General features: G+C 39.3%; 1 protein-coding gene across 3 annotated transcripts; it reads right to left on the bottom strand.

Moving 5' to 3' along the window:
• Positions 1-16,985: 16,985 nt before the first annotated feature.
• Positions 16,986-87,262, bottom strand: pbx1a (pre-B-cell leukemia homeobox 1a). 3 transcript variants are annotated; one of them, XM_056260777.1, is made up of 9 exons: positions 86,626-87,262; positions 85,457-85,530; positions 25,782-26,026; positions 25,361-25,551; positions 24,990-25,116; positions 24,704-24,863; positions 22,763-22,872; positions 20,731-20,820; positions 16,986-17,129 (listed from the first exon to the last, which is right to left on the bottom strand). In XM_056260777.1, the coding sequence occupies exons 1-9, from the start codon at positions 86,811-86,813 to the stop codon at positions 17,037-17,039; spliced, it is 1,278 nt and encodes a 425-aa protein (XP_056116752.1). In that variant the 5' UTR covers positions 86,814-87,262; the 3' UTR covers positions 16,986-17,036. The 3 variants fall into 3 exon arrangements, with proteins under 3 accessions (XP_056116752.1, XP_056116751.1, XP_056116754.1); XM_056260776.1 differs by having other exon boundaries at positions 24,990-25,125; positions 86,626-87,258; XM_056260779.1 differs by lacking the exon at positions 22,763-22,872 and having other exon boundaries at positions 24,990-25,125; positions 86,626-87,258.
• Positions 87,263-138,590: the final 51,328 nt, after the last annotated feature.

Here is a 138,590-nt window from a genome sequence, read left to right as displayed (position 1 = left end):
GTTTCACATGTAAAGAAATGAATGCACGTTGTTGAACTATCATTATAGTAATGGACACTTGAAGATGAATTCAAGGTGAAACATCAGTCTTAGTCGCCCCCTCATGGCTGCCGCAATGCTGACATCACATGATATGCATGCATGTATGTATTTATTTATTTAGGTACAGTAATGGACAAAATTGATGCTCTGCCTATAGGAAACTGGATAAATGTACCCTTTATTTAAATATTAATACAAATACAGATTGTGTAAGTATATTGCATACCGGTAGTTGTGCTTGGACTGGAGTCAGTTTCTGTGATAACTCAATAAACCATGCCAAATTGTGCTGACATAATTTGCCAGGATGTCATACAAAGAAATCATGAACACATACAAAAACAGGAGAGAGAACAAGAAAATATTTATAACTGATTATGGTGTAGTCATTGTATGCTTTTTCCTGTGAGCTTTTCAATTTTCTAGTAAGAAAAAAAAACCTGTAGCTGTTACTGTGCCTTTTTTTTTTTTTTTTTTTGCCAAAAATACTTTTGTCAGATAAATACATTAACCACGTTTAGTGTTTTGTTCTTCCCTCATATTGATATTTTTTTAATATAAAATATTGTCCTCATATTTTGATGTAGGGTCATTAAAAACAAATATCCCCTCCAGACATCACTTTTGGCCACTACTGTAAAGCTTTGATACAGTGAACAAGGTGCTTTACACACCATTAACATACTTTAAAAGAAAATTTGAACAAAACAAGCAAACCAAACAATATGAGTGCACCTTTCAACATTCTGTTTTTTGTTTTTTGAGACCAAAGGGAAGCCAAAAAAGTGACAGCTTGCAGACATACATTTATAAATCTACAACAGAATGGGACAAAAAGTTTGTAGAATATTTTCAAATGAAAGCACATCTAATGTCAGTGACCTACTCCTCTGTCACTATCACTTAATGTTCATAAACATGTAAAATCTGTGTCTTTTCAGTTCCCTCATTTAACCCTGAGGGACTCTAAGAAAAGAGCTCCTCAAGTTGAATCCTTTTGATTTCCCTGCATGTTGAGAGTTGGCCCGTTACCCATCAGCCCGCGGCCAGTCAGAGGGTCCGGTGCCATTTCGCCATTGTTCAGTGGCCAACCGCAGTGTCCATCCCTAGCCTTTTTGCCCGCTAGTGTTCGCTTTGGCTGACTATATTTAGTCGATTATGAATATGCAATAGTGCTGAGAGTAATGTGGCCAGACACGCCACTGTCCGGCCCAATAATGTCAAAGTCATTAGCAGCAGGAAACAGGATCCACATGCGGGGGGATAGGGCCTTCAAAAAAATGTGGCCTGTCCACTCCGCTGCCTGTCTCATATGGATGTAGAACAATGACCAGAGCTAGCGATATGCACCGCTAACTGACCTACATATAAAACATCCACCACATTCGCACACACGCATTGCCGTCCAAGAGAATCATGGGAGAAATGCTGTAGATCTGTCGGGATGGATGCAGAATCATGCTCAAGGTCTTGTGCTCCTTCCCTGAGATTATTAATCTATATAACTGTCAACATATAATGCCATAATACAATTAAGATCTCATTTACCCTTTATCATCATGATAATCTTTCAGTATGTCCAGCATGATTTTAAGCATGTTAGCATGGCAACCGCAAAATATTACAAGTTAGATAAATTAACAGACAAGACAGAAATATCTCATCAATGTTCAGTTATATTCTAAACCGAACAATTAAAACAGTTGGCCTCATTCTAGTTAAAGGGAGAGTTAACTAAAAATAAATATTGTGTGAGCATTAACTCATCCTCATGTTATTTCAAAATTGTGACACTTTCTTTGATGTAACACAAAAGTAGATATTTCTAGTAGGATGTCCTCGTTGAAACTGAAATGGTTACCATTGCGGTCAATTGATTTTATTTCTCACTTATATTTTAGTCGGTTCCTCATACAAAGTTATTGTATGCGGTGTTTTTAGTATCATTGTAGTTTAATACTTTATTTTCGTAGTTTTAGCAGCAGTTGCGAGTCGTTTTTATTAATATTATTTTTTTAATGTCAATATAGTTAAGATTTAGTTTCAGTTAAGTACTTAAACTTTGTGAGGTTCTTATGGAGGACCCAAAAGCAGAAGAATGCTTAATTTCAATTTATTGAAGCAATAATACAGTTGAAGCTGCACGGCTCTTGAACAGATAAACAGCAGTGAAGAAAATAGTCAGGCAGGGATCAGAGTCCAGGATAATCAATCCCAATCGTGAGGCGAGAATCAGTATCAGACAAGCAGGGTAGTCAGGCGAGGAGCAAACAGAACCAACAGGGACATCCCAACTCACAATCAGAAACAGGCAGTAGTTTTACAGCAGAAATCAGCCCAGAAAAGCAAACGGTAACCCAGGGGAATCCAAACTCCAGTACCAGTAACAGTCCTAATGATCAGCAGCGATAGAACAGTCCAAGACCAGTGAATGCTGGAGAGGAACAGGGAACCGCAACAACTGGGCAGAGAAAAATATGTTAGATACAAAGACAACTACACCAAATACAACTACTGAACAAGGAAAAAAAAAAAAACGCAAGTGACCAGCTATAGACACAGAACATACTGGCAGAGGACAAAGCGAAAGAGAGCATAAATGTAGCTGAGAAATCATGCAATAAGGGGAGACAGGTGAGCGCAAACGAGCAGATGCACTGATTGCGACACACACACTGTGCGCAAGTGAGCAAACGTGCTGATTGCGACACACACACACAACTGTGAGCAAATGCACGTGGCAAAGATGGAAAAGACAGACACAAACACAAAAGAGGAAGAAAACAGAGGAAGATCAAACCCGAGTCCTGACAAACTTAAACCAAATAAAAAATAAGAAATGTTGCCTTGGCAATTTTCAGTTAATGTTTATTTTATCTCAAAAAATGATTTTTTTATGGTTTTAGTTTTAGTTAACGATAATAACCCTGTTTGTATGACTTCTCAAACTTCCCCAAACCAATATGTGGAGTTCAAATGAACTACTTTTATCATGATTATGATTATTATTATATTTTTAGCTTGACAAGTGTCATTGTAAAGAGCTTGAATAATCTGCTAAATAAAGAAGAGAAGTCAAACCGGTTTGGAACAACATGAGGATGAGTAATGATTTCTATTTTTGCATGATGTTAATTTAATTTCAACTAAAAGCTGAGACTCTATCTTTATATCAATAGTGTCATCATCAAAGTGAGAGCACACATGTTTAGGTCAGATTCTGCTGCTGTGAAGGAGATGCTCCTCATAATCAGTCTTTGTGTCTGTAAGAAAAGGGCAGCAGATGATATGAGGGTCAGGTGTCAACCCTTGTCCACCGCGGATGATTCCTACAGGAAATGACTGTATGAGACTGTGTTCCTCCTGCCTGCCACACCCCATCCCATCACCCCAACTGGGCTCCATCTGCAAGAGTGGTAATCCAGCAATATGCAGAGGTCCTAACAAATGATCTTCCAAAATTTCTATGGATGTCTTTGCGGTCTGTGATTAACTCATATTCAATGCAGCCTTTGGCTAAACCTTCTGCACAACGTTCATCCAAATGAATGTTCCATCAGCTGCAGGTTCCTGGTGCAAAAGGGTGTGTGTGTGGCGTGTGTGTGTGTGTGTGTGTGGGGGGTGGGGGGTGTGTGTGGGGTGTGGGGGGGATTCTCAAAACATTCCACACACACAAAAAAGATTTTGGTATAATATATTATATAATATTGCTATACACTACCATTCAAAGTTTTTTAAAAGTTTTTGAAAGTGTCTTATGTTCATCAAGGCTGCATTATTAAAAATAAAAAAGTATAATATGGTGACCGAAATTGAAAGCTTTGTCCCGTGTCCCACAAGACACAGTCAGTGTCCCGCATTTCAATTATGTCTGTATTATTTTATTTCTTCCCTGAAATTACAATACCACAATAAGAAATATAATACGAAAAAATGTGATTGGTGTTTAAAAATCCATCATGTTGTAGAGCGGGAAAATAACTAAACTCATTCATAGAGAGGAACTTTTCTGCTGATGACGACTGCGTGGATGAAGCAAAGGAACCACGTGGACTTTATCAAAACTCATTAAATATCGCTACACCCAAAAACATACAAGTTCAAGATGCACTGAATTCGGTAAAAACACATTTAGCTATTGTTTGCATAGTCTAATAAAGGAAAATAAAATAGTTCCTACTTAAGAAATTGTATTTTAGTTTAAAATGTGATTTTTACCTATACTAGCTTATTATTCAGTTCATTATATTTAGTAGACTGAATAGGTCCAGTAGAGTAAATGACATGGTATCACTCGACCTGGGCAAATTGAGTGTCACAGAGCCGGTCACAATTAATAAAGCGTGATGACGATTTGAAACGTTATCATCCAACGTGATGGCAAATAAGCTTTCCAACTAATGTAAATCAATATTTACATAGTATAATAGTAACTTTTAACTCTCACACACGTGTCCCGCAAAATCACATCTACTGTCCCGTAACAGAGTAATAACCAGGTGGTCACCCTACAGTAAAAACAGCAATATTGTGGAATATTATTATTTAGTATTTTTTTTTCTGTGGCTGGTGAGAGTGGAATGTATGTGAGCATGTTGTTGTGTATGTGTGTATTGATGTGTGCTCCTGACCCCACTGATGGGAGAGCGAGGGTGAGATGTTGATCAGGCCTGACAGGGTGTGATCATTACCGGGCCAGGCCAGTGAGGTCTCAGCCCTGCCACTGTAATGAGATCAGCGGGAGTCATGGCCGCTGCCACGCTGCATGACCCCGCTCATGCGACAGCAGTGCGCTGAGATGGCTAATTTAACGCCGGTCATCCAGGCACCCACCACCCCATACCGAGCTACTGCTTGTGTAGTGTGACCTCAAGCATGTGGAAAGCACATTCATGGGACACTGACATTTGAGTGACTGCAGTCAAACAAAAATAAGAGACACTAACTGAATTCTTTCTCAGGCCCTTTTTTTTCTGTCTTTTTTTTTTTTTTTTTTGTCAGTCAATATCTATTGTGTACATTTATATTATTTTTATTAATATATTAATACTATTTATTAATTACATATATCATTTTATTTACAGTTTATTTTATATTACATATATGAGTTTTTGTGTATTATTATATATAATACACAAATATATATATATACAGTATATATATTACTGTTTATTTTCGCAGTTTAATTTTTTTTTTTTTACTTTGCAGTAAAGTGCTGCAGGGGTGATTAATGTTAGGCCAAAACCCAGAAACAAGTTGGCATTTTAGCACTTCTGGCTATACATACATATATGTAATGTCAAGTCAATATTTTTTTTATTGGATTTTTGGTTAAATGCCTGAAATAAGGTGTGTACATCAGTAATTGTGATGTTATCTTTTTTTGAAAAGTTTTTATGTGTCTCAAAAAAGGCGGTTGCTAACAAATGACTAAATGGGACTAAAGAGGCTGTCTGGGACATTAAACATCATCACGCAGAACAGGTAAACTCATTGTAAGGGTTATGTTTAGTTTCATTGTGTTTTAGGTTGGGTTCCCTTTCGAACGGTCACTTCGTATTGCGTAGCTATACGCAGTGGGGAAACTCCTTTTCCTCGATTTACTGAAGCCTTTATGTAAAGCGCATTTGCAGCTGCACAGCAGAACATGAGCGTCTGGCTCGCTCATAGGCTGCGCTGCGGCAACTGCATATCCAATGGCGCGGGCGACCAATGAGATCACTCTGCGTCATACACGTCAGAGCCCGCCAAGGGGGCGTGACCTCAGACTATAATAGTCCCCGAATTCGCCATTATAGCAGATTTTACTCCTTCAGCGTCAAACTTCACGTCTCTGACCATTTATTGAAACCTTCGCCGTCGAACAAGCCTTCAGCCTGAGCGAGCTACAGTTCAGCAGACGACACAATTCAACCGTGTTTCTCCTGACGCCGTCTCTCCTTTGGCTATCCGGCGATATCCTTTTCATTATTTATTGTATTTCTGTGTGTTTTATCTGTACGAGCGTTGTTTCAAATGCCTCGTGTCAAGACCTGCGCCACGTGCGGATGCAAGCTGCACGAGGCGGACGAACACGCTAACTGCATTCAATGCCTGGGACTTCACCACGCGGAGAATGCACTGTCTGCCGGCGGATGTGCGGCCTCTGCGAGAGCATGCCTATCTCCGTGCTGCGAACTCGGCTAGCCCTCTCCCTTGATGGCGACGCCGCCTCTCCCACGCTTCCCTCTCCAGCCCTACTTCAGCCGAAGAAGAAGAAGCGCCGCAGCCAACGGCAACCGGAGAGCATGGATGTTAGTGAACGCACGCCGCCACGTCCCCGCGTGCCTCACTCTCTCCAGCTCCTTCATCTCCGGTCCTGTTCGAGGGAGATCAGTGCCCCCCAGAGATCAGTGCCCCCTTTCGGGACCTTCGAAGCACCACGGACTTGGCCTTGAGAGCTACCAAGGCCACAGCACAGGCTATCAGGAGGAATATGGCGAGTTTGGTCGTGCTCGAGCGCCACCTCTGGCTTACCCTCACTGACATTAAGGACGCGGAGAGAACGAGGTTCCTCGACGCCCCAGTATCCAGCACCGGCCTCTTCGGCCCGGCGGTGAAGGGGTTCTCGGAGAGATACACCGAGGCACAGAAAGCGTCCCAGGCCATGCGTCACTTCCTGCCTAAGCGCTCTACCTCGGCGTCGAGTGCTCACAAGCTAGCCCCGTCGACGCTTCGGCCAACAAAGCCCGCGAAACAGGCCTCTCAGCCCCGCCCTGCGGCTGATGCCCAGCGCCAGCCAAGAGCAACCATGCGCTCCCCGCTTACCCGACGCCAAGGCCCGAGACCAAGCGCCGCGCCCCACACAGCGCCGCCAAAGTCGTCCTAGCACGCAGAGGAAAGAGAGAGGGCACGGGTCCCGCACTCGCCGGACCACCCTCGAAGAAGCCAACAAAACTTCCCACAGCCCCCTGTTCAGTTCAGGCGGCTGGGGATTTTATTACTGCAAACAGGCCCACAACAGTAACCGCGTTCTTGCAAACAAACGCCGTTTTCACGGCGACCCAAATAAAGCACAAAAAGAGCATGTTTCACAAATACAACACATGGGTTCACGGTCCCCCTTCATCAGGCGGCCCCTCCCCCGTTGTAATACTGACTTCCCCACACGCAAATGCGTGTACAGTCAGTCCAATACTCAATGTGTGCAAAAATCACAATATAAGGGTATCAGGTCCCCCTGCATTAGGCGACCAGCCCCAATCTGTGTGCAAGCGCTTGCCAGGCTAGAACCCGTGTGTCTCAAGCCCTAGCCACACGGGTTCTAGCCTGGCAAGCTATCCCCGGTGTGTCGAGTTGGGTCATAAACACTATAAAGCGAGGTTACTCGCTCCAATTCGCTCGCAGACCCCCAAAATTTCAGGCGGTTCTCGAGACTTCGGTGAGAAGCAACGTGGGTCACGTGCTTCGCACCGAAGTACATAATCTTTTAGCAAAAGGGGCGATAGAATTAGTCCCCCCCGCGCTAAAACATATGGATTTTTACAGCCGCTATTTTCTGATTCCGAAAAGAGACGGCGGTCTCAGGCCCATTCTAGATTTGAGACATTTGAACAAAGCTCTCATGAGGCGGCCGTTCAAAATGTTAACTATCAAACATATCCTCGCGCAAGTGCGCCCGGGGGATTGGTTTGTCACAATGGATCTGAAAGATGCTTACTTTCATATTCAAATAAATCCTCCTCACAGGCCATTCTTGAGATTCGCCTTCGAGGGCCAGGCTTATCAATACACCCTTCTGCCATTCGGTCTATCTTTAGCACCCCACACATTCACGAAGTGTGTGGATGCAGCGCTTTCTCCTCTGAGACATCAGGGAGTGCGCGTGTTAAATTATCTCGACGACTGGCTGGTGCTGGCACAGTCGAGAATCGAGCTATTAGCTCACAGGGATTTGATTCTCGGCCATCTAAAATGCCTGGGTTTCACAATCAATGTTTCAAAAAGCAAACTAACCCCCAGCCAGAGCGTGATCTTTCTGGGCACAGTTTTAGACTCGAGAGCTATGACAGCGCGACTCACACCAGAGCACGCGCTCTCAGTGCAAGCGCTTGCAGGCACTTTCAGAGCGCGTGCGCCACTGAAGAAATTTAAGAAACTGCTTGGTCTCATGGCAGCAGCATCGGCAGTACTCCGCTTGGGATTACTGCGCATGCGCCCGCTTCAGCATTAGCTGAAACGCCGTGTGCCAACTCACGCATGGCAGTCAGGCAACTTGCGCGTTATGGTGAATCACGGTTGTTTAAGAACCCTGATTCCCTGGCGGGCTCAGAACTGGTACCACAAGGGGGAGACAATGGGAACAATTTCCAGGAGGAAAGTGGTTCTTACAGATGCGTCCAACCTGGGTTGGGGAGCGCTGCACGAGGGCATGCCTGAATCCGGCCTCTGGTCGAGCACGGAGCAGAGCTTACATATCAACTGTCTGGAGATGAAAGCAGTTGGGTTGGCCCTGAAGGCATTTCTGTCGAACCTCAGAGGTCACCACGTTTTAGTCCGCACAGACAATATGTCAGTGGTGGCCTACATAAATCGCCAGGGGGGCATCAGGTCAGGAAACCTGCATGCGATGGCGAGAGACCTCCTCTTATGGGCACAAACCAACCTGGGCTCTCTGAGAGTAGCGCATATCCCAGGCGTCCAGAATGTGGGCGCGGATATGCTCTCACGGGGCAACACTCCCCTCGGCGAGTGGTCCCTGAACCCACAGACGGTCAGTCTGATATGGAAGGTGTTTGGCGAGGCCGAAATCGACCTTTTCGCCTCGAGAATCAACACCCACTGCAAATTGTTCTTCTCGAAGAACAGGGACGCGCTGGTCCATGTCTGGCCCAACCGTCCTCTTTATGCCTTTCCCCCCGTTTCGATGATTCCACAAGTCATCAAACGGGTCAGAGAGAGCAGGTGCCCAGTCCTTCTGGTGGCCCCTCTCTGGAAAACCAGACCGTGGTTCCCGGAACTAGTTCAGTTATCGGACACAATCCCATGGCCTGTCCCACTGAGGAAATACCTCCTCACACAGGCGAACGGGACATTGTGGCATCCGAGACCCGATTTATGGGCCCTCCATGTTTGGCCCCTCAACGGGTACCAAAGGACCTTCCTGAGAAGGTCTTAAGCACCATATCTGAAGCCAGGGCCCCGTCGACTCGGCGCCTTTATGCTTCAAAATGCTCGGGGTTTTCCAGCTGGTGCTCGAAAAATCAGGCTGACCCAGAGTCATGTGAGATATCTGTGGTTCTCTCATTCTTACAGGAGCTGCTGGATGCGGGTCGCTCCCCGTCCATGCTCAAAGTGTATGTGGCAGCCATAGCAGCACATCATGTTCTGGTGGCTGGCCAGGCACTGGGAAGAAACGACCTGTTCGTGAGATTCCTTAAAGGTGCTAGGAGAATAAACCCCTCCAGACCTCCGTCTGTGCCGTCTTGGGACCTCTCCACGGTCCTGGGGGCTCTGAAAGGTCCGCCTTTTGAACCGCTCCAATCGGTTGATCTAAAACCTCTCTCGCTGAAGACCGCTCTCCTTATTGCGTTGGCATCTATCAAGCGAGTGGGACATCTGCAGGCGCTCTCTGTGAGCCCTACATGTTTGGAGTTGGGTCCAGATGACTCCAGAATCATCCTCAAGCCCAGACATGGTTACGTTCCTAAAGTGCTCTCAACACCGTTCAGAGCACAGGTGGTGACGTTATCAGCCCTCCCTCCTTCTGCAGAGGATGGAGAGGTTAATGGGCGGAGGTTAATAGGTTTTGGGGCGGCAGTGGCTCAGTGGTTCATGTTGGTTGTCTACAAACCGGAAGGTTGGTGGTTCAATCCTCGGTTCCACCTGACCAAGTGTCGAGGTGTCCATGAGCAAGACACCTAACCCCGGCTGCTCCCGACGAACTGGATGGCGCCTTTCATGGCTGCCGTCGCCCGTCGGTGTATGAATGAGTGAGTGAATGGGTGAATGTGAGGCAAATTGTAAAGCGCTTTGGTGGCCATTGTTCTACTCATTGTCCATTATTATCTTTGCTTTGGTAAAGCTGTTTGTTTTCTCCTGTGGACTGTTCTTATGTTGGATTGCCTTGTTTGTTTTTGTTAATAAAGTTACACAGCTGTTATTTATCCACCTCAACACTTCCTTGCCTTCGTCACACACATACATGCATGTTTTTTGGAAGGGTTTAAATTCCAACATTAAACAAATTGTTCCCCTGCTCGCGAATGGTCCTTGAGGAAAAATTATAGATTTGTAGAACTGGTCAGAAGAGTGGATCCTTGTTCACTGTGGGTGAGGTGGAGGAGGAATTTTCCAGTCACTCGTGGAGTACGAGGGCATGAATTGCCCTCCCATGAGCCCCACCTATACTCCCACCACTGAAGGACTGAAGGTGAGCTGAGCCTGGTCTCTACAAAAATGATTTGAGGAATTGGAAGAGGTTATTCCCCAAAACCTCCTGCTGATCCTGCCTAGCTCCAAGTCTCCTAAATCCCTGCTGGTCCCGTCCAGCTCCAAGTCTCCTGCGTCTCTGCTGGTCCCACTCAGTTCGAAGTCTCCTGCATCTCTGCTGGTCCTGTCCAGCTCCAAGTCTCCTTCGTCTCTGATGGTCCCACTCCCAGCCTCCCTCTCCCACCCCCTCTACCGTAGACAGTCAATTCCTCAGCCCCGCCTCACCTGGTTCCATTCAGTTCCTCGGCTCCTCTGTTTACTCCACTATGCTGTGCAGATCTGCCTCGGGTCTCCCGGTCTCCAACTCCGCATTGGCAAATGGTTCCCTTGGCTCCACCACGGGCCACCGAGCCACCCCTTCAGCTTCGCCAGGCTCCGCCTTCCCTCCGGCTCCGGCTCCGCCTTGGTCCTCAGTCCTCCGGGACACCCTGGCTCCACCTTGACCACTTGTCACCGTGGCTACGCCTTGGCCTCCAGGACCTACGGTGTCGCCCAGTCTCTGTGTCTCCTCAGCTCGATCCTGGCTCCCCCCACCATCGGTTCTGCCTCGGGCCTTCATCCTGGATATGCTCAAGGTCTTCAGCTGTCTCCTCAATCCACCATCTCCTGCCTGGCTCCTCCTTCCGTCGGCTCCTCCGAGGTGTTTCTCTCTGTCAGCTCCTCCCAGTGTCCGTCTTCCAGTGTCCATCTGTCTTCAATTCTATGACCACTTCCAGAGCCCCCACACTTTCTCGTCTGTTCGAATTTGTTTGCTGTTATGGTGAAGACGCCTTCCGGGAGGGGGTGTTATGTAAGGGTTATGTTTATTACTTATTTTGTTTTAATTTGTTTTTTCCTGTTTCTGTTTTGCCTGAGTTCTTATTCATTATTAGTTGGCATGGTTACTTATTGCTTTGTGCACCTGTTTCTTGTTCAGCTGGTTTTCTCTGGTGTATTTTGATGAACAAAACGTGTAAGATTCATAAACTGTTAATCACTATGGGAACCAACTTCCGGGTTGGGCTACAAAAATACATCATCACTGAAGCATTCTAAACTCAGGGAATTGGTTGAGCCAATGTTGTGGTTGGGCTGCCATTTTTATATTGAAATGTGAGAACAAAAACGCTCCAACCTTCACATTTTTTCAACTTATTTAAAAAATAAAACATTAACTTGTAATTTTTACATACAATTAAACTTAGATTTAAAACTTTCTACAGACAAGACCCAAGATTTTTGATAAAACTTTGAGTGATCTCAAATACAGTAGAAAACTTAAATAGAAAATAATCAGACATTCACTGCTCATACGACTCAGTTTTTTTTTGGGGGGGGGGGGGGGGGTACGTGGACTCAGTATAATTTAAAGTTGGCTGGAAGCTGCTCGATATTTTACTGGCACCTAAGCTTTTGTGTGCAGAGCTCAGATAATTCAGCAGGTTTCACAAAGAAAGCCTTTGCGAGTGTCAGGAAGGGGATTTCTCATCCCTCCTGCGAGTGGCTGATATGCAGAGCCTGTGCGTCTGGACCAGACTGGCTATCTCTGGGATTTGTCCTGTCCTTTCAAACCTGAGAAGATCAGTCGTGAGATGGAATGCTAAATGACACAGAGGCGACCGGGGAGGCTCCTACAGCGCTAAACAGATAAAAAGAATTAAACGGAACTGGTCACAGATGTTCCTATTGCCCTTTTTAATTTCCCAATGCACAGTGCTGGATTCACTGTCAGTGGCATTGAATGTGTTCTCCTGGTATATGGATGAAGAAAAATAAAATAGCTTGCAATATCAATGGTCACAGTCAAAGGGATTATATATATACAGCAGCACAAAGTTAGATATACAGCACAACGTTATATATTTAGTTTTGTTTTGAGATGTTTTGGCACACACACACATGCAGCACAACGTGGTGTATATATACACAACAAATACTATAATAAGAAATTATATATATATTTATATATATAATTTGTCATTAGTATTTGTTGTGTCAATGGGAATTAATTCAGGGTTTTTTGTATTGTTGTCTATTTTAAAAATCACACTGTTCTATTAATTATAATGTCAAAATAATCTGTATTTTAATCGACATCAGTGTGACCGTCCTCTGTCTGGAGATCTAGATATATATCTATGACTTTCAGCAACTATATTTCCCCTGGGGAAGCGAAACAAGACTTGACATTACAGAGGACAATTTCACATTTCATTTCTGTTAGAGTTCACATCTCTCTCTCACGTGTTGACAAGTGGAAGATGTGGATGAGCGGGATTGAGGATGTGTAGGGTGAAAGACGTGTGGGGTTGTTTGCGGTTTGGAGGTGGGAGACTGGGTCAGTATGGGCCTGTGGAGGTGGGAGACATGTTAAAACCCTCGTGCCCCTCACACTCCTCAGCCCCCCTCATTGAAGGCAGTGAGAAATGGCTGCCAGAATATGTATTTAAAACAAACTGCCAGTACTCCTGAGGCCAAGCAGCCCAAAGCTGTTCTGAGTCCAGAGGCATGAGACCCTGACAGACCTGTGAAGTCGAGGTCTGACCTTGGCCCAGTTTCACTCTCTGCACGAGGAAATGACAGAACTCATGGAGCAGGAACATGATGACATTCAGGTAGTGAGTTGAGATAGTGAATATCTTACTGATATTCATGCCTGGACCATCTAGAAATAAATGTATATTTATCTATATTTGTGTTTAGGAATGGAACCACAGAGTCACAAATCAGTCAAATAAAGATGTTGATTATTTACTATTACAACCATCTATTTGTTTATGTGTCTCCACAGCACAAAGTGGTTTGGCAAAAATGTTAATTGTTATGAATCAGAATAAATGATAATTTTAGTAATCATAAAATAATCTAATTTAATTTGTAAAAAAAAAAAAATGTTTGGGGGGGGGGTGGGGGGGTGGGTGGGGGGGTGGTATAAGCTAATTTATAATAAAAAAATAATCATTTAAAATAATTTTTAAAAATGGATATCAATCACCAGTTTTTGTTTTATTTAAAACTGTTTTAGTTATTTTTGTGCCAAAAATCTGATGCATTACACACATTTTAAAAGCCACAAAGTATCCTTCAAATGTATTATGGTAGCCTACTTTTTTTTTAATATCAAACGACACATTTATCTTCGTTCTTGAAACATTTGTAAATCATCTGTTTTTACCTTATATGGTTACACTGCTATTCAAAATTTTGTTTTTGTTTTGCAAAGATTTTAATACTTTTATTTACCACAAATGCATTAAATTGATCAAAAGTGACAGTAAAGACATTTATGTTACAAAAGTTTTCTTTTTCAAATAAATGCTGTTCTTTTGAACTTTCTATTCATCAAAGAATCCTGATTGTAAAAAATCTATCACAGCTTCTACAAAAAATAGTAACGAGCACAACTGTTTCTAACATTGATATTATTAAGAAATGTTTCTTGAGCAGCAAATCATCATATTAGAATGATTTCTGAAGGATCATGTGACACTGAAGACTGGAGTAATGATGCTGAAAATTCAGCTTTGCATCAATAAATTACATTTTTAAATCTTTTCAATTATAAAAGTTATTTTGAATTGTAATAATTTTTTCAAAGTATTACTGTTTTTACAGTATTTTGATCAAATAAAGTCAGCCTTAAAACATTTTTAAAAAATCTTATCCGAACATTGAACAGTATAGGCCTAGTGTATATTTGCAGACAATAAATAAATAAATAATAAAAAACCTTATGGGGAAAAAAATACATCAGGATTTACTTAAACCACTGCAGTATTTTATTGTAAGCAAAACACATGCAACAAAGTAAAATGGGATAATTTGTTAAGGGCTGAATTTAAAATATCAGGCTATGCAAAGATGTGATATTGGGCAAGAAATGTGCAAAATCTAAGTCGTGGATTGAGCTGACTAATGCCAGGCGACACTGGTAATACACACTGTGTATGCATGTTTCCTTTACTGTACTAAAATGGTCACTAAACATAAATTGGAGAACAAGAAAAGCCTTAAAACCCTGTAAAACCTTTATAAAAAATAACACCAAAACAGAGAATCTCACAAAATACATACTGATGTGTATCAATACTGTTCAGTGAGCAATACAACATTTATTGATGATAATCATGTCAATTTTGAGACAAAGTTTGTGGGAATTGTGGCGGAAACCCAAACACAATAGTCTGGCCTCCAATGCTTCATATGGTACATAATCGTGAAGTCTAATAATGCATTTATAGCAGGTGTGGTCAAGTCTATTTCACAAAATATATATACATTTTCACAATGGCAACCATCAGCAAACTAGAATTTGTGTTCTTATGTGTCAAAAGTATGTCATTCAAATAACAGATGTTTGTATTTCCATATGGATTAGCATGATTATCTTCAAACTATATAAAAAAAAGGTGTTTAAGAATGCCTTGAAAATGAGAGCTAAACAAAAGCTAAAAACAAGAAACAAAAGAAAGAAAAAGAATCATCAAAGCCATTATTGAAGGCAAAGGCAATGAAATATCGGTCACATATTTCTGTTTCTTATACATACATAAGCTACTTTCAGTTTTTTTACATTTTTGGTTTTGATAGTGAATAGATATGAACATTCCCAAACATTTCCCCCCCAAAAAATCCATTAAAGATGTGGAGCTTCTTCCTTTTTGGCAATGTTTTTGGTAGAACACGTGTCAGAGACCACAAATCAACGGGCGGTGATATGCTATTGGAAACTGGAGTCATATATACGTGATACATACACATCAGAGCAGAGATGATCGACTGGCTTCACCTCAGGTCAGGATTTTGGAACTTGATCAGAAGCCGCTGAACTGATTTCTGGGTTCGGGGGCAAAAGGGTCCATATAGACTGAATGGTTGTACGGCACTTTACCTGCATCAACACAGCTAAGAGTGACCGTCGAAATGTCCAAATCTTATTAACTTAATGACTTCCCCATTTAAATGGATTCTGATTCAATGTACTGCAAAACAAACTTCATTACCCGGAGCCCTGACAGACAGGGATATATTTTCAACAAAAATTAGTTAACTATTGAATTTTTCAAGATATTTCTTTTTTTAATTAGGCAGAAGCGCTACATCAGTCATGATTTCACAATGCAAACAGTGGCTTCAGCAATACAAATTGGCCAACAGAAATGAGAAAGCATGAGTAATCAGGTAGCGCTGCTACAGAAAACTGAGAAAAGCTCAATATGTTTAAACAGCTATGGGCATGATATTTCATAATCTTTTACATTGTTTACACAACGGATTTTGGTTACCAGCAACACTCAGCTGTAATGTTAAATGTACATAGCTTGTTTCTAAAACTGTACACTCACAGTTGGCTCTCATATTTGAAATTACAGGGAAAACATCAAGACGTCAGGATAGCATTTGTTATGGCATGGCCTTTTGATGAAATCCTCAAGGTTTTAATAAGGAATAATCATTTTAAAAAGGGAGCATACTAAAACTAATAAAATGATAAAGAGCATTAGTGCTTGTTTTTGTCCATGATTCGGGATAGAAAGGGACACCTGTTTGTATAAACCAAACAAATATATTGCTCTTTATGTCAAATTCCTTCACTTAAGGGAGAAAGGGAATAAGGGAGCGTTTGAAAGCAATCTGAAGTGAAAGCGGGGAGGAAATGTCATTATAGACCATAATGACTTGATGCTTCCGCCATTTCCGGAATCAGTTATATTTTCATCGACTCGCGGACGGTGTCCTCAAAAACAAACAGAGTGAGGAAATGACTCCAAATGAAATCTACGACGACAGAGTTGTTTGGACTGCTCTCTACGATAAAAGTAAGCATTTACCTTTATCTAATGGACAGCATTTGATGGTTTTATGGGGAAAACATGATAATCAGCTTTCAACTGGTCAATGGAGTGACCTCCACATTCCTATTTCACGCTTTATACACAGATTTGTAAGAAAAATCTGTTTTCATAGGGCAAAAACTGTCAAAGGAAATACATTAATACAGATGAATTGATATGGAAAAATAAACAACAAAACTAACAAAAACAAATAGTCAATATATCACTATTGAACGAACAAAAGAGGCAATAATAATTGATCGTACCGATAAGGAGAGCTTCCTCCCAAGCACAATATCAAGTGGTATCTGTTATTTTTTTGTTTTAGAAAACAGAGACTGTTGTTTTCTCATTTTTCTTTTTTTTCTTTCTTTTTGCTGAGAGGTAGAATGAAGCATTTAAATTGAAACACAACTGACTGGTTGTTCCATCATAAACAATAGCCTCATAAGACTGAAACAGTCACAGGTTAGTTAGTCGCCCTGTGCCACCTAAAAGACACTGTGAAAACTGTACAAACACATCTTTTTTTTCTTTTCTTTTTTCAAATTTTCAAATTCATAATTGTTTTCTAAAATCTTGTAAAGTATCCCAAATGTTCCATGGTGGTATGGCATGATTGTGTATGACCATGTGGGACGTTAATCCGAAAATCTGCGGAGTGAGAGCAGTCTGAAGATCCCACACGCTTTTGGGGATGGATGGTGCTGATCAGTTGGAAGTGTCGGAATGGACACTCCCGGGTCCTTCCGTGGGCGAGGTCACTGAGGAGGGTGTCGGGGCGTCTTGCCAGCCGCCGTTCGCCTTTCATGAGGAAAAAGCAAAAAGCCAAAATGATGAAGTGTACATTTCAAAACACAACGCTCATCCGAATGCAAAGACGAATCGAAACGAGAGCGACTATAATGAATTCCCTCACTATAAACACAAAGTCACAAAGTGAGGCAGTTAAAAAGGAATGACATTATGCTGCATATTATGAGTCATAGCGAGTCATTTCCAGAACACGATTTTCAAAAGACAGATGATGGAGGAATCAATTATTGCAAATTATCACATTGGCTAAAGGAATGAAAGTATAATGGGCACCTAAAATGGAGGCCATTTCATGTCTGGGAGACAGGTTGCCTAAAGAGCATTTGGGGCATTAATAGCAATTTCCATGCCATCAGAAAAAGGACTAGAAATGGGCTTTGGCAGCCTCTTATTTTCCCAGCCTGTTATTTTAGATAGAGGCAGTCTGTAATCAAAAAAAAAAGAAAGAGCAGAGCGAGGAGAGAAAAAAACTTTTCAAATCTTCAGCTTTGGTGACACCCCATGTCTATTTCAAAGGCGTAATTACAGCGCATGGGCGAGAGGAAAGCTCCCCCACATAAACGCTTTATGTCTTAGGCCGTCATTATTCACAACCGGAAAAAAGGAGAATAACTTATCTGGGTGGAGAAGGAAAAATATCATGTTATTTAAGACAGTGAATTCTGTCTTAAATAAGATTGAGACACTTTCTCTGGCTACATGATCACAGCGTTGCGATGCAAATGTTCTGCTTTTTTTAATACATGGTGTTCATGTATAAAATAAAGTTGATTTAATTACTGATACGAACATGAAATCAATGAAGTTGACATTTATAAATCTGTATTAGAAATGACTGCATCAATTTAATATTTTGACCTTAATACGGGACTTGTGAATTGAGAAATGAAATTTTCCTTGATCTTTTGGAATAAACGAGGTCATTGCACTATACAAATATCCTGTGAGTTTGCCATAGATGGCACAGAAGCGCTGGGTCACTTCCACAGGACACACTCGGCTTTGCTTCAAGCCAGCTATTTAGAGAGACCGTGTTAGTGTGTTTGTCTTTTTTCCCTTTTTTTTCCCCTCCTCACACTTTGCTGGCTCCCTGTCAGTGCTGTTAAGGTGGCAGATGTGTGATATGACCAATGCACTTGGATTGCTGTCCCAAATCTCTACTCAGCCCTCCCTTGAGACTGTCTGATCAATTTCCTCTGCTGGCGACATGGCTTGTCGCTGTGGATTTTACATGCTGGCCTCTGCCGCTTGTGTTCTCGTTCTCTCTCTCTCCCTCTCTCTTAAACACTCCTCCCCCAGTACAAAACTGATGGTTGGAGCTGCTCGTCTCCTCTGGTTAACACAATTCTTTTAATGTGCGCTCAGAGCTGTGGTGGAGGACACAATCGAAAGCTTTCAATGAGTTTGATGGTCAGAAAAGCACCTGCATCTGGGCTTCTTTGATGTTGTTGGTGTTTATGTGGCTGAAGGAGCCATGGTAACGCTGACACTGATCATTTATGATTTACGGTCGCCTTGGTGTGCATATTTGCCACTGGCACCACTTATCAATATGGCAACAGACAAGCTAGAGCAGCTAGAGGTAAGCAGTGTTACCAAAATATTATAATCAAATATAACAATAATGAATGTGAGAGTAGCTATATACTAATACGAATATATTTTAGTCTTGTCAATTGATAAAAAAATAAAAAAAAACTAATAATTTTTCTGTAATTAATTGCGATTAATCGCACCTAACATTCAAATTTTCTATATATTTTTATATTGTAATAATTTCACATTTAATCTCCAAATTGGAACTTTTTATAAAAGAAGGCCAGTATCACTGATGTGTGTATGAAATTGAAAACAAAATTCTCAATTTTAGCCATCAATTGTAGGCATTCAGCATTACAGCATTATTAAAAGCTATCACTTTTTAGATTGATTAGGCTTTAAAAAAAACTTAATTTTAGTGAACTTAAAACAATCTTCACATAAATCCATTATAATAAATGTCACATTTACCTGTGCCCTGACCTGTTTTCATTGTTTTTGACCCATGTAAGCTTGTAAACAGTGCTTTAAGATTTTTAGGTAGGTCTAACAGGTAGGATATATACAGAAAATGTATAAGTTATCAAACACCCCCAGAGTCTTCTCTGCATAAATTATAAATTAATCCTTATTAAAGCTACAAAAGTTCATTCAAGACCAGTGAGTGATTTGCTTTTTCTTTTGTTCTTTGTTTATCCTTAAAGGGATACTCCACCCAAAAATGAAGATTCTGTCATCATTTACTCACCCTCAAGTTGTTGCAAACCATTTCATTCAAGTTCATTTCTTCTGCTGAATACAAAGGAAGATATTTCGAAGAACGATTGGAACCAAACAGTTGTTTGGCACCATTGACTTCCATAGTAGAAAAAAAAAGTCAATGGTGCCAAAGTTCCAATCGTTCTACAAAATATCTTTGTGTTCAGCAGAAGAAAGAAACTCATACAGGTTTGCAACAACTTGAGGGTGAGTAAATGATGACAGAATTTTCCTTTTTGGGTGGAGTATCCCTTTAATGACAAACCGCAGTGGGTTTATTAGGCTGCGGTCACTTTAAGACCTGCCGCACATGACGTGGATCTGACATGCAGCCCATTTTCTCACAACTCTTTACGTTCATTTAACTCATTTAAGACTGTTCTTATGGTAAACATGAATGACTTTCGAGTGATTCATTAAAAAAGTGCGCATTCAATATTCTAAACACAGCTCACATAATGCGCTATAACAGACCTCATTGGTTCTCGCATATGGGTTTTCCAGCCCGTTCTCATCCCAAAGCGTAATATATTGACTCTATTGACAAAGCGTCTATATCCAACGCACATGGCACCCTTTAGCGTCATATGAGACGCAGATATATGGCGCCTCCTAGTGGTCTAACCCTAACACTACCCCAGAACTAAACCTACCCAAAACCGAAGCGTGTTATATTGACGCTAAAGGGTGCCATGTGCGTTGGATATAGACGCTTTGTCAAAAGAGTCAATATATTACGCTTTGGGATGAGAATGCGTTGGGGTTTTCACACGTCACCCTCGCACGCACATAGCCGATACCGATCTGTTCAAAAAATTCTTAATCGGACCCGATAACGATACTTGAGATCGGCTCGGGGCATCCCTAATAATGTTATTAATTAATCGTATTATTAGACAAAATATCATATATACATGTTAATAATAAGAAATGTTTCTTGAGCAGCATATCAGAATGATTTCTGAAGGATCATGTGACACTGAAGACTGGAGTAATGATGTTGAAAATTCAACTTTGCCATCACAGGAATAAATTACTTACAATAAAATATATTTAAAACAGGAAAGTTATTTTAAAATGTAATAATATTTCATAATATTACTGTATTTTTGATCAAATAAAAGTAGCCTCGAGTGAGCATAAGAGACTCATTAAAAAACTTTTTTAAAGAAATAATACATTTTACCATTGCCAATTTTTTTTATATCAAGCTAATGGCACTGGTCTTGAGAATCAGGTACAAGAGCAAAAGAAGAGAAGATCAAATTGAAGAGGCTCAGTATGGACTTACATTGATGCCCTGTGGACTGTATATCTGACTGGCAGCGAGGCTTTCACTGTATCCGCCTGTCTGACTGATAACATGGCGAAGAGTATCCACCTGCAGACAGAAGAACACAACACAAACAAAAGACAGGGTCAGACAATACCTATACAAAACAAAGACGTTTGTGCTGAGAAAAGGTCACCCTGATACAAAAAGGATATTGGCAACCGAAAAGGTCATCAAATGTTGAATGAAATGTTTGTGCTGCAGATATCAAACAAAGGACACAATTTGTTCCAGAACTGATGAGAAAATAAACCCATGTTTACAAAGTAATTGACAAATAATGTGCTTTTAGAGAATTAAATTTGATGCCAAATTCAAACCACAAATATATAAATTATAATTAATATATTTTAAAATAGGGGTGCTGATTTAGGCATTCATTTAATTAGTTATGGAAATAATGTCTTTAACGCACCCACCCAGCCCCAGACCTAGGTTAACATTTCATTCAGGATTGGTGACAAACGTGAACTCATTGTGTGATGCAGTCTATAGAATGCAGATATCAGGGAAAAAAATAGTTTTTGTCTTTTGAAATAGGTTAGTTTTTATCAATAATTAGTTTTTATCATTTGAAATAGGTAAGCAATATCACACGAGTAAGAGTGCAATATCACATGAGTACTGTTTTTGTCTCAAATAGCATGTGAAATTGATTTTATACAACAGTTCAATAAATAAGAAGATAATATTGTGTTATATGTTTATGTTAGACACAATATTGTCTGTTTTGTTTTTGTTTATCTCATATTCGCAAAAGAAAAAAATCCTGTAAAGCCACAGCTAGCCTAAACATTTATGCGCAATATAAACGTCACACATAAACGTTTGTTATAAACATTTATTACCTGTAAATTCTATGTTGAATCAAATCAAATATTTCTTTCTTAAGCTACTTTTTATAATGTTTGATTTGATGTTTTCTCATTTAACACAATAATGACTTTAAATGATCTATTAGGGGTAATTTCTCAGCCAAATTTGACATGCGATTTGAGACATTAATTACTTAGATACAAAATTTGAATAGCTTGACAGCCCTAATTAAATATATATATAATTATACATTTTATATTTTGATCAATTCAATCAAAACACACTAAATAACCTCATGTAAAATCTCTCTCATGTAATTCTTGCAGCACATGAACTCATTTCAGAAGATTTCCTCTGGGATTCCAGCACTGAATATTCATGAAGCACCCCGAGCCTTCGGAGAAGTTGCTTCGTTATGGGTTGAAAATATCACGAACGTCAAAAGGGGACAAACCGAAGCACCCCATGTTTGGATGCTAGCGTGCCGGGCAAGGTCAAGAAGCCACGGTGGCGGACGTGACAGCATGACAGATATGCAATCCCGCTGACAAGAGCTGTATTGTTTCCAAGACTGTCTTTGATGGTCTATTCATTTGGAAGTTGACAATGGCCACGAAGCAGTGTACGACTGCTGGAGGCAAACTGTAACCCCAGTCCGTTCCCAAGGTCAGGAGGACCGTCATGTCAACCACGACTGAGCAGAAATCTACACGCGTCGGACACTAAGATGAGCGGGCTGGAGCTGAGAGATGAACTTTGTTGTGACAAGGATATATAACAAGATGTTGACTATTTTATCAGTTATGACATTCGGTACTAACGAAGAAGGTTCCCCTGAAAATATTGGGTAACACAAAAACAAATGATTCGATTTCAGGAACGGCATGTGCTTGCTTGCAAAAGGGGTTTGGTGAAAAGCAAAGCTTAATTAACCAAAGTACCCCACAAAAAGGCAGAAGCACTTTCCTAAGGTTCCTTTGTTAGAAATTCAATACATATAACAAAAGAATTGGAGTCCTGATGGTTCCAGGCCCACTGGGCAAACCGCAGCCGTGACGTGATTTTGCGAGCTGGGTAATAAGGACCACCATTACGACAGCACAATGTGTGATTGGGTGTAATTGAATGAAATTAGTTACGGTCATCTGCCCTTTCTCTCAGCACTACTCCCTACCTGTGACTGAACGTTGGCCCCCACTTGGGCCCCCTGGTATGAGTCCCCATTCAGAGACTGCACACTCATGAACAAGTCCCCGGAGTTCATATTAAAAGAGCCAGCGGAACCTAAGAAGGAGAGAGGCAGAGAGAGAGAAAGATAGGGATAGATAAAGACAAGAAACAGTCATGCAACAGTAAGACTGAAGTAAGGAGGGTTAGTAGTGCAGAGCTGTTAATTTAAGTGAGGGTTATATGATAAAAAAACCCACACAGGCTTTGTTCCAAATGCCAGATCCAAGCTCAGAATGAGTCGAGAGAAAGTATGATTAATATAAATTTACAATTCATTCAGTATCTAAAAGTACCTAATATTTCTGTTAGCTTAGCAACATGCCAATTAACTCTGTTGGAATCAATTTAGGGCCGGGCAAAAATATTATCACAATATTCTTCCATATTGAATATCAGTATTTATCACAGTATTTATTTCAAACCATTGGGGAAGGAAATGCATTCCAAGTGTTTGTCAGACCTTGAGAATGAATGTAAACATAATTTGTTTTGTTCATAAACTACACAGAGTAAGCTATAGCTATTCATTTAAAATATCAGTGTGCATCTCATGTGCCTGAGTATGTGTAGTAGATGAAATTGTGCCACTCATTCACACAAACACACAGAATACCAAGTCTTTTTGGCGATACTCACCTGATCTTCTAGATGTTGGCTAAATATAGAAAATTACTCAATGTTTTTATCATCACCAGTGATATTGTGGATTTATTGTATTTATTTATTTATATTGATAAATGACTATATTGATTTATCGCACAGCCCTAAATCAATTGTCTAGTCCAGTCTCCAGTCCGCTTCAAATAAGCACTATTGTTTTTTTATGCTAAATAAAATACTAAATCAGGTTCCTTTTTAATTGGGATGCTGTCTATATACAGTAGAAAGTAGTCAGCAAGGAAGCTCATTAGGTTTTGGAACAGTCCTGCTGAACCTGCCTAAGGTTGTTTACTGTTCTCAGCCTGGTCATGCTGGTCTTTAGCTGGTTGGCCAATACCCAAATCCCTCTAAAACCATCAAAACATTATGACAATAGACATTTCACAGAAATTTTGCTAATGTGACAGCACCTTTACCTTAGCACAAAAAAAGCTATTAAAGTGTTTCAAGAACAACAATGGGTGAAGAAGGGATTATTAATACTACTACAGTGATATATCTAAATGGACAGTACAGTTACTGTACACGGCCACAGCCCAGTCATTCAGGATGTGCTAATTGAGTCACACAAGGAATCAAAGAATGCTATTCGTCTTTTAATGGAGGAGACAACGCAAGATGCCCTAGATGTTTAAGAGAGAGAGAGCAGGGCTTAACTTAATTTCCGCTTTAAAAGCCACAAGGCACTAATCAAATGTACATGGACCTCTAATTACTTCAAGGCTATATGACAAAAGGCTTGACCATCTCTTCATAATGACATCCTGGAGGTCAACCAGACAACAGTGGCCGAGCCGACTGATACCTTAAGTGCACTCGTTCCAGAATCCAGATAAAGCAAAATATCATTTTAGGCAAATAACTGTGAAGTCCAACTGGCGATTTTTTTTTTTTTTAAAGTAGAGAAATAGTAAGCAGAGATTAGTAGAAGATGAATTTTTGGTTTTGAAAAGCGAGAGTTTTGTATGAGCTGTGCTGCAGGTCAAGTTGCTGATGTAGATAAAGAAAAGGAGGATTTGGATCTCCTTCAGAGAGGCATTATTATAGGAAGTGTATTGAAGGTAGGCAATTGTGGAATATCCAAACCATTATCAAGGTGAACTTCTTTTTTGCCAGTAGGTGACATTAAAGTTGGTATTTCTGCACCACATTCGAAAAACCTGTTGAAGACCAATGAAAAACAAGCACATCTGTTGTTTGTGTGTGGATTTACTGCAGTACTCACCAGCTGAATTTGGTGTGGAAGGCGAGTTGGCTTGGCTGCCGTGGGTGGAGACGTTGGTTGCGGTAGCGGCGGTTCTGGCAGCGTACATGTTGGCTTCTTCTTGGAATTTTCCAATATTTTTCTTGTATCTGATTCTCTTATTTCCAAACCAGTTAGATACCTGACAAAACAATACCTAATGGTTAAATCAGAATTCAACTTCAATGTTAGTTGAGAGCAACTACAAATGTCTAAGAATTCAATGTATTCTGTGTCACTGTATGAGGTGAAGTTTGGGGAGTCTCACCTGTGAGACTGTAATGGAGCATTTCTTTGCCAGCTCCTCCTTGGCCTCTTCGCTGGGGTACGGGTTGCTTAGGTGGGAGTAGAAGTATTCGTTCAGGATCTCTGTGGCCTGCTTATTGAAGTTTCTCCTTTTTCGTCTTATGGGAAATGACAGAACAGAAAGAAAGAGAGAGAGAGAAAGCGAGAAGGAGAAAGAGAGAATGAGAAAGGGAAAGAGCAAAGCCAGCATGATTCAAAGCTAGTGTTTAGAAAGTCCTTCACATTTGAACCTGCTGTGTGAGATACTCATAAAAATTGATTTGTGATATTTTATATCTCATAAAATGTGTGAGATACTTCCACCCACACACACACGTATACACTCATACAGACCTGGCGTCGAGGAAGCGGGAGCGCAGGATCATGACCGCCTCGCAGGTGCTCTGCTTGAGCTGCATCTGGATGGAGCTGAACTTGCGATGGATGATGTTCACCATGCGCTCGATCTCTTTGGGGGAGATGGGCCGAGTGCGAGACTGCTCCCTCAGCAGGTTCATCACATGGGTGGTGAACTCATTACACGCCTGAACATGCACAGAAGGGCGGCACAAGGATCAGTCTCTGTGCATGTAGCATAACTACAGGAGCTGCTCTCCTGGACAAATATCATATCCTGAGAAGAGTATGTGTCCTTTTTGTTCTTTTCTTTTTTTTGGGGTGTGCTAAGGCCTACAGCATTTTGTTTTTGAAACATTTGAATTTACATAGGTCTGATTTAGGAGACTTTGTTTTACTCCAGACTCTGTTCTCTCACCTGCTCATACTTCTCCAATTCTGTGTGGTAGATCTGACGGATCTGGGTCAGCTTGGCCCGGTAGTCTGAGTGTTCGGCCGAGTTATCGGACCCGGCACCACCTGTTGCAGCAGCGGCGGCGGCAGCGGCAGCCGACCCGCCTCCTTTCTCGGGACCGGACACGCCCTCGGCTAGCAGCATGTTGTCCAATCGCATGAGTTGAGCATCTGGTGGCTCCTCCTCCTGAGCTCCACGGATACTGAGTACTGTCAAGAACGAGAGAGATGATTAAAAACTTGAGTCATTTTTGTAGGCTCAACTGCTAAAAACAGCCTTAAGTCGTCATCAAAGAAATCCTGAAAGCCTCTTACTGGACAATCTTCTGATATATTATCCTGTTTATGACCATGTAGAGGTCATTTCTGATTAACTTAGTTAAGCTAAGATTTGCAATTTCTCAATACAACACAAGCAGATCTTAATATTATTGATCTGCCTGCATTTGACACCATTGTATGAGAATTGAACTGAGCTGGACGATGACATCACTGTTTTCTCCAGAGCTGCTGTTTAGGTAAATGTACTAAATTAATAACTAATGATTTTTACAATGGAAATGAATCAACGCTGAACTTACTGAAGCTGGACAATGACACGACTTTCTTTTAGAGCTGCTGTACAGCCAAAACAATCTTTGTTGCAGTTGCAGCTAGTTTGAAACAATCTGTATTGTAAAAAGTGCTATATAAATAAAGGTGGCTTGACTTGACTCAAAAACGAGAAGCACATACATATGTAATGTATAGATTTTTTCACAATTGCTAAGACACATTTCTTGAAACCTTCACCTTCACCCATTTTAAACACAAAACCAAATCTTCAAACTACATTCACAAAACTCTTCGGGCAAAACCAAACATTCATCTCAAAACCATTTCACCTGCACTCAAAATCAAACAATACTTTCAGATCATATACACACCAGTTAATATATTAACACTACAGGTCATTCATTAGAGACTACATGAAACACGGAGAATACAGCATCCAGAGCACGAGGTTCCATATACAGTAAACTAAATCTGCAATTACGTAAAAAAGTACAGAAATTCCAACTAAGGTGAATAAATAGTTTCCTGTATGTACTGCAAGTGTAGCATTGTATTGAATATTGTAAACGACTGAATGTCTGTATATTCAGCACTTGCATACGGTGAAAATACAGTAGTTGAAATGCAAATGGCCAAAAGGTCAAAGAAAACTCTAAATGAAAAGCATACACTCTATGTACAGTGTGGTGCAACTGCAAAATCAATGTTAATGAGAGATTCATTGTGCCTCAGCATTATGTCTTCATGTTCTGTCCAGCCTGAGGACTTTGTCCACATTAAACCTCGTTTAAGTTTTACGGAAATAATGATTTATTCGACAAATGAGTCGAGGCCTTGGTTCAGAGAATGGCGTTTAGTGTCTTAGCAATTGTGAAAAACTTTAATATGAGTGATCTCCATAAAGGTCAAGTTAAAGTAAATGTCTGCAATAAAATCAACATAATAACATCTCATTGTCTCCTTATGAGCTTTCATGGAGCTTGAGAAATGATATATGGCCTTCATTTTAATTGCTCTCTTCTTTGTGATAAAAAAATGTGGAACTATACACTGATCTTGGCAGGGCATGAGATAATAAAACCATCATTTCATTGATTTGCACTATAATTTAGAATAAATTATTATATCAGAGCTCATTTTTGGTTCTTGATCTTGTGATATTAACCCAGTGAGGAGTAAAAGCATTAAATTATTATTATTAAAAGCATTACACTAAATTATTACTAAGATTATTACCCACCACACTGCTGCGTTTTTTCTTTATTTTCATATAACTGTCAAGTTCTCTGGAAATCTTTTCTTTTTCCGACTTAAGTCAATATACAATTAATCTCCACTCTTTGAATCTCTCTGATTTTAGTGATGCACATGTACGGTATCACTGTTTATTTTGGCTGTGTTACAAAGGTACATGAATGAACATCTACATTACTACAACGTTTAACTCCAGTGTGGGTCCAATTATTCCAAAGACTTTAATCACCTGATTTAAATGTAAAATATGGTACAAATTATTTGGTAAAATATGTTAAACAGAGCAAGGAGTAAGACCTTATTGGTCGCAGAAAGTATTATCAAATTAGCAAGAAACAAACATGCAAACAGTGGAGGAATTTTAAGATCCTGTATGGGTCTGGTTATTACTAAACAAAGATTTTATAAGGACTCTCAGAGGAGTTTTTGCTGTGTTTGTGCGCTGATATTAGACCATGATAAACTGTTGTATCTTTGTGTGCCACTAGATGTCTCTCCTTCTGTTCTGTTCAGGGGCGGCAGACCGACAGCAGACAGAACCTGCCCCAGCCATTGATTCAACAAAGAAAACCTGAGACGGCACACAAATCCTGATTTACAAACAATCTCACAAACAACCATTCACACATTTCACAAGAAGAACAGCTTGACGATAAAGATCCACAGCGGTAAACAATGTTAAATGTAAATAAAACCAATACTCCTTATATAAAGCAACAGTTCTGTCTTGGTTACAGTAACAGTGGACGTCAAGTGGTGACCAAACACAGTATCAACATTGGTTATTTTAAGCAATTGCTTATTTGATCTTTCTTAAAATTACATTTATATATACATATGTACACTACTGTTCAAAAGTTAGAGCTCAAATAGAGGTTTCTTTTAGGAAACAAAAAAAAATTTATAATTCTATTCTAAAAGGGTGCATTAACTTGATAAAAAATGTCACAAAGGATTTCAATTTGCTGTTCTTTTGAACTTTCAATTCATCAAAGAATCCTGAAAAAGTATACCAGTTTCCACAAACAATGTAGAAACAATATTTTTAAAGTTATTTTAAATTGTATTAATATTTCTATTTCACAATATTACACTTTTTACTGAAGATTTTGGCCAATACCTTTAACCGATAATGCTTTATTTTTGAAAGCTGATAATCAATATATTGGCCGATAAATCAAAATCCAAATTTGTATATACTTTTTGAGAGCCTGATTACAAAAAGAAAAGTCTCACTATTAAAAGCCATGTCCCAAGCACACAATTATAATGTTCTCATTACAATTTTATGTAGCCTATGATAGCACATGTTGCACTAAACTATATTTCATATTTCAAGCAATTCAAAACCATCATGGCGAACAGTGCGCATCTGAAGTGTTTCAGCTGAAGGAAATAATCCATTATTTTTTTAATATATCGGCCAAATTTTCTTAACCCGGCCGATAACGATAACATTAAAAATGAACATACAGTATATCGTCCGATACTGATATAGTGGCCGATATATCGTGCATCCCTAGTTTTTACTGTATTTTTGATCAAATACATACAGTCTTTGAACAAAAAATAAATAACCTAGTGACCAAAAAAGAGATTGTGTGTAAATACATATAACATTCAAAACAAAAGATATAGGAAGCATTTCCCCTCCAACTATATTGAATTGTATGATTTGTTTTTTTATTTGCATTAAGCATTGTTTTTCTATGTATTTATGAGTTCACACTTACATACAGTGCTGGTCAGAATTATTTGCCCCCTTGGTAAATATGATCAAAGATGGCTGTAAAAAATAAATCTGCATTGTTAATCCTTTTGATATTTTATTAAAAAAATTAAAACATTGATTTCATGATGAGATCCCCCCCCCCCCCCACTTTCAATTCTTTTCCTTCAAAAAAAGGTTCGATTTTTGTATTTAAAAAAAATATATATATCAAAAGGATAAACAATGCAGATTTATTTTTTTACAGCCATCTTTGATCCTATTTACCAAGGGGGCAAATAATTCTGACCAGCACTGCATATTCAGATATAGTATAAAATATGCGTATTTGGCGTGCTGTCCGAGGAAAGTGCTCCATGTTTGGAATTTGGCCCGAACCCAGAGCAAACCTGCAAAAACAACTAATGTCTGTACTCTGTTGCTGTTGCAATGTGCTGCAGTAGAGCCAATGCAAACGGTCCTGTGACATCATTCTGAAGATGGCAGCGGAGGGCTATCTGTTTCCACAACCCGAACCCAATAAGTCCAGCCTCTTCCAATCAGCTCACTCCCACTGCAAATGTCAGGGGCCGTCAGAGGTCAAGAGGTCAGGGCACGGGTTGAGCGAGGTCAGGTTTCTCCAGAGAACGCTGGCAGTACAGCAAACATCCTGCTTCTTTAGCGCGTCCTTCAGCGACACTTGTACAGTGTGTGTTTCTTTAAGTGATTATTTTTCTTGAACTCTTCGCTTCAACTCTTCAGCCTGTTTTCAAGCGATCTTGCTCTGCTTTTCAAATAACCATGTCTGTCCAATTTCAGGCTCGTCTCAACTGTCTGCCCACCCAACTATTTCACAGCGAATAAAAAAAAAACACAAGTGTATATCAATAGCTCAAAACCAGAGAGAAAGAGCAAGTCTTTTATGCCTTTATAATAGAAAGAGACAGCAACAGTGGAACGTGACTGGTGTACGGCATCGACTAAAGAAACCCAGGCCCAGAAGTGTGCAACGTTCATCTGGAGAGGAAATCTAATGAGGCAAATAATGATTTATTCATTCCAACCATATCCTCCAGTGCACAATTAAATGCATGAAATATATTAAATAAATACAATGAATGCGGATAATCATACAATTCACTTTGCTGTTGCTTAATTACCCCAAACCGATGCAATACACTTTATTTATTTTGATTCAGTAATGGCATGGCAATCGATTAGGCCGTAATGCTGCCGGCCCTGCGTGCGTGTGTGTGTGTGTGTGTTTGTGTGTGGTCCGTGCCCAATGCGCTGCTGATGTGAACTGAGCTGAACTCAACCACCCGCAGACAAACATTAGCAGTTTTCTGAGGAGCAGATCATTCTCTCTTTCTTTCTCTCTCTGTAGGGGAAGATGGAGTAAGACGACCCCCTTAAGAACTACAGCTACGTACACACTGACGTTCTGCCGTCTCGAGTGTTTGGTATCCGCTATTCTGACCAAATAAATATTACAGCGACAAAAGACTCGTTATGTTCAGCAATTATAACTATGGCACAGTCGACGGAGGCGTCGTGTTTTGCTTATACTTTGAAAGGCTGCTTCACAGAGCGCTCTCTTGCAGTGTTGCCATGTCCACTCATTATAAGCGTTTTCGGGCTTTTATTTTTTTTTAAGTTGCCAGCCACCGCCAGCATTTTTGATCATTTTCACAAAATGTTCATGGCCCCCAGGAAAAAATTTGTTGTATGAATATCTGAATATGCAATATATCAAAAGAAAGACGACACTCTGCTTTAATGTGGGTAAGTTTCATAAAAAAAGCAACATTTTGAAAAAAATCACGTTGTTGTCAAAGACTACATCGGGATCGGGTTCAGAACGATGATCAAAACATAGATGGAGTAGATCAAGTCCATCAACACCCCCACAGCTTCACAGTCCTATAACTCGTCCTGGGTCGACATTACATTCGGTAACTTTAGGCAGTTTTAATTTATTATGCTGTTTAATGTTGATGATCGCATTATTTTAGATGTGCATATTACATGTGATATCGCTTGTTTCTGCTTCTTCTTCACCTGTGTTTTGATCAAGAGATTCAGTCTTTCAAAAGTTGCGTAATAGCGCCCCCTACCTTATAACAGTGGACACACAGAAAGCCGGAAATTTCCGTCAATGTTGAGTTAAGCTTGGCTCATAAAGCTATCGAGTTTACGGAGGTATTAAAGTAAGCGGGTATGGGTTCACAATATTTTTGTTCTTATTTTCAGAATAAAACATTTTGATTTATTTTGGGCTTGTTCTTGTTGTTTTTCCTAGCTAGATCTGGCAAATGAGTCAAGGCTCATACCGCTTTCCCTGTGATTTCTTGCACTGCACATAAATAGAAAAAAACATTCTGATGCACATTAAACTATGTCATTAACAACTAGTTGTTCAGTTTGGGTTCGTACACACTGTGTATAATTTTTGTAAATGCGGTTGTCACTACCTGGATTTTTCGGTTAATTCAGTTGTAGAATGAGGTTGACAGTCATTCCCGTACATTACTGAACTGTGTACGTCCAGAATAGGATGAGTTGTAAAATAAGTACAAAAAGGTGAATTGACATTTGAATTTAGCTGCAGTGTGTACGTGGCCAATGTGTTTTCACTAATACATAAGAACATATAAGATAGGAGTTTAGCATGTATAACATAATGATGTATCATCCAATATATTAGGGGAAAATATATATTATTAGGTTACAGCCACACTATTGAGGTGTGTTGCAGCTGTAATGTGATTTTTAAAATGATTGCATGCATCTTATTTTGTAGTTTATTTAATTTGACTGAAAAACCCCCCCAAAAAATAAAAAATAAAAATAAAAAACGTACAAAAGATTAAAGATTAAAAAATAACTAATCATAAATGACTAATCATATAGTAACAACCACACTAGCCATGGTGACCTTTTGCCATATTTCATATTTCTGAGGCTCCAAATGTCAATCAATCAATCAATAAAGCAATCAATCAATCAAAGTATTACAACTATATCAATCTAAATGCCTGTCCCCAACAAAAAAAATAGTGACAAAAAGATATTAATCCTCAAAAAACAACAAAAATGTTAATTTTCTGATGACATGCCAAAATAAATAAGAGCATAACCATTTAATGAATGTGTTCAAATTAAAAGGTGGGAGGGACATGTTACCCCATCTTACCCTATCTTTCTCTTTCTTGTTTTCTCTCTTTCTTTTTTGCATGTGTTAGCATCATGAACTTCAGCAGTTTTTAGAAGTCTCTAATGGACGATTTCACTTTTGGAGACTTTTCACCCTCCAATCAGTCGTATAACACACACACATAGCGAGATAGCAAGACCTAAATTCACTCTCCTCACTTCTACAACAAGGCCAAGCGGGTCTGGTATTCCCTGTGATAATCCTGACAAAACTCACATCTTCCTCATGTTTGTGAAATTCTAATCTTTTTAAAATGTATGCTCGATCACAAGGTTGAACAGTCTTGTAATCCTCCTTTGGAGCAATAAAAAAATGTGTTTCGTTTAGGCGAAACGAGGCGTTTACGCAGTCAGGGGCTTCGAGCTAGGTTTAGTCAGGGGGTTTATCTTTTCAATGTCTAAACCAAGGCTGGTATCAACTTCAGGGAATTAAGTTGGGAGTCAAAGAGTGGAATGGATTACTGTTGAGACAGGAGGATTTGGCCTGATTTTGTATCAGAAAGAGAGACATATGGCACACAGCAGACTCGTGGCTCTTTAGTTCTCTGTAAAACCTCCTTGGAGAAGAACGTCTGAACAGTTTTGCTGAAATGTTCAGCGTTGCTAAAAGTTGTACTGCCATCTAAAAAAGCAATAAGGTATATTTATTACATAAGCTGATTTAATGATAAGGAAACATTTCTTATTATTATCAATGTTGAAAACAGTTGTGCTGCTTAATATTTTGGTGGAAAACCATATTTTTTAACTTTTTTAACAATTTAACTCATCTTACCGGTAAATTATTTTTATATTATTGAACTGTAGAGTGTAAATGTATTATTTTACCTAGCAAATTCATTGACTTTGTTCTACTAGAAGACATAACCCCACGCATAGTCAGTGGGGCAAAGTTTATTTGTTTCTGAGCGAGGTTACAGCGGTGTGTCTAGCCTGACTAAAGCCAGAGATTAAGCAACCGTCCCTCTCTGGCATGTTTTAATTGAACGGTGACAGGAGACAATTCCCACCTCTCTCTGTACTCATCTATAATTAATCTGTGGATGGAGGAGGCCCTATCAATGACATTACATTGTGTTAATTGCACCGGAACGAATGTACACACACACACAAGATACATAATATACTGATGACAGGGGAACATTCTGATGCATTGCATCTACTGTCTTGTTGTGAAAGCCTCTTACAAACCACTTCATTTTGTCATTTGGTGTTTACATGAACACAACCACGATCCCATAAAAAAACTAGACAGAGACACACAAAGCCAGCCAGTCAAAACAAAAAAAGAAAGGAAAAACTAAAAAATGCAAACAAGCCGCCCCGGCGCTGCTGTGTTTTCGTACTGCCCAGCCCCCTCCCTGGCCTCAACTCCCTGTGAGCGTCTTAAATGAAAGCATGTTTAATTAATGATGTTGAAGTATTCTGTCACAATTAGGAAGATGTATGGTCAAACAAGGCGCTTGTGATGGCCCTGACAAGGATGATGAAAGTTTGCCTTCCTGGACTGGCACTGGCAGCCAGCGCTGGGCCCTGGAGCCTCTCCAGATGCAGTCAATACGGTAACGTGAGAGCTGAGATCTCCAAGCAGACTCATGCAGTCAGCCAACAAGCATCTAATGCACCTCACTACACCACTACATCACAATACGATATTATGGCGATACTCCAAGACATATGATAAAAGGTTAACAAAAAATGTATTGTTGATTAAAATGCTAAATTTTATATTACATTGTGGGTTTAAATGAATAGGCTTGGACTTGGTGCTTGTAACCCAAGGACAATGGTGACACCAGAATAAAAATATTCATGATTCTGAAGCTGAAAATACAGAGTTATTTTAGATGAATATGCTTGCACTCTTTCACTGACTAGATATATTTAAAATAATGCTGGCCACTTTTTACTGGTAACATCAGACATTTGGCATTATCAGGACCCACAAATATTCCCACATTGCATTATTATACATTATAATCAACATTATATATAGAAGTTGAATGTAGTACTTACACTAAAACTCTGAAAACTTGAATTTTTTCTCACACAGTACTTTTTTTTTGGGGGGGGGGGGGGGGGGGGTATACGTATCGTACCATCCACGATACGTATTGTTCCATTTTTGTATTGCGATATATTGTGGCACGATATATTGTTACACCCCTACTAAATACTTTATTTACTAACAGGGATGTATATATACGTATGTATTATATTATGTATTAATGTATTATGGGTTTTTTTTATATAATGGTGTACTAAAACAAAAACAAAATGTAGTTTACCTGGCAAATCGGCCTAACTAGACTGATAATTTAACAAAAACTAATATTGTTTGATATCAAAATGCACACTGATAAAGTATGCATCCACATCTATTGTTGTTAAAAAAATTTTTGTGGTGGGGCCAGTGAAATTTTTGGCAAGGTAAGTAAAAACCCTTACCATTAAGCAATGTACAATAGCTGTTGTAAACTGGTCACAACGGTTAAAATATATAGGCCTATGGCTGCTCGGTTATGGCAAAAATCATGATTTACGATTATTTTTGGTCAATATTAAAATCCAGATTATTTAACATGATTATTGGTGGGTGATATGATCAAAGTCTTATTTCATGATATGAGTAATTTTAAATATCAATACAAATTTCCCAATTATTGCTACTTCAGCAAAAACGAATACTAAGGTCACTAGTACATGTCATCAAAGTAATTACACAAGACAAGTAAACAGTCAGCAATACAATAAGAACAAAAACAAAAAATGGACAAATAATTACAACAGAATGAAAATACAAATTAAACAGTCTTTCAATGGTCTTACTGTACACATTAAATATAGATGAATCCTTATTAAAGCAACTTAAGCTATTCAGTCAAGATCAGTGAGTGATTTTTCTGCCATTTGTTGTTTGATTATCAGTAATTAAAGATTATCAGTAATTACAGGCTTCAGCAGGATCCAATATACTGTTACACACGCGTTTTCTTTCTCAGCTGTGTACATTAACTTAAGACATAATACACTTTATTTACGTGAATACTCTACAAACAGCCATTTTGACATTTTTGTGTGTACTATGCGTTTAGATGCGTATCCGAAGCCCATTTGCTTATCCACGTTAGTCTCCGACTTGGAGCGTACACAGAAAGCGGCCTGAGGAACAGTGTCTCTTTTGCGGCTTAATGCGCTTTTAATAACACCGTTTAATATCAAACACGTCCCGCAGTTAAGCAAGTTTTGACTTGAGGAACAAAAGCACACCGTGAAGGAAAGGAAGGTGCGCTGGACGGAATGAGGCAGCGGCACAACAATCGTTTTACCTCGATTATCTTGTTTTCATAATCGTTGGAAGCCGAAATCAAAAATCAATTACGATTAATCGCCTTATAATTAAGCCTTATAGGTCTATATCAAGATACCAACATGTATTGTACATTCAATAACTGGTATTTTGGTGGAAACTAAACCATGGTAAAATAAACAAACAACCACTTTGTGTAGTGAACGCATTACCACCTCTGGTGTGTATTATTTCTCTAATAATTCAACGGCCCGTTGTCAATTATTCCTAACTTAATAGTGTGCAAAGCATCAAAACGTTATACATCTCACGGCGGGCCATCTGTTCAGATTTTCTCTATTTCTGACTTTCTCTTTCTTGTCTGTGTCATGGTGGGCCTGTCACCAACTCGTCTGTGAGACCAAAAGACGGACAGCGACATGCTAATGTAACATTGCCGTCATTCATTACACAGCCTGAATAGAGTGAGAGAGACAGAGAGCGATAGAGAGAGAGACACTATCAATGGTACAGGCAGCATAATAATAACATCCACAGTCATTCAGCACAGCTCTGTTCTTCACTCTTTGTTTGTGATGTAGGGATTCGGACTATGTTTTGCCAATCTATTTCATTCTGTGTTACTGTCACATGCTGAAAATCTCATCCCACAACACAAATAAAATTGTTTCGCTGGTCCTGTATGCAACATTTACTTGCGTTTTGGTTTCGAGTTACAACAAAGAGTTATTCATTTAAGTCAACATTGACGTCTTATAGGTGGACTCTCCAAAATAATGACAGAAAGGCTCAAGGAATCAGAGGGTGACAGAATGAACACTGAAGATGCAGAGGAGGCGGGGAAAGAACCGAAATGGAATGGTAAAGTACGGTGTCAATTAAAAAAATGAACTGGAGTACATTGCCGTGATGACAGCTGGTGGGAGCTGAGATGACAGGCGTTACATTACGCAGCTTTGGTGGCTCCCGTTGTTCCCTCTCTTGCTCCCCCTTCCCTTCCCTGCGGAAGATGGTCAGCGAGACGGGTTGGGAGGAGAACGGAGAGCTGGGACACCACTGGCCCCCAAGCTACAGCTAATAACCGTGATTAGCATTAGCAAGCCTCCACCAGGCAGTCTGGTGCACACCACAAGACAATTTAGAGCTACGCACTTCTACTTAAAGACCTTCATTAAAAGAATTTGTTATTCAAAACAGGCGACGCAAAGTGTCCTCGGGCTATCAAAGTCCAGTCTTTTAAGGTGCTTCATAAACGAACCTCGCTAGATCGAATCAGATCTAATCTAGATCTTGGTGCATTAAGCTAGCTGAGTTTTTATAGCCTTTGGGCTAAATTAGATATCTTTCGCTTGAGTATGTTGCCAGGACAGATCACAAAGACAAGAATACATGAGAACGGCTCATTTAGTTCACGTTGTGTGACATACAAACCATATATAACATCTGAACTTACTAAAAACACAAAGTTCACACAGCTTTTGGCTGTTTGTCAATAACCCTCCACTTTGACACGTTGTATTGGCTTCTAACAGACACATATTGAGTTTCCAGAGTTACTCTATAATGTCTGTCTCTTAAATAGCTGGAGATGGGAAATGATCCCTTTGAAAGACAGCGACAGTGATCAAAGTCAGAATTAATTATGCACGCTTGTCTCTCTCCCCCTCCTCCTCTCCCAGTGAATTTTGCTAATCTAATCGAGCTGGAGCGGAATGGTTTCCTCTCTGTCATCCCTTGCATGCGTGTGGTGCCTGTTTACTAAAGGGAGAGGTGCGTATGACTTAATCTCTGCTCCTTGGGGAATCCACCAGCTCTCTGTATATTGCTTTCTTTATGAGGATTGCATGTTAGAGAGGAATTTCTCTGTAACAATCAACCACCAAGGAAATCAAGTCATCTTTCTCCTCGAATAAATACCTGCAGAGTTAGACTTGAAGGCTGACACACACAAAGCAGTGAATATAGCTTTGAAGGGATTGTAATGTTCTCACAATCCACCTTATTTGGTTCTAAAGTAGTATGACTTTCTTTCTTCTGTAGAACACAAAAGGAGATGTTTTGAAGAATGTTCATGCTGCTCTTTTCCTTACAATGAAAGTGGATAGGGACCAGAGATGACAAAATAGCACCAAAAAAGCGACATGAAAGTAGCCCATGTGAAGTGTCCGTTCTTTTTCAAGTTTTCTAACAGCTTTATGAGAGGAACTGGGACTGCACGAGATTAGATAAAACGTATGTGTTCAGCGATATACCCTATATTGCGATAGGGGAAAATCTGTAATTTTCTTGAAAATCTATGTATGTAAATAGTCAATCATGCTATAAATATTGGGATGTTTTTGTAGGGGAGTACACTTGCATAGACAATAGAAATTATTTAAAAAGCTGAAAAATTACGTTTTACTTTTTTTGAGTGCAAACCACCCTTCTATGCCTGAAAGATTTGGGGAAAAAATTACAACCTTTTTTAAGTAACCATAAAGTGAACAAGGTTTTAAAAATCTTCCACAAAATTTCCACTTGAGTCTTCATAGGCCATATTCCCACTGTTTTTAACCCATTCAATATGAACAATAAAACACTAACAAAGATTTTAATCATGATCATTATTAAATAAAAACTTAAACCAATTAAGAAATAATTTAATACTACTGCCGGTTTTCCGGAAAATAAATGCAGGTAAATGAACACAGTGCCACACTTTACTTGGAAACCCGCAGGGCATATATTTATTTAATTAAATTGTCAAATATCCTTTGATATGTGATAATTGTACTAAGCTATATTGTGATTTAATTGTTTTTATTGTGCAGCTCTTGTTTATCCTGAAAATGTAACTTGAAAATCTTGCATGACAGTCGAGGTGACCATTAATTTTCATTGTATGGAAAAGAGCATTGTACATAATTGTTCATAACATCTCCATTAGTTTTTCATGAATGAAAGAAAGTCTTAAAGGTTTCTAAAAACATAAGTGAATAATGACAGGTTGAACTATTCTTTCATTTAAATCTAAATATTACCGAAAAAGCAACTTCAAGCGAGTGATTTGTCTTTAAAAATAACAACGTAGCTGGACAGTGCATGACTGTACTTTGATGTTCATCTGTGCAGGTTGGGTTAAGAGCAGAGGTGAACGTGTGAGAGCAGTAACCTCGCTCTGTTATGGCCCTAAAAAGGGTCTCAATATGAGCGACAGCATGTAAAGGGAGCCCCCGCACACTCGCCGAGGTCCCCTTGGTGTGTATTTGCACGCGTGGCACATTTCATAAGGCTTCGCTCTTTGACTGGTGATGAGTTTATGCGAAAGTAATTAACAGTAATTAATCCTTAATTACCATAATTAGCCAAGTCGCAGTAAATTAAACCACATCTGGAGGCAGATGAAAGGGGCTCGGCAACCGAAGCGGTCTGTTTTCTATTTTTATTTATTTTTGTACTTTTTTTTAGAGGACCGGGGGCGAAACCGAAGCCATCTGACAGCATTTGGTGGCGGCTACCTGTTTGATCAAGACTCCTGTGTTTTTTGCTCTCGATCCCATGAGAATGACTGAGTGAGTGAAGCTTAGGGGGATGGAGCATGATGGGAAGGGGGAGGAATGAGGGATTCATTTCAAACTACAATAACCTCTCATCTCTAGGGGAGCATCTCCCTTAAGCTACGACACAAGGACGTGCAACATATGGCCACTCGCAGACACACAGACAATTGCCTGTGGTGTCTGGCTTCTCTGGAACATGGATGTCTGCATCTCACATATGACACCGGGTTCTCAGAGATAACAGCCGTCCTCATCAGATAAATCCATCTCTGTGCAATCCCGAGTCATTTCGATCCCTCTATGGATATATGCAAACATGAGAGTGTTTATCAAATACAGCCCTATTCACATAAGACTAGTTTTCCCTGAGGAGCTCAAATAAATTTGTGTTTTTTACAGATGTACTTTGTGGTTTTAATCCAGCCCATATCAACATAGTTGTTGTTGTTTTTCTTTACACAGCTAAAAGTACAGAGTAATTTACACAATGGTTTTCAAATCAGGCATCCTCTGAGAAATCTGATCTTGTCCAGTCTGTGATTGTGGCGCATTATTTATTTTTTTAATAACAATTAATTTATTTTGACCTTTGTCGAATACTGTAACTAAAGCTAATTTTCTTATTGCAGAAATATGCAGAACAAAAAACCCCCAGGAAATTATATTATAGAAAGGACCCCTGCAGACCCTCATGACTATGTGTCAGGGTGAATAAGTATCTTAAAATATCAGATAATTTGACCTTTGTTTGACAAGACAAGGTCAGTAAAATGCAAGGTTGCAAATGTCATCTGGTGCGACTCCCCCCAAAAATGTAATATTTGCAATATGAAATGAAGTACAAAAATACTTTTAAAGTATTTTTTTTAAATATCTGAAAAATAATGATTAAGATGTGTACACTCACATGTATTAAAGTGTAACAAACTATATATACATATATATATATATATATATATATATATATATATATATATATATATATAAACATTCAATCATTAATTGAAAAAAGACTAAAATGAAATAAAAATAAATAACAAAAATAAATTTTAAAAGTTGCAGTTGAATCAATATAATTGCTAAAACTGAAAAAAATAATTAAATTAAAAGGAATTTAGATGACAAAAGTAACAAAATTACTGAAACAAACTAAATTAAAAGGAAATACATACTATAATGGTATGTAAATAACAGTAAAGTAACAATGCTGTTTACTTGATGGTTGCAGTCATTAAATTTGAACTTTTCTTGAAAAAAGTATGAAGTTTTTCAAAAACATTAAAAACCCACAGGAATACAAAAGAGAACATGTCTAATATTTTAGCCCAATCAGATTTGTCAATATACAAGTCTTGTTTATTTCAGTGGGTTTTGTGATGGATGTATCCAGAGCACATGACCTTCCTTAACGCTCACATACTCCCATCTTAATAAAAGCTGGAGATCCCAATCCAGTCAAATCAGCACACAGAATCATAGACATCCTACCTTAATAATTGTAACTCAAACATTGTTTAGAAAGCTAATCTCATCCCAATAGTGCTTAAGTGATGCACCAATAAACTAAACACTCAAACAGAGAAATGAAAGTGCTGTGGGCTGTGGATGCTTGGCATGTGTGTGTCACTCTCTAATCAGTTATTTACACAGAGTGTGAGCAGATTAAATTGGGATTAGGCTATTTGCCACACCCGCAGGCAGCCTATGCCTCCATGTGCCTTCCCAGCCGCCCACTAAACCACAAAGCTTTACACTGCGTCCATATCCAACAGCTCCAACTCTGGCACAACATCCGGCAGATAAGCACTCGTCTGCAAAACATATTCACAAACATGCCATGTGTCAACACTGCACCAACATTCATACCAATGTTCCACATCCAATCACAACTCCCCAAAATTCAGTGTTTCTGCTGTGTCTGGTGGGCACAATAAAGAAGCATAAAAGAGTCCTTATGATGTGCGAGCTAAATTCAGAGTCTTCTGGGGGTCAGTAATATTTTTTAATGTTTTTACAAGAAGTCTCTTGTACTCACCGAGGCTGCATTTATTTGATCAAAAAACAGTAATATTGCTGCATTACTCCAGTCTTCAGTGTGGCATGATCCTTCAGAAATCATACTAATGCTGATTTTGTGCTCAAGAAACATTTATTATTATTATTAATGATGAAAACAGTTGTGCTGCTTAATATTTTTGTGGAAACCATGATACGTTCATTTTTTCAGGATTCTTTGGCAAATAGAAAGCTCAAAAGAACAGCATTTGTTTGAATTAGAAATCTTCTGTAACATTATCGTTACTGTCACTTTTAATCAACCGTTTGCACTAATTGTTTTAAAATTATTTAGTATTGAAATGATCTAGTAAATAATTATGACTAATTATTTAGTCATTAAATTCATCTTCTTTATTATTATTTTAATTTGTTACATTTACATTTATATATACGCTTTTCTGGGTACTCAAACCGCTTTGGGGGAATCTCCTCAACCACCACCAATTTTTTAATTTATAGGAATCAATATGTTGTTTGTCGACTGTCAAAATCTCTTCATTTGTGTTGCACATAAAAACTAACAGCTTTAAAATGACATAAGGGTGACCAAGTGAAAAAACCTATACCAAAATGCATTTAAAATACCTTTATTTCATACTAAGTATACTACAAATACATTGACATATTTACTGACATATCGCTTGAGACTTACTGATATAAAAATTATAATTCAACTTTATTTGGAGGACTTCTTTATTGCACATTTCTTAATATTAAGCCTAAAATATGTTTTAATATCACTAATAAGGATAGTATGCTCACTGTATAAATGCAAGATATTTAAAGTAGGCTATACTTGCAATAGTTCCACTTTAGCACAATCAAATATACAGTACTTAAGTATATCTTTAGATGGACCTCAGCACTATTTCCGGGTTAACTAAAGTGCGTTAAATACAAAATTAGTTGTTCCAATTTAGCAGACTTAAAGTATACCAATTTAGTATACTAAAAGTACAATTGCAGGGTATCTAAGTATGTAATATGTAAATGTATTTGTAGTGTACTTAGCATAAAATAAATGCATTTCAAATATATTTTAGCATGTTTATTTTTCACTAGGGTGTTTAAACAATGTAAATACTTTTTTGGATGAACTCATCTATTAATTATCAAGAGAATCTTGTAAACTGCATTCTGTGAGCCCATCCTAGTGAAGTGTTTGAAACAAATGGTCTGCATGTCTCTGCAGGATTGGCCCACAGATCGTTTGCCGTTGAGGTGTAAATTAGAGCACTGGTATAAGGCGAGAAAAGTCTATTAGCACACACGCTTGGACCCGATTCCGGCGAAGAAATTGGATCTTAAATGACCCCAAGGTACATATAGCGGTAACGGAGGGCAGGTTCAAGTCCGGTTGAACGGTTGTACATGTCAACCTGTTACTTCAATAACACGTTGCTAACGTGATCTCACTCCAAGCGCAAGCCGGAGAGGAGATCTCACACTGTGTACCGGACTTGACACGTCTTATGTAAACAAGAAAAATGAGAGGGCTTGCCAACACTGACACAAGCACCATCTCTAATTGGACTAAAGCCTATAAGCTATTTTTCTTGTTTAAAACAGTTTCCTCGTACACTATAAATGTCTTGTGGAAGCAAGCATGTTAGTGTTTTTGAATCCGACTGCTTAAAAAGTAGTAACAAGTCTCATCTGGAATCTGCAGAGGAAAATGTCAGGTTACCTTGCAAACAAAAGAATATTTGGCCATACACTTTCTATTCCCACACACATTTTGTTATCTCAATGTGTCTGTCTCCCGCTGAAATTTTCCATTTGCAAGCTGTGGTGTGTTGGCTATGCTGAGGCTGCCTTGTGCAGTAAGTAAGAGTAAAACAACATGAGACATCAAACTTCATAACAACTTCCATCCACAAGACACCAGGCCGCTAGAGACCAGCGTTTTATGAGCGGTAAGCAGCAGGCCCTGGAGAATACAGGTCTGTGCTCAGTGACGGGACTGTTTCTTTCAGTTACTGCCAGTCATCATTTTCACTTACCTTTGTGTGGCATAAGGGTAAATGAGTAAATGAGAGAATTAAAATTTTTGGTTGAACTATCCCATAAGGAAATCCCCAAGAAATTGGTGTCTGATCGAGGTCAGGTGACCCCAAAAACACACGGCTTCCTTAAAGGGTTACTTCTCCCAAAAATGATGTCATTAATCACTCACCCTCATGTCGTTCCAAACCCGTAAGACATTCGTTCATTCGCTAAAACTCGATTTTATGAAGCGACGCACAAAGAAAGCACCGCATCGCTTCAGTAAATTGTGGATAAACCACTGGAGTCACATGGATTACTTCTATGATGATTTTACTACCTTTCTGTGGAATTAAAGTGATAGTTGTGAAGAAGATCAATGGGGGGACAGCTTTTAGATTTCATTACAGTTTTTTTTTCAATTGCTAACAAGCATCGGTCAATACTGAGGCCACATTTTCAAAACTCTTCACACATTCAGCAAAACAGAAGTCTGTGCGGACCAAACTGTGAATCATTTTTCATTGCCTTCACACAAAATGTAGGCCCTATCCAATAACCACATTTCCTAAAATGCTAGCACACTGCTTTCAAAACTGATAAAAGCACATTCAAATCAGAATGATGGCAAACTGTGCATTTCTGCTGGAATTATATTGAAATATAAAATCTTAGCAGAATATTTACAATGAAATGAAATAATAACTATTACAAACACAACTAATTGCAATTTCAGCTGAAAGCCAACCCAGGTGTCCTACTTTTAGTCTATTACAGTAATCTTTTGGTAAATCGGAATGGCTTAAGAATGATTTTGTTTGGAAACATGGATCAAGGAAGACACATTGGTGTGGAAAGAAGAGTGGCAGAGAGAGGGAGGACTAGAACCCTCACAGTACACATCCATCAATATATTCCATCCATTTTCTAAAGCGCTTGTCATGTGTAGGGTCGTGGGGAGGCTGGAGTCTTTCCCAGCGTCTCGGGTCGTAGGCAGGAAAACACCCTGGACAGATGGTCGGTCCATCACAGGATGAGACACGCATTCATATTCACACTCAAATCTATGGAACAAACTTACAGTCTCCAATTCGCCTGTCCTGTATGTCTTTGGATTGTGTGGGAAACCCAGAGGAAACCAACGTCAACACGGAGAGAACATACAAACTCCACACAGAAAGACCTCCTGCACAGCTGTGTCTCCAATACTGCACATATGCCATTATACTATACAGGTCCTTCTAAAAAAATTAGCATATTGTGATAAAGTTCATTATTTTCCATAATGTAATGATAAAAATTAAACTTTCATATATTTTAGATTCATTGCACACCAACTGAAATATTTCAGGTCTTTTATTGTTTTAATACTGATGATTTTGGCATACAGCTCATGAAAACCCAAAATTCCTGTCTCAAAAAATTAGCATATCATGAAAAGGGTCTCTAAACGAGCTATTAACCTAATCATCTGAATCAACTAATTAACTCTAAACACCTGCAAAAGATTCCTGAGGCTTTTAAAAACTCCCAGCCTGTTACTCAAAACCGCAATCATGGGTAAGACTGCCGACCTGACTGCTGTCCAGAAGGCCATCATTGACACCCTCAAGCAAGAGGGCAAGACAGAAAGAAATTTCTAAACAAATAGGCTGTTCCCAGAGTGCTGTATCAAGGCACCTCAGTGGGAAGTCTGTGGGAAGGAAAAAGTGTGGCAAAAAACGCTGCACAACGAGAAGAGGTGACCGGACCCTGAGGAAGATTGTGGAGAAGGACCGATTCCAGACCTTGGGGGACCTGCGGAAGCAGTGGACTGAGTCTGGAGTAGAAACATCCAGAGCCACCGTGCACAGGCGTGTGCAGGAAATGGGCTACAGGTGCCGCATTCCCCAGGTCAAGCCACTTTTGAACCAGAAACAGCGGCAGAAGCGCCTGACCTGGGCTACAGAGAAGCAGCACTGGACTGTTGCTCAGTTTTGCATGTCATTCGGAAATCAAGGTGCCAGAGTCTGGAGGAAGACTGGGGAGAAGGAAATGCCAAAATGCCTAAAGTCCAGTGTCAAGTACCCACAGTCAGTGATGGTCTGCGGTGCCATGTCAGCTGCTGGTGTTGGTGCACTGTGTTTTATCAAGGGCAGGGTCAATGCAGCTAGCTATCAGGAGATTTTGGAGCACTTCATGCTTCCATCTGCTGAAAAGCTTTATGGAGATGAAGATTTCATTTTTCAGCACGACCTGGCACCTGCTCACAGTGCCAAAACCACTGGTAAATGGTTTACTGACCATGGTATTACTGAGCTCAATTGGCCTGCCAACTCTCCTGACCTGAACCCCATAGAGAATCTGTGGGATATTGTGAAGAGAAAGTTGAGAGACGCAAGACCCAACACTCTGGATGAGCTTAAGGCCGCTATCGAAACATCCTGGGCCTCCATAACACCTCAGCAGTGCCACAGGCTGATTGCCTCCATGCCACGCCGCATTGAAGCAGTCATTTCTGCAAAAGGATTCCCGACCAAGTATTGACGATTGAGGGCATAACTGAACATAATTGTTTGAAGGTTGACTTTTTTTTTTGTATTAAAAGCACTTCTTTTATTGGTCGGATGAAATATGCTAATTTTTTGAGACAGGAATTTTGGGTTTTCATGAGCTGTATGCCAAAATCATCAGTATTAAAACAATAAAAGACCTGAAATATTTCAGTTGGTGTGCAATGAATCTAAAATATATGAAAGTTTAATTTTTATCATTACATTATGGAAAATAATGAACTTTATCACAATATGCTAATTTTTTGAGAAGGACCTGTACATGTTTTTTTTGGAATTATGATTGCTTCAGGGTTTTGTTGTTGTTGTTCCAACTTTTTTATTTTTTGCAAGTAAATTACTGCATGTAAAGATATAGAAAGAAAAAAATTGCTGTATTTCTTATTCATTCTTTATGCTGTAATACAGTCAGTAAAATGAAAAGATCTTATTCTTATCATATAATAAATATTTATGCAAAAAAATCATTCAAACGAAAAATAAAAGTTCATGATTTATGTAATGCTCCCTGTTGTTAGTATTTTTAGGTCAGTGTGTTATGAATGAAATGCATGTTTTCTGAATGAGAATTGCTGCCAGTGTTATGGTGGAACGAGCTTATTTTGATGTATGAAGTGTTTTGTTGGTCAGGGTGAGTTTTGGAGGTGAGATTAACTGTTTGTCCAAGATTCATCTTGGTAATGTAAGAAGAGTTTTGAAAATGTGGCTTCAGTATTGACCTATACTTGCTAGCATTTGAAAAAAAAACTGTAAGAAGATCTTCATTTGTGTTCTGAAGATGAACGAAAGTCTTACGGGTTTGGAAGGACATGAGGGTGAGTGATTAATGACAGAATTTCCTTTTTTTCCCCCCCATTTTCCACTAACCCTTTAAGACTAGTTATTAGTTCACTATATTGACTCGGCTTACAGGCAACACACAAAGTAATTGATTTTAAAACAATCTCAAATGAAATCAGTTGCCACACCCAAATCTACTTTAGTAAAAACAATCTTTTCACAGAAACAGACAGCATTCATTAATTTCCCAAACCTCATATCACTGAGGAGAAAACAGAATGAACTCTTAGAAAAAAACATGTGATCCAATTTTTCACATATTCAAAGATAATTGTCACAACATGGGATTTTCTGTTCTGATTGTTTTGGGTTGGAGATTAGCGGCGCAGCTAATCTTGCTAATTAGTGCTAACAGCGTTACTCACTTGACTCCCCAGTGAGACAGGGACTCCTGCAGACTCGACGAGTTAAGAAACGAATGTGGCTGAACATGCAAATGAGCTCAACATGGACCGGGCTTCGAGGAAAAGCCGGCCTGGACAAAACCAACGCGCCCCAAGGTTCACAACACTTCAATCACTCAATCTTTACTGGCTTATGTGGGTCGCATAACAGATGCATATGTGGGTCAAAGGGAACCCCCGTTGTCAATCAAGAGACTAAAGTAGAGAGAGGAGGTCATTTGTATATGAACTCATTAGAGAAAATAGCGGGGGGTCATTTTTACATCTCCTTCCGTCCTTGAGGCGATATGTATGAAAAATGAGAGGCAAGTCTCGGAAGGCAGCAGCCGCGCTTGACCCGAAAAAGACACTGCGGTCTGACGCTACAGCTAAATGGAAAGGTGATGATAGAGCTACAATACAGGGCGCTTCACATGTTATACAAACACAAAACAAAAAGGAGAGAGAATCCTGTTTCGTCTGAAAACGCCTCAATGCGAAAACCAGTGAAGTGCATAACTGTCAAGGGGAATCGGAGTCTCGGCTCAGGGGCCGGTCGATTGCGCTAAGAACGCATAAAGCATCCTCATTCTCCCTCTCTCTCCTTCGCTCTCTCCATTTGTCATTCTCCTTCCTCACCCGGCTAGCTCGGAAGCTTTTTCCCCAACCCATCCCTCACCGAAATGCCCACTGCAAATAAGCTATGCATGAGTCAACACAAAAGGAAATTGAGCAAACGCTAGGCGTGTTTGCGCGGCATCTGCTTTGAGGGATTGTAGTGTGACTAAATAGGCAGCTTTCTGTCGGTCAGCCCATCCACACCTGCCTCCCCAGCTGGACTGCCACGCTCTCCTCTGCACACAGCCCATTCCAAATAACTCCCAGCTGCTGACTGTATTTTTAGCCACGGCTTTTATTTTCACACCTGCGGGGAGTGTTTTCACAGTCGACTTTGGGCTTTCCCCCCTCTGGCTGCAGGCAGGTACAGTAAATGGAAACACATGTTGTTTACTCATCAACTTTCATCAGCCTGTGTGCGTGAAGAACAGGCCTATATCTGGCAAGGGCCTGGTTTTGAAGCGCTACGTGACAATCCATCCTTTGGACGTGTAGCTCTAAAGACATCGCACCTGCATATTGAAGGCTTGTTGTGAAAGCTAGGTACACAGTTATCTTTTGTCTATGTTGCAGTGGCCTAAATGACAGGATTTATACTGAGACCTAGTGGCGTGGATGAAGCGTCATGTAAAAGCAATAGTTTTCAATCCTATAGCAGTGATTATATATTTATAAAAGCATATTACCGAGATAAAGTCAGTAGTATTCAGTTGGTCATGTGATCTTAAAATGGAGGCCCCACGAGGCGACCTGCTCCATGTAAAATAAATCAGCTTTTACTAGGGTACTGATATGACTTTTATCGTTTATTATTGGATTTTTATATATTATTATTTATTATATTTTATTTTTGATTTAAATACAATTAAAAAAATGTTTAAAAATACTTAAATACAATTTAGCTAAAGGCTTATTTTTACTGTGGTCCCCTATGCTTTAAAGATGGTAACACAGCAAACTGTACAACAAATAATTCCAAAAAACATAACTAGTCTCAAATAAAAATCATATCAAATACAAAAGAGCAACCTTTTTACTTTGTTATACTTGTATTACATATAAACTGGTATACTATTCCAAGGAATTGTACTTGTACTGTATATAAGATGTGTATCTCCCCATGAAACTCCTAAAGATTCTAGGATAAATGTTTCTGTTATGATGTAAATGTCTCATACAAATGTACAAGATTATACACAACTAGTGCATCTTTAATGCATGCAAAACCTGAGCCATCTCCGGCACACAGCAAACAGCGAACTTGACAAAATGATTTAAGCGTGCCACTGTGGCACTTGGTATGATCTGGGCCAGCGCAGACATTAGCATGATAATGAAAGCCGATTTCGACACTTGGAAATATAGAAATAGGATTTTTGTAAGAGCGCTGCAGGCGAGAAGCTGAAATATGCTATGGGAGTGGGAGGTTTCGCTTCATCTTCTCCATCCTCACGTACAGCTGGTTAAGGGTAGAGATGGTGGGATTACATTATGAGTCTGACCTAGTTGGGAGTTGCCTCCAGAGGCTCAGATACTTGCCTCAGTGGCTGGGACTGGCTGTATTTTCTCCCGGCTGGTGAAGTAGAGAGAGAAAAAGAGAGATGGGCAGACAGGCCTTCGCTCAGAGTCTCAGTGTTGACTCTGGGCCTCTCCGGGACATTGCTGTGTGGGGGCGGTGGTTACAAAGCATGACTGTGCTTTGGCTCAGGGGCTTTATGAGCTCCATCTCTCTCACACTCTCAGCTCTGTGAACCTGCGCTTCTTAATTTGAGTCTGTCTATGTTAAACTCACATGGGCTTCTACCAAGGTTGGGCTTTGACCTTCTCTAAACAGGATGTGTAGTTAAAATAAGCACAGGAGAGGGCTCTTTGAAGCACTTTGGACCTGTTTATGTGACTACGTACTGTAACTATAAATGAATGAATTCAAAGGTTTGACAAGCAAATGAAAAATTACAAACTGTGTGGCCCGGAAGATGCTTTGCATTTAATTGAATACTTTTTCCAAGTATTTTCCAAGTATTAATAGTATAAGCACAAATATTTAGTTAAAAATGTAATTTAAGTATTTATTTTTATAACAAGATTTACTTATATTATAATATCAATAATTTACTTTTATTGTAATAGTGATTTTTTTTTTTTAATCTACCACAAAATGTTTATGATAATAATACAAAAATAAGTCCCTAGAAGCTGTGAACAGCTAAATAATGACACTATACACATGCTAAGGTTACGTTTAAAATAATAATAATAATTTATTTATAAATAATCATTCTTCCACCCAGCAATGTAGTTCTTCAGCAAACAATTAGCATAATGGCTGTCAAGCAACACACATATGCAGAGGTGCAGTAATACTGATTGTAATGAGGTCACAGGTGTGTGTTTATAGGGTATTTTATAATGGCTTTAAGTGTGGCCCAGCCAATCATAATCAAGGACCGGAACTACCTGTTTGTTCTATATATGAATATTGTTAATGCTAATAATAATAATAAACATCCTAAAAATTAGTTCAAGGTTGTGGCCCTGACTATATCCACTGTACATGGCAAAAGTAGCCTTTTCAAATCGTAGCCCAGTTCAAATCGATATCTATGGCAGATGATGACAAGCAGGTGCTGAATAAAGACAAGCAAAATGTAATGTGAGGTGCCATTCTAAAATGTAAAAAAGTCACTTTATATTCCATTTCAGTACATTCTAAAAGTACACATTTTGAATTAGTATGCGAGTGAGTGAAAAAAAAAAACGAATACAAGAATAAATCAAGGAACAGGTCAAAATAGATTTAGCTTTTTCCTGCAGGTGTGTGCCTCTTTCTCTCTCCATCTCCTGTGTCAGAGCCAGCTAGCCTTTATCAGAGGGGTTGAGAGGAAATGTGCTCTAGCCAGATTAGCCTCTGCTCTGTGCCAAGGTTATAAACAGCCTGTTATCGGCCTCCCAAACAGAGTAATCCGCACTGTATCAGCACCCAAACATATGGGGCCACACAAAGACAGATAGGCCCTGATGGACACCTCATTTTAATTGTGTTGAAAACAGCGTTTGAACATTTCAGGAGACTGGGGAGTATATATTTCCCAGCGTCTCAGCCTCCTTGTGTCTGAGATGTACATACACCGTGTTTAAAGATGAGGGTTTTTGTGTCATCTCTGAAGGTCATTATTCATTTTCCTTGTTTAACTTCTATCACATTTATTCAGCTTAATTGATCTTTGTTCAGCGCTCAATCTGGTCCCAAGGCTTTCATCCGTGTGCACAGCTCCAATATTCAATAGCAATGTTATCTGAGACACTTCTTCCTTCATTTTAAGCAGCCATGTGATTAATATTCATTGGGCGGCGGTTAATTCAGTTCAGCAACATAAAAGAGGGCTACACTTCAAGTGAGATAAAACACCTTTTTAAATCATACAGCGCTAATTGAAAAGAGGAACCTACATTCCTGCGAATTTGGAAACAGAGGTGATATTAGGTCTGTCTCAAATGGTATAGATTGTTTCGAGTGAGTTTGGCCTACGGTTTATAATAGCTTTCTCAGCCATTACGGAGGACAGCCAGATTGAGCGGTAATGGCCTTGGTAGCCATGGAAACATTATCACGGTAGTAAAATGCTACATGACATCAAGAGCACAGTGAATCGATGAAAATAAACAGCATTATGTCTGATCCGCCATGAAACCCTAGTGTTTAGAACGCAAATTTATGAATGAATTACCTGACCGTCAGGTTTAGCAAGACTCTCGCTTGACAGAAGTGCAGTGCTGCTACCCCCGGTACGCCCCGTGCCTGGGAAACTCATCCACGGGAGAAAGCAATAAATTCCTCAATTTTTATATACTGCCCACAGATTTAAAAGTCTTGTTCAATAAAGTTTAAAATGTCACAGAGGGGCAATAACCGAGATCATATAAAAGCTTGGGGCTAGGATAGCTATGCAAAAATGGCACTCGGAAAGCCATTGCAAAAATGAGTCCTTTTCCTTTAATGCAATAAAGTTTTATATGTTTCAATCAGCCATAAAAAAATGGTTTCGCAGGTTGTCAACGAGGGAATAATTGGTAGATTTGATTAATATTAGCACATCGTCCAACAGGCTCTTTTTTGCCACGTCGATCTGTCTTCAGTTTGTATTGTGTAAGGACTCACAAAACTATGGAGCTAATAATATGACAAAATGATTTGAATTTGAATTGTGTAAATTTGAATTATTTGCAAGTGTAATCTAAAAAAACTGAATTTTAAATAGTTCTGAATTTGAATTTTTTTGGAACGAATATTGAACATCTGAAATTTAACAAACTGAAAGGTTTTTATGGCTGAATTTTATAGACATGTATTTTCAAACCGCTAGTTTTCGTGTTCTGAATTCAAATACTGCAAAATTTCAGTTAAAAAAAATACGGATTCAAGTTTTCAAGATGAAGAAATTCGGAACGTCAAATTCAGTTTTCTAAAATTCAATGTCAAAAATTCAGGTCTTACAGAAAGTAGGTCACAGGGAAGAGTAGATGATCTCGGAAAAGTCGAACAGAGCATTTTGGCCAATTAGGGACTGCAGAAGTTTTCCAGTGCGAACGTGGTGGTTCAAGAGGTTGCCGCTCTCTGACTCTGATCATGAATCGCCCGGAGGTAAGTTAAACATGAATGATTTTGTGTTTGTTAGGTTAGCGTTCTCAGCACGTGATACATTTGTCTAAGCGGTCTCTGGTGTTTGTTTTAAAGTATATTTTGTGTAATATTTTGTGTAAAATTGATTAGAACGCCACCGTGTCTACTACACAGACTGTAGAGCGGGGCAACACAGTGCTTGAAGCGACTGTTGTAAAGAGCTGGGACTAGGTCAGAAATAGGATGGGTAATCGTGTGCTGTTGGGGATTTCACTGGTCGCGTCGCACCGCTCGCATCCGGTCTAGATTGCGTCGTACATGTAAGCATAAGGTACGAGAGGGTGTGCTATGGTGCTGTATCGTGAATACGACGCGAACCAGAGTGCTTGCAAGTGCAATCCCTTCAGACGTGACTTATTCACAAGATAGCACTAGCCTTGAGTACCGTGTATTGCTTTTCTAAAGCGATTGCCACTCAATAATCATAATAAAGCAAAACAAAAATGTATTAGTGCAACTTTCATTAAGTAAAATCACCAAAAGCCTTCAACCTTCCGCTGGAAAAAAAATAGTCCCTGGCCGTGAGCAGCAGCATAAGTTAAAATATTTCGCCTGTAATGTTAGATGGCGGCAAAGACAGTCTTTATTACTGAGTCAGTCATCAGTCAGTAGAGAAGACTTTAATATTGAAAGGACAATTGCATTATGTAGGCATTATGTATAAAACCGGGTCATCTCAGTTTGGTTGAAGGCTTTTGGTGATTTTACTTAATGAAAGTTGCACTAATACATTTTTGTTTTGCTTTATTATGATTATTGAGTGGCAATCGCTTTAGAAAAGCAATACACGGTACTCAAGGCTAGTGCTGTCTTGTGAATAAGTCACGTCTGAAGGGATTGCACTTACAAGCACTCTGGTTCGCGTCGTATTCACGATACAGCACCATAGCACACCCTCTCGTACCTTATGCTTACATGTACGACGCAATCTAGACCGGACGCGAGCTGTGCGACGCGACCAGTGAAATCCCCAACAGCACACGATTACCCATCCTGTTTCTGACCTAGTCCCAGCTCTTTACAACAGTCGCTTCAAGCACTGTGTTGCGCCGCTCGCGTCCTGTCTGTGTAGTAGACACGGTGGCGTTCTAATCAATTTTACACAAAATATTACACAAAATATACTTTAAAACAAACACCAGAGACCGCTTAGACAAATGTATCACGTGCTGAGAACGCTAACCTAACAAACACAAAATCATTCATGTTTAACTTACCTCCGGGCGATTCATGATCAGAGTCAGAGAGCGGCAACCTCTTGAACCACCACGTTCGCACTGGAAAACTTCTGCAGTCCCTAATTGGCCAAAATGCTCTGTTCGACTTTTCCGAGATCATCTACTCTTCCCTGTGACCTACTTTCTGTAAGACCTGAATTTTTGACATTGAATTTTAGAAAACTGAATTTGACGTTCCGAATTTCTTCATCTTGAAAACTTGAATCCGTATTTTTTTTAACTGAAATTTTGCAGTATTTGAATTCAGAACACAAAAACTAGCTGTTTGAAAATACATGTCTATAAAATTCAGCCATAAAAACCTTTCAGTTTGTTAAATTTCAGATGTTCAATATTCGTTCCAAAAAAATTCAAATTCAGAACTATTTAAAATTCAGTTTTGTTAGATTACACTTGCAAATAATTCAAATTTACACAATTCAAATTCAAATCATTTTGTCATATTATTAGCTCCATACAAAACAGAATTCACTCAGAATTGAATGTGAATGGAATATGACATAAATGTTAATCTATTTATATTGTAGTTCATTGGACTGTTAGAGTAGGAAAAGAAAGTACCAGATTCAAATGAAGATACCGATGAATTCAATGTAAAAAAAATAATAATAAAAAAAATCATGTCAATAAATTATGCAGTTTTTTTATGAAGCATGACAGTCTGAAAGGGTTAGTTCACCCAAAAATTCTGTCATTAATTACTCACCCTTATGTCATTCCAAACACGTAATACTTTCGTTCCATAAGATTCATATTTTGTAAATAAAGTGGTAAATTATGTGGGGTTTTTTCACAAAGCACTCACGTCGCTTCATAAAATTGAGGTTAAACCAATGGAGTCACATGGATTATTTTAATGGTAGTTGTGTAGACTGTCAATTGAGGGACAACAAGCTCTCAGATTTCATTTGTATTCCGAAGATGAACGAAAGTTTTACGGTTTGGAAAGACATGAGACATGACAACATTTTCATTTTTGGGTGAACTAACCCTTGAAGTTAAGACACTCTTGAATTCATGTTTCTTATTATCTTTAAACGTTTCAATTGCTGTTTAAAAGTTTAGGGTGAGTAAAATTTGCTATCACAGGGAATGAAATTTTACAATATTCAAACAGAAAAGGTATTTTGAACTGTAATAATATTTCACATTTTACTGTATCTTTGCTCAAATAAATGTAGCCTTGGTGAACAATCGACTTCTTTCAAAAACAAGAAAAAAGCTTACCGACGTCAAACTTTTGAACAGTATTATATTAATTTTTTTGTAACAAAACATTATTTATTTATTTTTTGCATGCAGATGGTCAAGGAAAAACACTAAGTGTCCAGCATAAACAGGATCTCTTTGAACTGTTTTAAAAATCCTCCATTTTCTTTTCTTTCTTTTTTTGTGTGGTATTTTCTAGTATTAATCTAACAAGTGGAAAATAGTAATAATAAAGAATTAGTAGGTTTGTCTATATTTTGACTTCTACTACTGCCAACGAGCGACTAAAACCAGCCATCTGCTCACCTCTGCTAACATGCAGACTTCCATCCCCGAGTATAATCTAGTAAATGTCAGTGCGCTTCTTTTTTAACATCATTTCTTAAGCAGGTGATGAACCGCGACCACATGCGTCCCTCTGTTTATGTAAATGTCAGTGTATCAAGCGTTTGCGCGGCTGAGTCGGAGTGCTAGTCTGGGCAGACATCTCGGAGCATCCTAGGCCCTCATTAGATCAGTGGCTGCTGTCAGGACGCCCGCTCGCCTGCCGATGTGCTTCTGCTCTGGCTGGCTGGCACACAAACACTCCTGGTGTCTGTGCATCTTCAGCCACACGTGAAAAGGGAATGGCATTGAGGGGTTAACGTCGGCTCTTCTCTGCGTGCGTGCGCGCGCTCAAACGGTCTGTTCCAGCAGGCTGCTTTAAGCCATTACCTCTCGCCACATTGCCAGCTCATATGCTGGATGGCCTCGCTCTCCCATGAGCACCCTGCTCCAGACCGTTACACAACCCAACAACCACCCCACACACACGCACACCTCTTCCAACACCCCCCAGGTCTATATATCACATTTAACACTCTGACAGTAACAGTCTATAATGTTTCAATTCTACAAAATCACTCTGCCAACTCCAGGATAGCTGAGCGCAGACTGAGGAAAATAAATAACCCCCTCGGCCAGCCACAGTCCATTTCAGAGAAGGAAGAAAGAAAAGAAAGGGAGGTGGGGAACGGGGCAATTTTAGCCCTCATAGACTTTTCCATTTCCTGTATGAATGATTACAGCATGCTGGCAAAATGAAATGGAGTAATTAATTTGTCACTCGGTTTGTTTCGGCAAGATTTGGCACCAAAAGTCAAGCAGCTTCTTGAGCGCAGGAAGGATTCGAAAGTGAGTAACTGGATAAATACACATTGAAAGGTTGAATAAATCAATAAACGCTCGCTGAATGACTGAGGAGGTGAAAATGTACTGTTGCTTTAGCTATTGTTACATTTACACAAAAGTTTCCATTTATAACAAAAATCCCCACAAGCTCACAAGGACTTTTGATACCCTTTCAAAAACGTCAACAATTGGATTTTTCTATGGTAAAAAAAGATTGTTTAACCTCTAGCCTTTTAAATAACATAGATTTGCGCATTCAAACCAGGCGACATGCCGTTGCATGGTTTTGTTTTTCCCGTCTCATTTTAACGTGGCTAACCTGGGAAGATTTACCTCGGCTAGATTCAATCATTCCGGCTGTACACAAGCTTCCTGTGTTTCACATCCAAAACCCAAAGATTTGTTTTGCTCCACAGCAGTATTGACATAGACATATTGTCAACTGCTCCTGCTCTTAGGAGCCATTCATTTAAATTCGCCCATTTGAAACACTTCAGTTTGTCACCATTATTCATCCCCAACACACCACCAAGTCAACAGCAACAATGGCCCTATTTTTCAAGCTAATGGTAGGGCTTGCTTGCCATTAGCTAAAAAGGCATCTGCTTTTGAATAAGCCTCTTCAAATGTGACTTCTGTTAAAGAACGAATTTGAATAATTAATTACACGATAAACCAGGCACGAGCAACAGTAACGGAGCTTCGGGCTCAGACGGTGAGTTTGAACTCTTTTTTTCATCCCAGAGGCCAAAGGGATTTCTCATTTGAGAGCTAATCTTCAAGGATAGCAATCTCAGCCGAATTTAATGAAACAGAAGTAAAAGATAACGTCACATTCGATCACATCAACTCTCGAGCGCTTCCTGCGCTGTGCTTTTGAGGTGGCACTCATCCATTATGGGCAGAAATGTGTGATTTCACCGTAAAGAAATGAATTTGCCTGGAGTGCCGGTTCTCCACTTCAGTCTAAGGGTTTATTTGCTTACTCCTGACCTGAGGTCATAACCTGCACTCCAGCTGTCAAATCAAAGACCGGTCAACTCACAATTATGAGGGCTACACTCCAATGAGGATGTGATTCATATTCCCAATGAGAAATCCAATAACTGGCCAACAGTCATCTTTACATATATATGCACAAATAAGTACACAATTACACAATGCTTCCTTAAGACAATTAAGTCAACTACTTATTAAGCAGGTTGTGCACTTCCCTATTCTGTTTGGAGCCATTCAGTTATTGTATTTCAGCACTCCCAAATTAATGCGTAAAACAATTTACCCACCATAACACATTCATATATCTCGAACCATCTAATACAGCCCCGCTAGCACTCAGAATATCGGCCAAACCCAAGTTTGTTTAAACAGAAGCTAATATCCATTTATACCTTGAGCGTGTATTTATTTAATAAATCATTCAGCTCTTCGGAGGCTAACAACCTGCCAGTTCCAGACTTTAGGTCATCCTGCAAGCTTTTATTTGTTTACCCCCTTCTCTTTATTCTTGCAGAGGGCCGTATCTGCGGGTGCCGGCGCTCCATTATACATGAGCCATCCTTGTTCCATTCCTTTGCAGGGCCACACTGTCTTTATTATTTAATTAAGTCGGAGAGTCGTTACATTAATAATTGAGTGCGAGGGGACCCAGTGCAGCCCGCGGCTGTGGCGGATGGTCCTTTCCTGGTGTGGAGTGTATTAAAAAATGTGTGTATTTATGTCCTAGGGGAGTCTGTCCTGGCTGCATAAAATTGAATTGGTTATATCTAATATATCCACCCCCGAAGGGAAGGGGGAGATCGAGTGAGAGAAACGAGAGAGAGAGAAAGAGGATGAGAATGAACATTGGAGGGAGGGAAGGAAGGAGGGAGGGCTGGATGAGTAGATGAGGTGCTTGAATCCAGCCATTGGGGAATAGAAAGCTTGGCTTGGCTCTTGGATTTGGCAAGATGCACAGGGCCTTGACGTTAATGTCCCTGAATCAAATCAATGGATGTCCAAATCCTGAGTGTGTGGTGTGTATCGCCTTAAGGCTGAGAAGGAGAGAAAGACAGGGTAGAGAGACAGACAAGGCAGACAGAGAGCGAGAAACAAGAGAGCAAGACAGATTAAGCGCATTCGTTCACCGGGCCTCTTTGTTCTTCCGGGATGTGTGGATACGAGAACGGCTTTGTGCGAATCAATAAGACCAAGAGGTGGATCGGGTCTTAAAAAGGATTAGCGGCAAAACAAAGCTCACATAAACGTGTTAAAGACTCCCCGGTAGGAGCGCGTTGAGGAGCACAATGCTGACATATACGATAATGTGCGCCTGGATTTGAATACACCAATAGTTCGGCTCAAACAAGCGGTTCAAAAACACATTGGAAAAGGAGACCGTCTCTCGTTCGTCCTTATGAAGGGTTTTACGTCAACGTCCATTCATTCTGCGCTGCACCTTTAAGCAGCCTAGCCTGCGGGCTTCCAGACGTATGAGCTTTTAACGCTACCATTAAGGCCAAGGCCTAAATTATTGATCCGCTGCCTCCATCAGCATAACAGTCACGTCCCCGGTATCACAACCTAACCAGGCCGTGCCGGGCCATTCCGCAGCCACAGTCTCTGATCTCTGGAATAATTAGGGGGGGTCGGACGGAGAAGTCTTGTGGTCTTGGAAGGGGTGGGGTGTTTAATATCCCCCCCACAGGCCTGAGATATCTCTCCAATCAAATCCGCCGGCAGTGCCTAAAGATGGCAGGTCTCATCCAGGCCCAAATACAGCAGACAAGGTGGCGGTAAAGAAATAATAAAAGAATAATGTGAAAGGAGAGAAAGAGGAGAGGAGAGCGCCGAGCAGGGGCATAAATAAAGATGTGGCGCAGCGGTGTAATGAATTCTGAAGGCCGGGATCAATAATATCAGCACTCTGACTCTACCTTATACATACACAAAGAAGAGTGAGAGCGGGAGAAGGGCTGCTCACATACAGTCAAAGAGATAAGACTCCACTGGATGACAGAAATGCTATGAAAGAAACATTTTGAAATCACTACTGGTCAGAATGGTAGACTATTCAACAACCCTCTTGTTAATTATGGAGGTCAGCTAATGATTTCAATAAGTTAACAATTGTTTTGTCTGTGCTTAACAGGTGATGAATTTGGAGGTGCAATGTCTTGTTTTGTTTTTAGTTTTAGTTTTTTTTTGCGTTCAGCCATGTGTTTTAGCGCGTAACATTCCAGGAACTTAAAGTTGAAAAAAGTTGAATGCACCTTGAATTTATGGCAGATTCTTATTTGCATTATGTAGCTGTGTACTTCTTTATGTACAGTAAAAACAAACAATAATACACTAAAAACAAAAAAAGGTTTGTATGCTAAAATAAGCTATCCTTATACATTATAAGGAATAGTACGAAACATTTGAAAATATAACTAAAATCTGCTATAAAAACATAAATTACAAGAATTATCAATTTTATTATTTTATTAGAATTATTTTTATTCTGCAAGGACGTCGTTAAATTAACACACGAGAGAAGACTTTCTAAAACTGTCAATTCATCAAAGAATCCAGAAAAAAATATGCGACACAACTGTTACATTGATTATATGCATACCATTAATAGTAATAAAAAATGTTTCTTGAGCACCAAATTGTCATATCATATTAGATCAGCGAATCACTTCGTGCCGTGGGTGCATTATTTTTCAATAATTTATTATTTAAAACACTTATTTCTTACATACTGTATATACACACATATCACATATATTGGCAGAAACCAATATGGCTGACATACATTGTGCATACGATTTGGCAACTTTGAATAGGAGAAGACAGTGGAGCACACAATCTGTCTCTTGTGATACTATAACCTGTGCCTTAAGTGTAAGCAAACAGTTCATGTTACTGTGAGTAATTTCACTGCAACATACGATTTGTCTCTGATGCATGCAAAACAATGTCATAAATTGTCAGGGCTCATTCTAGATAAGTTTGATTCATTCATTGTTTAATGTAGTCTATGTGATTGCACTTTAACACACACACATCTAATGGCTTAAAACCTGTGTAATCATACATGGCTTCTGCATGGCCAGCCAGTCATTCAGACAACCCACTGACTAGTTCATTTTAAAAATATGATGTGGTGAAAATAAAAGGTGTGTGATTTGATACAGTGACTTTCTCACAGCAGGAACAGACAATACGGCTTAATGTTGAGTATTGAGGAGATGGAGAAAGAGTCAGGCAGCCTGCGACAGCGACACACACACACACACACACACAGGCTGCTGATAAAGTGAACTAGTGTGGGGGTGGGGTGCTCTTATCTGCAGCGGTGAGATCAGACAGAGAAAGACCAAACGAGCAGTCAGCACTGATGGTCTCCACTGGAGAGAAAGCGAGGGTTGACATGATACCAATACTAGAGAAATTTCATGATTCTCGATGGCAATTACCGATATCACGACAAAATCTAATATGCTAAATATTGGTAGAAATTAGGGCTGCAAAATTAACACATTTAAAGGGATAGTTCACCGAAACATGAATATTAAATCATTATTTATTCATCATCATATCATTCCAAACCTGTAAGACTTCTTTTGCAGAACTCAAAAGAAAATATTCTCCAAATATTCTCCAAAAAGAAAAATCCATGTTTTTTGTCCATACAATGGAAGTCAATGGGGTCCAAAATTGTTCTGGACCACATCGACTTTCATTATATGGATGAAAACTTTTGTGTTTTGGAGAAGACAAGTCATACTGGTCTGAAACAACGTGAGGGTGAATGTTATGCTGCCTGAGCAAAATCCCATTCAAAAGGATTTTCTTTGTATCCATTCAAAAAGTTTGCAATGGCCAAAGACATTCATCTAAATATGAACATAAACCAACATTTAACTAATAATAGTCGAGTTTACAAACAGCAACGAACACCTATAAACACAGAATTCTAGAAGTTGTTGGGTTTTGATGGATAATTGTGTTCACCCTTTTAGTGTTTGTTACTGTGGTGTGAAATGCGGTTTTGATTGGACTATGTAAAGCAAGTCTCCAGACGGAATGAATGGATTTCAGTGAACAGTACATCAGTGACAGACTTATGTTCAATATTATGGAAATGAAACAAACAATCTATAGGCCTATTGACTTCTTAAGCCACTTTTTGTCATGTCTATTCATTGCTTTAATCTGCCACATTAATCTAATGTCTTTGAATTGTCTTCATTTGATGACTCTTCCCATCAAATGTTAATTTGCAATTAATTGAGATTACGGCTACGTCTACATTAATCCGGATACATATGAAAACGGCATTTTTGTTTCAAAACGCTCCCCACCCACACTACCGTTTTCAATCATTTTCCAAATGTTGCTCATCCACACTGAAACATCTGAATATGCATAAATCATTGTACTGCACATGCATAAAACGTAATAAAAGCTCACAAGATGATACTGAGAGAACAGACATAATAAAGTTCTCATGCTATTCTTCTGGCACGATCATTTTATTAGCAAAATACTAGGGGTGCTTCGATTGATCGGCTACCGATCGCTATCGGCCGATAATCGCTTTGGGAAGTTTGATCTCATTTACTAATCTCATGCTGACGACCAGTGGTGGAGGAAGTACTGAATCTCAGTACTTAAGTAAAAGTACAAATAACCAGAGACATATTTACTTTAGTGAAAGTAGAAGTACCACAATGACAACCCTACTTAAGTAAAAAGTACCTGATTTTAAATGTACTTTAAGTATTAAAAGTAAAAGTACTTGCATAACAATTTATTCTCTTAATGTCTATATTCTAATGATTAATAAAACAGTTAATCCTAACTCATTCAACCTAATAATCCTATAATGATGTTCAATAATGATGGAAAAGCCATTATTTTTAAAGTTTTTGTCACCATTTCTGAACAAGCTTGCAATTAGGCAATATACACATCTAGCTTAATTTGACGGGGTTTGGCTGTAAACGCGGTTAATTTACGGCTTAATTCTGAACCTCTTGGCTTGCCATACTAATCCTAACCAAACGTATAATAGGCTACACACGCACCCCACACCTATATGGGGAGGCTGCAGACCTGGAGCCGGCAGATATACGCCCCTGGCAGTTTTACGCCCCTGACAGTTTTACGCCCCTGTTGTTCCTGATGCGTCCAGTAGGGGGATATACTGCGAAATAACATATTTAAATCGACTCTTACACATTAATAACCCGTCCATAGACATTTTTTGTGTGTTTTGTTCATTTAAATATAAACGTTACAGTGTAGATCTGCACGGATTAAAATGTCTGTAGCTATTCAGTTGGGCTTAACTCTCTTCACTCAGCCTACAGAAGACTAGCATGTGTTTTTGTGAATTGAACATTTAAAAATACACAATTGGATCAACTATGTTATGACAAGTATATGACCTACTGCAGTTATAGGCCTATTCACCGTAGGTTGTTATATGGAAGACTGAGTGAAATATGTTGTTGTGAATTTATAGTTACATTTAGATATTAACCGAATTTAGCCCATTAGACATACAGTACCATGTAATCATATGGATCCTTGATTAGCTGTACTATTCTCTATTGGTCGTCATACAGCTACAAAACATAAAATGCTGTGTCCTACACAGCATTTTATGAAGACAAACACAATTGATCCCTTTTCTAAAATTCCATGACTCCCCTATGGTTTGCCCCTCTTCTTTAACTATTTTTTAAAAGGACATCCATGGTGATTTTATCGTGTGTGTGTGTGTGTGTGTGTGTGTGTGTGTGTGTGTGTGTGTGTGTGTGTGCAGAATTGATGTCAGGTGTGTGTGGATTGCATCAATTTGCTCCTGATCTTCAATGTACAACGGCACACTTGTTGGTGGAACAATAGTGAAAAAAGTGTCAAGCCACTTTAATTTCTTTTGGCCACCAATGATGGACTGTGCAGAGAAAATTGAAAATTACTTTAAAACCACGTCCATGTATGTCTCTGTAAGTTTATTTTGTAAGTCGTAAAAAAAAGATGGGTCTTTAAGTTTAGAGAGATTTTCATTTTCTTATAGCTAAAGCAAACACAGCTTTATGAGATGCAAGTTAAAAAGAATTTGGTAAAGACAGAGTATGATAAAACCCACATTAAGTGCACATACCCTACATTTTAGTCAGTAAGCTATTTTAAGAAATGATGTTGGAAATCATCAAAATATTTGAGTGAGTGTGCAGTTCAACTCTTTACTTGAGATTTACATACATATATACAATATGCCTATTATAAATGTGTCTTTTGTGTGTTCACACCATAGACTGTAAAAAAGCAAGTTAATATATTTCCAATATCTACTGTAATGTTGCCCCAGAAACCATGTGGAGTATGTTTTAATGTAAGGAGTAAACAGGGTCTTCCCAGAAGAGGCCATCTCACGCAAGCTAAAGACAGGCAACAAAAGAAAATTAAAAAGAAAATGAATTTTAAAGTGAGAAGACTAGGGGCAGCTAAACCTACACGTCGTTAGCTAAGTTTAAGCCAGATAGAACATAAACCTGACCAAGAACTTTTTGTCTTTCGAAATAAATTATAGACCCATCCATTGATATAGAAATGAATTGATATCTAGGCTACCTATACCAAGCTAATCGTTTATAAATAATAGGCTAAATGTTGCATCATTACTAAACAACAATAACTTTAGCAGATTATTTAACATACAAATGACAGAATCTATAATTTTTTGTCAGATTTTCATTCTAACGATAAAAATCTTGATTATACGGTATTATTACTTTGTCTTCTGCTTTTTGTTCGCTATAAAGCCAAAACAATCTCTGTTACCGTAAATTGTATGTTTATCTCTGTAAAGCTGCTTTGAAACAATCTCCATTGTTAAAAGCGCTATATAAATGAAGATGACTTGACTTGACTTGACTTCTGGGCAAGATTCATCTTCATAAAGACAGAACCATTCAATGATCCTGATTTAAGAATATTCTCCTCTGATATAAAGTCCCCTTTTTCTTCTTTTAAGAAAATGTCAAAACCTTTAAACTCAAAGGTTTCTAAAATAAATAATATCATTGAGTCTGTTGTAAACCTTTAATTTTTTATATTGACAAAATATAAAATTGTATTGATTTGTGTAGCCTCAATCTCTTTTGATGTCCCCCTTTGTTATTTTTTTTCTCTTTCTCACTGTTAATGTCTTGTATCCTTTCATTTGCAACACAAAATAAATACATTTCTTAATTTAAAAAAAAGAAAGAAGATTATTTACTAACATAACTCAATTCGTGTCGCTGTACAGCCTCCCCCTACTGGACGCGTCAGGAACAACAGGGGCGTAAAACTGTCAGGGGCGTAAAACTGCCAGGGGCGTATATCTGCCGGCTCCAGGTCTGCAGCCTCCCCTTACTCCCCCACACCACTACTAAACCTACCCATGCGTATCCTATGCACGTAAAAACAAATTTCCGCGTATAAATTGCACGATAAACACACTGCGTGACCGGGTTGATATGGCAACCAAACTTCACTGGTGAGACAAATGTGCGACGAACGGACGGTCAGGATGACGTTTTGGCAGGGGAAAAACTGATCAGAAAATGTAACGAAAATGTAACAGAACGTTGTAGAAATGTAGTGGAGTAGAAAGTATAATAATTGCTGCAAAATGTAACGAAGTAAAAGTAATAAGTATGCACTATTGATTCTACTTAAGTAAAGTAAAGATATGTGAAAAATGTACTTAAGTAAAGTAACGAAGTATTTGTACTTCGTTACATTCCACCACTGCTGACGACGCATAAAGACGCGCGTCTGCCGTGAGAGGTATGTGACTTGCAGCGGCACCGTCTCAATCTCTGTAGTACAATATACACTCACCGGCCACTTTATTAGGTACACCTGTCCAACTGCTCGTTAACACTTAATTTCTAAGCAGCCAATCACATGGCGGCAACTCAGTGCATTTAGGCATGTAGACATGGTCAAGACAATCTCCTGCAGTTCAAACCGAGCATCAGTATGGGGAAGAAAGTTGATTTGAGTGACTTTGAACGTGGCATGATTGTTGGTGCCAGAAGGGCTGGTCTGAGTATTTCAGAAACTGCTAATCTACTGGGATTTTCACGCACAACCATCTCTAGGGTTTACAGAGAATGGTCCGAAAAAGAAAAAACATCCAGTGAGCGGCAGTTCTGTGGGCGGAAATGCCTTGTTGATGCCAGAGGTCAGAGGAGAATGGCCAGACTGGTTCGAGCTGATAGAAGGGCAACAGTGACTGAAATAACCACTCGTTACAACCGAGGTATGCAGCAAAGCATTTGTGAAGCCACAACACGCACAACCTTGAGGCGGATGGGCTACAACAGCAGAAGACTCCACCGGGTACCACTCATCTCCACTACAAATAGGAAAAAGAGGCTAGAATTTGCAAGAGCTCACCAAAATTGAACAGTTGAAGACTGGAAAAATGTTGCCTGGTCTGATGAGTCTCGATTTCTGTTGAGACATTCAGATGTTAGAGTCAGAATTTGGCGTAAACAGAATGAGAACATGGAACCATCATGCCTTGTTACCACTGTGCAGGCTGGTGGTGGTGGTGTAATGGTGTGGGGGATGTTTTCCTGGCACACTTTAGGCCCCTTAGTGCCAATTGGGCATCGTTTAAATGCCACGGCCTACCTGAGCATTGTTTCTGACCATGTCCATCCCTTTATGGCCACCATGTACCCATCCTCTGATGGCTACTTCCACCATGTCACAAAGCTCTAATCATTTCAAATTGGTTTCTTGAACATGACAATGAGTTCACTGTACTAAAATGGCCTCCACAGTCACCAGATCTCAACCCAATAGAGCATCTTTGGGATGTGGTGGAACGGGAGATTCGCATCATGGATGTGCAGCCGACAAATCTGCGGCAACTGTGTGATGCCATCATGTCAATATGGACCAAACTCCCTGAGGAATGCTTCCAGCACCTTGTTGAATCTATGCCACGAAGAATTGAGGCAGTTCTGAAGGCAAAAGGGGGTCCAACCCGTTACTAGCATGGGGTACCTAATAAAGTGGCCGGTGAGTGTATATTTCTTTATTAAATAACTTACAAAGTAATTTGAAAAATTTCTGTGATACGAACAGCACAAGTGAATCATAAGCAAAATGCGCAAATGGCTTCACATCGCGTCTACACTATAAGCGAGCTACACGCTGCACAGTTGACACAGGAATTGTCACTTGCACAATCGAGGCAGTGTCGTATCATCACTAAAGTTCTATAATTTACATTTCTTTTTAAGTCTTGCCAGTGTTTAAACCACTCAGCACTCACACTCGCACTTATCCTAGAGACCGAGCGATCACGCAAACTCAAAGCGCACACACATAAGGCCGCCTCACAAACAGCTTGCAAGTACCAAATTGTGCTTAAATGGTCAAATACACACAAATGTATGTACAAAATTACCGTCTTGACGAGTATGCACGTAAACAGTTGCTTTTGTCTTAAGTGAACAGTTGAGAAAATTGTGTAACTGTAGGCTCTTAAAGTGACATCAGCCTAATAATCCTGCGCTGTCTCTGAATTTTTTTCTTTGTCTTTTGTTGTTTGATTAACATTAATGACACTCACTGCTTTTCAATGACTAACTTTTGTAACCTTAATTGTAAGGATTAATCCGTATTAAATTTATTCAGGGAAGACCATCCAGTATTTGATTTCTTTAGTATTTCTTACCTCAATACTACTGTTAGACCTACCTGAAAAAAACTTACAGCACTGTTTATTTTTTCGTTATTTGTTTGTTCTTATTTTATACTGACTGTTTACTTGTCTTTTTTTGTGAATTCAATTCAGAGTTTGAAATCAGGCTTGTGCTGTGTGTAAGATATTGTGCAACAATTTCCCCATTGTAAAAACAAAAATGCACTGCATAATCAGATCAAACATTTAAGTGAAAAATTATATTTTGTAATAAAAAAAAAAAAATTGGTCCCTTCCTGCCAAAGAGTCACCTATGGGGGGGGGGGGGGGGGGGGTTGATTTGGAGCATCCCTATAAATTATTTTACTTGATAAAAAGAAGGCTTCAAATAGATCTGTATCGGTGATGCTTCCCGTGATCGACTCCCGTGATCGACTCCAAAAATCGTGATAATAGTTTTCAATTACCTCCGCCGTTTTTACATTAATCCACTTGGGAGAGCGTTCTCAAAAAGCTCCAGCACAAAAACACGCACACACACACACACACACACACACACACACAGACATATATATATATATATATATATATATATGTGTGTGTGTGTGTATTGTGCTAGTGTGGTGCACACGTGACACAAATGGGTGTATATACTATATATATATACACCCATTTGTGTCATGTATGCACCACACTAGCACAATCTCAGTCACGAATGGGAACAATGAGTGTGGAGGGATTTTCAGCTGGCCTCTGGTAATAACAGACCTCATTATGTCCTCATTATGCCACAAGCCAACGTTATGATGATGTTTCAGAAATGTTATGAACCACTCCGCCACTCCTATAAAACTCCCTCAGTAGGCCTATGCTTCGGGTTATGCTCCCATCTGGCTACGGGAGCAGACATCATGTCCGACGCCTGTCACATGTGCGCCGAAGCCATGTAGCGGAGCGTCACCTGGCCCGTGCAAATTCCTCCCCGTGCCGTGGAAACGGGGTGATGCTTTTGCCAGTGGGAGGGGTTATCCTATGCAAATGAGGGTGCTGGAGCTGTATCAAGGAGGCCCGGAGGCTGTGATCATTTTCTCCCACCATGCCAGCTCGGCTCCCCGATCGCTCATACAGCACCACAGCCTAATGGCAGCCCATTAACATAATTGCCAACACAACTAGTGTTCCGTGTCTGAGAGTCATTCCCTATCCTTCAGGAGAAAAATACGGAGCAAGAGAGAGAGACAGAGAGAGGGAGAATACAGAAAGGGGGAATAAATGGATGGAGGGATGGAAGGTGAGTCATACTGCAAACCAGTTAAACCATTATCATATTATAATTGTCTATTGTCTCATTCAGAGAGCTGAGAGTTCGTTTTGAAACCTTACATAAGATGTGTCTGTATGAGATATGGAGAGAATGGAAAGAAAAGGGTTTGAGAGATGATGAAACGGATAAGAAGTGGGGGGAAAAGAAAGCCAGAAAAGAGAGAAGAGGACCTTAAAGAGCAGTAGAGAGAGAAAGGAAGCTGATTGGAGGTGGGAGGCCGGTATTTAGTCGGGCGAATGTGCCAGACGCGTGCTGGAGCACAAACCAACCTGCCAGGCAAAATGAAATTCCCATTATTTTTAATTAATCCCTAATTAAAATATATTACTCCACAGATTCCGCAAATCTCTCTTAATATGCAAATGCAGGCCACTGAAAGATATTTACATATCATTAATTAAAGTAGTGCATTCTTTCAGTCTAACGAGCTGTGGTCCAAGTCTGCCAAAGAAAACCCCAACCTACACAGCAGAGAAAAAGAAGAGAGAGAGAAAGAGAGACAGAGCAACAGTGTGCTGGACGCCAACTGAAACAGGAGATTGGGAATATGGCTGCCACCTCACTAGCAACATATTACGGATAGGTATTATAGCTAAAAGAATCATATTTTCATCAAACTTTTCAGCCTTTTGACAATATGTGATACATAAGATGGTATTAAAGGGGTGTTAGTTTGATGTTTTATAAACATTTTTGGGTAACACTTTAGTTTGGGGACTAATTCTCACTAATTAGTTTGCAAATTACTAGCATATTGGCTGTTACCATGGTCTGTCTGAATACTCGATTCTGATTGGCTGGAAGGTGTCCAATAAAACCGTTTAATGCACAGGTAGTTCCAAGTCAGTTGAATAACCATTCTATATTAAACGTGCTGTTTTCAGAGATGCACACACATATGTCACTTGCACACAGAGAGCGGAGATTGCGTTGCGCACACAGAAACATTCAGGAGCACAGAAATGATCAATGCTGCCCGCGACTTTTATTAATAAAATAGCATGTATTTGCATACCTCCGCACATCACACGTCATCAGTGTGTTCACATTGCTTGTCACCGAGCAAGAATGGCAAACAAAAACTGCACACCCTAGCAGTCATTGTAGCCAGTAGCCACTTTTACTAGAATATTTCAATATAAAAATGAAAATATATATTTTAATACATGAAAAGTGTCACACAGACAAATCTGCGAACGTTTCTGAGAGGTTATGCAAACTAATAATCTTTTAATTAATTCAACTGACTGTTTGAACTTATCAACTCGAAGAACGATAACTATAAATGTAACTATAAAGATAACTATATTAGCGTCCACACCAGCAGATGACATCGTTCTGTTTATTCTAAGCTCATGCTTGTCTGTCAAGGGGTTAACAGTGACAGTCAACAGACAGCTTCAATATTACTTATAATTAGCTTGAATGATCGGGATCGGTATCGGCTGCAAAAATCCTGATCAGAGCTTTACAATTTAGAGTTTTACAGTGTAGTATGGCACAATCATTGGGAAATGAAGTGAGCACAAAGTACATTAAAATTGTCACAATATTCAAAACAATGCTGCTTAAATATAATCAGTGTGAATATAAAATAAATATGTATTATATATCACCCAGCCCCGCAACACATACAGCATAGTTTCAGTTAAATCCAATTAAAATCCATATAGAATATCAACTGATGTCTGAATCTATGGTTTTGCAAAGAAAACAGTTTTCGAAAACTTGTAGGTGACATTTCCCATTTAAAAAAAAAATTCATATGTCATCCTCAGGGTGATTCCTTGGTTTATATTGCGCACCTGTGCAGCCAAATTCGACGTACAAACACACAATGTAACTTAGATTTGAGAGGGAGCACAATAAATGAAGGCGACTGGGCAGAATTCATTAAGTTGATAACCGCGGGCTCCATTACACAACTCCACCGCACTGTAATGACTTCTGAGGATTGGGGGAATGAGAAACATGGCTAAAAAAGAGTAACATGTAGAAAAAGATTTGACTGAAAAAGAGAAAATGACGAAAAGAGAGAAATGCTTGGCGGCTTTCTCTTTTAAACCAAAAGTCATAAAGCTATGTTATGTTGTGATAACATACAGCTTCCTGGTCACTGAGCTCAGCAGCACAAGATATAATGTAGATTGAACCTCAGAAACATAAAATAAGAGATAATAAGCACTTCAGTTCACTAGCATAACCCAAGCAGTCATCTGATACCAACTGATTATGAGGTTAATTGCTAAAACAGACATAACATGAAGAGGAAGTGCTAGCATTACGCATAGGAAAAATGATCATGACACCTACAAGACAGATTTATAGAGCACTGTCTGCGCTGTCCATGACATATTATGATGCTCATGAACGCAGCTACTGTTCTCACTCAAAGCAAAGGTCTATCATTTCACATTGATTTATTATTTAAACAGTGATTAAATGCTTACTGTATGTTAAAAGTAAAGTTTTTTAATTAACAGTAGGGAAACTCTTAGGGAAATTTTGTTTAAGCCCCAAGATCAGTGTCAATGACAGTATTATAGCAAAAGCAAATTGGTAGTGATCATAATAACCTGGCATACACTGTAGTGAAAAAAAATATTGTGATATTTATGGTACAAAACCTATAGCTGTGGTTGTATAAAAATATAGTAACAGTTTTTCAGGTATTAAAAGATGACATATTTGTGCCTTTATGTTTTACAACTTATAACTGTATATTTCATTAAGTGATATACTGTTAATATACCGATCGACTATCAAAACCAGGTTTCACCTAAAAACAGCGGTGCAACGGATCACTAAACTCACGGTTCGGATCATTTTACAGTTTTTGAGTCACGGATCAGATCATTTTTCGGATCAGCAAAAACAAAAATTGTGTACTTCGATACCACAGCAAAAATCTAGCTTTTAATAATTAAACATTCTTAAAGACAAGTGAACAGCCAGTAATAAAATAAGAACAAATACACAAATTACAAGCATAGACAAATACAATATAACAAAGTTACAAATAAAGTAAGGTCTAACAGTATTATTCAGGTACAGAAATGTAATCATTAAATGTAAAACAACACTATAGTGTTCACTGTATAAATTAAATATAGATTAATCTAACATTTTAGGGTCCAATCCTCACTATTAACTAGTTGCTTATTAGCATGCATATATAGGCTGTTTAGTACTAATAAAGCACATATTAATGCCTTATTCTGCATGACCATATTCTACATCCCTTAATCCAACCCAATACCTAAACTCAACAACTACCTTACTAACTAGTAATAAGCAGTAATTCGGAGTATATTGAGGTAAAAGCTGTAGTTAATAGTTAATAGTGAGAATTGGACCCTAATCTAAAGTGTGACCTATTAATCTTTGTTAAAAATGTGTTTTGTTGTTTGATTACTAACATTTGATTATTAATTATTAATTGATTATTATATCGACAGCAGCAGATTTGTATAGGCTGGTGTCACTTTAAGACCTAATGAACGGATCCAATATAATTATACACATACGATTTCTTTCTCAACTGTTTACATTCACTTAAAGGTGAACTATGCAGGTTTTTTACCTCAACCGAACAGCTTCGGAGTCATTGGAATGGTTATATGACTCTTTTCGGGTTGAATGGTGGTCGTTTCGCATGTGAGCGGAAAAAACACACTTGCAACTTTGAGCCGGCGGGCCGCCGGCCGCAGCATCAGGAAGTGTCGCGTGATATCAGGTCTCGCGATGTAACGAATTGCTTTACGGCAAAAAAGATCTGATAAAATTCTGATAAAATAAGCATCAAACTGAAATAACCCGGCGCCGTATACATGTGGTGTTCGAGGCGCACATACAATACTGACTGCCGACAGTTAAACAGGGCGCGCGCAGCTCTTAAAGGGGCCATACCTTATTTCAACTCGTTACAGCGTCCATCCTACTGAACAGGTACCGGTGTACAGGGGGAGGGGATCAGGCCGTGAGTGCGAGCCATCTCTGCGTGAGTGCTATTCACGACAGTACAAGTACTCCACAGCGACTCTAGGGGTCGCGGTTTGACAAAAATGGAAATGCTGCATAGTGCACCTTTAAGACATAACTGACTTTGTTTAAGACAATACTTAAGACGGGTATTTTAACATACAACATACATTTCAAATTTATAAGTAGGATCTTCCCAGAAGACTTGAAGATAGAATACAAGCCTACTACAGTAAACACTTCAACGTCACTTAGAATGTTCAAGAATTGCAAAAAAAATGAAGGGAAGGGATGGAAGATGGAAGATTACAGAGATGCGTCTATCAATGTATTGGTAGGGAAAGGCTGGCATTCAAAGTCTTTGACTGATCCCTCACCAATCTATCGTGTGGACCTGGCTAATGATAATCATGATTCTTAATGACAGGCCATTCATTTCATAAATCCTGTCGGGCTTGATTGCTGAAGAAGCTTTAAAAACCATCCTTCAATAATGTTAATGGGCTTTTTTAGTGGAGGCCAGTTGTGGTTAGGTCTACATGGCAGGTTTCCCAGGCTTGTTACATTGATTCCCTCCACACTGAACCCTGATTGGCACAGAGATACACCATTCATGACTAAGATCCGCCTCATTGGTGTATTTCAGTCCTCCTTGAGCGATACAGCGATTGGACAGTTGACAGCTTGTGAAGCGGAGATGCTAACAGCTCTTAAGATTCATCGTTTTGAACGCTTGCTTATTGAAATCACACAATGGATCGTAATAGCTGCTATAAACTAAAAGCTCCTATAAAAAGAAATGTTGGTGACATCCCAGAGGAAGCCAAAATTACAAAGAGTAGAAATCTACTCCCACTTTCTGACTGCACGGCAATTACAAAGGAACAAGGCAGATGCTTTTTTAGGATCAAATTCAAGAGCCACTTAAGTGAAAATGTCAACCAACAGGCCTCAGGATCATCATGAGAATCATAAGAAATGATTGAGAAGCTACACTCAATAAGCATAATATAAAAGTGCCCTATAAAAATATGCAGGCAGTAACGGATACGAGCGAAATAGAAAAAAAAGGAAATAAAAAACAAGTTTAGAAATAACAAACCCTGAAACGTTTACTTCTAGTAAAACTGTTCGCTTGGCGCAGATTGTTATCTAATTTGTTTTTCATTTCTCCCTTTAGCGAACTGCAAGTAAACAAAGAAGCAAGAGGTGTCAGATTAATGTCAAATCTGCAATAAAAACACATTGTTTTCACACTTTATTTTCTTTCTAGTGGTCTTGTGACCATGGTATTCTGGGACATTAAGCATTATAATTATAACATCTCCTCACTCCCTAATTAACTTAAACATCCATATTTCACAAACAACTAATAATACTCACATTCGTTACAACCCACTAACATGAATAAACGACTTAATTTGGCATGGGAATAACAGTATTTATTGTTGTCAGACCATTTTACACACACCGGACGCACATAAAAATGCGTGTCTCCTCTCACACTTTACACTGACACATCTGAATATGATGAACAATGTGGCAGGCACCAAAATAAAAGACGTTATTAATATTTTATAAGCCGCCATGCTTTCAGCATTCGGCTGAGAGTAATGGGGGGCTAGTGTGCGTGTGGTCGGGTGGAGGGGGGATATCTGTGAAGACACACTAAATTTGGACAGTAAGGAGTATCACCCTGTCAGCGCGGTACACCGCACATTTGAAACGGCCCATTTAACGGCAGCACGCGCCTATCCGCTGTGCTCATTTGCATACTTCAGTGAGGCCCTGATGGATGAAGATGGATGAGAGAAAATCAACCTCGCTGAAACAACTGTTATATCAAGGTTAAACTATCCACAAAGCTCTTAACCTGCGCAGCTTTATCTCCCTTCAGCCTCCACCGATATCAATTCATCAATAGTGCCTTATCGGGGAGGATTTCCGAAAGACGCGTACTATGAGGTGTGGTAATAGGAAATCAAATGAAAGCAAAGTGTATGCAGATATAAGGAGGCACCTGCTTACGATGCTGTCAGGGGATATTACCAAGAAAAAAACATTGGAATGGCAGCAAGAGGAGACGCCAGACAGCTGCTTTAGCTCTGGGTCTGATGCTGAAAGGTCCCATTTTTTATTTTTGGCCAGAGACAAGAGCAAAAAAAAGGTCTCAACACCATAGCTTACAATGTTAGACCATTAGGGATGTCAAAAGTGTTGGTACTTCCTTATCAAGTCAAATGACAAATAAATAAATAAACCAAAACAAATTCAGTCTAGAATTGATAGCACAGACTCAATTGCACCTTTATCTTTGATAATATCCTATTTTTATATGCAAAATCATTTATAGGACTGCACCAAATAAATAAATCAAAATAAGATCAAACTCATTATATGGCCTGTTATTAAACAGCAAAAACTGTAATATATATATATAGGCCTAATATAATATAATTATTAGAATAGAATAATATATTATATTATGTAATGTATATAGTTTCAGTGTGAGATGTTGTTTATAATATCACAATATGATTTGTTTGTCCAAATCGCACTGCCCTACTTTGAATGCGAATTGCATGCTGGGAAAAGACAATAATGTCAGAGTGAGTTCCTGTTTAAAGCAGATATAAATAGAGAAAGGACATCAAAATCTAAAAAACACAGTCAGTAGGGTAGAGTACACAATGTCACCAGCTGGCCTGACGACACAAGCCTCCGATGAGAGTCCTCCAGTCGATAAGGATTCGATGGCGGAGGGTTGGCTTCAGGTCGAGGTAAACTCTACTGCACATGCCTTGACATCTCACTGTTCCTTTTTCTGGCAGGAGGCTTGAAATGCAATATATCACTAGAACAGCCTTCTTCCTCCCCTGCTCCCACATGCGCGCGCGCATACACACACACACCTGCCACCCATGTTTCCGCCTGTGCTCTCAGCAACGGAAGACCTAGACAAGAGCTGCTAAAAGTGGTTATATAGGACAGCGGAGCACAATGCTGATTATGCATAAGGCAAAAAAAGAAAATGACAGTCATTAATAGGATTCCAGGAGTTAACTGTCCATAACTAACACTGCCAAAGGTGAGCTGGCAAACAGAGGCAATCAGGAGTGTGAGTGTGTGTGTGTGTGTGTGTGTTCAGGGACAGCGAGCATACACTGCACAAACAGTTCTCAGTTTAGAAACTAACTATAATAGCAAACATGCAATTAGCCGAAAGATGCAAGACCTGCGTCCTCAAGGTCAGACGCTATTGAATATTTTGTGTTCTGCGTACAGGAAATAATTACCACCCACATAATTATAGAAGGTGACTGTGTTGCAATTCGCAAACGCACAGTATTGCCTTCGAATCATTTAATTCTTCATCTAGCGTACTTGCTAGGGGAAGCCCACTGAGCTATTGCGAGACCTTGAATTCCTTGCCACATGAGGGGCTCTTTGTTTCCCCTCGATTAAGCTTGCCTGAGTGTTCAGGGCAGAGAGTGTCACGGTTCCTCAGTGTGTGTGTGGTGTTTCCAGGCGGCCGTGGTGAGCGTTGACCCCTGCTAAAGCTCCTGCTCCTCACCCCGCTGTGCTAAAAGCTACCTACGCGCTCACTGGCCACCATGTTGGGAAGTGATCCAAATCCACCTCCTCGTACTCCCCCTGCACGCTCTGCTCCTCCACAGCCGGTCACATCTGCTGTGCCGACAGCTTAAGTGAGGATTTTACCATGTTGAAACACTTTCTTCTATCACAACTCAATGTGCAGAAAACAGTAAGTAAGACAATAGTTTGTTCATTTCTCCCGAAAAGTGTAAATATTGTGGCGCTATCAAAATGTTTTAAATTGTTTAAGCTGCCTGACAGAGCAACAGTGCCTCAACCAATGGTGTGAGTTTGGGGCGGGGCTATCTGTTTGACTCACCAATGACAGACAGGAGGAATGTTTGGGAAATCGGTTTAAAAGTTAGTAGAAATTACTAATCTTCTAAAGTAATTTATTCAAATTCATGGTAATTTGCAAATGTGTACAAAGAAAACGTACGAGTATTGACACTTTTTTTAAAAAAATCTGAACATTTTGAAAAATTCTAATGTTTGGGGTCAGTAAGATATGTAAATCTTTCTTTCTTTTTTTTAAGTAGTCTCTTAAAGGATTAGTTCACTTTTAAAAAAACTTTTGCTGATAATTTACTCACCCCCATGTCATCAAAGATGTCCATGTCTTTCTTTCTTCAGTCGAAAAGAAATTAAGGTTTTTGATGAAAACATTCCAGGATTTTTCTCCATATAATGCACTTTACTGGGCACCAAACGGTCCAAGGTCCAAAAGACAGTTTCAGTGCAAACTGCAAACCGTTCAAATGGTTTTAAATGACACCAGACGATGAATAAGGGTCTTATCAAGCGAAACGATCGCTCATTTAAAAAAAAATAACAACGTTTAAGTTTTATAAGCTCACATGCTCGCCTTTCTCTGTTCTGTGTGACTCTCCTGTTCGAACTCGTTCATCAAAATGAACAAATCTTTTTCCGAGTCAATTTGTTCATTTCGGTCGTTAAATGAATCAAATGACTCGAAAAAAGATTTGTTCATTTTGATGAACGAGTTCGAACAGGAGAGTCACGAACGTGCATCACAGAACAGAGCAAGGGCGGGCATTTGAGCTTATAAAACTTAAACTTTGTTATTTATTTTTTAAATGACCGATCGTTTCGCTTGATAAGACCATTATTCATCGTCTGGAATCGTTTAAAGCCATTTGAACAGTTTGCAGTTTGCACTGAAACTGTCTTTTGGACCTTGGACCGTTTGGTACCCAGTAAAGTGCATTATATGGAGAAAAATCCTGGAATGTTTTCATCAAAAACCTTAATTTCTTTTCGACTGAAGAAAGAAAGACATGGACAACTTGGATGACATGGGGGTGAGTAAATTATCAGCAAAAGTTTTTTTTAAAAGTGAACTACTCCTTTAAGCTCACCAAGGCTGCATTTATTTGATCAAAAATACAGTAAAAACAGTAATACTGTGAGATGTTATTACAATTTAAAATAACTTTATTATTTGTCAGTCATTACTCCAGTCTTTAGTGTCACATGATCATTCAGAAATCATTTTAATATGCTGATTTGTTGCTCAAGAAACCTCTCTTATTATTATCAATGCTGAAATCAGTTGAACTGCTTAATATTTTTGGGGAAACAATGATACATTTTTCTCAGGATTCTTTAAAGAATAGAGAGTTTAAAAGAACAGCATTTACTTGAAATATAAATGTATATAAATAAATACAGTACACACTTTATAGTAAAGTACAGCTTTAACTCAGAATAAAATGGATATAAAAAATATATACTGTAGGATTTTTTCATTATCATGATAAATACTTAAACTCAAAGTGATCTTAATTTATTCTAACTCATTACATGTCAGAATAAAAACAAACATTAAAAATTCATATTTAAAAAATACTTCAGTATATACTATATATGCCAATCAAAACATGGTGTACATTTTAATTATATGTTCTTTAAGATAGTATATCTCATGAAAATGTACATGAATTAATTTTTAATGGAAAAAAAGTGTTGGCAAGTCACTGTTCGTCATTCACCTACAACATTCTATTAAAATCTATAACCAGACCTAAACACAGTGTTTTTTATGCTTTAAAGTCTTGCCAATCAGATACGAACACCACCAAGGACTTAATTCATCATTTCTCTTCTTCACTCTCGCAGAGAGAAAATATGTACACTCATGTATGCGTTCGCGGAGGGGGTTACGCAGGCTCATAGCCAGCCCTTTTGTTTCTCACGACAGCGCCAGCTTCATTAGCATAAATTAGAATATTTCACGGCAAGAGAGCGACTCATAGCTATGCGTTACCTTCACATAACGGCACACGTCCTCCCGCACCCCTCGACTCTATCTCCTCGCCCGCTGTAACATCTAACCCCCTGCTGATTAAAGAGAGTGGAAGGGATCTTTAGCACAGCCACACCACGCCAATAGCATTACATTAATCTACATTAGAAACATTCATTACATGCCAAACCACTCAGGCAACATGCCTCTTCCCCAGAACACTCTGCACATCATACCATTAGCTTAAAGTACAGTATATGAAATGAATATGAAAATGCACTTCCCTCAAGTAAAACACTAAGATATGGCTGAGGCAACACTAGAAGTGTATGATGAAATCTAACAAAGGTACAAGATATCAGTGTCTTTTTATTACTCTAATACGCACTATATATTCAAATGAAAAGGTGGGTAAATGACATTTTTGGGCTGTGAATATACAGAGTCTACATGATGTGTCGGGTCACATTTCTGTGCGCGTGTGTGTGCGGGTCCTCGATCCCTCCACGTTTCCCTGAGCACAGAGGTACGACAGCGAATAAATGTTGATCAGTGTTGATTCCGTCCAATGAGCGCGTGTCGACTGACAGTGTTCCTAAGCTGCGGCGAAAGGCGGCCATTAATCTTGGTCTGGTTTAAGTAGCATATATTAATTTGTGTCATTTTTACTAAGTCGAGACAGGAAGGGGCGCTCGCCAGTCCGTGTTTGACTGCTCACAGCAGCGGGAGAGGGGGGGGCTGATGGCTGGGGGGAATATAGGGGGATCTTTTATGTATTGCGCCGCCACTGCCGCCACTGCCGCCGTCAAAATCAAACAGCAGGACGCGGGACAACGGCAATCGCCAGCCTTTGAATTAAACTAAATGAACTCCCGGGGTGTTGGTATGGCAACCGTAGCTGGAAACGGCACTGCCTTTTACACTTAAGCCACGTAAGGAAATAAATGAATTGAAATGTGTTTGTAACGATGAGGATTTTGTGGCAGAGAGAGCCCTAATGCTGTTATATGGATCACGGCCATTGACTGCACCACTGAGGGGCTGAGTCTGACTCCACAGAGACAATAATAGCATCTGCAGAGCCTTTTACTGTAATTCGCTTTTTTACATTGGGCTACAAACTGCACCACAGACTAATATCAGACAGAAATAAAAAGAGCTCCGTCGCATCTGCAAGCAGATTTCCTCTCTAAAGCAATTTTTAATCCAATAAGTGAGTAGATGTTTTCACTGTAATGGCTCTGATATGATATCTGTCAGACAACTATGAACAAAGCTCAGTTTGCAGAATGGCTGGCACTGATGCTGCATATATCCAAACCGGCCAGAGCTGCCATGCCATGCAATGCGATGCATTCGAATCTTTTGAAAGGAAATATTAAATGACCATTTAGTGTGCCTTACACTAAAACAAACAATGACTAACAATCCATTCTGTTAGTCAGTTCATGCAAAAGTGAGAAATGGCATATCCCTATTTAAAAAGTAATGATGTATTCAGTGTAGTGCTGTACGATTAATGGAAATAGAACCAATATCACAATATGGCTTTGTGCAATTAACAAATCACAAAGGCTGTGATTTAATTAAGTAATATCAGAATGAAGCCTGGACCTGTGTTCTTTTTACACAAACAGCTCATGTTTTCAGGGTCTCAGAGCGGCTTGGTTAACAGTCAGTTCTTCTTCACACAAACTCTATCTTTGAATCTGCTCTGAGTTTTGCTTATAACGTTGAGAATGCAACATGTGCTGACCATTTTCCCAAACTTGTAATAAGAAGCGCTTATAAACAAGCAACCAAAGAAGATTTAAGGGGTCCATGCGGTAAATAAACTTGAGGATTTTGACATTTCAAACTGAATATATTAAGACAGCCATAAATATTAGTTGGCCATTTTACAGTTATTATATTGTTTTTCTTAAATACTATTTGTTATTTTACAGTGAAATATTACAAATATTTCTTATTTTGTTGAACATTTTTATTTAGTAATAATAATAATAATAACAACAAAAATAATAATATTGATGTATAATCAAAAAAAATTCGGGGCAAATTGTGCTGACCTACAAAAGTGTACAGCATACCTGGACTTTTTTTATAGAAATATTGCATTTTAAATCGCGATCACAATTTGTATCTGAAAAATTCAATTCCCCCCCCAAATTGTGCAGCCCTAGTAATCCAGGAATAAGGTTTGGTTTGCCACAAATTACAGTGCTGATGATTAATGTCATGTGTAGAGATGATTTAAAGGTGGAAGGAATGGGTTTACATGTAAATAAAGGTGTTGATCCTGAAGCAATGTGAAATAATATTAACATGATGTCGTCAGCCAATACTCTGTACGGAACACAAGTACGAAAAGCTACCGTTTCAAACAGGACCACTTTAACCTTAAGCCATGTCAATAATGATTCCATAAAATTAGGGTTTCGGTTCCTTTATTGACCATCAGCAAGAGGAAAACACCTCCCACACAAAAAAAGCGCTTCTTCACTATTCACAGGGCAACCTGTTATCAGAGCTAATTAGAGACTCCCACCTCCGTTATACATTTCTGTAATTAGGCTCTTAAAACATGATTAACATGTCTCAATTACGCCAGTCATCATTTGCATAATTTATAAGGAGCTCTAATTGCGAGTGAGTTTAGACTTGAAGCTGGGTAATAACAGAAACACACAGGAAACATTATGCTGCTACTGAGGCATGTCCGTTCCAACGGCACTAAGTATGATTAGAAATCACGTTCCAAATAAAACAGGAGGAGGAGAGGCTCCCCTCATGTAGCTGTAGCAAACGCAATATTTCTCCACAATTCACCACGACGGTCGTTAGATATCTCGCCAGCTCTAAAATTACGTGGCACACAAAAGAAGAAGCCCAAACTTTATAAGAAAACTGTGAATAAATATGTGAATATTACAAGAGTATCAAAATACAGCCCTCACAAAGTGTACTCTGTGCTTATCTCATAATGGCAATATTAATATATGAAAGAAAGACATTTATTTGAAGTTGAAAGTTGTTTTGTACGAATTTCCCAGCAGAATCTTGTTAAAGGTCATTACTTTGAGACTTGTGTGACATGTTTGTTAGCAATATATCAAATGTCTACTTATTGCTTTTCTCAGCATACATATGCAAAATGTATCATTTGTATGAAATGGAAATTAATTTGTCTAAATGCATGTTATTGATCGTATTGTGAACACTTCATTCATGCTTGCGTTTAATTTAAAAATAAATAAATAAATAAATAATCAAAACGTTAACTTCTCTCAGGTGATGCATGCTGGACTTCTCAAATCATTTAGTCCACTTAAACCCACCCCTTTCTTACAATTGACCGCAAACTCACACTCAGATCTGCCAGTATCCAATCAACAACTGCTGGATTTGACAAACTCCCTGAACTACAGTTTTTTTCTTTTTCGGTTTCACACGGATGTAGGTCTCAATACGGAAAAAAAAAGATTTCTTGCTACTTCATCGCACCATAAATGTCAAGAAAGGTTACCACATTTAACATTGGCCAATGAATTAGGGTCAATGGCATGACATTCATTTAGTCCAGAATCTATTCAAAAATAGTGGTTAGTGACAAGTACAGTATACGTTGAAGAGAGAATGTTTTTAATTTCTCAAATAAAATCGTTTTTAGGGCATAATTGGGGTGACAAACTCTAATGACTGTGCGTCAAAGACAATAAATCTCTTGAACATTTTAAAAAAAATACATTTTTATGGCAAGGCATAGTTAGTTAAGGCTGTAAAATGTCTCAAATGTGTTCTAACAGATTCCTCAAAAATGATATTTGATATTTGAAAAAACATTTTGCTTTGAAAACTTTTTGGAACATAATGATTAAAATATATTAAAATATGAGATACCTTTTTACTTGATGGTTACATCACATGACAGTTATTAAATAGAAAATGTAATTCTTAAAAGAGGTCTAAAAGTTGTTCAAAATGTTATGAAACCGACATGAACACAACAAGAAAGAGCAAAGTTTTTTATTTTATCGTGGACTCTTATTCGTCATTGACCCTCTATGGCTCAGAGAGTTCACGCTAAGTTTAAGTTTATTTTTCAATGCTCTGTTCATGATCAGGCAAATGTATGTCAATGTGAAACAGACCTAATGAAAGCCCCAAGGGTAAAACAGAGCTGAAACCCGATACCAACAAAACATCCAAGTTAATGTCCACCTTTCCAAACACGACCACCATCTACATGTTCCAGTCACTGAATTCAAATACACACATTGGCCTTGCATTTCCCAGAACACGTGGTACAAATACACGGACACTTAAAATAATCTGAAAGGCTTGCAGTGCAAAAGCAGCCTTGTTTAAAAGCCCCAACCCCGCATCACATCCTGTTCCGTGAGCCGCAGTACTTGTTTATACTCGCACGCCGGCCTGTGCCGTGTTAGCTCGGTCAGGCCCTGTGTAAAAATACACAGCGAGGTCAGGAGTTCAGGCCGGCTCTGTCTGCTGCTGGCACACCGTCCTGCCCCGCTTGTCAGCTGCTTGCCAGAGGAAGGCTCATCACCACGACTGTCAACACGCCGACGCCACCGCGCAACACGTGCTACGCGCCGGGCAACTCGCAGCCGTGTCAATCTCGGCAAGGCAGTTGTAGGTTATGAAGAATTACAGGAGCCGTGTCATTTTGTGCTCTCTCAACACGTCTGCAGATGAAATATATTAGCAGAAGGGAAATTTATTGTTCCTGTCGTAGAAACTGTGTCGTGTCTGAATAGGAATTACGAGTTGAGGTGGCCGAGGTGACGACGCACTTGATCCAAAGTTCTTGTAAATCAAGGTTATTGTGAGCTGAAAAAGTAGATTTTTTTTTAGACACAGAGCCACTGTTTCATTGAGACAAGCTCTCGATCGGCTCCATGACCTCCACAGTCTGTTATGAAAGCTAAGACACTGTTCCACAGCACACTACGCCATTTCAACAAAACAGACCCGCTACGGATTTAATAACCTCGCTTTCCTGGAATACACCTGGGACTCTACGGCTGCAACAATGTAAAACCATGAACGAGGCTGACTCTTTATTTTTTTTTTTTTAAATAAAGATTTAAAAAGGGCCTGACAAAAATGGTGGCTGCTCTCGTTTGGGCGCTCTGCGCTCAGCACATTTGCAGTAAATGTCAAGGCGGAGGTTTGAGCCATTTTCTCTGTGGCGGCGGAGGATTTTTAGTGGTGTCTGTCTGTGCAGTGTGAAATTACACCCTCACATTAAAAAGAGACAGAAGTGAACCGAGGTACAGCTCACGGCTAATTCCGTAGGAGAGAGTACATGGTGGGGGGTTAAAGCACAAGGATCTTTCAAATCAACCATCGGGGCTTGAGTTCATTTATTTTCAGTGTTAGCTAAACCGTGTTGCCGACACCATTTTCAACCGACACCTAAAAACACTTAATTTCTTTTCTTGCTATTTTTGGAGTGTTTACTTAAGTCACAAACATGTTACTATCAATAGCATCCACTTAAAAAGCATAAAAAAATCATTTGTACTCTCTGAATTCCCAGGCCAAGGCTAAAAATAAAATAAAAAAAACTACAAAAATACTTTGCAAAAGCTTCTGGCTGAATATTTGATGGTTTAAATCAAACTAATATATTTATATTTCTACAAAAAAAAAACACTTCCTGTTCCATTTGACAAGTTTCCTTCCTTTCAATTCCTTCCACAACTGGAAAGACCGAACTTTTTTATGGTTTCAAAGTGAAACAAACAAAAAGCAGGAAACAGCTAATGTTAATATTCCGATATGCATGCTGATCAAATGCAAGTAGGTTTGATGTTGATGATCCGATGCTCCTAATGAAGTCCTGAGAGAGAAAAGCGACTGCGAGGAAGCTGAAATGAGCCCCCCTTGACAAAAACAACACCGGGACTGCGTTCAACTACAAACAAAAGCTCAACATGAGGGGTGTTTTGTGTTTGTGGGGGGGGGGGGGGGGGGGGGGGGGGGTGACATCGTGTGTGTGTGTGTGGGGTGGTGACATCTCACATGAAATATGATGAAGATAATATAGACAAAACAAACAAACAACTAATTCCCACACAGGAGAGGGACATCACAACTATAATTTGACCAAAAAAAAGCACCATCTTCATAATCTTACAATTCTAATAGCTTGTTTGGAGTCAAACCGGGTTTATCACTCTAGTCAAAAGCTCTGCAGGTTCCTGGTTGCCAGGAACTGTGGGAAGAGAAGCAGGAGCAAAGAGTCAGGAAGAGGTCCAAGTCACTTTGTTCTTCATCTTGGAAACGAACTTTGAGTGAACCCCGGGTGACGGCAGGCAGTTCAAAAGAGTCAGGCATAACTCTTTCCCTCCTTGGAAAACCTTGCTAAACAAGAGGAGGAGGGAAAAAAGCGAACCTAGTGCCATGAGGCCCCTGTGATCGCTGACACTGTGGCCCTCAGAAGCCCTCTTCATTCGGTCAGAATTTCACTGAGGATGGGGGAACCTCTCCACTGCAGTGCATTTCAGACAGTGTGGCAGAGAGCCAACTTTAGCTGCCATGTAATGAAATCTTTGTAAATTACACTTTGGGGCTAATTAGAAGGAAGATACGGCTGTGTGTTGTTGTTCTTTTTTGTTATTTTGTTGTTGTTTCTCGCTGTAGCAATCTGCCTCGAAAACCTTCACTCAGGGACAATCGCATAATCAAAACAGCATGTTCATTTCACTCTAATGAATAGTGCTTCTGGTGGACTTTTTAAACTGCTCTTAAAGTGCCGTACTCAACCAGCTGCATTTTATGCACACAAAAACTTCAAAACTTATCCAGAAATAATGTCGAATCTGCATCTAACCAAACAGCGCAGCAAAGAATCAATAAAAAAATGGTGTGTCACAATAAGTCGAGTTTATAAAACTCAGATGGGCATTATCAAAACCATGAGGCAGAGTATTTTAAAGCCAACAGTCAGAATCACAATTTCCTAAAATCATATTCTCTAACTAAAGCCATTGCTATTCTCATATACTGTTGGCTATAAACAAAAATAACATGAGAAAAGGCGTCATCAATAGCTTTCAATGCAGCATAACTTAACCACACAATGTAAAATGCTGTATTCAGTAATAAACTTTAGCTCAGCTGCACAAATTATAACCATAACACACAAAATAATAATAGCTATCTATTTGAGGAATCTGAATGCTGTATAAATTACCAGATATTTGAATAGCATGATTTTTGTGTTATTATTGTAATATCAGAATTTTCACATGATGCAGTCCAAATATCTAATAACGCATATTCTCACAAGACACAATACATCACTGTATTAAAGAGCTCTGTAGCAAAAAAATATCAATATTTCAATATTCAGCTTAATGTGATAACTGGATTTAAACAAAGACTTGCAAGTTTTCGCTTTCTGTTCTCTATGTGAGACAGGAAAACCCACCTGTTTTTTCTTTTATTTCACACAGGACATTGAATAGAGCCGGCTTCATTCTGTGACAGTTCAGTGCATGTTTCCTAAAAACACAAACAGAAAATAAATAACAAGCCGTCACTATGCATGACCTGTCAAAACTGTCAAAACACAGACATTAGGCTTAGAAGGAATGTGTGATTTGGAAATTTTGAGTATTTTACAAATGGTTATTGATAGAAGACAGCTGAAAATGGCACTAAATTGCGCAGCACTTTTGGAAATGATAAAATGTGTTATACAAGCAAAAAGAAAATCTGAATATTTCACATGCATCATAGAGAGCAGCATGAAGTGGATTGCAAAGTGGAATTGCTATAAATACTCAATTAAGGTGACTGGCTGCTTTCCTTTAAAAAAAAGTGGATCAACAAATATATCATGATTAAATATAAATTACATATCAGTCTAAGAGGATTTCAATATGCATGATAATTATTAATAGGCCTTTAAAGTCAAGTTGTTCAAATATGATTTCAAATGTAAAATGTTTGCATTAATTTCAAAGTGTTTTAGAAACACCTGTGTTGACAGTTACTAAGGCTAATAGGGTCAAGTGACTTAATTTGACATAAATTAGTCTTCATCTTACTGCCTTATTGATTTTAATTACTATAAATTGATGTTATATTACATTTAAAAAAACCATTAATTTGTAAAGTACCAGATTTAACAACGTTCCTTCGACATACAAATACGTACGATTAATTTTTTTTTACGAATGCATGCTCAGTAACATTTATTTAATTATTAGATGTACTTGCAGTCCAAAAACTAGTACTGAATCCACCCGCAACATGCAGTAAGTCTATATGGCACTGAATCAATGCGCCTTCTCATTTGGAACCTGCGAGATCCGGAGCAATTGGAAATCGAAACGATGCATCTGGGAAGAAGAAGACGACAGCTCCAGATTGTGCACAGAGGCGCTCGGAAGTGGTGGTAACATGTTTGTAATGCAATATAACAAATGTACGCCTGCATAAAAGTTTGAAAGAAGACGCAAAAAGAAAGTCTGTGCGCTTCGGGTGGCGCGTCAAAATATAAAGCAGCTGACTTAAATACTGACGACGTGTTTCAGTAGCTACTATGAAGATAATAATAAAAAAGACAGCATGCATACACTCGTAGATATATACCTGGCCTGTGCCTCGTCCAGACTTTGGTCGGTTATGGTCATGATTTGTTGTAATATGTCTCCAATGTCCTGTTTTCTTCCCTCGCCGTCCGCTCCTCCCGTGCCATCCTGCATATGCTGCGCCAGGCCGGGGTGTCCGGCCATGCCCACCCCGTGAGAGGAGTGCATCAACCGGGGCTGATCATCCATCCTCGCCGATGTTCTCTAGACTCTGGTGACTTTTTCAATTCTTCCCTAGGAGAAGGAAAATTCCTTCAGAAACTCTCGCCGTCACTCCCCCTTTCGCTTTCTGGATGTCTGGAGCGCGCTTACAACATGGAGCGAGGGAGAGAGGGGAGAAAAGGCAAAGCTCCCTCTCACAGCTGGTTTGGGTGAAATCTGATCTGGAGAGCTGCTTTAGGATCAAGCCACTCCTGCTCTTGCCACCAAAGCCAAGACAACAGAGCCCAACTTTGTCTAAGGGCTGCTGTAATCCTGTGTAATCTGCGACTCTGCCGCGTAACTCCTTGTTTCCTCTGACAGCTTTACGACTGAAACAGCTCTAAGACGTGCTTTGAAGGCGTTAAACGTGGGGAGAGAAGTGCTTTTGTTTCGCACAGGTCTGCTGGCAACACTGACACATAACGGGAGGCTCCGCCCACCAACACTGGCACACAGCGATGGGGAACTGCCCATTGCCCGTGATTGGACGAGAGCGCGCTGTTGTCCCCGCCTTGGTTCTTCCACGGTACGTCAATCATATTCCTGAGGAAGGTTGGTCGCCGTAATAAGCTTTAAGATGTGGCGTTAGCGCTTGGACTGGACAGGGTGGTAACACGGTGATGGATAGGGGTTGAAGATGAAAATAAATAATGGTGTTTGGCGTACAAGCCCCTGTGTCCGCTCGAGACTGCATGTTATCTTATTCTGTAAATGAATGTGGTCATTTAAGATCTGTTTTCATTTGATGCCACCGTTGACATTTATGAACACAATTTACTTTTGCGTTTGAAGGGTCCAAACAGAGTTGTTAATGTATTTTACACAAAGTTGTCTAGTATCAAACATGGCTGGTGTAAATAGTCACATGACCAGAGGTGTTTGTACAGAATCTATTGAATCATACAGATCACCCTGTCATATAAATCATGATCATAATAAACATTTAGTGTAAGATGGAGGAAGATCCCCACCTTCAGAACAATGGCATTTACTCTTAAATTGTAACACAGATATGTAAGTTTGGCACGTGCATAATGTTGATGATGCATCAGCCAATGTGTTATTGGAATAATAGAAATAATGAAATAAATAAAATGAATGAAATAAATAGAAACATACAAATGTTGTTATCATAGCACAAAATGTAAAATTTGTCAGAGAATATATTAAATTAAACAAAGTAAAAACAATACTACATTTATTTAACCATACGCTTCATAGCAAATATGAATAAAACTTGCTGAGAATAAATTCAGAATTACATGGGTTAAATTTGTTTGACTGGGATTTTTGTAAAGCATTTAACATGACAGTCTATATTAGGCTAGTCTCTTATTAAAGAAAATTGATTCTCAACATGTTTTGCAACAAGACTCTTTTCTTCTTCTATAAACGACTATATACATACATGTGTGTGTGTATATACATTCATTAAAAAAAAAGACCATGCTGCTGAAAGACACTATGGTCACTCAATGTGTCTTGGAAAAATGATCAGACAGGCAGTTTGCTCAGCCATGTGGTCTATTTAACGGTATTAAATTCACTGGCTATTGACATGGAGCTCAGAATGTGGCAGAAATGTCACGCTCTGGCTGCAGGTGCTGGGAAAAGGACCAATAAAGAGAGTGTTAAAGAGGCCATTTCTGATGCCTGAGTACCCATCACTGGAACAAATATTCCAGAAGCACCACTCCAACTATTCATGTGATGTCTCATCCCCATGCTCAACATATGAGGTGTGTCACCTTCCATTATGTTCCTTATGAGAAACGACACCACTTTAACCTGTCCTACTTAGACTGCTGACATATACTGGTTGTATAGGTAAGGTAATATCTCAACTTTTTATTGGAAACAATATCATCAATTTCATAGAGCAAACAGATATCTGAGGGATATAAATCCTTCCATGCGTTTGACTATATTCAGAGCTCATGTATTAAATTCAGCTGGTTTACGCAAAAAAAAATGATTATTACACAGCAAAAAAAAAAAACCCTACTAAGAAAGATAGATAGTAAGTGCCAAATTACAAATAATTGAAAATGATCAATAGCCTAGTTTTATCCTATCTATAGGAACAAACAACTCATTAACATGAGAAAATGCAGCTATTTTTTGATGTTGTGATTTCATATGAATTCGTACAAAAACATAGGATTTTTAGAAAAAAAGCATGAAGGTCCACCCCTTAACTTAAAGGCCCACTGACGTGCCTTGGAACGCGCAGCTTTGTATGATGCGTTGACGTAATTTCCACTGAAGCTAAGGCGGGACATATTGAATGGCTCCTACCCTTTTCAAATAACCAATAGCGTTTAGTTTACCTCACAGACTGCAAGTCGTACTTGACAGCACCATGGAAGCGAATCCGAGTGCTGATGATAGCCTCAATGGTAGAGGTGTGAATAAATTCTAGCCATTTCATTCTTAAAGGACAACTCCGGTGCAAAATGAACCTCGGGTGTAATAACACATTGGTACAGACTAAATCGTTCCCTGAGATTTGTTTTCATGATAATCGAATGTAAAGAGTTTTATCTCTAAAAACTTATAACGATAGTATATTGGGCATCGAGTAAGCAAAAAGAGATCGCTAGTTAATACCACTAACAAGGCTCAAATTAGCCCCACACTAACACGGCAGCATAATGAGTGTCCTTACATGCAAATCGAAGCATTGAGAACTTTGTAAGTGTATAGACAGTTTAATAAGAAGATACTTTACAAAGACAGTACAGCTAGCGCATACAGACAGGACCCATCTTGGAAAACAGTCTCGATCAGTCAAACCATGAACACGGTGATACGTGAGCTGAACTGTGACTTGGAATCTCATATGGTCCGTTGTTTCCGGAAGAAAGCACTGAGCGCATAAGAGAAGCACTGAACGCAACAGAGAAAATAAAAAAATAAATATAATTTATCTTATCTTCAATATCTACACGTACTGTTCGCTCACCTTCGTGGTTCGATTGATCGAGACTTTTTTCCAAGATGGCTCCTGTCTGTATGCGCTAACTGTACTGTCTGTGTAAAGTATCTTCTTATTAAACTGTCTATACACTTACAAAGTTCTCAATGCTTCGGTTTGCATGTAAGGACACTCATTATGCTGCCGTGTTAGTGTGGGGCTAATTTGAGCCTTGTTAATGGTATTAACTAGCGATCTCTTTTTGCTTACTCGATGCCCAATATACTAGCGTTATAAGCTAAACTGTTTTTAGAGATAAAATACTTTATATTCGATTATCATGAAAACAAATCTCAGGGAACGATTTAGTCTGTACCAATGTGTTATTACACCCGAGGTTCATTTTGCGCCGGAGTTGTCCTTTAACCAACGTACAATTGGAAAATGGAATAAAATTCAAGCGTTTGAGCAACTGAATAACCCATATTGCACCGTGACGTGTCAACGGCCGCTTTGACCAGGTGGTATTTATAGCATAGGGGGCGGGACGCTTTAGAGTCTAGAGAGCATTTGATTGAACAGAAGATGTGATGAGAAGCTAAAGTCTGATGTCATAAAAATCCGTGATCCATTTTGAAATGAGAGACTGTAAGTTTTGAATGCTTATATCTCCAAAATGGGAATTTTGTCATTGTTTTGGAACACACCAGCTTATTCATAATCTTAAGGCCAACGTAGCTATTCATACTAAAAGCTAAAAAAATTACATTTTGATTTCAGGAGGCCTTTAAAGCTGCAGTCCACAGTTTTTCCTCTTTGTCGCCCTCTCTGTTCAAAATCTGCATTTGCAGTAATTCGCGGAATTATCAACTTTACGTGAGTTGTACCTCGGCATGGCACAGCGTGGATGAATCCAATGTTTTGAGGAGAGTGTGCAGCTGTCAGTCACCGCGCCGGTCTGGATACTGTCATTCAGAATCATAGATTCTACTTTTTTGGAAGTATGACCAACATAAGAATTTTCACCCTAAAATGTCATCAGAACAGGTAAGTAACATCCTCTCTTGGTCTTCTGACCAACTAAGGGGAAAAAAGCATTGCAGTAAATCGTGCTGGTTAAATCTAACGATCGCTTCTCATTTCACGTCAAACCGAGCAAATTATACTTTGTTCTCAAATTGTTAATGTTACAACATCAGCATTGCGTGACTACATTTAAAGCCCTTCAGATATTTATCCTTGTTTTCGCATGCGCCGGTTGCAGTCTCTTTTTCCAAACTCTCAGTCCAAAGACTTTTGCATTTTACAACGGTTGAATCTTCAGCTGTCACTGGTGATTGTCGTTTGAACCTTTCTGGATCCGCCATCAAATTAATAAGTTTTATTATATCAAGTGCTGTGAGAAAAGGCTATAAATCTCCACCTCCAACATCCTCACTCGAATTTCCCGCGGAAATCCACCAGTACCACTGGAATTAAAAACATTATTACAAGCTTACCGTTTTGAATCGAGCTAAGGCAAGCAGATAGTTTTGAACACTGGCTGGATATGTACTTGCTCAAAAACTTGATGTTTCTCTGCGAATAATGGCAAAATGGGATCACTCTTGGTAAAAGACATTTTTCACATCGTGGCAGAAGTTAAATCGATCAATCAGATTTCTCATTAGTTGAAGAAGAGGAGGAACTAGTTAATGATGAAAGGAATCAGCCCTGCTGCTGTGATAGTATCTGAAGACTGCTGGGCTGGAACAGATGTATAGGCTAAGTGACCTTCCTCTATAAAACCAGACCACACTGATTGCCTGACCTCTTCACAGCTATAGCCTACAGCCAGAACAGACTCTACAGCATCATGTATACCGTAGACACACAGCTCAATGTCAAACATCTTCAAACGAAACAGGAAAGAATACGGTGTTTTTGCACCAAGTATTGACTCACAAACAGTTGGCTGCTTGTATGCTTGTCCAGAAATGTTAGCAAAAATGTAACCGCTGCATAAACAGTATGAACATCTCTTATTAATGAAGAAAAATGCAACATCAGGCTTGAATATAGCCTTTTGATATAGTTTGCCATATTTGAACATTTCCCGGTCATTCTGCCAGTGTCAGAAATTGCCCGCACATTAAAAAAAACGATGCCCAGTCTGAATTTACAATGAGCTTCACGCAGCAAATAACACACTTACAGATATTTGACATTCTCTTGTAGACGCTTGAACTCTTGTGGTTTGAATTTAGAGTAGTTTGGTTTTCCCTACCGATCAGCACTTCTGTATTCCCAGCGGTGAGAGGAGCACGTTGTGCTGCTGCCGAACACTTTTCTAGCTCACTCGTTTCATTCATATTTATGCCAGCTCATCTAAATTGTCCTTTCTAATAACGTGTGATCTGCATACGCTCACTTATATCAAGCACATTCATCTTTTTCAAAGCTTTGGAAACATTGAAATAGTTATAAATGGTGTGCAGTGTGAGGCTGGATAGTTGGGTCAATCAAAATTAAGAGAGTCCACGATAAAGAAAAGGAAAAATCTAGTGTAAAATGTGACAAGTTTTAGAAATGTACTCTTTATTCACATTGGTGTCATTTGGTTTTGAAAAACCTTTATATAAATTACAAGAAAACTTTTGATTTAATGACTCGAACATAAAAATTTTATGTTTTGTAACCATTAATAAAAAACTAATATGTTCCCTTGCACCTTAAATGCAAGTGTGTTAGCATATTAATCATTAAGATTTTTATTTATTCTACATAAGAAAAAGTTTGACAAATCATGAGTCATTAATTAATACATTTCATTACGTTTGTGTGGATTCGGACCACATGAAACCTGAACCAACAGAACCATCTTGCCTTGCAATAAATTGTCAATTTGTTAATATTACTTGCCACAGCTGGTTGCAAAATATAGATGAATGCAGGATCTAAACGCAAGCAGTATCAAATTTAACATAGAAGTCAGAAAACATGAAACCAAAACAGAACAACCCAACATAACTTGACAAGAACTGACAAAGAACTGAAGGAAACACAGGGTAAAAAATACACTAAACAAACCAATCAACTAAATGAACAACAGGAGTGCAAATTAATCAAATAATGAATCACCAAGGAAACAAACTGAAAACTAGAACAGAACTGAAACATAACACAAAACCCACCCAAAACAACCCAAACTCAGAATACCTGTTACATTACTGTTAGGGGCCAAGCACCGAAGGTGTGTACCTATTGTAATCGGTAGTGTTCTTTTTCATCTTCTATGTCTATGGCGAGTCTGTGGCGGCTTATAGAAACACTTCTATAAGCCGTGACAGTCTGAACTGTCACCACGGCATATTTGTAGTCTCTAACTCAATCGCTCTAGCGCCACCAACTGTCCAAAGTTGCACTCATGTTTATGTTAATAACTTTAAAACCGTAAGGGTTAGAAAAAAATTCCCCATCACCCCATCAAATTGTACACAGTGCCACCTATTGGTCAAAAGTGATTTACCAATAAATCATATTACTAGTAACTGTCTTTATGATTTTTCAGCCATTTTGCCTAAAATCATCTTAATAAGTCTTAAATTGCTCATTGTTGCAGTTCGTCTGATGCTCCCAGTCATAATGGCATGACTTATAATGCCTTCTTTGTGCATGGCCTCTTAATAGCTGCTTGCGGCTATATTTATTATTATTCCCAATTATTATTTTCTTTAATTATTAAAAGATTAAAATTTTGTTATTATTAAAAGAATTCATTATTTTAATGAGTCTTTTTTTTTCTCTTTATTATGATGTCAGGACAGTTGTTCCACCCTGACATGTTTCACTTTAATTTATTATTAGAAATTAAAAACATGCATCATAATAGATGTGGTTTTAAGTCATTGTTTATATTAATTGCACTTTTAATACAAAAAATGAGTGTCACAAGTCATGCCTCTTATACTCTCGGCGAATTAAATATTAGCTTCTTTTTTTCCGACTTCTCATTTTCACCACTGGCGATCTTCGACACCAGAGGACAGACACAATGATATAAGGGAGAGAATAAAGGTTATGATGTCACTTTGTGATGACAAGGGATCTAACGCAATTAACGTGTTACAAAATATTAAAGTGTTTTTTTTATTGCGTGCAACATTGTGAAGGATTTCCAGAAGCTTTGGGTTTCATTAAAAAAAAAAACTTTGGGATTTAATCTATCAATCATTTATTATTCTTAAGTAAGACATTAGTTTCTCATCACCTCTGTCATGCCACGATGTAACAGAGGCTGAGTAAAGCACTTCATGACATGTCTATTGATCAATATTGCACGGTGAGTGCAGACCAGGTTTAGAAGACATTGCAGCGCTGCAAGCTTCAAGTACATTTCTCAGGGGGAGGCTGTGATGAAATATTCAGTTGTTTGGGGCGCCGTATCCCCCAAGCATGTATAAAAGGCAGTGTGAAATAGAGAGACCTGGACACAGCTTGAGTCTGCATCAAGTGCAAACCTGAAAACCTCTCCATCTCGCAGACTTCAGGTGGAGCTAGAGGAATTAAACTTTCATTGAGCTTTAAATGGGTTACAGGTCAGCGGTTGATTCAGCATTTTGCTCTTTCCTAAAGCTTTGGGGGTAATAAGAAATCTACCTGTTCACTTAGCATCGCACCTCTGAGAAAAAAGCTGTCTTTTTTTTCAGTCATTACCTTCAATGTTATAAATACAGCCAAACACAGAAACCCCATGATCTGAGTGATTTCAAACCCGATCAAAAAGCAGGAACAATGTTACCCTGCTATTTCATATGCAAAAGGCTGTTTTCCATAGAAAAATGCTGAAACGTTGGTTACTGGTAACTTTAGCTCATCTAAATGTCCCTTTTTGAGTGTTTCTCCCGATCATCCCTCCACAAGGCTGTCCCTCCTAGGCCATTGTGAGGACACACACCACGCAGCTCTTCCTGACCACAGTAAAAAGGGAGCGGGACCTGTCATAAAGCATTCTCATTTACGGCTGCAGGGTGGATGCTTGGAGGAATAGAGAGAGAGAGAGAGAGAGAGAAAGAGAGAGAACACTACTGTAAATGTCAAGAGATGCTACTGGAAGGCCACTCAGCACCTCCCAGCCTCCCATGCGAAAAGGCCACTTAGAGCAGTGGGCAGATAGCAGGCTGAGTTTATGTGCTGACCCAGCGCTCCAAATCAAACTTACAAATATCAGGGGCTGGGCGGGCTGGGCCGGGGGAGGCTGGGGAATGAGAAAGACATTGAAGGAGAGAGAAATTGAGAAAAGAAATAACCAGGACTAACAGAGACCAACATGTTTAACACTGACAACACATCATCCACCTTAGCTTACAGTAAATGCAGGGTTGGGAACCGAGCACCTGAATAAGAACTCAATTCTCAACAATAAAATTAAACAAGTGTGTGTTCACACTTGGCAGGTTTTGTTTGGTTAAAACAAACTCTATGGGATTGCTCTGTTAGTGCAGTTCATCTGAAAACTGACCAAAGACATAAGTAAAAGAACCAAAAACGCACATATGAGCGCATTTAGCCCAGCGAACAGCATTGTTTTGGATTTTCGGTAAGTTCCGTCACAAAATATATGTCATAAAAGCTGTTTATATATATATAATGAAGTTTATGTTTATTGTGGTCATTGCACACATACAATTTCTCACCGAAACACCACTGCTAAATCTACAGCACGAAACAAACAGCGTGATCAATGAAAGCCTGAACAAATTATTTCTGAATGAACAACTCTTATGAGTCTGTACTTTTTATTAAATCTAAACCACAGAGCTCAACTGTTGGCTGACTCCCCCAAACGATCGAATACGTTGCCTTTCCACTATCTCTGGCTTTTGCATACAACTGTCGCATTTTGCCCCCTAGTGGTAGACACACTGAAAGTTTAAAGTCGGCCATTTTAAGGGCTGTCTCAATCTCAAAATCCTACCAGTGCACTGAAACGTTATCTCCCTAAAAAGTCCCACAATGCACTATGAAAACCATGCAGGGAAATAGCATACACATATTTTATTAAGTAATTACTTCACGAGCACTAAAAAAGTACATTCTAGTATGAGTGTGTGTATATGAGTAGCCTGGATGCCAGCCCGAACCCCGCCCACAACATTTTTTGGTCGGGAAGTTCGGTCTGGACTCCATCCATTGAGGAGTAATTATGATCAGTTCAGAATTAGTCGGGCCAATCAAATTGCCAGGGCGGGCTTTATACGATGATGGACAGATGATCTGCAGTTACGTAATCATCACGTTATCAAAGAGCGCTTGGGTTGAACTGGTTTCCCTCAGTTGACTGCAGCTAGAGAATTGAGATACAGATTCCGCTATTGCGTCTGTTGTAAAAGAAATCGACAGCGCATTCATTTTAAAAGACGAACAGAGAACTGCAATCAAGGCATTTGTCGATCGGAAAGATGTGTTTACCGTCCTTCCCACGGGATTCGCCAAAAGTTTATTTTATCAGCTGGCTCCGATGTTCGCTAAGATGGGACGCAATGAAAACCCTGTGGTCGTTGTGGTTTCTCCTTTGGTCGCACTCATGGAGGACCAAGTAAAAGAAGCAACACTCATTATTTTACTACTTCTTCCAGCATGCGTGTAGTTGAGTTTTGTTGTCAACTTTGCGTAGCTCATAAAAACGCGTTGCGTTGCTCTGATTGGTTGTAGGTCTATCCAATTGAGTGCAGAGGTTTTTTTTTTCCTGGTTCGGTTAAGACACGCCTCATAATCAAAGCCCTATGGAGCAGTATCAGACTCACATTCTGACTAGAATATGAGTATGACGAAGTCAGGCTAGCATATGAGTGTAATCTCGACGTACTATATTCGTCGTGTTGTCATTATCATGTGACCTACCAGCGTCAGTTACGTCGCTTTACTGCCATTCATAAATCTTCTCCAGTGGCCTCATGGGATAGTGAAGTGTCCATACGTCAGAATCTCACAGGAAGTACTGTAGTAGGTCATCCGGGTACTTGTTGCCTACTCTTTTATGAGTACTGTGAATTCGGACATACTTCTTTTGTCATACTGTTTTTCGCCTACTATACAGTAAAAGTATGTGATTTTGGATGCAGCCATCGTTCCCTTAAAGAAAGCGTGAAACATTAATCCCATGAGCCAACTCACACATAAAGACACGCGATCCACGATGTTTAAAATGGAAAAAAAAAATTATTATATACGTGAGCATAAACATACAACACTAGACAAGTAATGAACATAATCAAGCTAACATTTATAATTTATTTACGCCTGTAATGTTGCACGTATACATGACAATCAAATGTATTTAAAGGGGTCATATAATGGTACATGCACTTTTACAAGTTGATTGTACTGAAATGTGTGTTGGCAGTGCCTGTACACAACCATCATATAATGATAAAAATCCATCCAGTGTTTTTGTTTTAATCTCCTTATATGTTTTCCCCTGTCTCAAATCGAGCCGTTCGAGCCTGTGACATCACACCCCACCCACGATTGTTGATTGACAGCAGTGTTTCAACACAGACCCGCCCTGAGCGAGCTGTCATCATAGTCCGTCATTGTTGAAACGCTGGAGCAGAATGGCGTCTAAGCGATTGTGGTGTTCTGTTCCTGGGTGTAATAACGAACACAACAGTCATTTTGATGTTGCTAAATCCGAACCGCTGAAGACGCAGTGGCTGAGTTTTGTTTTCGAAGGGAACATTCCCCACGATCAATGTCAATGCGTTCATGTTTGCGCGAATCATTTCTCACCAGACTGCTTTATAAACGAGGATCAGTATAAAGCTGGTTTTGCTAAGAAGCTGCTCCTGAAAAAAGAATCGGTACCAACTATTCGAGTCCATGCTGCACCTCCAGAAGAAGTGAGGGTAAAGTTTTATTAACCTTTATATTAATCTTTGCAAATCGCGAAAAAAAAGTTTTTCATGACCATTAGTTGTAACGTCAATCTGTCAATGAACTAACATATACATCTGTAAACACATAGCGTTCGTATCTCACTACTCTACCCTGCCAGTACATCCAAAAATAGATCAAAGTGACATTACGTTAACCAACCACCAGAAACGTCCTGTTCGAGCCTTAAGGCCAATTTATACTTCTGCGTCGGGTGCGTGCAGTAGGTACGGTGTAGCATACGCACAGACGCGTACCATACGCCGTACCCTTCGCCGTAACCTGACGCGCACCTCCTCAAAAATGTAACTACACGTCGTGAAGACGCGGACCGCAAGATCTGTGATTGGTCGGCTTGGTAGCATCGCGTTTCCTCCTATGCATTTCCGGCGTGTTCTTCTGCACCGCCCGCCATTTTTAAATTCTAAGTACAGCGAAACTGTTAAAAAAACTAAAAATTTACCTTTTCCACCTCGATAAGCTCCAACTTCAACATGATCTGCTCTCTTTCAGTCGCCATTGCTTGTAGTAACCTAAACTCAAAACAGCCGCGAGGAATCTTCTTCTTCTTGCCGCGAGGAATCTAAACACAGTGGAACATTAAAACCCTCCGCCGCCAACTAGCATTTCGGCGCTGTACTGCAGAGCAACGCAGACCTAAACGCAGAAGTATAAATGCTCATGACGGCGTCGCCTACGTGCGTAGCCTACGCCGTACACTACGGCGTACACTCGACGCAGAAGTATAAATTGGCCTTTAATTGTCGAACTTCTTTGCGGCCGTCATCTTGTTCCGGGTGCGACTCCGGTACAAACAGATACGGTTGCACAGATGTGTCCTCAGAGACTCCCGCTGCCATTCTTTCTCCAAAATATACCCTCAACTGTTGTCAAGGCAACACTCCACGTGCGTTGTGTCGAAACGCCAGCAGAACAGAGGGGCGGAGTGAGCGAAGCTCATTATCATTTAAAGACACATGCACTGAAACGGCGTGCTGAAAAAAAATAGAGCTGTTTTTGACCAGGTAAAATTTGTGTTTTCTTAAAATACTAATGAGAATTTTTAATAAAAGTATATTACAAAGTTTTCATTTAGACCCTAAACATTCATATTAACTTGTACAAAAATGGCATTATATGACCCCTTTAACATGATCTACATTAAAAAATAATATAATGAAGATATCCCTTCTTCATTATGTTTTTCTCACTCTCATTACCAGTGCCTGAATTTATGTACATGATATACTGGTCCACGACCTAGGAAGCTAGGGAGTTGATTAAGACAAACCTCTAGTTAAAATTGACATTATGAGTTTTGTAGTATTTTATATAAAAAAATGAATTAAATAGGTTTACCATTTATTATTATTAATAGTTAAGACCAATTATTGCACTGCATTGCATTTACTCTAGAAGCATACTTGTTGTAATTATTTGTTTTACATCTATTTATTACTGAGATTGTCATTTATTCTTTCTTTCTTTTTTCTTCCAATATTTATTCTTTAAAAACACTAAAAACAAAAATCTGTAATGGAACTGTTAAGGAACCACAATTGTTCAGAGGAATCAAAACCAGAATTGTCTCAATTCTTTACGATTTCCATTCCTAAGTGTTAAAATGACTTTTTAGACCAATACTTCTTTTTCTTCTTTCCTTTTTAAAAAGTGTTATAGGAAGAGGGGGTGGGGACTAACTATGCAGAATGAATTTTCAGTGCTGTTCATAGCATTTTACAGGCTTATTTGCATTAATGAAATGGCTGTTCCTTGTCACAGTGTGTTGTCTTTTATTCCCCCTCCCTTTCTTTATGCCGTCTCTAAAATCCCTGTGCGACTCCTCGCGGGAGTGCTGTGGGAAAATCCGACTGTCAGTGACGACAAGACAAATGAATCGCGGTGTCAGGCGCGTCTGACTTCAACGATGACAGATTGAGAAGAACTGTCCCTCTGTCGACAGGCATGCTTCAGTTTTGAATTAATAAATCTGAATAAAATATTTCCCCTCTCATAAGGAGCTCTGCCGTATGTTTCCATTCCCAGTGAGAGTGTGCGCTGAGTGACCAAGGTGGACAGTGAAGACAAACTGACCGTAATTCCACCTGGCCATCAGATTCCAGTCTGTCTGTGTTTGTGTTTCTCCAGAAAACATACAAACAAACAAAAAAAAAGGGAAGAGGAAGCTCTCCACTTTTCCACAACATCCAGCAGTGAGAGTCAAGTGTCACTGGTCTGAAGCAGCTGCATTGTGGTTTTTGCATTTTATAATTTCCTGTTTAAAACAAAGCACCAAGATAAAACAAACATTGTTAAAGAACCCCCAAGACATGCCATGACAACTGTCAAGAATATGTTCAGGTCATACTTCAGTCCAAAATCAAAAGAATGAAATGTTATAATAGTTTATTAAACACAATTAGTTTTACAGTTTTCACAATTTGTGTGTGTGTGTGTGTTTGTGTGATGCTGTTTCTCAATATAGCATCATAATATCACATAAAAAACAAACAGGAGTCTATATGTCTGTCGCAACAATTTTCCACAATCCGAATTGATTTATTGCAGAGAGCAGCTGCTTTAATTGCCGTAACTAATGACCTTTTAGACTGGCAAACAAAATCCCTTAAAAATGAGGATAACCAAGCAGTCGTATTGTTAAATAGGTGTAAATGGTGCTGGAACAATAGGGAAAGCCTCCCCTGGAATCTGTGGCCCACAAGGAGCAGGATAATGTATGTGAACATCTGGTGTGTGCAGAGGGCTGCCAGGACAAGACAAAGCCACGTGTCCAGGCATGGATGCACACACACGGTCCCCGGCGACACACACATGGACACCTCACCTGGCCAGCCTCAAAAAAAGAGGAATAAAGATTCAGAGGAACAATGGCTCCCGTAATAGAACTGGCTGGTGCTGAAAAGAGCCGAGGATAAAAGAGGAAATGCTGGAAGAAATGAGGAAAGAAAGAAAGAAAAAAGAAAGAGAGAGAGAAAGAAAGAACACATCCATGCCTACAGGGCAAAGAGTATATAGCTAGTGATGGAAAGGAAATCTGCATCTAAATGTGACAAATCTTTATGCTCAAAGGCTTAGCAAATGAATATGCATGAGAGAATAAAATTATATGCCTTTAAGCGGGGCACTTATTGTGTGTGTTCACCCTCAGAGGATTTTCAAAGGTACAGCTGAATATGAAGACAATATACTGCGGAATCAAATAGCAAATACGGCCATATAAAAAAGCCCTCGGCCAAGTGTAAATGTCATGACACCATTCAATGTCATGCAGACTGGAGCCTCAGAGGGTTCAGGCAATGCAGAGAAAGATTAGATATCTGCAATTGCAATCCATAAAATTCAAGAGCAGTTTTAACAACTTCTACTATAGATACAATAGTGCACATTTTCTATTACACAGTTGTCTATACTTAATTCTGGCTGGTCAATCACAACATTCAGTATTATATATACACTCACAGAAATTGCAAGTAAATTTCACAAATAATTACAAAGGCAAGTACACTGAATTAAATGTGCCAATTTGAAGTACTGAAATGACATTTTGAAGACTGAAAAATAGTATTTTCTTGTAAAACAATCATTTTTACCATCCGGTTTAATGTCTCTCATATCACTCAGTCTCTCTCGTCTCACATAATACAAACTCAAATTAAATCTCTTAATGTCCACTTATTTATTAACTGATCACCCTGTCAGTTTATTTTAGGATTATGACTGGCTGACACCAGTACATTATCCCTTAAATACTGCATTTAATGTATATATTGTCCTTTTAAATATGTAAAAGTATACAGTATGCTACTAAAGGGATATGTCTTTTTTTTTTAAATTGCATTTCTGTCAACAGTACACTTGTCGTCGTTCCAAAGCTTTCTTTCTTCTGTGGAACATATAAAAGATACCGTAAAGAATGTTTTGCATCTTTGTAAGTTAGTGGCGTCCAATACACTCTTGGACCCCATTGGCTTTTCTTGTATGGACGAAAAAACATTTTCTTTTGTGTTCCACAGAAGAAAGTCATACAGGTTTGGAAACACGTGAAGGTGAGTACAGTTTTGATCCAGATGGGGTCTGGCAGCTGTGGCCATCATCCACAACCATATTTGGTTTAGATTGGGGGGGGGCTTAAGGATGGGATACTTGTTATAATGGACTATGTGATGCAAGGTAGACCACAAAATGTCTTACCCTCAGGTTAGAGCTGAAGAACCTCTAGGTGCTGGACAACACAGTAAGAGCACGGCGGGGGAGGGGAAGTTAGAGATGAATGGGCCATCAAATATTGAAGAAACGTCAGATGAAAACAAGAAGCATCATTTGAAAAAGGCACTAAATGTGCAGCGCAATCACCATGAAGATTGTTGGGAAGAACCGCGGCCGTAAACTCACGTAAACGAGCAGATTTGCCTGTGATTTTGAGCTTTCGCCTGTGCTCTCGATTAACAATTAACAACTTTCAGTGAGCAATCCATGTTAAAATCGTGTGTGTGGGTAACAAAACGTGAGGAATAAAGTCTAATCTGCGTTAGATTAGACTTTATCTAAGTAAAGTCTAATCTAAAGAGACTTTCTCTTTAAAGCAAGGAAGCTTATTTCTACCACAGAATCAAACACAATTTAATTGACTTTTTTCTCACAATTGCAATTCTTTCTCAGAATTTGTAAAGTCCAGTTCTGAGGAAAAACAGAGAAAAAGTCAGAATTGCAAGAAGAAAAGTCGCAATTACTTTTTTTTTTTTTATTCAGTGGAGGAAACAAGCTTCCATATTAGAGTGCAACAATCAGATCACAAAAGTAAAAATCCCTTTAACTTTCTCTATAAAGAAACAGATTTTTCAAGACAGATATACCATGAACTCCAAGGTTGTTAAGGTGATGATGCATGCTCCTGTAGAAGCTACACGTGTGATTTCAACTTCATTTAAAAAATTTTTACAAAATACTGTTTAATTGCAGAATTCCATGTGAAGGACACAGCCCATAATCCTCATGAAGGGATCCACCAATTAGAGATTATGCTGTTATGGAAACTAAAATTGTAGCAAAAGTTGAGCTGTGACAGCCCTCTCCTTTAAAGTATAGAGGTCAACAGTCAGGTTCTGAAAGTAAAAATCCCACTCATTTTCTCCATTGTGGAATTTATTTTCACGATAATTTTCTGTAAAAACATTTAAAGACAGGCCTACTGTAGGCTCAGAGATTGTTAATTAATGTTATTTGGCATTAATTCAACTTATTCTTTAAAAAATCTTTTTTAACAGTGGAATTCCTGAAAAACTACATTACCCATGATTCTGCAAAGAAATTTCCACCAATCGAAAAAAGCAAATCACGCTGCTAGGCACCGCAAATGACATAAGTCAGTTTCCCTCTCAAACTTAAATATTTGTATATACCATAGTGAAAAATAATTAATTAAACTAAAATGTTTTTGAAATACATTTATTTTATGCTATCTGATTGTGCTAAAGTGGAACTATTGCAAGTATACTTTAGGTACACTATAAATATCTGGCATTTATAGACTGATCTTATAGTGATCATGCTATCCTTACTAATACTTTAGGCTTAAAATTAAGAAATGTGCATTGTGCAATAAGTACTATTTATAATATTCATATCAGTAAGTCTCAAGCGATATGTCAGTGAATATGTTAATGGATACGTAATAAATGTATTTTAAATAAATTTTGCTATAGGTTTTTTTTCTCTAGGGTATTCGTATTGTGCAATAAAGGTAAAATATGTTGTTTCTATATATTGTACACAATCAGCATATTTAAATCAAAATTGTAATATATATATATATATTTTTTTTTATATATTGTCATTCCCAATGCTTCATGGCGTTGTAGTTCCTTCCCTCATTAAAGCAGTCTTGTACAAATTTAGATCAAGCAGTTCAGTCCACTATATACTACCAAGCAAAGTTTGTAAGGTTGCATTTGGTTGATGGCGTATAACTCATTAACGAACACTTTTAAAAATCCATAGGAATAAAAAAAGGTCAAATATTTCCAGAACCAAGGCCGCTGGAAAAGTCGGCGGGCACTAACGCACTCAATTGCGAACTACATAATCAAGTTTGTGCACACTTTCAAACTACTTATAAAATCGTTTGCAATAAAAAAAAAATATTTTTTATATTTATAAAAATATATTTATAGTAGGCTAAATTATGAATAATTACCAAGGCAATGATTAAATATTATATTTTTTATATATATTTTATTATTATAGTTTTTGTTATACCATTCAAAATGCTTAATGGGAATTAAACCAGGGTAGGCCATTTGTTCCAGAAACATTTTGTTGTTGTTGTTGTTATGCTGGTTTAAAGTCTTTTCACATCCTGATCAGTTAAGTGGTCTAAATGTATTTATGTGTCGTCTAGGAAGGCGTAGGACCATAAAATGTTCGTCCAATCATTGCAAATGGTCCGAATGCAATGATACGATGTCCTACCTGCCTGGAAACTTATATATTTTTATATCTATATGCACCCTGCAGATTTAGACAGACGTCAGTCACCGAGCACCCGTGTCCGCAACCAAAACAGCTTTCTTTTACAGTTTCTCCTGAACCAACGTGAGCTTATACTGCCTTCAAGCCATAACTGCGTCATTTGGAAGAGATGCAAACCCATGACGTTATACTCTGAGCGGTTTGTGACTCGAATTTATGCATTTCAATGTCAACACTATCAACGCCGAAATAATCTCTTTAAGTAGTTTTTTGTTCATTATTATTGTAATGTCATGTGCATGAAGTAGTTGCTGTGCAACTAATTTTTTTCTAAATGCATATGGAAAAAATAGTTTGCCGACCAAGGCCGCTGAAAAAGTGAGTGGTCACAGTTACCCTACTCAGAATGATTTCTCAATCAGCCGTTAGTTAACACCTGGAGTCAGCGTTTATCCAGCAAGATTATTTACTTGATTTACGGTGGATACAACACCACAAACACTAAGCAGGCCGCCGTCTCTGCAAGAAGTTTTCATCTTTCATACACAGCCACATTTAATAACCTAATAATGATGAGGCCAGTTCCCTGTTGGCTAAATATTTCCTCCACACAATAAGATAATACAAAAGAAAGGGGAAAACACAAATAGGAAAAAAAAATGGGGAGGACAGAGAATGTGGGAGAAAGAAGCTGCAGGAGCCTGAGCAAAACGTTTCTAGTCAGGAAGGAGTTAAGGCCATAAAGATGTACCTCAGCCCTGACCCTTCACACTCCAAGGTATCCCCTGCGTGGAATTCTTATTCCCCACCAAACTGACAAAGTGTTTTTAATCTTTTCTTGCCCTCTCTCCTGGAGATTGGGGAAACAAAAATCAATACTCGCTGGCAGGCGATCTAGCAAGCGGGTGAATTACAGAGGCCGCACTCCGGCCACAGCCGCACAGAGGGAGGCCTTGGAGGCGAGGGACCTTGGGACTGGCGTTTGAGATGCAAGGGTCAGCGGTTCAGCCCAGGTCCGCAGTCTGAGGAGCGCCGTATTTACTGCAACGGCTCACACCGTAATGAAAAACAACTCTAGGTGAGGAAGAAAGGGAGAGAGAGAGAAAGGGAGAAAGGGAATCTCAGTGAGGATGAGGAGATTGTGTGTGTGTGTGTGTGTGGGGGGGGTTTATGTCTGTCAGCAAGCACTCAAACAAAAGCTTTGGAGGAGAGGATTGGTGCGGGTGCAGGACGTATAAAAACACATTATTACCAGTACTGTAGAATAGCATTTGCGTCTGGATTGGTCATTATCTGTTGATCCTACTAGAGAGAATGAACTGAACTTTTAAAGGCATAGTTTACGCAAAAATGACATAATTTACATCATTTCGTTTAACACACAGAAAACGAAATGTAAATAATTGAAGAATATCTTGACAATATAATACAACTGGAAGAGATGACCCGGATCTCTACCTGTCGCGATAATATAAAACTCTCCTGATAATAGAGTAACAATTACAGAAGAATAAAATAAAGCATATTTTGTTACCTTTTGGAGCTTGGAAGGGTTCAGTTTGAGCAGATGTTTTGTACCATCATCACTGTCCTCGTCAGAGCTCATTTCCCAGTACATTCAGCATCTGGCTCATATTCGCCATCTCAAACATATTCTCAAAACTATCATTTTCAACATCTTCAAAATCAATATTTTGATCGATGACGGCTTGTTCACCAGATCCACCATCAAGTGACACTAATATCTGATTGCGTTCAGAACTTTCTCTGCAGTAAATCGCTGAGCCATTTCAAGTTATTGCTGATGATACTTCCTATTCTTCTATGGCGTTATATATGTGCCTCATTCCTGAGCGAGTAATTGTAAGTTTTGAGCACAGAGAACTATATTTTGCAAGCACATTGCATTATATTTTGAACAGAAATTAACAATCGCAAAAAAAAAATTCGTTTGAGCAAAGAAAAAACGATTCCGTGCTCAATAAATGTATTTGCTATTATCCATATTAACGTGCAATAATAACTCCTCTCACGCAGTTTACTCAGGTGCTCTCTCACAAACTTATTCTCTGCGCTCCTGTCAAGTCCCTCTCTCTCTCTCTCAACCTCTTAATTCTGTGCGCGCTCAACTCTTGACACACGCACGCTCAACTCTTGACACACGCGCGCTCAACTGCGCGCTCAACTCTTGATACACACGCGCGCTCAACTCTTGACACACGCGCGCTCAACTATTGACACACACGCGCGCTCAACTATTGACACACACGCGCGCTCAACTTGCAACAGCGTTACAAGTGTGCCACAAAATCAACCAATCGGAAAATTAGAGGTCAATTGTGATTGGCTGTTGGTCTCCAATCACCACGCAGTACAAAGAAGAAGAAAAAGGAATTTTATGGATAGATGTCTTCTCTAGTATGGAATGCCAAAGCTGACTTAATTAAAAATAAATAAATACATAAATAAATAAATATACGAAGAAATGCAAAAAAGCAAAAATACATAAATAAATATACAAAGAAATGTAAAAAAAAATACAAAGAAATGAGTATTTATACTTTTATTTCCTTATTTATGTATAATTGTATTTTTTTCACACATTTTTTATTTATACATTTATTTATTTCCACTTTTATTTATTTCCACATTTATATATTGTATTGTATTATATAAATTGATTTCCAGGGGCGATCAGCATCATATACTGCATGTCCAGTTCTTAATATTAATCGATAAACTACTCAGTTATTATAATAATAAGGCACTATGGCTGTTATCAGTAAAATAAAATTAACAAAAGTCATTAAGTCATTAAAAGTCAAAATCTTAATACAGAGGAGAATGTTTTTACACTGCAATTACAATTGCATAAAAGTCGTTATGAGATTAATGTTAAAAATAAAACATTTGAATATAGAAATATGAAATGATAGAATCAATTAAATTGTATGTTTAAATATGAAACTAAAACAGCCAGTAGGTGGCGGTAAGTCACTGTCTTAAACGAGTGAGTCATATCATTATTTCAGACCGATTCATTCAAATACTGAACTTCGGGGAAAAAACACCACGTGTTATGTTCAACTGTACAGCTCAGGTATCAAAATTATGGCGGGGCGACGTAGCACCAACATTAATAAAAAATGTCAGCATTTAAAAATGCTGTAAAAAAGCCCATGTATGAGATAATTTTATTCCCGAACTGAATGAATCAGTATTTGAATGAATCGGTCTGAATTAATGATATGACTCACTCGTTTAAGACAGTGACTTACCGCCACCTACTGGCTGTTTTAGTTTCATATTTAAACATACAATTTAATTGATTCCATCATTTCATATTTCTATATTCAAATGTTTTATTTTTAACTTTAATCTCATTACGACTTTTATGCAATTGTAATTGCAGTGTAAAAACATTCTCCTCTGTATTAAGATTTTGACTTTTAATGACTTAATGACTTTTGTCAATTTTATTTTACTGATAACAGCCATAGTGCCTTATTATTATAATAACTGAGTAGTTTATCGATTAATATTAAGAACTGGACATGCAGTATATGATGCTGATCGCCCCTGGAAATCAATTTATATAATACAATACAATATATAAATGTGGAAATAAATAAAAGTGGAAATAAATAAATGTATAAATAAAAAATGTGTGAAAAAAGTACAATTATACATAAATAAGGAAATAAAAGTATAAATACTCATTTCTTTGTATTTTTTTTTACATCTCTTTGTATATTTATTTATGTATTTTTGCTTTTTTGCATTTCTTCGTATATTTATTTATTTATGTATTTATTTATTTTTAATTAAGTCAGCTTTGGCATTCCATACTAGAGAAGACATCTATCCATAAAATTCCTTTTTCTTCTTCTTTGTACTGCGTGGTGATTGGAGACCAACAGCCAATCACAATTGACCTCTAATTTTCCGATTGGTTGATTTTGTGGCACACTTGTAACGCTGTTGCAAGTTGAGCGTGCGTGTGTGTCAAGAGTTGAGCGCGCGTGTGTATCAAGAGTTGAGCGCGCGTGTGTCAAGAGTTGAGCGCGCGTGTGTATCAAGAGTTGAGCGCGCGTGTGTGTCAAGAGTTGAGCGCGCGTGTGTCAAGAGTTGAGCGCGCGTGTGTCAAGAGTTGAGCGCGCACAGAATTAAGAGGTTGAGAGAGAGAGAGAGGGACTTGACTGGAGCGCAGAGAATAAGTTTGTGAGAGAGCACCTGAGTAAACTGCGTGAGAGGAGTTATTATTGCACGTTAATATGGATAATAGCAAATACATTTATTGAGCACGGAATCGTTTTTTCTTTGCTCAAACGAATTTTATTTTTTTGCGATTGTTAATTTCTGTTCAAAATATGATGCAATGTGCTTGCAAAATATAGTTCTCTGTGCTCAAAACTTACAATTACTCGCTCAGGAATGAGGCACATATATAACGCCATATTCTTCTGCCTGCTGTAACTATGAGTGAAATGTCACTTCATCATTGAGTATCAGACATTGCTAACTTGTGGAATAAAGGTGAATTGCACATATTCAGTCATCAAAGATTAAATTATTGTTGCACAGAAAAAATATACTTACACTGTTACACACCTCGGGTCATTAACGACCCTAAACAAATTTGACAAAAAATGTATAGGAAACGTCTCAGGTTACGTATGTAACCCTGGTTCCCTGATAGGGAACGAGACGCTGCGTTTGAGACGCGGTGGGAACGCTCTGCGTGATTGCGTCATGAAGCACGTGTAAAATCAGTCCAATGGAAGCCCGATACGTCATAGGTGACGTCATAGACCAGGAAACTATAAAGCACCCCTGAAAACAGACCGCGACAGCTTCTGAAAAGTCTGAAGCAAGTCGATCAGGGGATGCAGGAAGTATGGCAGACCAGGCGCGTCGTTAGACATGGGCATTCGGGGCTTCAGCCCCGGATGTTTTTTTTTTAGCCCCGGATCTCAAAAAAATTAATTTATTGATAATTATTATTATTTTTTAATAATTTTGTATTTATATAAAAAAAATGACCGGGTCTTTTAATCTATCCTTCGGAATCATGTATTAAAGACGATTAAAATGTGTTCAAGCAGATCAAAGTTACTATGGTTATAGTTACAGCACGCTTGCATTTAGAGTGCGCACCAGAGGAGAGAGAGAGCCTGAAAGAGCCATGTTTGTGGCTTCTGGTGGTGGTAGCTATTATGGACATTAGAGGGGGAAGGTATACTATGTACTATATGAAACTATAGTATAATGTGAGATAGAAATACAAATTTAAGTCGTTAAATAAATTCAAGATCACGTAAACGTTTCCCTCCGCTGCGGCTGTCAGTCATTCTCCATTCAGCATCAAACAGCGCGTTGCGTTTGGTTACGACAGTCAACGATGAAACTCTCTCCAAGATGATTCAATGTTACTATTATTATACTTTATCGGACGGTAGATAAAGCTATATGGTTTCGCATAAAATGACTATATCTTGTTGCTGGACTGTATTGCTTAATATTCGTTTCTACCGTGATCACACTGGAGAGCACTATAATTGTTCTTCACGCGCACATTAACTGAAATTTAAAACTGTTAAAAGAAAAGGCTCAATAAACTATTGCATAGATAGATACTGTTACTGTATAATACACTATCGATATGCCTTTCCTTTGTGCTTTGAACTTTTCTGCGCGCTGTGACTCTGTGTTGCTTCAAGCGCATCATTCTGCGCTCGAGATGCGCATAAGCGCTGTGTGCCGCACATGAGTCTTTCATAATTATATCATAATACTTTTGCACAATGAAAGATTATTAATAGCTTTTTTTGTTCTGTTCTGTCCTATCTATCATATGTTGCTGCCTTATTAAACAGCTGTGCTATACATTTAAAAATGTCTTAATTTTATAGTAGACTATATATATATAGCCTATAATAATTGATCTTTCTGATTTTTATCTTGTTTTTCATGAATGTATTTTACAACAATACAAAGAGCAATGTGTAACGTTTTACCTGATTTAGTGCTACACTTATTGTCTCTTTGTTCCCCACTAAATAATGTTTTTTTTTCACTAAATGTTCAGATTTAATACAATTATTGTTTTTCTAGACTAAATTTTACTGAGTTATCCACTAATCTAGTTTATAATATAATTTTTGTCATAGGTTATGATCACATTTTTTTTTTTGATTTGTTGTTTTTATTTATAATGAAGTTGTCTGTATTAAGTAGATTGTGTTTAACACACAAAAGAGTGATTATCAGTTCAACACACAGAGTTATAGAAATTCTACTTGATTTAAAAAAAACTGCGCTGGTATTGGACCGGTATCGGTTGATACTCCGAATTTTTGGTATCGGATTGGATCGGTTCAGAAAAAATGATATCGGGACATCCCTAATATAGGCTATATCTAAGTTACCCAGGAGCTCTGTTGACATAGGCTTAGCTTGCATGAATTGAGTCGTTGAACACAGCAGGAGAGAACGCAACGTTAGCCAGCTAGGCTAGCTAAAGCTCCGGTGGAAAATTATTAGCTAACGCTACGGAGGCCATTATATTTTTGACTCATGGCTGAAGTTAAGTTTCTCCAGCTCTCCAGGTTGACAAAAAATGCATCTCAAAATGCATCAGATTGATGCTTTAAAATATGGAATATTTAAAATTTTCTTACGGGGGAGCATGCCCCCGGACCACCCTAGAGGGGTAATATCCTTCTCAACTTTTTCACCCCTGACCCCTTTTCATGCCTGCTATAGTTCCTTTTCCAGACTTATACAAGCACACTGTTGGAGTGATTTATGTGTGTGTGTGTGTGTGTATAGATAGTTAAATAGATATAGATAAATATACACAGAATAGCCTATATATATATATATATATATATATATATATAGTTTTATATTCATTTTTTTATATATTTAATATTCATGTATTATTTATTTGTGTTTCTGTGAATAGCTGTTGCAGTTCTACAAATAAAGCATTCTATCTTTTTACCTATCAATTAAATTAGCTACAAAAAATGCACCTGAATGCAGGAAATTAAGTGTTTAATGCCCAATGTTTCCTGGGGGAGGTCCCCCAGACCCCCCATTTATATTATTATTGCTTATTATTATGTGCCTCTGAGTAGAAGTAGTAGTTACCAAAAGCGGGGGTGGGTGGGTGGTGGGGTCTGGGCTAAGCCCCCAATGTATCAAGACCCTAGCAACGCCCCTGTGGCAGACGAACGCAGCGTCTTGTTCCCTATCAGGGAACCAGGGTTACATACATAACCTGAGACGTTCCCTTTCAAGGGAACTCAAGCTGCGTTTGAGACGCGATGGGAACCCCATACCCACTACGCCATAGTGACAAATGCCCGTTCTGTGTGAAGTCCTTGGCGCACACTAAGAAGCAAGCAACCTCGCCCCTGGAGTGGAGAGGTCAAGGTCATAAAACCTGACAAATGTATGCGGAGAGGACAATCCTGCCGCATTACAAATATCAGGAAGGGAAACCCCCGAAATTAAGGCCGTAGAGGCCGCCATACTCCTAGTAGAATGGGCCCGTACAGCCATAGGTGAAGGCTGACCGGCCGCTTCATAAGCTAATGAAATAGCCTTGACTATCCATTTGCTCATAACCTGTTTAGATGCAGGGCACCCTCTTCTGAGTGACCCAAAACATACAAATAATTGCTCTGATTTACGCCACAGGGCAGCTCTGTGAACGTAGGCATCCAATGCCCGAACTGGACATAACAGGTTCAATTTTTCCTGATCTGGGGGATTAAAAGATGGAGGATAAAAGGCCAGCAGCACTAATGGGCCCCCAATATTAACTGGGACCTTAGGAATATAACCCGGTATAGGGTATAGAAATGCTTTAACCATGCCAGGTGCAAATTCCAGACATGACGGAGCAAACGACAGGGCATGCAAAACTCCAATTCTCTTGATGGATGAAATAGCAAGGAGAAATAAAGCTTAAAAGTGAGGAATTTTTCTGAAACCTCTTCAATAGGCTCGAAGAGAGCCAAAGCCAGACCCTCAAGTATACTGGCTAAATCCCAAGCCGGTGCTCTAGAGTGCAGTGCAGGTCTCAACCTCAATGTACCACGGAGAAAACGGGTAATCAGAGGATCTCTCCCAAAGAAGTACCCCCCAGAGGGGTATGGTAGGCCGATATAGCCGCCACATAAACTTTAAAAGTGGAAGGAGATAATCCAGCAGAGAAACGGTCTTGCAGAAAATCGAGAACTGAACCAACAGGGCAGTTAACAGGATCTAACTGACGCTCACCACACCAGGTGGAGAATAATTTCCATTTCAGTGCATACAGTCTTCTCGTGGAAGGACCTCTGGAATGGAGAATGTCTCAACGACCTCAGTCGAGAGACCGGATTCTATGAGCCTGGCCCCCTCAGAGGCCAGGCCCACAGTTTCCACAACTCCGGTCGAGGGTGAAATATCGTGCCCCCTGCCTGGGACAGCAGGTCCCTCCTGAACGGAATCTCCATGGGAGAGCCGTCCAGAAGAGACAAAGTCCGAGAACCAAACTCGAGTCGGCCAGTATGGGGCTACTAGTAGCAGATGAGCCCCTTCCCGGCGAACCCTCTCCAGAACCTCCGGGAGCATAGATATCGGGGGAAATGCGTACAGGTGCAGCCTCGGCCACACCTGCACCATCGCATCCAGTCCGAGAAGAGCTGGCTGCGTGAGGGGGAACCATATAGAGCAATGCGTTGTACAAACGATGTGAAAGGTCGACTTGACTTTAGTTAGACCAAAGTTCTCCCTAAGAAGCTCCACCACCTCGGGGTGAAGTCTCCAATCCCCTGGGCCTCAGCCCCTGCCTCAACAGGATATCTGCTCTGATATACGAGACCATCAGTGTGTTGTCCGCCATTCGCCGAGCAACCACTCATGATCGCCCCCACTTGTGAGGGAAGCATCCGTCGATAGCAATATGCGTCGACAAGAAGCCCCCAACACTGGGCCTGTGCGAGGAACCAAGGTTCTTCCACATGACCGAAGCACGAAGGCATAGCCGCGTGACCTTGATCATGCGAAAACGTATTTCCCCTCGGAGAAAACCCCTTGGTCCTGAGCCACCACTGCAGGTGTCTCATGAACAGAAGGCCAAAAGTAATACGTTGGACGCAACTGCCATGAGACCCACCAGTCTGAAACTGTTTCACAGTGAGTGACTGGCCTAGATATACCCCATTACGGCTGTAAGAATTGCTACACCTAGAAAAGTGGTCCTCAGAGCACACTCTTCTTGGCGTTGAGAGGCAACCCCAACATCCTTAATGAGACAGAACGACATCTCGATGCCGAACTGCCATAAACTCAGATTGAGCTAGGAACAACCAATCATTGATGTAGTATAATACGCGAATGCCCTGGAGTCTCAGAAGAGCCAGAGCTGCATCCACGCATACTGTAAAGGTGTGGGGTAATAAACCTAGGCCGAATGGAAGAACCCGATAATGGTATGCTTCGCCCCCGAAAGCAAACCTCGGGAACCTCCCTCATCCTCTTTCGGAAACAATGAAGTAATGGCTGTCTGCTGGGAGGAGGAACCCCTTCTACAGCTCCTTTTGCAGAAGTGACAGTACTTCCAGCTCCATAACCAAAGCCTGCTCGGGGTCCACCAATGAGAGGAGGACCCCTAGAAATCTGGGCGAACGAGAACCGAACTGAATTCTGAAACCCTTTTCTATAGTGTGCAGGACCCACTGAGAAATATGTGGCAGTAGTTTCCACGCTGCCAGAAATTTACTAGGGGAACCAGTCTCTCAAGACTGGCCTCTGGATTTGTTTGAACAGTCACTACGGCGCCCTGAAGCGGCGAACCGGCAGGGAACAACCGAACTGACCATTCTACGACCCTCCTCGGAGGATTGTATGGGGATGCTGACACCTCGGTGCCCTGAACGGCGAACCGGCAGGGAACAACCGAGCTGGCAGTGCTGCAACCCTCCTCAGAGAGTTGCACCCCAGAGGGCGCAGAGGAAAAACGATTTCTCAAAACCGTCCCTTGGTTGAACAGTCACTACGGTGCCCTGAAGCGGCGAACCGGCAGGGAACAACCGAACTGACCGCTCTACGATCCTCCTCGGATTTCTCAAAACCGTCCCTGCCCCGGAGGAGCCCTCAGAAGCCTGATAGCCTCGTTTTCTTGCGACAGGACTTCTTGTCTAAGCTTTATTAGAGATGATGACAGTCCTCAGATCTTGCCTACCTCTAACTAGCTTAGTTCCTACGACCCTCCTTGGAGGATCGTTGAAAAAAGCAGGCACTTCGGCGCCCTGAAACGGCGAACCGGCAGGGAAACCGAACTGACTGCTCTTCTTTTTTCTTATTTGAAGACTCGTTTGGGGACACTGACACCTTGGTGCCCTGAAACGGCGAACCGGCAGGGAAACCGAACTGGCAGTGCTGCGACCCTCCTCAGAGAGTCGCACCCCAAAGGGCGCTGAGGAGAAACGATTTCTCAAAACCGTCCCTACCCCAGAGGGGACCACCCTTAGAAGCCTGATCGCCTCGGCGTCAGGGCTTCTTCTTTGTCAAAGCTATTTTAGAGATAAAACAGTCCTCAGATCTTGCATGTCTCTAACTGGCTAGACTGCGACCGCCACCCAGGTACCCCTCAATTGCGGAGGAGCCCGAATGGCGACGCTCTGTTTTGCACTTTGTGCTGAGAGGAGCTTAATAGGCCGAGACTGGTCCCGCCCAGCAATCTCAGGAACATTAGATTGGTGAGGAAGAAACCTCTGGAACGCAGCTGAATGGTTTATTTCTTAGTTTTCTTGAAAGCGGAGCGTCCAGAAGAACAGACATAATTATATCTTTATTTTCCTTTATCTTTATATCAGAAAAAACTTATATATATATACATATATAACACTCTGCGGCCACCAGCAGGAAACAACCGAACTGGCAGCGCTGCGACCCTCCTCAGAGAGTCGCCCCTCACATTCATCCATGTCCTTATATACTTTACCCACTAGCGCTGCCTAATAAAAATTTATTCATTATTAATGGCTGGTGGGTAACGTCGGGGTTAATAACGATGACGCCGACTCGGGAGAGAGAAAGCTCGCAAGCGTCTCTTTAACCCGAGGCACTGTCATACTATGATACTTAATACCCAAACATTACTATTTAGTCATCTGGGGATTAAACACATAAAATACAAACCGGTTTATTCCACGATCTCGACACCTCAGTGTGGAGATAGGGAAAAAACCGCAGTCCCCGACGAGGAGGCTGAGATACAGAGTTTTCCTGTTTTAAGATAGTTCATCTAACAAACTCTTCTTTATTTTCAATCTCATAATGTTCAGCTGGCCAGTAAATATTTAACTGGCAACAGCACTAGATAAAACCTCCTTTTTTTAAAAAGCTCCTCTTTATTCAGCAGAGTTATGAGCTGACTTATTTATTCATTGAAAACTCAAACATCTGCCTTTTTATTAAGATTTGTACTGTTTTGTTCTCTTTCTTTTTAAACAAAACACTAACGATACCAATTCCTCGGAACTGGAAATCGCAGCACACTAGATCTGGCATGTGAAAGCTGAGAAAGGACGGAGCCCGTCCCAACCCCCGCTGTCAGTTCCGTTTGCGAACCTCGAAATGCGAGCCGTCTCCGTGCCTCGGCAACAGAGAGACCCGCGCGGGGAACGCGAACCGAACCGTCCTCCTCGAAGAACGCCCGGCGGGAGCGGAGCGTCCTCACGGACAGCTTCTCGCAATGCTCACAGTCAGCTCCCTCGAGAACTGACTGTTGGCATGCTCCACTCCCAAACAGCAACAAAAAGCTGATGTGTGTCCCCACCCGTGATGTAATGAGGGCAGGGAACAACACAACGTCTATAATCTTGCTTGCTCGCCATAATGATAGATAGTGATTAGGGGTGTAACGGTACACAAAAATCACGGTTCGGTACGTACCTCGGTTTTAAAGTCCCGGTTCGGTACGTTTTCGATACAGCAAAAAGAAAGAAATGCCAGAGAAATTTCCCATTTGTTAAAAGAAAAAATATTTTTAAATAACTGAGTTTTCCTACATCTTGAAACTTTCAGGTTTATAAATGGGGGTCATCTTTGAAGGATGAACAAATAATGTTTTGGTCATCACATTAAAAATAACATTTAAATATATATGTATTTATATAATATTTGAGTTTTGAAGTGCTGGAAAAAGATGTGTGAAGTACTTGAAAGCATTTCACTATTCCAGCCAAGGTTACAGTTAGTGTTACTATATTAAATCCATGGTGAATGTTGCTGATCTGTGGACTTAAAGCCTATAACTAGTTCATTCACGGCACAATGTTTCTCCTGGTGTCCACGTCAGCGCTGTTTGATCTAATAGAGATCTACGGTTAATAACGGAGAAATATAAATGCTTCTCACTAGATCTCGCAGCGATGTTATTACTTCAGTGGCGAATTCAAATGTTTTCTTCACTGGATCTCTTAGCGCTGTGTCGCTTGATGAAGATCGGCTCGCGCTCATAGACAGTATAAGAAGTGGACAGAGCCATCTCATTGGAACTCAGTTGATACAGTTGAAGCCCATTTTTAGCGATTTTTGAGCACTTCCGTTCCTGACGTGCAGACTCAAACCGACTCAAACTAAGCTTGATGACGTGAGCAACCTGTCTGACAGACGTTAATCTTCTAGTTGCTGTGCGTGAAAATTGCCAACGTTAATCTTGCAGAGACGGGGAACTTGAGCAAAGAGTTCTTTGGTGTGAGTGAGCAGGAGTAAGTATTCCGTTGCTTTTATGGACTCATTATCTATGGGCTTCTCCCTTGACGGGACGTCCCCCCGATTGCCTGCGAGCTTCTCCTCCTGTCTGTACGGTAATTTCTGTACAGCGCGACAGAGAGTCGAGTGGTTATGATGCAATCGTTAGCCTATTTTTACTAAATCTGTTTCTAAGGGGCCATAATGTAACATAGAAGGTAATGGAGCCCTTTATACATTGTCGTGTTTCTTTAGAAATAAATAATGGACAAATGGAGTCTTTAAACGCCTCAGATGTAAAGTTATTTGCTGTCAAAGTGACGCCAAAATGAATGGGAGTCAATGGAAATGCTAACGCAAGTGAAGTTCTGCTACAACATGGCGGCACCCGGCCGGCTTCAACTTCCGGTCGATGGATTACCCCCTTGCTCGCGCTGCACAGATGTTGCTTGTCCGAACTTATAAACGGTCCGTGAAGCACAATAATGAGTAGCGCAGTTTCGTTCCGCTTTCATTCCGCTTGCCATTTGATGTTGCGCAACGTTGTGGTGATCGCGCCAGCGCGAATTTTGTCGGCAGGAAAAAATGGTCCAAGGAATCGTTCGGTTTGTATGCGTTCCGAACCGGAAGCCTCGTACCGAATCGGTTCAATACGAATACATGTACCGTTACACCCCTAATAGTGATATATATTGGGCTTGACAAACAACAATAAATAGACAAGGACAGAATCACAGAGAGCGCTTGCTGAAGACAACAGAAGCTGTCGCGGTCTGTTTTCAGGGGTGCTTTATAGTTTCCTGGTCTATGACGTCACCTATGACGTATCGAGCTTCCATTGGACTGATTTTACACGTGCTTCATGACGCAATCACGCAGAGCGTTCCCACCGCGTCTCAAACGCAGCTCGAGTTCCCTTGAAAGGGAACCAGGCATTCTTTTATAATTGTATTATTTTTTCTCGTTATATTGTTTATAATGAATTGATTGAGAAATACTAAAAAGGTTGATGTCTAGCTTTAAAAAATGAATGAGGAGGAGGGTAGGAAATGACGTCCCGGGTCACTAATGACCCGAGATATGCGTTTAAGGTTAAAAAAGCACTATAATGGTATCATTTAAAGTAGTTCATGTGACAATTTTTCGTTATTCTTGAGATCCAATATAATCTTGAATATTTCCAATGAATCATTTGATCCATTTCACAAACTGATTTGTTCACAATCCTGTCCTTAAAGGGATAGTTCACCCAAAAATGAAAAGTCTGCCATCATTTACTCACCCTCAAGTTGTTCCAAACCTGTATGAATTTCTTTCTTCTGTTGAACATAAAAGAAGATACTTTGAAAAATGTTGGTAACCAAACAATTGTTGGTCCCCATTGACTTCCATATTATGGAAAAAACAAATACTATGGAAGTCAATGGCGACCGTCAACTGTCTGGTTACCCACAAGCAAAAGCACACAGCAAAATGACTAAATCTTAAACTAAAATTAAAATTAAAATGACAACTGAAATTTTAAAAACGAAAACTAATTCAAAATATGAATAGAATATAATAGCATATAAATAATACTAAAATAACACTGGATCCAGTTGAAGCAATACAAAAGGAATATTATTTGTGAATAAACTGACTTCCTTCAGTCTGTTCCTCACACAGTTGCTTTGTGAATGTTTGAGCTTTATGAATTCAGAATTCAGAATTCATGCGCATGAGTGGTACAGACCAGTACAGTGCAGGCCACTTTTATGTTGACGTTTTTGTAGTTGTTTTCTCATTTTTAAGGCGTGACAGCGCCAGTCCTTATTCACTTTCATTATTTTAAAAAGATATACCAGAGTATTGTCCTTTTATGTTCCACCAAAGAAAGGTTTGGATCAACATGAGGGCGAGTTAAATGAAGACTTTCCTTTAACTGGTCTTCTTAAGGGTATACAAGTCAAGATGTACACCTGACACAGACTGAAAGCCACGTGAAATGGTGATTATATGAACAAAATGGATAATAAATCATTTTGTACAATCTTCAAAGGCATGGACTGGGAACATCTAGCTTTAACTTATTACTCTGCAACTAAAACTGAAAAGTGCAACTGAAAATATCCAAAATATGTTTCCCATTATATCTCTTTGGTTTTTCACATTCATATACACTCAAATGCTATTCGACAAATATAAAGAGCTTACTATTGAACAGCTAAATTTAGAAGTCTTTCTCAATCAATAGGCCGGCTGGCACCTGTCGATTTGTTTCTTTCTCTGTTAATTATCCACTCTAGCCCAGCAGCTGTCGTTAGCAAATCAAATAAAGCCAAATTACTTTATGTACCATAAATCTGCATTCTTTTTCTAATGCGCTTTTAAGAGTTTAAAAAGACATCATAAAACCCTGCCATTTTAAATAAAGCACACGGTAACACAATAGCATCCCTGACTTGTAAGTTTTGCTCTATGAGATAATATCAAAGCCAGTGACAATTCAACCTCTTTACTGATTATTAAGATTACTGTCCCTTTTGCATTTATAAACCATTTCAAATATTGTTTATCAATGTGAAAGAGAATATCAGAACACTCTTCTCCCATATATTTGGTGCCATTTCCAGCAAGCTCATTCGTGACTGACAAGGACAAGCTACAGTATATATTACCAATTCACCAAATGAAGCCTTTTTTATTTTCTCTTTATGAAATAAGCACCTCATTTAGGTAAACAAACATTCTGTGTTGATGGGGAGATTGTTTCAGGAAGCTGTTGCAAAAATGTCAGATTACTCAATTATCCCACCACCCGACAGCTGGCAGGCAAAACAATTAGGACTGTGAAGATGATAATGATGATGATGATGAACTGAATCTATAATGCCTTTATTTTTTTAAACAAAGCAAAAGAATTTCTGCCGTGACCCTGGGCTTGTGGGCCTACAGCAGGGCTTGGTCCAGATCACACCGTCAGATGCCGATTTGGGACAGACAAGGTAATGTTGGAACGACAGACAATGGTAATTATGCAATTTTAATTATGGCTCCCTTTTGAAGAATTGAGGTCACTGTAGAGTATCTAGCAGCATTTCCATTGAACATTTTGGAGCCCTGGGAGTCCATTGCTGTAGATTGATTTAGACAACAGGAAGGAGGTGAGTCTTTCTGTGATCAATGATTGAAAGGTAGCTGATTTTCTCGCTCTCAAAGGGCTCTTTTGCCCTTTTTCTGAGGCGATAGAGGAAATAACTGCTCTCACAAAAAAAAAAAAAAAAAAAAGAGTTTAACATGAGATTAAAATCAACCAGAGTCCAAAATGAAAAGAAAAAAGGGTATAGGACAAATTTACTAGCATAAATATGTCTTTGCAGCCATAAACACATATTTTGCATTATTACTTTTTACATTTATGTATATTTAGACATTTATCCAGTGACTTATTTACAAATAAATTGTATATATATGTTTTGAATGCAATAATATTAATTTATTATATATTAATTTATTTGTTGCCAGCCATGAAAATGTACTTCACATTTATTTATTTAAATGTATTTTTTTTACATTGAATTTTATATTTACATTTATGCATTTGCAGACTTTTATCCACAGTGATTTAGATTTCATTTACGTTTACGCATCTTGGAGATTTTGGTCCACATGCAGTGACTTACATAATAATATATCTTTCCCTATTACAATGGAATTTATTTGTTTTTTTTTCCTTACATGTTTGTGACAAACAGCGCAGGTGTCACGCTTGGTTGCTGCCAGTAGGAATCGCACGATGAAGGAGTAGAAGGGAAAACAGACTTTAATATAATCCACAAAAGTACTCCTGACAGCGACATAGTGTCGGCCCAGATCCGGCCCATATCTGGAGCGCAAGGAATCCACATGTACCAGATTTGGCCCGGATCTGGGCCGAAACTATGTTGCTGTCTGGGACACGTCAATACAAACACTTAACTTCAACAATAACGGATGAAGAACTAAAGAAAACTGGACAAAATCAGTATGGGAGCAAACTAGATCGTGAATGAGTAAGCAAGGGAACTAATAAGAACAGGCAAATGGGAACAGAGCAAACAGAGAGAAAACAAAACAAAAACAGAACACAAAGCATTACAGCAGGTCATTTGCAGCATTATACACAGTAGGAAATGAGTCTGTTTTAGTCAATTTACTATAACTAAAGTCTAATTTTACTTGGCCAATGTTCATTTTGGAGCCCCACAACCATATCTTACCAATATCAAAAGCAACGCAAGCCAGGTGAATCATCCTTTTGAGCAAACCAATAGTTGTGGAGTAATGCCCTATTGTTCAAAGAGATGTCCATATTTCCTACTATAGTTTAACTTCAGTAGACCATTGGGGTTTCAACCGCCAAACAACAAGCTCCACAGAGACTTTTCAAAGGCAGCTTTGCACTTCTGAGTTTTGCAATCTCGTCTCCGTTTGTTAAAAATCTCATGTAGCACCTTGGCACTTATCGGGAACACTCTGCGAAACTAAACGACCTGAACTCTGGGCAACCCCCGCTGAAGGGCTTTCTCTTTTCTGTCTCTCATTTGCATTAGCATATTAGAGTGTTTTCTGGGAAAATGAGCTATAGAAATTAATTCAGGATTAATTGGTGCCTTTATCTCGTTAGGACAATCTAATTTGGGGGATGATGGAATTGTTTAGACTCCCTTTTGCATAATTGGATTGCGGTGAATAGCTGTCATTATCGTCTCTTTAGCGGTGTCTGCGGACCCCCTCTTCCTGGCCTCCACCTCGTAAAGAGCCATCATGTGTTCCGCCAGTATTTTGCTAACCCCTGAAACACAAAGCTGAGCCAGAGACGAGCATGTGGCTAACAGCACAGTAGTGATTAGCTCTCATATAAAACCATTAGTGCACAGTCAAAACTGTTCATGGGCAAGCTCGTACTCCATCCCATCTGACACACGGCATATACAGTAGGTGCTAACAAAGGAGACAATGAAATGAGCTTGAGCAAAAATAGATGCTTGGCTGTATACTTGTTTTTTTTATAGTATTTCAACTTTCAGATACAATTTCTCAGAGGGCAAATGTACTAGCAGTTAAACGTGGCAACGGTATTTCACCATTACTGTGTTCTTATACTAGCAGTTTTGATTGGCAGCAGCTTTTGACAGTAGCCTAATTATCCGCCTACGACCAGCTTCATCACACGCTATCGTGCTAACAATAGTATCAATTTAAATTTTCCAAACCCTCATCCATCAACCTAGATATGGCCCTCTGAAGGACTACTAATAATATGTCGCAAATAGATATAAAAAACAAATGATTAAAAGAAGTGTCTTAAAGTAACATGAAGTATATTTTATATATTTTACTCTATGCCTGTTTTTTTTTATGATTTCTTGATGGGAATAATGTAGTCCCAGCCAAATCTCATTGATATTTGTAGGTACTTGTACATAACGATCACACAAATTGTGTATGATTGGATACTAAAACATAAAATACGACTATTTAAAATATAGTATTTACGTACACTACCATTCAAAAGTTTGGGGTCAGTATGATTTTTTGAATAAAAAAAATGATACAAGGCATATTTGTTAAGGCCAATTCACATTGCACTGACAGACGTCACTTTTCAGATATTCCACAACCTGACAAACGCCAACTCAACATGTTGAGTTGGCGAAACAAGTACTAACCAACGTCCAACAGACGCCGACAGGGGTAACACACTGATCCGACAAAAACTGACAAAGCGTCTGTCGGTGCAATGTGAATTGGCCTTTAAATGAAAACTATGAAGGGAACCGAATTACAGTTAACCCTTTCACTACAGTGGACAGCTATTCAAAAAGCCAATTCTTGCACAGGCATGGGTTTTGATGGATAGTTGCACATCAACCACTACAGTGGACACTAGTGCATCATCCTATACACTGCAACCAGATAAAAATAAATTCTCCAAACCAAGATGGCCGACAGCCAAGTTGAGCCGGAATATCCATCCATTCTTTCTATCCTAGGAGAATATTGTTGTAATATCAAGTAACATCTAAAGAGTCACATCATTATTAAAATTTCCAAGTATTGATTTTAGATTGGAAGGAAATTCTGATTAATCATCTGTCCACTAATTGGACATCACGCATCACTACCAATATTTTATACTATTATACTGTGAATGTTTTTCTTGAAAGTCCTTAATCTGCCGTAACTTCTTTGGTTGTAAATAAATGTAATTGTTTTATTAGAATGTAATTTGCAGTTACGTCAAAAAGTAATCTGATTACATAATGCATGTTACTTGTAATGTGTTGCTTTACTCTTTACATCAAAAAAGTAATCTGATTATATAATGAATGTTATGCTTTACTCCCAACACTGCTGTTTTCAGATGAGATTTGAAAACACCTGATCGATACTTTTGATGATTTTAGATCATTTTATTCATTGGTTTGTTAAATACAGTATTACTGTTATATTACTGTATTAGGCTATGTTTAATACTGTAACGAAGCAGGCAGGAATGAAGCGGAGAGATGAATCCAATTGCAAGCACATTTAATAATAAAACAAACAAAAGAAACTCAGACTAGGACCACAGAAAAAAGCAACCATTACAACATTAAGAACTCACAAGGACTGAACTAAAACACAGGGCTTAAATACAGAGGACCAGGTGAGTGAAACAAGACACAGCTGGGCAATTAACTAAGAACACAGGTGGAAAACATGAACACAAACGAGGAGCGGGAAAACTAGAAAGGACTAAACCAAATACACAATAATGGGGGGAACACAAGACAGACAGGAACAAGACATGAACCCACATCGTGACATAGCCCCCCCCCTATGGGCGGCTCCCGACGCCCATCAAAACAAAAAAAATAGTTCAGGAGGGTGGTGACGCGGAGGTGGTCCCGGGGGAGGGATGGAGGGCCAGGCCCGCACAGGGGAACGGGACCAGGACATAGTCATGGTGGACCTGGGCCATGGAGCGTGGGCAGACCAGGCTGTGGGAGTGTCCATGACGGAGCAGGCCGAGGGCGTGGCCACGGCGGAGCAGGCCGTGGGCGTGTCCACGACGGAGCAGGCCGAGGGCGTGGCCACGGCGGAGCAGGCCGTGGGCGTGTCCACGACGGAGCAGGCCGAGTGCGTGGCCACGGCGGAGCAGGCCGAGGACGTGGCCACGGCGGAGCAGGCCGAGGACGTGGCCACGGCGGAGCAGGCTGAGGACGTGGCCACGGCGGAGCAGGCTGTGGGCCCTCGGGCGTCCAGGGCGGAGAAGACCCTTCGGGCGTCCAAGGCGGAGAAGACCCTTCGGGCGGCCACGGCGGAGAAGACCCTTCGTGCGGCCACGGCGGAGAAGACTCTTCGGGCGGCCACGGCGGAGAAGACCCTTCGGGCGGCCACGGCGGAGAAGACCCCTCGGGCGGCCACGGCGGAGAAGACCCTTCGGGCGGCCACGGCGGAGAAGACCCTTCGGGCGGCCACGGCGGAGAAGACCCTTCGGGCGGCCACGGTGGAGAAGACCCTTCGGGCGGCCATGGCGGAGAAGCCCCCTCGGGTGGCCATGGTGGAGAGGACCCTTCGGCCGGCCATGGCGGTGCGGCCTTCACAGTCCCATCCAGGGTCCTACTGCCCCCCCCCAAAATGTTCTTAGGGGCAGCCATGGGGTCATCATCAGGAACAGACACCGGCGCGGGATCAGCGGCCTCTGGCGCAGGATCAGCGGGCTCTGGCGCAGGATCAGCGGGCTCTGGCGCAAGTGTGTGCGCAGCCCACACACACCACATAGCTGTGGCCATAATGGCCAGTGTTGCGGTCACTGAGGGCTCAGGCGGCGCATGCGTGGGGTGAACAGTCTCTGGCTGGGCAGACGTGACGTGAATGGTCTCTGGCTGGGCAGACGTGACGCGAACAGTCTCTGGCTGGGCAGACGGGACGTGTACAATCTCTGGCTGGGCAGACGGGACGAGAACAGTCTCTGACGGGCAGGTGACTGGTTCAGGCCTTGGCGAGCAGGCAACGGCCTCGGGACTGGACGAGACCAGTGGCTGGACGGGCTCTGGCTGGACGGGCTCTGGCTGGACGGGCTCTAGAAGACTGGCCCCTTGAACGGTCTTCTTGGCCCTCAACACTGACATCAGCGGTGGCTGTGCCACGGTGGACATCAGTCCTGGACGCCCATAGACTGATGCCATGGCTAGCTTGATGGCTGAAGTGATGAGAAGAACAGGCTGAGGGGGTACTGCGGGCTCACGGAGCTCCTTTTCCTCCACGCCCACAGTAAACGGAGAACCGCTCAGCAAAAGGGCCAGGTCGATATATTCTTCCAACGAGCCGTGTGGATCATGGGCAGGCATCACAGACCGGAGTGGTTCTGATAATCCTCCACGGAAAAAGATCATCAGGCATTCGGTGCTCATTTGCACGAGATGTGCCAGTTCGACAAAATCTGCCACGTAGTCCTCAATGGATCGATCATCCTGACAGAGACGCAAGATTTGGATATCTGGGCACAGGGTTGGCATGGCTGCTGCTGGATCTCGGTGTGGTGAGTTCTTCTGTAACGAAGCAGGCAGGAATGAAGCGGAGAGATGAATCCAATTGCAAGCACATTTAATAATAAAACAAACAAAAGAAACTCAGACTAGGACCACAGAAAAAAGCAACCATTACAACATTAAGAACTCACAAGGACTGAACTAAAACACAGGGCTTAAATACAGAGGACCAGGTGAGTGAAACAAGACACAGCTGGGCAATTAACTAAGAACACAGGTGGAAAACATGAACACAAACGAGGAGCGGGAAAACTAGAAAGGACTAAACCAAATACACAATAATGGGGGGAACACAAGACAGACAGGAACAAGACATGAACCCACATCGTGACAAATACAGTATCTCTTTAGTTAAAACCAAAAACGCATACTGTCCACTCAAGTGAACATCTGAAAAACTATTTTTAAAATATGTGTAAAAAAAAAAAAAAACTTTAGATCTTGTTTTGTATGCCCTAAGAGCAATAAAAACACAGTGGGGGGGAAATCCTGACTGAGTTTAACATAACTCAAGCATGAAAAGGTTAAAACGAGCTTCTCATGTAAAAGACCGTAGCACCATATTAAACTTTTGAAAGCAATGAAAATGAGGCTGTGAGAGATAGAATATAGTGTGTTCAATGGATTGTGCTGCGTTTAACAACAATTCGATTGTTGAAACATATTCCTGCTGCCGTCTCTATAATAACGTTAATCAAACAACAAAAGACAAATTCACTCGCTGTTCTTGACTGAATAACTTTTGTAACTATATTTGTAATGTAGCCTATATTTTATTCATAAAGTTACATTCCATTATTTTCTATACCTGAATACCAGAAATACTTAAAACACCATTTATTTCAATCGTATCTTTGTTCAGTTGTATTTATTTGTGCAACAATTTCTAATTTGTTTATTTGTTCTTTTTTAATTACTGAGTGTTTACTTGTCTTTATTAATGCTTTAGATTATTTAGGCTAGTTGTTTTTGCTATGGTATTTTTAAACCATAGGAAAAAGTTCTTTGTGTAAGTATTCTTTAACCTGTTGATTTTTGTTCATGGTATTTAGCTACAATAAAATGTTTTGCAATAAGACTTATTATAAATGTGAATGATTTCTAAGTTTTTGTTTTTTTGGGGGGGTTACTTTATTGGAATCAAAATTAGGAATCGATGAGCAGAATCGGAATCTGAATCAGAATCGTTAAAATTCAAATGATACCCTGTTCTTGAACCCCAAACTTCAATTGCCAGGTAAATACATAATGACAATAATTTTAGTTATAAAATGAACTGATTAAATGATGACAGAATTTATCCATTTAGAATTAAGTCATAATGTCAAATTAGTGTTAATAAAAGTGTTAATTACATGAGATGACACTGAACATATTTATTTGTATCATTGAACAAATACAATAAAACCAATATATTCTATGAATTTATTATTTAATAAATCTAAAAAGATTTATAAACATTTGTTCATATACAAATATGTGTCCTAGAACCATGTTTTACCAGCGATTACTAATGAGATCACGATGAATATCCTGATACACTCGGAGTCATCACATTACAGAAGCACGAAAAAGGTTTCATGTTGACTTTAAATGCTCATTTATACATGGTCAGATATGCTGTTCTTCAACACATATGGATGTTGTTTTGCTGGTTTTTATCACTGTGCACTATTCTCAGAGCTGCCGCATTAAGACGTTCCATTAACAGTGATCGCTGATAGAATGGGGAGGTCACTGGAGTATCAGTTGATTCACTGTTGTCAGCACCCACAATTCTTGTCTGCCTAAACTGCTTGGTAACTATGGCAACAAGGCTGGAGGGCCCACCATTGTCTCACATGTGGTGAAAGGAATCAAGGATATTTTTTTACACAGCAAGAATGAGTGTGTGACAAAAGCGAACAGGAGAAATGAAATGATACACAGCCAAAGATCGATATAAGACCACAAAGCACTTATCAAATTTTATGGGCTCATCATAATAACTTTTTTTTTCACCCACACTAAATGTTGATGACTGAACCCTCCAATGAAGTTTGAAACCATCTTCGCTTGTCTCCCATCTTGTGAGCTGGATCATCAGTGATGTGCAATTTGAAAGCATTATTATTCAAGCACAGCTCCTAATGCTATTATACTGCAGGCCATTTGAAGTTGTAAACAACAGTAGAAAGAGAAATGAAATTCAATGTGCCACTACCAGGCAGCATACAGTCCATAAAGTCTATCCCATGGGGAGAAAGGGATTTTTATAGGTATTTTTCAGGGGAAATATGTTGGGGTTTGTCTCATGCTACACAAATTGTCATTTGGCGGCACTATCAAGGTTAGAAAAGCATCTATTATTTGTAGTCTATAATATGTAATATGTCTATAACGAAGTGATAAATACTGGTCATTTTTTAACAAAATACTGCCTTGACAGTGTTTGGCAACAAGTAAAAATACATATCTTTGTGTTATTAACATTTGGAAAATAGAGTATGTACTTCTAAGACCCTTTCTTTAGGAGGTAAATATGGGGTCAGACCCTCCAAACCTCCAACCATGATTCTGGAAATTCAGGATATACACTATAATATCAAGAACTGTAAAATTTACTAGATGACAGTGATGAGGTTCCAATTAAAAGTGAGCTGTCTGCAGAAATACTGTTTCACACGTTATATAGGTGTCTTTAATTACTATGTACTTACATCAAAAAAATAAATACAATGTATTTGTCGTGTCCATGTTATATTGCAAACACTTATAGATATAATTACAGATATTACTTACAGCTGTAATTACATGCAGGTATTTTTAAATATAAATACAATGTAAAAACACGTATGTACTAGGGCTGCCAAAATTAAAAAATAATTAATGCAAATAACGCAGCATCCATTTTTTTCTGTCATCCTTTGTCAATGTTAGCGTATATGATCACGCTATCATTCATTCAGGTGCTATTAAACCGCAATAAGACACAAAGAAAGAACTCAAATCTTTGCTGGCGTGCTGTCTGTGCCTTCACTTCTCTTTCGCACTGGAACGGACAAAAACTCACAAAATTATGCCAAAATTCCCACTTCGAGTATTCTGGTAAGCACAGTCTTAAATTATTTTAAAAGTGTCAAATGAACGTAAAGAGTTATGAGAAAATAGATGTAACGGTGGCTGTTTCAGAGGAACGAGAGTGGGATCCAGATGCAACAAACATTTATTCAAACAAACATAATAAAAGTAAATCCAGGCAAAACTGATAAATGTAGACACGGGCAAGGAAGGCAAAAAAAAAAACCCTGACAACAAGCGCACACATAACATCCATAGAAGGACAATACTAGACAAAGAACATGAGAAACACTTGGGTATATCAAGGGGAGATTGGCGAACAAGACACACCTGGGAACAATCATGAACTAATCAACAAGAAAAACTACAAAGTACAAAAACATGCCACAGAACAGGAAATAACATTAAAGTCCACACAAGACAAGGGGAACACAAGACATGGAATCATGACAATAGGGTTTGTGTCAGATCCGCGTCATGTGCGTCTTAAAGTGACAGCAGCCTAATAAATCTGCTGCTGTCTGTGTCATTAATGTTAATTAAAGAACAAAAGACAAAGAGAAAATAGCTCAACGCTCTTGACTGAATAACTTTATCTATATCTATTAATCTATGCAGTGAAGACTTTGCAGTGTTTGATTATTTAATTTCTGTATATTTACTTAATTGGTAGACCTACCTGAAAATCTTGAAGCAATGTTTAGGGCCAAAAACTATGAAGAACAATGTGCATTTTAGCAGGATAGGTAAAAATCTGAACCGGGGCCAGTAGAGAAGAAACAAAAAACAGCATTGAGCCCTGATATATTAAAGGGCATAGTACGGTGTGTTGCAGAAGAAGGCACGAAGATGATGAATAAAGTTCCAACACAAAGTTTAATAACAATCCACATGAAAATAATCCAAACTGGCAGTAGTAACACATGTAAACGTAAACGTGACCGGACGCTGAATAAAGGCAAGGGTACAACTTAAGTAGCAGACTCAAACAAGATAATTTATCCAACACAGCTGAACCAAACTCACTAATCACAGTAACCATAGTAACTAAGGAGTGGCGGGAACATCAACAAAGGGACACAGGAACTAATGAATACAAACTAAAAGTCCATGAAAACTAAAACAAACTGAACTTAACTGTGACAGGGCACAGGTAAATGTGACATTTATTACAATGGGTTTATGTGAAGAATGTTTTAAGCTCACTTAAATTAAAAGTTGTTAAAGCCTATTAAATGTTAAAAGTATAGATTTCAGTTATACTGTAATGTTGATTGGCTACTATTGAGAAAAAACAACCCATGTAATAGAGACATCATTACTGGTATATCAGTGATACTGGCCTTCATTAGTGCTTAGTAAAAAGATGCCATTAAACAAATATTTAAAATAGACTGTCTTTAAGTAGTTTCTACATTATTTTGCAAGTATTACAACATAAAAATGTTAGGTTAATTACAGATTGTTTTTAATTAATTTGTAAAAAAAAAACAAAAAATAACTATCGATTGACAGCACTAGTATGTACGCCCTACACAATAAGTGCATTGTATCAAATGATTAATTTAAATGTTAGTACGAAAGACACCTGATAAAAAGTGGTAACAAATATTGAATAGTAAGTAAATATTGATAACTTTGAATTTTACATGTCTTTTAGGTCACTACCAGTCTGCGCATGAGAGACAAAGAAGAAAAAGAAAGAAAGAAAAAAAGGAGGATAGGAGAAAAGCAGAAATGGAGAGAGGAGAGAGCGAGTGAAGGAGCACTCCTACGGGAGTTGGAAACATTAGGACCCATCAGCTTGACATACGAATCATTCTCTCATGTAAACATAAATATGAGAGTGTGTTCCTGAAGTCGTGGCAATTTCTGTTGCTAGGCTACGTTGCATTAAGCAGTGTAGCTGTCCCTGTTCATTTCGCTCCAGGGATTTCAAAGATAGCAAAAGAACCTGCCACCTATAATGAAGATTTTCTCCAACTATGCAGCCTTTGCAAGCTCATAAACATGGCTTTAAATGCATCAGTATTAGGTTGTGAAAGTAGGTTTATTGTTGCATGCTATACTAGACCCTGTGCTGCGTACAGAATTAACTTAAAACTTCATTAAGAGTGCGCAGATACTCAACCGGGACTGGTGAGGTGGGAGGAAGTGTATCATATTAGCCCAACATGTTTTAATATCAAAAGAGCAAAAATGGGTGGTATGCAGCTCAAATATTTCATTATTTTGTGATGAGCATAACAACACATTTCTCATGAAGAAAGTTGGCTGGATTGATGGATGGATGGATGGATGGACACACATGGCAGCTGCCCAATGGATCTCTCACAGTATTATTTACTGGCTTTCAATGTCAACCGAAACACTTCTGAAGTGTGAGGCGTTCTAAGCGATATGTGATTACATGCTGCTAGAAGTAACTGAAAGAGAATTCAAGTATCACAAGATCCTGTTGATTTAGTACACATGTCCTTCAACAGTTTGATTTCTGAAGGATTCATGGGCCTGTGTATTGCTTTTCCTGGTGAAACAACCACAGCGACAAGAGATTTTGGAGGAAATTATTTTCTGAAGAGGAACTGTTGTGCCGTGGGCATGTGGTTTAAAAAAATGCCTCTCATTTCACATCCTCACCTAATGTGATGTTGAGCGCGTAAATAGATGGATGCCTATCGCAGCACATCAGATTCAACATTCAACACTGGGATATAGAATTTCTCAGCGCTTAAATTGCATTGAAGCATCGCTGCAATGCTGCTCTATGCATTTATTAAATGCACACAAACCTGTACGTTCACAACAGCATTATCAAAGTCATTTGCTTATCTTTAATTTCAACATATTGAAGAACACAGGCTGAATTCGATAAACGCTGAACATGTGTGGAGATAAAAAGTGCTTGATGTGTTTGCTTGCCTGTAATTCTTTAACTGTCTCAGTGGTGTTATTTGCTCATAACTCTGACTGATATCTGCACCGGTACAGTCAGGGTGTCTTTGTGCTTTTATTTTAGTACGTGCTGCAACGTTCTTCAATGTGTGCTCAGCATTGTTGGCCTGAAATAAGGTTATACTATTACAGGCTAGGTTCATGAAATTGTATGAGCGGTCCTAATCCATGAATAGATGAGTATGCAAGCCCAGCATAAAGGATATCCCTGAAGCCCCGAGCTGAGAAAGACAAGAATAAATGACAGCGACGTGACAAACAGAAAACACAACTCAACAAAATGCGAATATATTTGATTTTTTGCATCTCTGACTAACAGCATAGGAAACACCAGTGCAAAAACTGAATATGATGTCGCAAAATAATAAAAGACATCAATGATGAATAAACAAACAGTAAAAAAAAAATCTCCAGTTTATTTAGAGGTAAAATGGCATTTATATCTAGTTGCAAAAATATTACCAAAAGAAATTATGTTGACAATTATAGGTATTATGGAATGGCATTTTTGTGCCTGAATATTTTACAACATTATATCGATATATATTATTAAGCCAAACAAATTGTGCACTATTTTACAGTGAAATTACTTATAATGTAATTTTTTAACCATTTATACGTTTTCACAGTATAAGTTACTGAAGCATTTTTACAAAAAAATTCTATAAAACTTTTTTCTTTTTTTTTACAGAGAACTAAATATTTTGTTACAATTTATTATTAATAATCATAATAAACGGTTTCTTCTTCAAGTATAAGTTAGCTATTAGCTTCGGATATTTATGGTTTAACAGCAATTTGAGGCACAAGGAAATCACACTGTGAGCATTTTTATTCATAATTTGCTTTGTAATTTTAGATATGTTGATTAAGATATATCACTTTATTTGCTAATGACTCAAACAAATATTTTTTTTCCTGTTATTTGTTCTTGGTCATTATTTGTGGTAGTACTATATATTATACTGTGTGTGTGTGTGTATATATATATATATATATATATATATATATATAGTACATACATTTTATAATGGTTATTTATATTATGTTTGTAATTATATATTATATAACAGGCAATGTAATTTGCAGACATTATATATTCACACAAACACACATATATGATATACACACACCTTCTGCCTACTTGGTTTAACTGTAATAAACAGATTTGTGTTTGCTACAAAACTACACTATGCCTTATCTCTAAACAACATATTGAAGCTCATATAGCTCCTCTCTGATTTGGGCTACACGTTGAAAGTCTGGCTCACAGTTTGCTGGACGATGTCCAAGAAAATCTGCTATCATCAAAGCAGTAGAAATGCCACACTTCTCTACATCATTTCCTCTATTTCTAATCATCTTAGATTTGAAAACTGCCAAGTTCTGATGCTCGAGTAGTGTCTTCTACACAATAGACCAATATGGTTTCAGAATATGGAGGTGAGTTCAGTGATCAATAATACTTATATCCCCTAAAATGGCAAGAAATAATATCTGAGGCTAATGTGCCTGAAATTCTCATTTAAGAGTCTGTGTGCTAACCTCCTTAGCACGTCCCCTTGAGGAAACGGGGGATATGATTAGGAATTCGTTAGCAGGCTTCTATTTTTATGCTGATGACACACTTTTCTCTCCTCTCTCCCAATGTTGCTGGCTCTTGACTTTCTCAAATGCTTCTCAAACTAGATCAGCTCTTTGCCACAGCGACGAGCAATGTGACACGCTGTTCATTAAAAAAAAAAAAAAAATGGCCTCAGGGAGACGGTGGCAGTGGCATAATGGATGAATCTGATTTGCACTTTACATTGTGGAAAATGGTTAAATTTAAAGTTGCTTGATTATGCCTGGAACTAGAGATTGAAGGATTTATCTATTGATCTACGTTTTTTGGAGGTCTTCACTTAACTTTTCATGTTAACTTTTTAAAGGAATAGTTCACAAAAAAAAAAAAAAATTTATTTCACTGTTTAATCACCTTCAAATTGTCTTCTATGTTATATGGGTGCATCCGAAATCTGAAAAATGCAAAGGTTGTAAGGCAAAAATGTAAGTCCAAATCTAATGATCAAGTCACATAAGCATACATGCATCCTTTGCTGCATATGATAACCCACAATCCTTTGCTTTCTATTCAGTGAATTGCTTTGCTAAAAAAATAAAGATACCGTCTGAAAGGTGCAGTTGGTGGTTAATTTGTGTCTAAAGTTTTTCACCTACTTTGCCCAATTTTGATGACATTTCTAGTGAGAAAATCATATTGTAGTAGCCTAATTAAATATAAGCTTAGTTATCACAAAAGCTTGCTCTATTTTGTTGTAGATCATTAAACCGTTACGCTGCCTAAGAAGTCTTTTCAAAATCAGTTTCAATTTCAGATGCAGCGTAAGTGAAAAACAGACTGAAATGTATTAAAGTGCGGCAGTTGTAACTCACAGAAGATCTTTCATGAGTTCCTTTGCCTATATAATCTTTAAGCTAATAAGGTTGAGCATATTTGGCTTGCTGTCCACAATGGAGGGGCTCAAGGAAGCAGCTCAACTCTTGCTTATACCCCCCAGTGGGACTATACTCATGCTTTGGTGATGAGTATGGTAGCAAGATGCCTAAATTATGTTGGTGGAGTTGGGGAGGTGGAGGGATCCCAAAACAGCTGATGCCATGCAGAGCAAGGTGAGCGGCTACTTAAAATTAGAAGATGTTAACTTCATTAACATCTTCATGAAAGAATTAAGAAATCGGATGTAACAGACGTAGGCCAGTAAGAGCTGTGCGTATTAACCTCACTCCCCTGGCCTCAAGAGGCACGCTAGCAACTGACACTAGTGACTGTGGCCTCTAGTGCCTTGTTAGCGCGCCTGCCTCCCACACAGGAGACCCTGGTTCGAACCCCGCTCAAAGCGTGTCGAGTAGGATTACATTTGGTGCCGTGACCCGGGTGGGAGTGAGGTTTAGGCGGGTGAGTGTAATGGACGTAGACCAGTAAGAGCAGTGCAAGTAAACCTCACTCCCCTGGCCTCAAGAGGCGCGTTAATGCTGCGTTCACACCAAACGCGAATAGAGCATCAAATTCGCGTTTACCGCGTCTAGTTGGACGCTTGAACATTTTGAATCCATTCGCGCGTCCAAAGTGAAATTGACGCGCATAAAAAGCAATCGTTTGAAGAGAAATTGACGCGCATCTGAGGCAAAATCTGCTTCATGGCTGATGTTGATTGAGCATTCATCGAGAGAGTCACCGCTCTGTATTTGCTCTGGAGAGCAGAACAGCGGCATAGGGGTCGTTGTCGCCGTACTTGGGTCCACCAGACCTCCGGAGGCGTTCCCAGTTAGGCGAGTTTCACCATTTGCTCCAGGAGCTGTGCCTGGATGACGGCCGCTTTCAGCGGTACTTCCGCCTGTCACCCGCCCAGTTTGATGACCTGTTGTCCCGCATTGAAGCGAGGATCACCCTCGCCCTCACCCACCTAATCTGTCATTTATTTTTGTTTTGATGATAAATGGAGCCAGCCTCCAAAAGTGATTAACCTGTCCTTTTTTTTTTCTCAGACACGAACTATGTTCTTATGCACTAAAGTATGTTGGTTGTCTTTACATTAGAATAATAATGTTTCATATAAACTAGATTAGATATGGAATAAATAGCATTCAATACAAAATGAATATGTCTCGTATATTGAAATCAAGTTTTTATGTGATAAAATATTTGCTTTGTTGTGCATTAGAACCACACCAGGCATTTAGTCATTAGTTACAAAATAATTTATTTAGGCCAAACAAATAAAATAGGTTATCGAGGCCAAACATATAAAATAATTTATTGAGGTCAAACATTATAAACTGAACTGGACTACATAACATTATAAACTGAAAAGCAGGCCTGTCCCCATTTATCACGTCATTTCACCACGTGACAGCAGCAAGTAGGCTCCTGATTGGTTAACGCGGCGCGAACTGACGCCAAAGTTCAGATTTTTCAACTCGGGCGTCAGACGCGAATTCCCGAATTTGCGTCAAACGCGTGAATGCACCAAATAAAATCATTCACGCGTAAGGTGCGGTCTTTAGCGTCCTTGTTAGCGCACCCGCCTCCCACGCCAGAGACCCCGAATCGAATCCCACTCTTCCACTCAAGTAGGACAGGTTAAATGGACATCACTACTTCTTTTATGACCATTTAAGTCAAATATTTTCAATCACAAAACATCTGAATGATTCATTCGCAAACCAGACATTGCTAAAACAAAAAGTAAATTACTAAGTACATTTTTGAAGAATGCACTTGTAGCCAACAAGTAGCCCAGAAAAATTACTTTTACGTTAAACACGTTTGGAACGAGTAAATTATGACCTTTTTCGTTTTTGGGTGACTTAAACCTTATAAGATTCACAGAAATTCACACATTCTTAACAGATTCGCAAACTATTTCTAAAAAAAAACACATGAATAAAGTCTCTTAATTCAGTTTTGTAGCTTCTTGTTCTTGACAATCTTGTCTGCAGCGTCCTATTCACATAAAACACTCCCTCCACTTACAAAGCTATCGCAGCTCAATAAAGGAATGCCCAGATGCAAAAGCTGAACTAAAACTCGTCTAATAATTATAATTTCTTTGACTGGTTAAATGAAAAACGAGGATGAATAGACACAAAGCTTGGGGTGGAAACGGCTGTATCTGTAATGCATCCCCTCTGTCCTCTCCTGCCCACTGTGGCTTTGGTATTGTGTTCATGTAAACAGGACACAGGGCCCTTGGACAGGGTGGGTGCGGAAATGTACCGTCTCCGCATTTGTTTTTCATTGAAAAGGGGATTGCGAATGCTGACGGGCATGATTAATCACTGCGCGCCAGACATCTGAATACGGCTCGAAAAGGTTCAACTTTTTAATTCATCCTACACGCAATCTATTTAAACCAGCTGCTGCCTTTCCTCATGCTCATTTTCACTCTTTTCTCAGTGACCACTGCTGCTATTCTCTCTCTCTCCGTCTCTTTCTCTTTCCTTGGCTTTCATAATTATCAGGGGAGAAGGGGCATTGAAAGCTGTTGTTTTTGAAGAGATCTCGGTCGTGTCAACGGTTCGTGCCGCAGCCAACTGTCTTCCTCTCTCCGTTCTGTTGAATTATTATTTCAGGCTTACAGATATGACCAGAAAAACAGTCATATTCCCAACAAATACCTTTGTGAGTGAGGCTAGCTCTGTGTAATTGTGAAAGAGGTAGGAAAAGTAAGAAAATACATCTTGTTGAGGGCTCTGTATTTTGTGTCAGATTGATTTTCTGTTTCCCTTATTACCAGCAGACAACCCCAAGAGGGAGAAGTGGATCAAAACATTTTTGAAATGGTTCTGTCTCCGGTTCCCTTATTTTGTAGCTCACTTTAGAGCCAGTCCAATATTTCTCCTGGGGAGCTTGAACATACTCATCAAAATCTGTTGGGCAGCAACAGCCCACTAAAGCCACAGTGTGGTTGCTCCAATTGTATAAAACATCTCCTCCATTATAAGAACAGGCAGAAAAACAAACCACAGCATGCTTGGCATCAAAGTCATTTAGAAAACAGCAGACAGACAGGAACTATTTCAATAACCCAACAAAGATACCTCAGAAAAACATTTGGTTCAGTAAACTATTCACATACGGCCTAACCCTTTCAAATACAATTAATTTCTACCTCACAGTTTGAGGTGAGGTTAGGATTTAGAAAACCCAGTGAGCTGCCTCACTGCCTACATAGGCAGCTGCCTTCTGAGGCAGCATCTTAAAGGGATAGTTCATCCAAAAACAAAACATCCGTCATTCTTTTCTCACCCTCGTGTCATTCTAAACCTGTTTGACTTTCTTTCTTCTGCACTCTCAGAAAAACAGTGACAAAATTAATCACTGGGGTGGTACCCCCTTCCAAAAAATGCACCCTTTAGGGTTAAACAAGGTACAAAATGTTACCTTTTGAAAGAGTAACTCCCCAGTGACAGCTTCTGTATCCTTTTTTGTGAGTGCGTGTTTTTTTGTTTTTGTACATACAATATAAGTTACTAACTAAAACGGTTTGGTTCCCAACACTCTTCCAAATACCTTGTTTTGTTTTCTGCAGAAGAAAGGTTCAGATAGAATATTCATTTTGAGGTGAAATATACCTTGTGTAAGTGAGTGTCATAAAAATAAGTGTCATAAAAGGGATGATTTAATTACACTTTATGTGACGATTTGGAAAGCTAAACTCCACACACACCACAAACCTACTGCATTTGCAAATGATTCAGATAGTGTTACTTGATAAATTCCATTTTTAATTGCATTGAACTTTTTTTTATTCATTCTTTTATAACCAACATTTCTCTGCCATCATCCCAACCAAATTGGATGCATTACATCACTAAATCATTCTTGGAATTCCTGGGATTCTGTTAACCTAATTTGGTTAAAATTGGGAGTCTATTGGGAGTCTTTTGCCTTAAAGTTAATAGGCAGCTCACTAAACTTAAAAAATATATATACCGGTATACTTGTTTATGGCCAACATGTATTACAAACATATGCTAATTATATGCTGTAAAAAGCACAGGTTTTCAAAATGATTTAAATGTTCAAATGCTAAAATATATTACAAAATGTAATTTTGTAATAAGAGAGTCAAGAAAACATTTCCAATCTAGACATACATTATATACTGGACAATATAAACATATTTAGATTTACATTTTATAAAAATGACAAACAAAATATCTATTTTGAAATCTATTGTTTTGCTGTATGGAAGAGCATTTGATTCCCTTCTTAAAATGAATGATATCCTATTGGTAAACCAACAAAGCATTAGAAATGCATCAGGTGGATCTATTTTTCACTCCTCTATCCCTAGAGACGTTTTAGCATATCTGTGACTGGATCTCCTCCAATACAAGCAACGCATACATCTGTTTAAAGGATTAGTTGTGAATAATGCCAGTTTTTATCTGAGGCAGCCAATGCTGCATCCTCAGGTAGGCAATTCCAGAAGCCTGTTTGTCTCTTGAGCTGCCTGACCTTGAAAGACCCTTGTTGTTCTCCTGCACCGCCACACAAACAGACTGCAGATGATTTTATTGTTTGCCCTTTACTGTCTGTGAGACGGG

Source organism: Rhinichthys klamathensis, unplaced genomic scaffold (assembly GCF_029890125.1).
Source record: "Rhinichthys klamathensis goyatoka isolate OS25496 unplaced genomic scaffold, OSU_Roscu_1.1 h1tg000178l_1, whole genome shotgun sequence".
Lineage (NCBI taxonomy): Eukaryota > Metazoa > Chordata > Actinopteri > Cypriniformes > Leuciscidae > Rhinichthys > Rhinichthys klamathensis.
Note: the sequence above shows the minus strand (reverse complement) of the source record. Positions and strands in the feature narration are given on the sequence as shown.

Excerpts from the sequence above, each read along its gene's own strand:
- pbx1a (XM_056260776.1), bottom strand. The coding sequence starts at position 86,813 with ATGGATGATCAGCCCCGGTTGATGCACTCCTCTCACGGGGTGGGCATG. Across the intron at positions 85,531-86,625 it reads CTGGACGAGGCACAGGCCAG|GAAACATGCACTGAACTGTC; the intron begins GTATATATCTAC and ends TTGTGTTTTTAG. Across the intron at positions 22,873-24,703 it reads TTCCACACCAAATTCAGCTG|GTTCCGCTGGCTCTTTTAAT; the intron begins GTGAGTACTGCA and ends TCTCCTTCTTAG.